At 44.0% G+C, this 140,647-nt stretch overlaps 15 protein-coding genes across 24 annotated transcripts; 10 read left to right on the top strand and 5 right to left on the bottom strand.

The window, feature by feature from the left end:
* Positions 1-10,876: 10,876 nt before the first annotated feature.
* Positions 10,877-11,615, top strand: ankrd66 (ankyrin repeat domain 66; the record flags this gene model as incomplete). Its single annotated transcript, XM_080012718.1, has 3 exons — positions 10,877-11,015; positions 11,116-11,344; positions 11,492-11,615. The coding sequence occupies 3 exons, from the start codon at positions 10,877-10,879 to the stop codon at positions 11,613-11,615; spliced, it is 492 nt and encodes a 163-aa protein (XP_079868844.1).
* A 224-nt stretch (positions 11,616-11,839) lies between these two features.
* adgrf3a (adhesion G protein-coupled receptor F3a) lies at positions 11,840-19,203 on the bottom strand (the record flags this gene model as incomplete). Its single annotated transcript, XM_080012717.1, has 15 exons — positions 11,840-11,929; positions 12,023-12,058; positions 12,156-12,197; positions 12,402-13,769; positions 14,467-14,643; positions 14,761-14,945; positions 15,531-15,671; positions 15,796-16,059; positions 16,227-16,442; positions 17,032-17,156; positions 17,268-17,326; positions 17,488-17,594; positions 18,414-18,572; positions 19,031-19,043; positions 19,153-19,203. The coding sequence occupies 15 exons, from the start codon at positions 19,201-19,203 to the stop codon at positions 11,873-11,875; spliced, it is 3,000 nt and encodes a 999-aa protein (XP_079868843.1). The 3' UTR covers positions 11,840-11,872.
* Positions 19,204-20,952: 1,749 nt separating this feature from the next.
* On the bottom strand, positions 20,953-28,836 carry slc5a6b (solute carrier family 5 member 6). Its single transcript, XM_080011743.1, has 16 exons — positions 28,322-28,836; positions 27,732-28,170; positions 27,571-27,636; positions 27,387-27,438; positions 27,213-27,280; positions 26,934-27,088; positions 26,007-26,147; positions 25,119-25,248; positions 24,441-24,529; positions 23,842-23,954; positions 23,620-23,690; positions 23,436-23,522; positions 22,794-22,975; positions 22,564-22,667; positions 22,367-22,464; positions 20,953-21,744 (listed from the first exon to the last, which is right to left on the bottom strand). Exons 2-16 carry the CDS (start codon positions 28,077-28,079, stop codon positions 21,631-21,633), a joined length of 1,818 nt encoding a protein of 605 aa, XP_079867869.1. The 5' UTR covers positions 28,080-28,170; positions 28,322-28,836; the 3' UTR covers positions 20,953-21,630.
* A 101-nt stretch (positions 28,837-28,937) lies between these two features.
* On the top strand, positions 28,938-32,598 carry cenpo (centromere protein O). 3 transcript variants are annotated; one of them, XR_013844444.1, is made up of 6 exons: positions 28,938-29,139; positions 29,824-30,017; positions 30,343-30,487; positions 31,148-31,427; positions 32,163-32,322; positions 32,439-32,577. XR_013844444.1 is itself a non-coding variant. In XM_080011745.1 (6 exons), exons 1-6 carry the CDS (start codon positions 29,118-29,120, stop codon positions 32,543-32,545), a joined length of 870 nt encoding a protein of 289 aa, XP_079867871.1. In that variant the 5' UTR covers positions 28,938-29,117; the 3' UTR covers positions 32,546-32,598. The 3 variants fall into 3 exon arrangements, 2 of the variants coding, with proteins under 2 accessions (XP_079867871.1, XP_079867870.1); XM_080011745.1 differs by having other exon boundaries at positions 29,824-29,987; positions 31,148-31,419; positions 32,439-32,598; XM_080011744.1 differs by having other exon boundaries at positions 31,148-31,419; positions 32,439-32,598.
* A 2,704-nt stretch (positions 32,599-35,302) lies between these two features.
* On the top strand, positions 35,303-37,339 carry tp53i3 (tumor protein p53 inducible protein 3; the record flags this gene model as incomplete). The annotated part of the gene is given in 10 exon segments (XM_080012716.1): positions 35,303-35,440; positions 35,576-35,649; positions 35,651-35,737; positions 35,739-35,797; positions 36,484-36,549; positions 36,611-36,732; positions 36,734-36,760; positions 36,762-36,809; positions 37,177-37,307; positions 37,309-37,339. Coding segments are annotated over 10 exon segments (783 nt in total).
* Positions 37,340-41,889: 4,550 nt separating this feature from the next.
* Positions 41,890-47,076, top strand: dnajc5gb (DnaJ (Hsp40) homolog, subfamily C, member 5 gamma b). Of its 2 annotated transcripts, XM_080012913.1 has the most exons (5): positions 41,890-42,334; positions 43,189-43,402; positions 43,768-43,921; positions 44,594-44,644; positions 45,721-47,076. In XM_080012913.1, the coding sequence occupies exons 1-5, from the start codon at positions 42,222-42,224 to the stop codon at positions 45,801-45,803; spliced, it is 615 nt and encodes a 204-aa protein (XP_079869039.1). In that variant the 5' UTR covers positions 41,890-42,221; the 3' UTR covers positions 45,804-47,076. The 2 variants fall into 2 exon arrangements, with proteins under 2 accessions (XP_079869039.1, XP_079869040.1); XM_080012914.1 differs by lacking the exon at positions 44,594-44,644.
* Positions 47,077-47,754: 678 nt separating this feature from the next.
* Positions 47,755-52,469, top strand: LOC307239357 (proton-coupled zinc antiporter SLC30A2-like; the record flags this gene model as incomplete). The annotated part of the gene is made up of 7 exons (XM_080012715.1): positions 47,755-47,819; positions 48,356-48,645; positions 49,181-49,327; positions 49,574-49,727; positions 50,400-50,592; positions 51,117-51,222; positions 51,332-52,469. 7 exons carry the CDS (start codon positions 47,755-47,757, stop codon positions 51,529-51,531), a joined length of 1,155 nt encoding a protein of 384 aa, XP_079868841.1. The 3' UTR covers positions 51,532-52,469.
* A 137-nt stretch (positions 52,470-52,606) lies between these two features.
* On the bottom strand, positions 52,607-62,615 carry coq8ab (coenzyme Q8A-b). The gene is made up of 15 exons (XM_080012384.1): positions 62,492-62,615; positions 61,299-61,485; positions 60,163-60,459; positions 59,990-60,056; positions 59,014-59,085; positions 58,567-58,692; positions 57,896-57,981; positions 57,637-57,777; positions 57,397-57,478; positions 57,165-57,258; positions 56,430-56,571; positions 54,356-54,463; positions 54,200-54,265; positions 53,531-53,617; positions 52,607-53,362 (listed from the first exon to the last, which is right to left on the bottom strand). Exons 2-15 carry the CDS (start codon positions 61,461-61,463, stop codon positions 53,063-53,065), a joined length of 1,833 nt encoding a protein of 610 aa, XP_079868510.1. The 5' UTR covers positions 61,464-61,485; positions 62,492-62,615; the 3' UTR covers positions 52,607-53,062.
* Positions 62,616-63,580: 965 nt separating this feature from the next.
* Positions 63,581-66,496, bottom strand: LOC307239429 (putative deoxyribonuclease TATDN3). 3 transcript variants are annotated; one of them, XM_080012796.1, is made up of 10 exons: positions 66,396-66,496; positions 66,272-66,304; positions 66,114-66,187; positions 65,529-65,613; positions 65,325-65,387; positions 65,105-65,214; positions 64,854-64,909; positions 64,652-64,764; positions 64,412-64,492; positions 63,581-64,037 (listed from the first exon to the last, which is right to left on the bottom strand). In XM_080012796.1, the coding sequence occupies exons 1-10, from the start codon at positions 66,447-66,449 to the stop codon at positions 63,894-63,896; spliced, it is 813 nt and encodes a 270-aa protein (XP_079868922.1). In that variant the 5' UTR covers positions 66,450-66,496; the 3' UTR covers positions 63,581-63,893. The 3 variants fall into 3 exon arrangements, with proteins under 3 accessions (XP_079868922.1, XP_079868923.1, XP_079868924.1); XM_080012797.1 differs by having other exon boundaries at positions 64,412-64,489; XM_080012798.1 differs by having other exon boundaries at positions 64,412-64,486.
* A 612-nt stretch (positions 66,497-67,108) lies between these two features.
* On the top strand, positions 67,109-73,550 carry fuca2 (alpha-L-fucosidase 2). The gene is made up of 7 exons (XM_080012779.1): positions 67,109-67,315; positions 67,981-68,168; positions 69,458-69,797; positions 70,396-70,606; positions 71,699-71,889; positions 71,977-72,085; positions 72,569-73,550. Exons 1-7 carry the CDS (start codon positions 67,122-67,124, stop codon positions 72,704-72,706), a joined length of 1,371 nt encoding a protein of 456 aa, XP_079868905.1. The 5' UTR covers positions 67,109-67,121; the 3' UTR covers positions 72,707-73,550.
* Positions 73,551-77,983: 4,433 nt separating this feature from the next.
* On the top strand, positions 77,984-90,576 carry hivep2b (HIVEP zinc finger 2b). Its single transcript, XM_080012172.1, has 7 exons — positions 77,984-78,125; positions 81,000-84,959; positions 85,362-85,519; positions 85,903-86,078; positions 86,405-86,503; positions 86,605-87,374; positions 87,534-90,576. The coding sequence occupies exons 2-7, from the start codon at positions 81,105-81,107 to the stop codon at positions 87,948-87,950; spliced, it is 5,475 nt and encodes a 1,824-aa protein (XP_079868298.1). The 5' UTR covers positions 77,984-78,125; positions 81,000-81,104; the 3' UTR covers positions 87,951-90,576.
* A 1,055-nt stretch (positions 90,577-91,631) lies between these two features.
* On the top strand, positions 91,632-98,848 carry txlnbb (taxilin beta b). 2 transcript variants are annotated; one of them, XM_080012136.1, is made up of 10 exons: positions 91,632-91,711; positions 93,628-93,877; positions 94,261-94,352; positions 94,519-94,689; positions 95,714-95,908; positions 96,330-96,449; positions 96,539-96,613; positions 96,705-96,797; positions 97,315-97,410; positions 98,216-98,848. In XM_080012136.1, exons 2-10 carry the CDS (start codon positions 93,646-93,648, stop codon positions 98,771-98,773), a joined length of 1,632 nt encoding a protein of 543 aa, XP_079868262.1. In that variant the 5' UTR covers positions 91,632-91,711; positions 93,628-93,645; the 3' UTR covers positions 98,774-98,848. The 2 variants fall into 2 exon arrangements, with proteins under 2 accessions (XP_079868262.1, XP_079868263.1); XM_080012137.1 differs by having other exon boundaries at positions 91,641-91,770.
* A 950-nt stretch (positions 98,849-99,798) lies between these two features.
* Positions 99,799-102,757, top strand: LOC307239186 (prostamide/prostaglandin F synthase-like). Of its 4 annotated transcripts, none has more exons than XM_080012493.1 (9): positions 99,799-100,046; positions 100,214-100,307; positions 100,453-100,506; positions 100,858-100,903; positions 100,998-101,101; positions 101,222-101,336; positions 101,411-101,533; positions 101,784-101,921; positions 102,193-102,757. In XM_080012493.1, exons 1-9 carry the CDS (start codon positions 99,935-99,937, stop codon positions 102,325-102,327), a joined length of 921 nt encoding a protein of 306 aa, XP_079868619.1. In that variant the 5' UTR covers positions 99,799-99,934; the 3' UTR covers positions 102,328-102,757. The 4 variants fall into 4 exon arrangements, with proteins under 4 accessions (XP_079868619.1, XP_079868618.1, XP_079868617.1 ...); XM_080012492.1 differs by having other exon boundaries at positions 100,980-101,101; XM_080012491.1 differs by having other exon boundaries at positions 100,974-101,101.
* Positions 102,758-106,280: 3,523 nt separating this feature from the next.
* afdnb (afadin, adherens junction formation factor b) lies at positions 106,281-115,197 on the top strand (the record flags this gene model as incomplete). Its single annotated transcript, XM_080012713.1, has 15 exons — positions 106,281-106,452; positions 108,664-108,854; positions 109,226-109,371; positions 109,601-109,695; positions 110,341-110,612; positions 110,795-110,938; positions 111,267-111,465; positions 111,873-111,961; positions 112,084-112,170; positions 112,264-112,329; positions 113,083-113,155; positions 113,237-113,425; positions 113,519-113,637; positions 114,039-114,188; positions 114,307-115,197. 15 exons carry the CDS (start codon positions 106,281-106,283, stop codon positions 115,195-115,197), a joined length of 2,883 nt encoding a protein of 960 aa, XP_079868839.1.
* Positions 115,198-115,458: 261 nt separating this feature from the next.
* On the bottom strand, positions 115,459-120,355 carry dusp23b (dual specificity phosphatase 23b). Its single transcript, XM_080011894.1, has 3 exons — positions 120,253-120,355; positions 117,343-117,606; positions 115,459-116,965 (listed from the first exon to the last, which is right to left on the bottom strand). The coding sequence occupies exons 1-3, from the start codon at positions 120,256-120,258 to the stop codon at positions 116,780-116,782; spliced, it is 456 nt and encodes a 151-aa protein (XP_079868020.1). The 5' UTR covers positions 120,259-120,355; the 3' UTR covers positions 115,459-116,779.
* Positions 120,356-140,647: the final 20,292 nt, after the last annotated feature.

The raw sequence follows: 140,647 nt of genomic DNA, 5'->3' as shown, positions 1-140,647 counted from the left end.
AATATGTTCTTTACCTCTCATCTTATTCCGTAAAGCAGGTTTGCAGTATATTCTTCAACAAGCTTTGCTTTTGGCCCTCATAAACCCAAGACGACCTCGTCACACCCTTCAAGATGCTTAGGAAATTACATTATGATGTACTTTATTCCTCCCTGCCCTGCAGAGATTAAGTTATTAGTGAAAAGGCAGAGCTTATAAATAGTGCTAATAGTGAAGAGATTATTCACTACACAGTACACACCAAAATGAATAACTCTAGAATGTGTTTGGTTAAATGTTGTATATGATGATTGATGCAAATTGTAAAAACATGTATAAATTCATGGATTCATGGATTACCATACTGTACGTTCCACCGAGCAAATACCCTGAAATACTGGCATAACCACATTAGTACAGAGGATTTTCTTTTCGAGAATTCACTTAATTTATTCCTCATTCATGAAGGGCAACGGTTTTTTAATGAACCATTCTAATATTCTTATATAACTATTCATATATTCATTTGACCTCATTTAATGCCATATTCCGTTTTTTGGTAATTTTTTTGTGTTGTTTGTTTAATAATGCCACATAAACCATCCTGTTTCATTATCCTGTACAACACACAGAGTATTGTGGAGCCAGACAGCCTGGACATCTCAGGGCCGTCGTAAAACTGAAAAAATAGTGTTTTCATTTTTTTAAGCAAAAGGTAGAGCTCAATTATCTTTAAAAAAAAAAAAATTATTAGAGATTAGTTGAGTTATTAACCAAGCCATAAAATACTTCACATGGTAGGCCTAGTGTCTGTGAGATATTTATGTTCTCACTGTAACTGCTGGTTAAATTCCATTTGCTCGCTTGCTTAGTCAAAATTACAAATAGTTCTTTTAAATAACTTACCCCTGCAGAGTAGAAGTCTGGAGGTGTATGAAGAACGGTTTATCACTTTGCTTTATTTGTTTCAGTGTTGTTACATCAAAAGGGGTATTTTGGGTTTCATTCACAACCATTTGTTATGCCTTTTCAAAAATCCAATTCCAGCCATATCAGACAATAAAATAAAATAACAGCTTTGTTTTTTTGTTTTTTTTATATTAAGTAATGTTTATATTTGAATATAAGAATCAATGCAAAAGAAAAAAATTGAATTGTGAAGTACTGTTCTTGCACCTCGTGAGTGTACCAGCGCTGCCTTCCATTTAGGTCGGAACTTGGAAAATCTCCCTTTAAAAACACAGGAAGCGTCACTTAACGGTCACATATTATACTCCTTTAAACAAGTTAATATAGGTCTCTGAGGTCCCCAAAACATGTCTTTGAAGTTTTATGTTGAAAATACCACTCATGTTACGCATTCCAGCCATTCTAGCGTTCCAGCCCGGGCTGTTTCTTTGTCTGTAGCTTTAAAGTAGAAAGTAACGGCAGTAACTTTCTGTGATGATTAGATGGTATAACACCTTTGACAAAAGGGTCTCAGTAGGTTTGATTATTCGACATGAGGACTATATGTTCATGAACGGTAGCCGCGTGGGACAGTGTAGAAAGAACACAGGAGGTTACAACATGTGACCTGCTAACATGGAAAATAAAGTAATATGTGAATTGGATAAGAGACCAACTTCATCATTGCAATAACAAACAAAACATTTTACCGGGAGTAAAAGATAGGCCAAGAATACGGAGAGAAACACTTGCGCTGAAAGACTACAGACAGACAGAGAATCGACTGTTTAGGTACATGCAAGCTGAAAGCAATAGTGAAAGAAGTGCATCACCTACTCTTCTCTCTCGTTGCTAAGGGACTTGATTCACTGCTGGGTGATAAAGCCTGTGAAGATTTGGAGCTGGTGATGGTGAAAAGAGTGTATCCCATCAACATAGCCGTGAGTACATCAAGTGACTCTGTTGAGTTTTTAGTGCAGAAGAGTTCCAGCACCACTGAGGGAGCGTCTCAAGAAAGAACCGGACAGGATGACGATGCTGGGTCCACGGTGTGCATGAAGGAAAAGAATGGCGACCTGAGAATATGTATGGACCCATTTAAACGAAAACATCAAACGTGAAGACTACCAGATACCCTTCATAAGCATGAAGAAATCACCAGTGAGATGGCGGCTGCCAGATACTTCACAAAGCGCTACGTGTCACAAGGCTTCTGGCAGGACCAAGTACTGCACCTTTAATACCCCCCCTTGGCAGATACTGCTTCCTCAGACTGCCTTTTGGAATTATCTCAGCATCTGAAATATTTCCCAGAGCAATTGAACACATCATCGAGGGGCTAGATGGAGTTTGAGCCTATGTTGACGACATCATCGTCTGGGGCTCCACAATCCAAGAACACAGTGAGAGGCTGACCAAAGTGCTCGAGCGGATACAAAAGTATTAACTGAAGCTCAACGAGAGCAAATGCCAGGTTGGAGCTCGAGAAATTGTCTTCTTCGGAGACAAGCTCTCTGCACAAGGTGCCCAGCCCGACCAAGAAATAATCGATGCCATACAGGACATGCCAAGGCCCACGGACAAAACAGGTGTGCTACGCATCATGGGGATGGTCAACTTCATAGGTAATTGAATTCCTAACCTATCTGCAAAAACATCCTGCCTCCCTGAGCTCCTGCACAAAGAGAGTCAGTTCAAATGGACAGTCAAACATGAGCATGAGTGGCAAAAGCTCAAAAGGATACTGACAACTGCACCTGTGCTGACATTCTTCGATCAGACAAAGAGGATCGAAGTGTCGACAGACGCCTTGAAGGACGGAATTGCTGGAGTACTCCTCCAGGCTGAAGGTGAGCATTGGAAACCATTGGAGTATTGCTATGCTCAAAACAGAAAAAAGAATGCCTCGGGTTAGTGTTTGGTCCAGAGAAGTTCCACAGCTAGATATATAGCATAGCCTCCTTCAACGTAGAGACAGACCATCATCCACTAGTCTCCATCATCAAAAAGAACTTGAATGAGATGTCGCCAAGGATTCAGTGCCTGATGATGAAAATGCAGCGATACGACTTTTGAGCTGATCTACACGGCAGGAAAGCACCTGATACTCGCCAACGCGCTCTCACGAGCACCCACGGGGAACAGTGTGAGTACAACTGAAGAGGGTGTTCAACGTCATGTAAACATGGTGTCTGCTGCGCTTCCTGTATCAGACACAAGGTCCAGTCAAATAGCCCAAGAAACAACAGACAGAGCTGCAATGTATTATTGAGAACATTAAAAATGGATGGCCTGTAGGTTCTGCTCTACCACATCAGAGGTGAACTGAGTGTCATTGATGGACTGTTTCTGAAGCCAAACACTATTGTCATTCCACAAGAACTGAGACAGGACATACTACGAAGGATCCATGAAGGTCATCTCGGTGTTGAGAAATGCAAAAGAAGGGTGGCAGCTGGGGCGTCAAAGGAAGAATCTTTACCCGTCACAGACACCACTTGCAGTGACGGCGAACAGCACACACGCTTTTGAGTGGTGGCCGGTTAAATGAGGTCTCTGCTTTTGACCCATCCTGGCTTGTCCTTCCTCTGGGGGGCAGCATACAGCACGAGGAGAACATGCAAACTCCACACAGAAAGGACCCCCAGCGGAGGATCACGCGCCAGAGCACGGTGCCCACAGCACCCCAGGCAGGAATCGAAGCCCGGGAGCTTCTTGCTGCAATGCACTGTGCCACCACACCCACCAAAACCATGTAAAGATGTCTACCAGGAGTGGGGTTCGAACCCACGAGGACATACGTCCATTGGATCTTAAGTCCAACGCCTTAACCACTCGGCCATCCTGGTTTGCTGGAACTAAAAAAAGGACTTCCCAAACTTCTCTGAAATGGCTTCGCTATCAAACACATTGTCAACCTGTTTCATAACATGTGCAAAATCCATCTTCACCAGACAAGTCATACTGAACACAGTGGTGAGTGGCAACAGAACACGTTTCAACAGCAGAGAGTGGCAGGAACTTGCAGAACCTTACGACTTCAAACATGTGACATCTAGTCCTCTGTCAAACGGAAAAGCTGGAAAGTCTGAAAAAGGAGTCCACGTTCTCAAGCAAGCTGCCGACAGTGACTCAGATCCCTGCCTCGCTCCACTCGGCCTCGGAGTCATCACTTCCCGAGCGAGGACGGTCACCCCGCCGAGCTGATGACAATTCGAAAGCTGCGCACCACACCGCCGAGCTGCTCGAAGCGGAAGAAACGTCCAGAACCGGAACAAAAACTACGGCAACAGAAGATGGAGCAGAAGTAATTCTATGACAAAACGGCCGAGCGGCTTCCAACTGCTGTCTAGCGACGACACCGTCGGGGTCGAAGATCCCGACGGATGGAAGGCGGAAGCCGCTGTTCTTCAACTGTGGGGACGGAGGGAGGACAGATCTCCGAACGCAATCACCGCAGCCTTCTGAAAACACAAGGGACTGTTGGAGAGCTCAGCGAGGCTCACACCTGTCCACCTCCCACGGACTGCAACGCCCACACACACACACACACACACACACACACACACACACACACACACACACACACACACACACACACACACTCCAGGTGAGCCCGGGCTCAGAAGAGCTGCAAGAGAAATCTTGTTAGACTGAACTTGTGGCTGTTGTAGGAGACTGTTCAAAGTCTGTGAAGTTTATGTTTCGGTTGATGTTTCTTACAGACAAAAAAACGAAGCAAAAAAATGTGATGCTGGTTAGCGCACGCTAAGTGTATTAAGACTCGATATGTGTGTTGCGATGCTATAAAAATGTATAGGGGAGATAACTGACAGCTGTAATTTGTTTGTCTACCCCGACAGTATTTTCCTCAAAGAAAGGGGGATGTGGCGATTGGGTGGCATTAAACCTTTGACCACAAGGTGTCAGCGGTTTGGTTATTAGACCTGAGGTTTATATGTACATGAACGGAAACCTGCCAACATGGGAAATAAATAACAACAATCAAAACACTTTCTAGAAAATTACATCTATTATATTACCTTAGCTATTAGCGTTAGCTAGTGCTAAATGGAAAAATAAACACACAGCGCAGTTATTTTTTAAATACTTACATTTCCCTCGTCTTCCCTCGGACGGTTGTTATTGATTACTCTTTCAGGAGAAATTTCCGTGGCCATGCCTAGCTCTAGCTTCGGCGTAACGCAAGCGGGCAAAGAAAAACAAAAAACGGCGCACCTGCAAAGGTAGTTCTCAGGGCGTGGGCGGAGTTACTCAGATGGAGAGCGGTATTATTCTAATGAGCCCCCACTTGACGTAGGAGGGGGAGGCGAATCTGGATCACACGTTGTCTGACTTTGGCAGCTCACAACAAACTGACCGGTTTGCCTTATTTCACGGTTGTCGGTGTGTCAGTAGTTCCATCAGAGGCCACTCCAAAGGGGACAGGAAGCCCGCCCCAAACGAACCCTTTTTTCAGTTTGAAGTGCGGGTCGCGTCACCGCAGTCACCGAGTTCCGAGTTGAGCTCGAACGCAGCACGGCCCGGCGCTTCAGGTGTGCGCCCGTGCGCCTGCGCGGAGGCTTTAATTGAAGGTTGTTTGTTTGTTTGTTTGTTTGTTTTTTCACCCTTGCTCAGGTGTTTCCTCTGCCGCGTCGAACACGGTGAGAAGGGACTGAAATAGTTGTCACCGGGAAGTGCTTTATGTTTATTATGTGAACATACGCGCTGTTTTGGGAACGTGATGTAGCGCCACCGCCTTTAGTGTATTATTATCGCCACCTTGGGCGGCGAGGTTTACTCGGTAGGGGGGCAACATTTTCCATTTAAGCGAGGGAATCCTGAAAGTATTGCCAAATCTCAATTATAAAAATGTGATAATGCAAGTTCTTCTTGGGGTATGGTTGGGTTCAGATTTCCGGGTTTAACGAAAATCCATAATGCATAATGGCTATTTAATTTCTATTTGAAGAGTTTGAAATAATATGTTAAAATGTTTGTTTCTATTTGCATGCCTGTATGTTAGCATTTTATTCCCATTAATTCCTATATGTTCCCTTTTCATTGTTGTTATTTATTATTATTATTCCCCTGTGGCACCCCTATATCTACATAATTCAACCTTTCCTGATATAAAGTGATAGACAAATATTTTAACTAACAAGCAAAAAAACGCTCATCACAGTGTCCATTGGCTATCGCAAACATGGGCATGAGGTCTTTGAAGATATAGTGGTCATTTTAATTTCAAGGTTTTTCTTTATGTCTACTGTGTGAGTGCTGTGTTTCTTATTTCCTGTTTATATATTTTGCCCTTTACTGCCACAAAACTGTTCAACTAACCTTTTGCAGATCCTTGATAATGTCTCCACCTCCCGGGCCCCCGGCCGCGGGATCACAGGTTCTTGTTCTGATCAGAAAGTTCGACCTGAGCAACTACTGTGGCTTGGTGGAACTCTGGGTTCACTTCGACAGCGAGGGTAAAAATGCTTTGGACGGCACAAGGGAGGAAGACACAAAATCCGTTCCAATTCAAATTTCGAGCGCGCGGCCAGAAGAACGAGCCCGTCTGGCGGCAGAAAGCGCCCCAGGCCCGAGTAGAAGTCCCCCCTGGCCTGATGCGGAGTACTGCATCCTAGCCAACATTCTGCCCCTTGAGGATAGCTGGTCAGAAAGAGCAGTAAGGTTCCTGCAGACGTTGCTGGACAAGAAAATCAACGGACTGGTGGAAGACATACTGATGCCAAACAGAACCATTATCGTCGACATCCCGCTGGCGTCCCAGTACCTGTGCAAGGCCGTCCTGGCGAAGAATGTGGACGGCGGCATCTTTCAGCGTCTTGTCGTTGCTTTTCTCCATTCGAAGGCGAATTTGAACGGCCCGAGCTGCGTGTGTGGACCCTGCGACCAGTACTTCTACCCAGAACTGCAGGCCAACTTGTTTGAGATGGTGGAGGTTATGGAGGTGAGCGGTCCGCTGAACATGTTTTGTAAATTATCCATCTTCTCCAAGGAGCTTGTGAAGCTCTCGCTGCGCATCCAGCAGCACTACTGCGGGAGTGCAGGTTCTGAGCCGGGTCGTCCTGGTGTCTGCGGCGCCCTGTGTGCTGCCAGAGGGATGGACGCAAAGTGGTATCGCTCTCAACTCAAGCAAGGCCTTGTGACGAGCGGGGGATCTGTGGAAGTGTTGCACGTGGATTTTGGGAAGACTGAATTGGTCCCCGCAGGTAACGTCAGAACGCTCTGTCAAGAATTTCTCAGAATGCCAGTTGTAACGTATCGCTGCTCCCTCCACGGCGTTAAAGGGAAGGACGTGAAGTGGAACACGATACAAATTGATTACCTGAAATCAATACTTCTGCAGCAAACCTTTATGGCAGAGTTTCAACACCATGACGTAGTTCAAAATACATACGATGTGACACTCTACAGCGCTGATGGTCAGTGCGTAAACAAATGTTTTTTAGAGGAGACAGCCGCCCTGTCCGATTCTAAAGTCCAGGATTTTCCCAAAGAATCCGCCTCTCCGCAATTGTTCAGTGACAAAGCCAAATTACCAGCATGCTCCACAGCAGAGCGACCACACCCGCTGGCTCAGGTTGTGGCTCAAACTAGCTCCTGCCCTGAAGGTCTGATGGAAGTCTCTCTCCCTTATCCTCCACTCATGTCTGGCTATAATCACTCCACACACAATGTCGCGGTGGGGTCAAAAGAGAAAGTATGGATAACATCCTTTGTGAGCGTTCATCATTTCTATTGCCAGCTCAACAGGAACGCTCGTGTGTTTGAGAAGGAGATGGAGAACGTCAAGCAGCTTTTCAGATGGCCACAGAGCGCAGACCACCATCTTGCTGTCAACAGTCTTTGCATCGCTCGATACTCAGATAACAAATGGTACAGAGGTCGAATAACCGCAACGTGTCCAAACCTGCGGGTGCACTTTGTGGACTACGGCGACACCCTTTCACTGAAAATGGCCGATATCCGTCCCTTTCCTGCTGAATTGGGGGCAGCAAAATCTCTTCCTGTGCAGGCTGTTCCAGTGGCCCTGTTCAATGTTCCAGCAGATGTACCGCAAGAGGTCAATGACTGGGTTGGAGAGCACGCCGTTGGCCATGACTTCACGATTTCAGTGGTGGCAAAGGATTCTAACGGAAAACTAATGGTGGAACTCTTTTATGGTCCCTTGAACATAAACGCAACAGTCAGGCAGAAGCTAGCCACTGTGAAAAATGGAAAGGACACCGGCGTACTCCCACAGTCCATCCAGCCGCCATGTTCAACCATCTCAAAACAGACTGTCAATCAAATTCCTAATGAGCACCATGAAACACACCAGCATGTGAGTGTGTCACCAGTACTGACAATGCAACATAATGAAGATCACAGCATCAGTGGTGAATGCGCTGAGAAAAACGTGCACGAGCCGTCAGTACTGACAACGCAAAATAATGAAGATCACAGCATCGGTGGTGAATGCGCTGAGGAGAATGAGCACGAGCCGTCGGTGCACAAGCCTTTGGCACCTGAGGTTTCGCTGCCGCTCGGAGTAGATGTGGCGTCTCCAGAAAAAAAAACAGGAGAAACGCTTTCAAGACTTGAAGACCTCCCACGCAGGCTCATAGAGCAAGGTTCGTCTGTAGTTGTGCATGTATCACATTTCACTGATCCATCCAGTTTTTTCGTTCAGATTCATCAGGAAGAAAATGAGATATACGAGATCGCCGAGAAGCTTAATGATCCACAGTGCGTGGAGCATGCCGCTCCAGTGGAATTAAACGACTTGCACGTCGGGGATCTGGTCAGTGCAGAGTTCCCCGATGACAGTTCTTGGTATCGCGCTGTTGTCAGACAAAAACTCGATGATGGGACCATTCAAGTCCAGTTCATAGACTTTGGCAATGAAGCGACGATCCCGTTTGTAAAAACCTCCCGCCTCGACGAGGCACTGGCAGCGCTGCCCAGCTACAGTGTTCTCTGCATGTTGGGGGCAGCGTGCCGCAAACGGGAACAGTGGGATGAAGATGCAATATCCACATTCAGACGCGCCACCACAGAAAATCCCGAGAAGATCTTCCCCTGCACCTTTGTTAAAGAACTGGACAACGTTTGGGAGGTTGTTTTAAAGGACAAAAACGTCGTGTTGGCGGATGTCTTTGTTCGCAGAGCAGCAACCGAGACAAATGTCACAATACACGATTGCCAGGAAGAAACTGTGACTATCTGCAGGTACAACAAGCCAAACGTTGTCCCCCACAGTCCTCGGCAGGCGTACGCGTCCTGCATCGCGGGGCCGCACTTCTTCTGGTGTCAGCTTGACGACTCGGAGGCCCTGCACGAGGTGGTGAAGCTCGCACAGGAAGCGGGACGCACCGGGGAGCGGGGCGAGGAGTTGACGGACGCCCTCGGCGCCGGATACCCCTGTCTCGCCCTGTTTGCCGACGACGAGCTGTGGTATCGAGCGCAGGTCATTCGCAAAAGCGGCAGCGCACTCTCTGTTCTCTACGTGGACTATGGGAATGAGTCCGAAGTCGGCGCGGAGAACGTGAGGGCGGTGCCCCTGGCGCTCCTGGAGGTGGCTCCCCAGGCCTTCCTCTGCTCCCTGGACGGATTTGACGACTCCCTGGGCACGTGGGAGGACATGGCTGTGGATGAATTCTACGACCTCCTGGTTGATAAGCCTCTCACCGTGACTGTGCTGAGCATGGAGGAGAATTTGGAGAGTGCAGTTCCTCAATATGCGGTGAAAGTTGAGATTGGGGACACGGTGTTGAATGAAGAGATGGCGAAATACTGGAAGGAGTCTGCGAGGGGAGAGGACGCAGCAACGCCACCTCACAGTCCCCAGTCGGGTGGGTTGGTGGTATTTTACTAAACCTTGTTTCTACGACGGACTGAAAAGCTACACCTTCCATTTTACTCAGCCACAAGTTCACTATCAAAATATGTTTCCCCGCAATCTAACTTCAATCTAACTCAATTTCAACAGTAGCGGGAAACAAAATTGTGAAACGACTTATTTTGGAAACAAATTCTTGATTACCTACCAAATTCCACTGTCCCCGTTTTTTTTTGTTTTTTTTTTATTTTACTTGTATGAGGAAGTACTTGAGGCTCAATAAATTAGGCTTACAGTTCTCTAATACTAAAATTACTACAACTTAAATTAAGGATGAATTAATGGCTTTCAACTGATGTTTTCTTTGCTGCACAGCTTTGATTTTTTTTTATTTATCTGTAGTGCTCACTTACTCAGAACATCAACAGATGTACACAAACAATGGACCCACATCGACTGACAGCATTTTGCTCTGAATGGTAGAACAAAACTGTTAAGCTGGGTTTTTTTTTTCACCATACCACACCTATGTCGATTATACATTTATCAGACAGTAGGCCTTTAATTGAGTAAATTATGATTACATTTCCCATTCTTGTAAGTGCTTTCCAAACCCAAAACATCAAAAAAGGAATAGAAGTCTATTGTAATTAACCTACCAAGGTTTCATCAGTGATCAATTAATCATAATAAGTTAATGTTTTTTTTGTTTTCATCTCTTTAGAAATGGAGACTGAACGGCAACTGGAGAATGGAGAACTAAATACTTGTCTTTTGTCTGCAGTATATTAAACCTGAACTGTTAAATCAAAAGTATTTGCATTTTGGTAATAAATATGACATCAAATATGATCAAGTATACTAGTCAATTATACGGGCGAGACATGTTTTTTTTTTTAAATAAATAAATAAGATATGGTCGGCAAGAGCTTTATTTAACGGAAACAAATGCATCCACGTTTATAGAATTCAAGACTCGTAATAATAATCTGGAAGAATTAAACTCCGGCATTAGACCTGACATCCACTAGGTGGCAGCAGCACTGTTTATATTCCCTGTGCTTGTTCCATCTTGTGTTAAGCGTTGCTAAGCAACCGTAATGCTCGGAAATGACAGCGTTGCACCAGGCGGCAGCGGCTGGGGACTTTCATCTAATTGAGGAAATTCTCAGGGAAAAGAAATGCAACCCCAATCAGAGAGACATCGACTGGAACAACAAGACGCCTCTCCACTGGGCTGCGGCTAAAGGTATAGTATAGGTTTGTGAATAATTTATCCAATTCTGCCTTTAATGTCTGAATCAACTCTCATCAAAGTTGCATCTTAATTGCCCACATCCCACACACAGGACACACGGAGGCGGTGAGGATCCTGGTCCAGCACGGGGCGAGGCCCGGGCTGAGGACGGACCAGGGATGGACCCCCGCCCATTTCGCCGCAGAGTCGGGTCATCTCGCTGTGCTGCGTCTGCTGCACTCCCTCCACGCCCCCGTCGACAAGGAGGACCTCTCTGGAGACAAACCGGCACGCATCGCCCAAATATACGGGCACGAGGCCTGTGTTGACTTCTTAAAAAAGTATGTTGAACATAGAGTATGGCAATATTTTTGTCGAATTTCTGGACTGTGCCCCATTGTGTCTTATATCGAAATGTGGTATTACTTTGTCTTAACTTGAGCGGCACAGGGGAATGTTTTTTTTGTTTTTTTTTGCTCCTGTTGCAGTGCGGAGACGGAGGCCAAAGACTACCGCGAGGTGGCGGCAGAGAAGGGAGTCTCCCTGGACGACTCAGACGAGGAGTGGGGGAAAGACAGTGAACAGAACTGGGTGACAAAGGAGCAACACTAAGACGCGACGCGCCTCCTAGAGATAAACGAGTCCCGAGTCGTGGCTTTTGTGCGGCAACTATGGCCGAGCATTCGTTAACGTCCTGAAAGGTTGATTGCCGAAACTGAGAAGGTGATCCAGGCTCGGAGCGGGGACGAATCAGAAATGAAGTGATACAACACGGAGGAGACTGATTATATTGTTTACAGGAAAGGCCGCGGCCGCAGAATATCAGTAAATATCAGCTTTTGGTTTGCGTGAAGTTTGGAAGCTGCTTTTCACATCTTCTTCGTTGACGAGTCGAGGCTGATGGTGTTCGCGTTCGATGAGAACTTCTGCGGAAGAGACGAAGCGGTGCTGGATCAGTGTTAGATCAACGCGTGTTAAATGTCCTTTTTCCTCTTTCCTTGGTGTACCATGAAACTTACATATGAGCTGACACGTCTTATCAGTGCGTCCCGTGTCTGTAATAAATTCAGTCAATTAATTGATTAAACTCTCTCAACGACCTTATCCATTAGTAACTTAAAGGTAATATTTGAAGTCGCTGGGATACCGTACCGTTCTCTCCCCCAAACATGTGGTCAGCAAGATGAAGAAGCCCTGGAAATCATTAAACATAAGTTATTGAATCATTGGAATAGATTGACATGAAATAGTGCCGGCGGTTGCTGTGTTCTGGGTTGTGCTATTAACGAAGTGCTGAGATGAGAATTCAGCGAATCCAGAGTTCAGCGAAGGGTTCTGTGGGGGAGAATAACCGAGGTTCGGATTCAAGTTCAAATGGCGCGGCTTCAGATGCTGTACCTGCAGAGTATTCAGGACGATAAAGATGTAGTTGGCAACAAGGGCGATGTCTCCGTACGCAAGGTCGACGGCCAGGACGGCGAAGCCAAACATCCACGTTGTCCCGAAGACCGGAGTCAGGAGGATAACGGTGCGCAGGATGCTTTTGGCAAAGGAGTGTCCTTTATGGGTGCTGGACATTTCCTTGGGGTGATTCAGAATCTTCATGATGACCACCAGCATGCTGAACAAGTTGATAAAGACTATGATCACGACGGGTAAGATGAACGTATAAATGGAGCCCTTGAGGAGGCCGCCGTAAATCAGCCAGCAGCCCTTGCTGGTGTAGTAGTAGTTCTCGGCACCGCCTCCGTAGGTGATGACCGAGATCGAGACGATCAGAAACGGCAAAACGTAGCCGATGGCGAAAGCGATTCCCAGGTAACTCTTCTTGCTCGGCAAGTTGAAAATGAAGACCACCTGATAGAGGAGGAGGACGCTCAGGCACAGCATCCAAAAGAACATGGACAGAAAGGAGAAATGCTTCAAGATCACGAAGATCTTGCACCAGCTTTTGGAGATGTGATGTGTAAAATCGGAGACCAGGAAGCAGCAGTCGGCAACCAGCAGACACAGGGCGATGTTGATGAGGGCGGTGTGGCGCAAGCACAGGCTGTTGGACTTGACGATGATGTTCCACACGAGCAACTCCACCCCCAGGAACACAAGGAGGGAGACGATGGACACGCACAGTCCCGCGAGAGTTAGGGCCGTGGAATACGGGATGTCCTCCGCCATCTTGGACATGAGGATGCTGAACGAGGACAGATGCCTACATTCGCAGCGGCCTTCGTTAGCGGGGCCGCCCCAGTCACACCCGGCAGACGACCACTCGCCGTTGTCTTCATCCCAGAACACGCACATCATCTTGTAGTTGCGAGGTCGCTCTTGGTCCAGCTTGAAGTCTATGAAGACCTTCAGCTCCGGCGGCGGTACGGCGTCCAAGGTCGCGGACACGATGATGCCGTTGGGCTGCATGTCTTGGTGGCGGGGCAGGAAATCGATGAGGTTCCTGTATCCGACCGTCTTCACGCCGCCGACGCCCGGCCCGTCCACGGAGACGGAGTTGTTGAACACCATGTTCGCGCAGGGTTCCTGGGTGCACGCCTGAACTTCAACGTTCAACCTTTCTTCAGACGCTGCCTTGGTAAAATGGATTTGACTTATCAGGCGCTCAACCGTGGTCAAGTATTTTTCGGCCAGTGACGTGGTGGAACGAACATTGCGGAAAGGAAGCTTGTTGAACGCAATTCCCCCTTTCTGAACAGAGGGCTGCCAGGCCATATCAGAAGAATTGGCCAGGAGGTTGCTGGACGAGGCCACAATGTCCTGAAAAGAGATGGGGGGGGGGGGATTTAGTTAGGTCCAAATAAAGACTGAAAAACGAATAGTTGTCTTTTAACTTTAAAAGGTCTTCTGGTATTTTGTTTCAGATGGAAAAGCCCTGATCACACCAGCATTTATGGCCGATATTTTGCACCGAAGTACATTAATTTCGATGGCACTGGTTCGATCAGCATCAGCAAATTTGCTTGGCTAACTTTCGATAGCCAAGCAAATTTGCCTTTGTGTAGAGTTGAAATTTGGAACTTTGACAAAAATGCTAATTTTTTTGTGTAGACTATTGGCAAAACTCATTTGGCCATGGTGACCAAAAGATTCCAAAATGGAGGAAGTTTCAATTTTAGCTGTATCACACTATATACCCTTTATACGTAGTATAACGGCATTTTATATTTATTTAGTATGATTTACTACACAAAAGGGATGTCAAGGTTTTGAAGGCAGTTGTGAAACAGGTTTTTGTGAACTTCATAGCTCCCATTTCAAAGGGGACTACCATGCCTCACTGCCGATTGCTGATGTGAGCAGGGCCGAGAAATGTTGAAATGTCACATTCCTTCGGCCTCATTGGGATCCCTCAGACAACGCCGCTTTACAGAAATGCGCTCAGTTGACATCGGACCTTGAAAACAATTTATGTCTTGTGAACATTGAAACGATCTAGGGTCGGATCTCCACTCACTTCCAGTGTCGATTCGATGAACTTGTGGTCCAGCTTCTGCATGTTGGACAGTATGGAAACGGACGCGTTCAAGTTAGAGTAGGAGCTGATGCGTTTGGCGTCGCTGGTGGCGTTGGATAGCCGAGAAAATACTCTATGGGCGTTTTCATCGACCGTTCCAAGGCCTTTGTTTAGATTCTGTAACAAGAGTTATAGTTGTAAATTATGGGCTGTTGAAGGCCGCGCATGTTCTTTCAACTTCTTGTTCTTTTGACTTGAGATACTGTAGTCAGAGATGAGAGGTTCTGGTCTTACTGTCGTTTCTTCGAGGATGTTGAAGAGGTCTTTGTCCACGCAGTTTGACACTTCCTCTTCCCATTTTGCGTTTTTCGTGCAATTCCTGGTTCTGTCACCGGTGCTGCCGTGGCAACGCAGCACTGCGGTGTAGTCTGCCTTGGTATCGGGCCAACCGTCTGCGGCGCGGCAAAAAGCGCTGCCTTCTGTTTTTTCAACGGAAGAGCAGGATGTTATTCATGCAGATTCGAGTCAAGGCCTTTATCGAGTACAATCTCGGTCGCTACGACCACGGCGTGTTGATTGTTGGGTTGAAGGGAATAGAAGAGGGAGAATAGTTTGAAGAGTTTGATTGTCCTTGCTGCCTCACCCAGTTTAATTCTCAACGTATGGGACGTAAATTGAGACATATTCCTGTTTTTGAGATTTTTTTTTCCTTAATCTTGGCCATAAACACATACCGTGCAGGATTTTCAGGGACTGCCAATTGTTCAAACTACCCAGTATTCAGAAACTCTAATAGTCAGAAAAAAATTCAGTGAGAGATGGTTAAGTTTAGGTATAATTTTATTGATGGTTGAGTTTAGGTTTAGGGTGTTTTCCATGTTCAATGGAACATTTTTCGGACTATTGGGGTTTCGGATTAATGGGCTGTCGGAACAATGCCATGGCACCGGATTTTCCTTATTTGTAACGGAACAAACCAAAAGAACAGGGATTATTTTTTTTTTTAAAGAGAATGTAAGTATTTGTAAAAAAAATAAAAACAAACAATAATTTATATAACATACTCTGTATGACAATGATTTGACGTGATGCTGTTTTTGCTTGGTTCCTCCTGTTTGTGAAAACACACGCTATATATGCTGAGTTGTCGTCTGTCTCCAGACAGTTCACAGACGTATCCGCTGCATAAACGGTGGAGTCCGTACCTGGATAAAAACAACAAAGTATTTATATCTAATTGATTCATTCTTAAGCATTATTTTAATGGAGGAAATCAGTGACGACAATTACGCCCGATGCAGTCCGACAACTGAACGGTATTTGTTTTACCGGAGGCCAGCTGGAGCTCCTGGACTTCCGTTTTGTTTCGGCGAACGTTCCACGTCACATTGTAGGTTTCCGTGCTGTTCCTTATTTCGCACTTCACTCTCACGGCCACCGTCTCCGTGGAAGCCTCCTTGCAGCGTGGGAACTGGGGGTCGCTGATGATGTCTATCTGCGGCAGGAGCGCGATGTCCAGTTTGGTGCTGGCACTGTGCCTTATACTCACAACGGAACTTGAAGAAACTGGAATGAAGGTGCACGTGAAGATGCCTGGAATAAAAGAGGCTCAAAGGTAACGCTGATCAGCCCATGCTCTCCCCGTGTTCACGTGGGTTTCCCTCCGGGTCCCCCCACCCCCAAATGACGGAGGCGGACATACAACAGGTCAAATGCAGAGGAATAATTTTGTTTCAACGGCACGGCACCGCTCAACCCACCTGCCCATAGTTCTGATGTGTTATTAAGTAGAAGTGTGGTTCTCCTGCTCACTGTCGACACCGTGGACTCAGTGCCGTTGGTTACTCCGAACACTTCTTCCAATCTTGTCAGTTCCCAACTGGAAGTAGTGCTGACGTTGTCTTGTAAGTAGCAGCTGATGTTCTGAGAACTGTGAAATCGCACAGGATTCTGAGGCACCAATTGTTTCACCAGACCTGCGTTAAAAAATATGTTCAACTCATTTTATAAGCAGCTTGATTGTAGTTTATTCACATTTCCCATTCCTACATCAGGGTTGAAATCTGGCCAATAACGACTGATTCTTGTTTTTGTTTTTTTGTTTTTTTAATCTTTTTTACTTCTCTAGAATTTAAAGGGACGCTAGATGCGTCCCTTTAAATAAGCCTGCTTTTGGGACACTGAAGGTTATATTTCCCTAATTTCACAGGAGCTAGGCTAGTTGAACCCCTTCGCAGCCATGCATTACGCTAAGACAGTTAGCACGCAGCCTGTCACAATCGGCACTGGACAGAGAGATGAAGACAAAAGGCAAACTTCCAATTAAACTGGAATGGAAGGATCCACTGCACACCAGTTGCTATCACAATGACTTATTTTAATTTAAAAAAAAAAAGTAAATAAGCATTTATTGTTAATGAACAATAATCAAAAATAACAGCACTTCTTTTTTGTCAAGAGCTGTTATTGTAATTAATATTACAATAAAAATAAGTTTCCTCCCTATAATATTTATTTTTGCATATCTAATGTGCTTAAGTGAAAATTCAGTGTAATAATATTTACCTGTAGTGTTCAGGTTAATGCTTGCATTCATGAGGGTGCCCAAGGTGATTGCTTTTTGCTCCAGGTCCTTTGACTTAACCTCTCTGTTGATATTTACCTCAAAATATGCAGTGACACTTCCAGACCTTTAGTAAAATAATAACCAGGAACAGTTATACACAGAGGAGGTTGTTTTGGTTTTTTTCTCTGTTCAGTAAAACCAAATCAAATCGATCGTGGGTTTAACAAGTCAGTACCTGAACCTCGTGATTACGATGCTGTCAAAAGCCGTCAAAGTGCTGTACACTGGTTTCATCTGGGAGAGAAGGAGAATTATAAATCAATGTCAATATTACTGCCACAAATCGACAAGGGAAAGGAAAGCTTTGAGGCAGAGGCTTGGTGTTCTCCTTCTGTGCCAGTGAATACAGGCTAAAAAGAAATTCTATTCACAACTGTTTTCTCACCCGTACCTACCTCCTTTATTAAATCAGCACTGCGCTTTTTAAACCTCTCGGAGGTCGGGTCGGACAGACTGTCGTAGTACTGTTCCTCGGCCAGATAAACAGATCCGACGATAGTAACTGTAAGGAAAAGTGGGGTTTTTTTCGTCATGTGATCATTCCGTTTTAAAAGGGAGACGTGTCATCGAAGCTGCATCATGTAGGTTTTCCATGAAGACGCTGCACATTCCTCCCTCCATTCAAGGGGCGATTCGGCTGATTTCCACCAATGGGACGTCTTGAGGGCACTCTCTATTGGTACGTAATGCTATTCAACCCAGACACGACCGAGATCCCCAATTTGATCACAGCTTAACAGAGCTAGAATAAGAATACTTCTTGCTGAGAAGTAAGAACAAATTCCGGTGTAGCTGGGACCCGAGGCTCCAAGGGCCTAAAGGCGTAGCCGATGAATCTACCTCCCGTCGGACCAAACCAGGTAGCCATGGGATTACGTCCTATACCCCGATTGGCCAAAACCGACAAAACCAAAACTCTCCATTTAGCAACTCGCCTGACGTCACACCGTGGCAGCCAAGTGGACCAGCCGTCATTTCCTGGTTTTCTGGCCGCCACTTACTTTTATAACAGTTTGAATGTTTGGGGAAGAGCGATCAGCATTTTCGTCCCGGAACTGAAACCATTTGAATCTGCAAAGTCATTCTTTTAACGGGACACTTTGGCTGAAGCGACGTCTTGCGTTCATGAGGAAACCAACAAACGTCAACTGAACAAACGAACATTTGACTGTATTCGGCTAAAAAAACAAAAAACAACTTTCCCCGCACGTTTTTCCCCCTCGCGACTCCGCTTGTCGTCCACTTCTCCGCCCGATTCTTCTCGACGCGATTATTATTATTTTTTTTTTATTTCTCGAGGAATAAACATCATTTGTATTACCTCTTCCCTCCGGGTAGCACATTTCAGGGGATTCTTTGGGGAAGCTGCAGTCGAGGGTCTCGTCGTCGCAACACTCGGGCCGCAAATCGCAAACGACGCTGCTCCAAACGTGGCCCGACGTGCAGGAACACCCCGCACGCTCCCCGAGGGTCTCACATCCTCAGAGGGGGGGAAAGAACAATCCTTTCATGTCAGCACTTAGGATTTGAGATGTGAAAGGAAGACTGCTTCGCTTCCCTGACTATGTATAAAAAAAAATTTAAACAAAGCATTACTTGTTGTCATCTCGAGGTCCGTCACATCCATCTGGGCATCGTGCACTTGAAACGTCTTCAGCATTTCAGTTAAGTTTTTGATCGCACTCGCCTCGATCGTCAGAACGAAATAATAGATCTGCGTGGATCTATCTGAAACCAAAACCGCAACCGCAAACAAATGCAAAATACCACCAGACTGAATTGAAATAAAGCTGCTGGAGATGTGCACGAAGGGACATCTTCATTGGAAAAAACCTCACGAAGAGCATCATGCGCCAAGCTGCTCCAGTCCTCCGGAACCAAAACATGTTAAAGAGAACAAATAATAAATAACAAAAAAATAAATAAAAAACATTGTACCTGTACCCGAGGCCTGCAAAAGCAATAAAAAGGGTCACGGGTCAATAAATAAGTCACTCAGTTGAATGAGTCGACAATGTTTAATTTCAAAATATTTAATATCTGTTGAGTTATTGACTGACCAGTATGGAGCACAGTCCCAGAACGCAGAGAAATATACCGCACGCCCTCATTGTTCCCCTGCAGATACACAACACATGGGAAAGTTTACTACTCCTAAAGGAGGGCTGACGGAGAAAAAAGACAACCACTCATCAAGGGGGAAACAAAACCAAATAAACTCATGTTGACTCATGACTTCATGTTCACACTATCGTCCAGCGCGCTTTAGTTTGTGAGGGAGGACGTTCAAGCCTCAAGAAACAAGTTGAATTCCCTATTTTTTGAGAAAGAGAAACCCCCATTATAGTTGCGTATAGAAACATATTTCAAATAACAATTCTCACACTTTTTGTTTAAATTTTTTTTTGCGCACACATTTCACACCTCTGTCCAAAAAGTATAATCAAAAGAACAAAAACAGGGTTCCACTTTGAATCCTGACATTTAAGTACGATGAATATTAACAATGCATCAGAATGACCATTATCTAATTTTGCATTGACCAAACATTATTCTTAAGTTTAAGAAATGTTTTATGCGATGCAAAATGTATCAGCTGACACATTAATCCACTGTGAGTGATGACTTGTGTCAGACGTTAAATTACTGAATTTAAATAGGGCAAAAAAATGTGTTAGACGTCAAATTTTCCTTATTCAAGCACATTTTCAAAATAATCAAAATGTGAATATTTCTTATATATTTGCAATAAAACAAGCCACATACCTCTCCTCCTCAATTTGCATCAAGTGAACATCGAGCGACCTTTCACGATGCTGGAGCTGCTTCTACGCCGCCTTCACTGATGGAGATGTTTCCAGAGAACAGTAAATCGTGGAACGCCCAGAGCTCGCTGCAACGTCTCAAAACAAAAAAACCTCCTCTGTCCATGATGCTAAATTATTGTTCGCATGCAAATAGAAAATAGCCCATGTTGACTTTGATATTTGATTATCAAATATGGATGCTGAGTCACATTCGTGTACTGTTCCTGAACCCCTGAGAAACAAAAAATAGCTCCACCAAAAGCCATTGATGGTTTTTCTAATGCTATTTAAAATTTTTACAAATTCACATTTTGCAGAATTGTTCGCTGTATTTGAAAATTCTGGTCGCAGGCGTCAACTAGGTCATGTGATTTGAGGTTTCTGAATTTGGGGACAAATATTACAATGCAAAATGTCAGAATCAATGTGTATGTCAAGGGGATAGTCTACTTTTCAGAATTTTGGATCACGTGTGCCGCCAGTTGCTTATGTCTGTCAAAATATGCAGTGCATGACTTATAAGCTGCTCAGTTACATTACGTCATTTAGCAGACGCATTTATCCAAAGCGACTTACAATTGTTCAAACACCGACGGACGCAGCCATCAGGAGCAATTAGGGGTTAAGTGTCTTGCTCAAGGACACTACAGCATGCTAGCAGGAGGAGCCTGGGATCAAACCAGCAACCTTTAGATCACTAGACCACCAGCTCTACCGCCTGAGCTACCATCCCCCTAGTTCTATGAGAATAACCGTATGCTGAAAGTAAAATAATATTCTAGTTTGTTTTTAAGTTCTGCATTTTACTTGGTGACTGGGAATGTTTTTCATATATATGAAAATGTTCCCTCCCTTTTGTTGGTGAGATTATTTACTTGACACAAAAACCAAGACAATTTGATCATTACTCTGTTGGACCTCTCATTCTGTATGTATTCTTTACCATAAGAAATCAATAACCAAATACCTTATCGGCAGCATAAAATACTCATGCATAAGCAGTGATGGGAAACAGCGAGCAGTCCTTTTTACTTAATTCAAAACACAATACAAAACACGGCCCATAAATGCAAAGTGAAACCCAATGCGACGAGGGACAAAAAACCACGCGACATTAAGAGCAGCCAACACTGAACGACCCGGTTCAGTTACATAATGGGAATAAAAAGGTATAATTCCACCTGCGCATAAGGCTGTGTTTAAAAACGCAACACGGCACACGTCTGCTTGTGAGGAGCGGACAGCAGTCATACAGCATTCACAATTTTTAAAGTATTAAAAAAAATAATAATCATGGCAAAACAACCAGCAGTGTTATAATAATATACGGTTGGATGTCAAAATGAAACCCTGTGCCAGTGAAATAAATAAAAAAGTTCAACACTTAATGAATTCCACTTTGGCCTTTCTGCTGCAGCAGGTTTCAGGTTTAAGTGCAATTTCTAAACGATAGCAACCTCAATAATCAGTAGAAATACATGCGCTGCCTTTAGTTGACGGGATGTCTCCTGGATACAAGTTTGTAGTTGTTTTCTTTTGTTGTTGTTTTTAGCTCGAGGTGTATTTGTGTGGAGTTTTTTGCTCAAGTTTTTTACACGGCAACACCTCCTGTTTCCAAGGGCGGGCGGAGGTCACCGCTCGGGGCGACTCTGCATCCCAAAATATATATACTTAGCCTTTAGAGAACTCTTACAGGAAAAAATAAAATAAAAAAATGTCCAATGTGAGATGTTAGAGGGTGGTGTCGTACTGCAGAGAAGGCGTGTCAGAGCTGGTTTCCTCCAGAGGAGTCAGCACTCCGTTCCCTTCCTTGGGATGCTCGGGCGCCTCTTCCTGAGCGCGAGCCTGCGCCACGACAAGTCGTGGAGGGAAAGTCAGACAGGAACACACGCACATCTTGAACATCTCATACACAGGTGAGAACTTTGGAAACCTCGATTTAAAGACATCTGATACCGATCACTCATGTTGACTACGGGTGATGGGGTTTGAGGCGCCCTCCCTCCCCCACCCACTCTGCACAGTGGGGTAGACGCACAGGGAGGTGCTGTGAGGAAGGGGGACATTTTGGTTTATTTTTAACTTTAAGAGCATTTTGTAAGACCCCTTCACTTTCGGTAGAGGCAGAATTTCCTCCAGTTGAGTGTATCCATTACGGAGTAAACATCCAGTAAAACAGTATTCAGCATTCAACACAAGCAGCAGGCGCCTGATTTGTTCTGCGTTTCCACCACTTTGAAAACTCTGCACATGAGGAAAAGGGAAACAACCGCATTTATCTGAATTCCACAATGTGAACGCTATTGTTTCCCTGACAGGAAGGTCATAGACCGTTCATATCGTGTCCAAACATGTCCCGCCATAACACTATGTGACGACAAGGACACGACGATGTGACTTGCCATTTGTGAAACGTTGAGAAACTCCTTCTGATGTGAGTCGTTGTCGTTGTTGTTTTTATACTTACTCTGTGCCCTGGATGCTCCCTACGGCACAATTTCTGTTGAAGGTTTTCAAACAGAGGGTACATTGTCCCTGGTGTCACGTCCCTTTGTTTCATTGGGCCTTAAAATGACAAATAAAAACAGTTAAATCGAACCACACTGTTTGATTCAGTACATTATAGAGTTAAATCGTTCATCTACCAGGAATTGATGCCGTTACCTGTTAGAAAACTAACAAACAGCCCGACCAACAGCACGGTGATACAGTTCAGCCCGCTGTACCACATGTAGGACACGGAGTAGAACCTCCTCAAACCCGTGGGCCTAAAAAAAAAAAAAAAAAAAAAAAAAAGGAACAACAAAAAAAACATGTAAAGAGACAACGGACATTTTATAATGATAAAGAGATAAAGAGAGGGGGAAACAAAAAGACCATAGTGGCTCCCGTACTTCAGAGTGACAAGCGTGGCGTTGCCGAAAACCATAGCGGTCACAGTGGTCGTGTTCCCGGGGAGCAGCGGGGCCGTGCAATTGGGAGCCAGGGGCCCGGAGCCAGCGCCGCGGGTCACAATGCTCCCGATGCCGACCCAGAACGACATGACCAGGCCCGCTGCCAAACCTGCCATGGCTCCCTGGGACGGAACCGCACACACAAAACAAACATGTTAAAGAGGACGGTCCTTCTGGGCTCAGGATACAGAGCCGTCGCAAACCAAAAATGATTACGATTTAAACCAATCTCATTTCTTAAGATTTAACACTGTTAAAAACACACAATAAGTGCCAATTACATTACATTACGCTTTTGTCAAAAGCGACTTACAATAAGAACATTTTGTTGGCAGAATCAAGCCACCGCATATCACAATCACAGCCAGCGAAACATTCTCTAGAAATAAAAACCCATTGAAACGACAACACACACCCACACACACAAATAAAACTTAAAAGAAAGAAAAGGTCAAGGTTTGGGAGTGGGAGTGGGCGTGGACGCGGTAATTCTATGGATTTTATTTGTGTGTGTGCCCGCGGGTCCACTCAAAATGTTTCAGAACCACTGCTTTAAGGGAACGAAAGGTTATTTAAACTTACAACGGAATTAGCCCAAGGGAAGAACATCCCCAGGCAAAACAGGCCAAGAAGCGGTCCACCCATCATCCCAAATATTTTCAGAGCAACCTAGAGATAAAACATACAAAATACCATATTTGTTCATTTTTCCAGGGGCTCGGGGGTATGACTTCATTAAACACCAGGGTCCGTTTGACGTGTTTACCTGTAAAACTGAGTCGTCCATTAAATGGGTGACGTACGCCATAACCAGACACACCAGGCCATAGAACACCGCTGTTTGGGAAACGGTGTTTAAACAAAACATTGTGCTTCTCTTTACACCTTCTAATCTACCGCAAGCAGACATCAAATATTTATTTTATTCAAATGACGGCACACAGGTTCATTTAAAAAGGAGTCAAACGAGAGGTTGAAGCCATCGGACCTAGGACTTTGGACAGAAGGGTTGCTCTTGCTTCTGTCATCGCAGGGAACTGAGGTTTAATGAGGTCCTCCATCGTTACCGTGGCCAGGGAATTAAAGGCTGAGGAGATGGAGCTGCAACGAGATCACAAACCAACAACGCAATCCTGTAAATACAATAAAGTAGAATAGTACTATCCATCATCTACATGTGGTTTTATAATGTACGGGCAGAAGCATGAAAGCCTACGAAAGCTCCAAGGTTTGGTCAATTTCATATAACCTCAAAGTCAAAAACACATATCAATCAAGATTATGAAAATAAAAATGACTATGAATGCAGTATTCAGTTTTGTTTTGCCTTCGATGCGTGTTCGACATATTTTTCAGAACCCTAACTTTATTGTCCATCTGACTGAATGACAGAGCCCCCCTCCCCAGAACTGCCTGGATTCCCAGGCGCTCTGTCTGGGGGCGGGGTCATGCAAATGACAGGTCAATGCAGAATCGATGTCACGCACAGGATCCAATGTGATTTGCTTGTTTTTAATTGAGTCTAATGAAATGATAGACCTTGAATGTGTTTTTTTTAATTCATCCGCCCAGAAAATTTAACAATACCTGAGAGCTGCACTAAATAAACAGGCAACGAAAAGCCCAGGCAACCCAGGTAATCCCTGCAGCATATCCATCACAAAGTACAACACCATCTAGTAAAAAAACAAAGGGACATAAGCTTTAGCCCAGGGAACATGGAAACGGGAGAAGCAGGAAGTTTATACGTGGGGTTAAATTAATTTAATTGGTGTTCTGTATGTTACCATCGTTTAAGCTTTTCTTGGTGTTAATTTAATTATAAAATACAGTAGAGTACGCTGGGTGAAGTGTTGACAGTTACAGCGAAGCAAAACGACACAGCCAATGCTACATGAGCACACGGAGGCCCACTTTGTTGACATGCCAAAAATGTAATGAATTTTGTAATGAACAGAATTTCACAAAGTGATTTTTGTCATCCCTCCGCCCACAACTACCAAGAGGCACCAAAAACAAACTTCAAGTACCCCAAACGATTTAACGCAAGAAAATAGACCCGATATGTGTCAAACACTAAACTCCAGCTCTTCCACATGGTGGCTTACTGGACCTTTTTAAACATACAACAACAAAAAGACAAATCCTATAAATCACAGTAAAGCAAAGCAAAAATATTTGTTTTGACTTATTATATCCAAACCGCTTTGGATATAAACATCTGCAAAATGACGCCAAGTAAAAACAAAAAACAGTGAAACTCACTGCGTCCCCTGAGGTACCGCCGAGCTTATCAGAGTGGTTCTCGCCACAATATCGTGCAAACATGACCAGGCCCATCACACAGCTCAGCGCCAGAGCCACCTGAAGGCAGGGAAACACCATGTAGCAGGACCTGCAAAACAAAAATCCAGTCTTAAAGAGGACCTGTTGTGCAAAACTCACTTTATCAGCGCTTGTGCACTCACTAATTATCTGTGAGCTGTCTATTTCATAAAACATGTGGTGAAATGAGCCGTTTAGATTTGGAGTGCGACCGGACCCGCTAGCATCGAAGCTAAGCGCTAAGCACGGGAAGTGCTCTATGGTTGGCTGCAGAGACCAGCACAAATCTTATTTAAAAAAAAAAAAAAAAAAAAAAAAAAAGGAATTAATAACAACTGTCCGTGACAAATCTGCAGACGATGGAAATGTAAGTATTTGCTGTGTTTCTTTCTGTATTTGTGTCAAATGCATAATCTGAGTGGTATTTTCAGCAAAAGAAAAATCAAAAAACATGTTTTGGGGACCTCAGAGACCATATATTAACTTGTTGAAAAGGAGCATGACGACGCATAATAATAAAAATTAAAACCTTTGCAACTTAAATTGTAAATTGCACCTCCCCCCCGAATTGGTGAAGTGCAATTTTACCTGAAGCAGTATCTTCCTTTATTTATCTAACAATAACAACTATGATTCACTTAACATTTATTAAGTCAATCAGCTCATCAGAAAACAACATTACAGTTTCACCTGATTATTAAATAAATATACTTGATTTCAACCTGTTGACATTGGTGTGGAGACGTAGTGACCACTCAACATTCTGATTTACATTAGGCTCATTGAGACATTGAGACTTACTACACTACATTTACACACTGGACGTACCTGACCGCAGCTTTTTCTGTGCGAGCACTGAGGTACCTCTGGACCTGGGCCTGGTTGACGCCGTACAGAGAGAGCATGAGGAACACCCCACCCACGCCCAGCGTCCAGAACGTGTGTCTCTCCGTGGGATCTGGGTTCAAGCTGCAAGGAAGAGGAGCCAATGAAAGGGTTGCAACTCGAAATGCAAGGGGAAACTCATTTGGCATTTCCATGACCAAAATCCATTACTAATTCCACCATACTTTAGTGTCGAGAAATCTGTGAATTGAGTAATGAGTAGTGCCGTGAGCGATCATTGACACTTTTAGTCTGTGTACTTGAGATAAATAACTTCAATGAGCTGCATCTCATCAGCATGGAACCGTTATATACAAGTCTAACATAGCGAATATAAAGAGCAATATTGCCCCAAAGCCTGGAGGCTCATGAGCCTTCTAACAGAGACACACCTACTATTTTTCCAAAATATCTGAGTGGAACACTATAATGCACTATAAAGTACTTAAAGAGGAATAACTGCACGTCCTATGAAGGGATACGCTCACCCTCTTTGTCAAATTCCATTTCAAGAAAGATTGAACTGGACTTGGGATTTGGGACATGACTGCAAAATCGATCACTCCATTTGGTGTCAATCCGTCTTAAACTTATCTTGGCACATTATAATCAGATACAGTTGTCCACGTCCAAATGGGGTTAGAGGTAGTAGTCCTTTATTTTTCCCCAATTATTTAAATAACAAGACATGATGAGCCCTTCTACAGTTACCATTATTAATAAGTGGATTCAATATGCATGGCTACCGTGGTGGAAAGTATGCAGTTGAAGTGAGAATATACTGTTTTTGGCTGAATAAGCATCAACGGGGCCAAGGCAAAAGCTTTTCAAAATGTTTTCCACTCTCTCGTGCATGACATGCAAACATACTCAAGGCCAGAGATGCGATTCCCTTGCCAGACTTTGCTCCAGACCTCAGACACCCCACCGGTCTGGTGAATTCCAACTACGATGACGGCCAACTGCCCTGCGAACATCACCACGGTCTGGAAGACATCTGTCCAGATGACCGCCTTCAGCCCACCCTACCGAGAGAAAGCAAAAGCACATTTTGGAAAGATATCTCCTTTAGGATGTATCCATGCTAAAGTCATGGTGCAACTATTAACTATTAAATTGAACATGCAAAATCATTCTGAAATACTTTACCATTGTTGTATACACTGTGCATGCGAGTCCTGTGGCCAACACGGTTCCCCATAGTTCGAATCCAGTTACTAATAGAAAGTAACAGGTAAAATTTTATAAACAGAAAATATTGAACAAAACCATTTGTCTAATGAAGCCTACTAAACGGAACTACAGCACATACACTTTGAGTACCTTTATTAAGTGCAAAGGCAGGAGTATACACACAAACTCCCATGTAGACAACCTGAAAGAGATAGATGAACCCACCACACACGATGGCGTTATTCAAACATGTGCGACATAAAGACGTGGTTTAATGTCGGATTTAGACATCTCTTATCGTTTACTGCCTTGTTGTGACTGGTGAAGAACTTGCCATCTGAAAGATGAAGGTCACTGTCCCACAGATGCGCACTGCCTTGCTGAAGCGTAGCTCAAGATACTGCAAAATCAACTCAACTTGAATACTGTGGACTGCGGTTCGTGCGGGATATTGCACACAAGTCAATGAAAACAACCAGTTCAGGGTGGACATACCTCATAAGCAGTGGACAGGCGCAACCGGTAAAACACGGGAATGAACACGTGGACCGGAATGAGGAGGCCCAGGACGTAGGCGCAGCCGATGAACCAATACTGGGTCCCGTGGGTGTACACTTCCGCCGGTACGCCGATGATGGTCACGGCCGACTGGAAGGAGGCGATGAGTGAGAGGGAGACGGGGAGACAGTGCATGCTCCTGTCGGCCAGGAGGAACTCCTGTGTGGTGCGCTGGCGGCCCCCGGACAGCGCGTAGTACACCCCGATGCACACCGAGCCGGCCAGCAGGACGCCAAATATCGCATAGTCCACCGCCGTGAAGCGCCTCTGGGCGGAGGGGTCCATTCTGGTCAGGGCTCCTCCTCCGGCTTCAGCCACTGGCGAGGGTGAGCTTCGTGTCTGTCCGCACCACACTCATCGGCAGACCCAGGCGGCCCTGCAACGCACGTTTAAAGGGAGATATGAGGCGGGAGAGCAGCCAGATCAGAGGTCTGCAGGCATTGCAGGGTGTAAGTGTCGCTCAGTATGACACTCATCAACGGATCCCTGCCAGAAAGTGATCACTGTGGTTATGGGAGCGTACAAACCCTCTCCGGGTCATCAGCTTCTGCCCGTCGGACGTCAGAGTGTCTTTGGTTTTATTCACACGGGCACCATCACTGCATCGTCATCTGTACCGGTGGGGGTGGGTGGGGGGGTCCCCGCGGTAGTATATTATTGGCGCGACCCGGTGGAGGTCAGACGACCGACCTCCGTGTCAACTTTACCCCGCTTGCTCCTCCCGAAACGCCCCAACGCCGTTCGAGGGGCGCTGTTCCGCCCCCAGGACACCGGGGAGACGCGGCGGCTTCTCCGGGTTATTCGTGCTCCGTCCAGCGAGGAGGCGGCGGCGTCGAAGCGTTAAAGAGAAACGGAACCTGTTCGGACCAGATGCACCTGATCGGGGACGGGCAGGCGTCGAGCCATACCGAGCAACGTGCGCGCTTTTAGGACACTGTACAAACTTATTTTGGTGACTTAACACCAGACAGTTGTAAAATAAACAAACATCACTACTTTTCGAGTTTTTCTGTTTGTTGGTTTGTTGGTTTGTTGGTTTGTTTTGCAGTATTAAATAATCCGTTTATCGTTTGGTTAAGCTCGGGCGACGCCATGTGACAGCCGTTAGTATTTTGACTTCGCTTCCGGGTTTGGAGAGGGGGCGTGTCCTCCGTGACGTTGAGGCGCCAAGCTCGAAACACTTCCTGGTTGGACCTCGTCGCTTTCCACTGCGCCATTTAATGTAATAATTAAAGTGACTAAAAAAAAAAAAAAAACAACCTAAATTCCATGAATACATAGACAACACATAGATACGAAACGCAAAGAGTGGAAGCCGAAAACATGGAGGTGAAACCAACAAAAGGTGAGTTCGGCCGTGGTAGGATCGTTCTTCTCACTGAAATCAGGTTCGTCTCTTTTTTTTCAGATTCGGTTCTTGTGAGTCAGTAGAACGAGTCGGACCTCTTGTTCGTTTCGTACGGTTATTTTGAAGAAAGAAAGAAGAAGAAGAAACAGTCTTTATTCGTCACGCAACACACCACACTACAACACATGCCGTGTGTTGTAGATTCAAGATTTTTATTTGTCACATAAAAAAAAAAAAAATCTTGAATCTTGAATCTTGAAACATGCTTGCACACGCACACACACACGCACATGCTTGATGGTGGCCGGTGAAATGAGGCCTCTGCGTTTAACCCATCCTGGCTTGTCCTTCCTCCGGGGGCACAGCCAGGAGCAGTGGGCAGCATTCATGGACGCGCCCGGGGGACCTGGTGACGAGTGTCCATCGCTAGTCAGACGATGATGTTGCGCATGTTTTTGGTGGGGGGTCCTTACTGACGTGAGCTGGAGGAAAACCAATGTGAGCACGGGGAGAACATGCAAACTCCACACGGAAAGGCCCCTAACTGGGAGATAACCCGCCCGGAGCACGGTGCCAACAGCGCCCCAGGCGGGAATCGAACCCAGGACCTGCACTGCGCCACCGTGCCGCACAGAGTTGTAGTCTATCTCTCACAGTCCAACGCAAATCTCCTGTCCTCAGGTGTTTTGGGGCGCCTGTGTGCGCTGGAAACGCAGGCGAGGGCGAGGCAGCCCGACGCCCGGCAGCCTCCCCAGCAGCAGAGTCGCCTGGAGGAGCTGAGGGCCACGGTGGAGGCTCTGCTCATCCAGAGAGAGCAGCTGCAGGCGGAGATGGAGGCCGACGCCGTAAGAGACTCCACCCAAGCACCATATACTGTAAATCAATTGCTCTCAACACTTTTAATATCAGGGAGCCTCAGTTTTTAAGTGCATAAGCACATGGATCCTACTTGATGAGACGTAGTCCCTTGGAACAAAATCTGAGAAGAGATGAACCATGATTAAAAAAAAAAAAAAAAAAGTCTTTATGGTGCATTCTCTGAAAGTGTTTACGCCTTGTCAATGAAATAATAGTGAAGTTGAACTATTAATTATTTTCTATTATTATTATTATAATAACACAAGCTACTTCTACTTGCCTTTGGTACACAACTCAGTTGTCCATGGTGATTTTAATGCCTTTTGCCTGTCACGCCTCCAGTCTCGGCAAAATCCAAGCGCCACAGATCCAGACGCCACCGGTGAAGGGGAGGCAATGGACGACGGTTCGAACAATTCACAACTTTTGCAGCTGATGGCCAGACACACTCAACTGAAAGACCTCCTGAACGCATATCGCTTGATTGGTAACGTCGACTGCTGTTTTATTCATTCACAATGGGGGGGGGAATTCTTTACGTACAGCTCAACACACGCTGTGTGTTTGTCGGACTGCTAACCAGCCAGACAGCATTTAACGATCTAAAAAACACTTTGTCTTCAGTAACACTACTATTTATTTATCCATTCATCCATACATCCACCCATCCATCCACTTGTGCATCCATACATCCACCAATCTATTCATCTACTTGTGCATCCATACATCCACCAATCCCGATATCATCTGATCTTATATAATTGCTCAGTACTGTATGTACATACGAAAACGTGTGTGTGTGTGTGAATATCTATTTATTGTTTTGTTTATTGTTTTTTCAGATATATGCTTACTTTGTGTGGGTTAAATCATAGTACAATTGTGGTATTCAACATCCAGCCTGAATGCAAAGCTTGGATGTCTAACACTTACATGACCTGTCAACATAAAAAAGAAAAAAAAAATCCAATATCCCATATTAACAAAATAATGACAGATCACCATGTTATTGAATGCAGCAACTTGCGAATGAATTTCAGTTTGATTTCTCTCTGTGGTCTCTCTCTCTCTCTCTCTCTCCCTCCCTCGCTCTGCTTCCTTCTTTTTCTGTTGTTGCTTATTTTTTACCCGGGGGCGATATCCCCAGGCGGCTACGACATCGTCAAGACCCACCAAGGCAAAGGCGTCTGCGTCTCCGTGGCGACGGCTTACGAAGGCGCCCTGCTGGAGACGTACCACCTGGAGATCGACCTCGCGCCGACGCTGAGGATCAGCCGCCACGACATCCCCCCGTTCATCCCCCTGGACAGGCTGGCTGAGCAGGGCAGCCTGCAAACCCACCTGAGGGCGTTCCTGGACACGCTGAGCCAGCATCTCAACGCCTTCGCCGGCCGCAAGCAGCAGCTGAAGCTCATCAAGGTACCGAGGTCGGTCTCCATCCCCCCCCCCCCAAACACACTCGGAACTCCAAATAGCCGAAGTAGTGGCTTCACTGTTCCCATCCCCCAACATAAAATAACAGTGGCTTGGTTGGTGTCCTGTGCATGGTTTCTGCCATGCAAGTCTGAAAAGTTCTGGGAAGGTGTGGAGAATAAATGTGATCGAATCCAACCTCCGACAATGTAGGATTTTATAAGAATGGAGGGAAAACATGTACATGTCTTTCGCTGCGTAGTGCCTACGCATACATTTTTGGACACACTTTGGGTGTGGATTCAAGATGGAACAGTAATTCCTTCTAAATACGCAGAACATTAACCATTACATATGTACATTTCTAAGGACAGTATATGTCTGTATGATAAAATACAGTAGACGAGGCAGCAAAACATAGCACAAACCTCCTGATTTAGGTTAAACAAAAACCTGAATAAACCAATTACTGGAAATAAAAATATGAAAACACAGGGTCGTCAAAATCAGTGAAATCGCTTTCACCTGAGATAAAATGTTGAGTATTCAAGTCCGTACTCTGTATCGGCAGGGACCCTGGAATGAATAGTCTGTACTCAGCATGAAGGGTTTTATCATGTCGGAGCCCCCCCCCCCCCCATTCCTAATAAAACGCACCGATCTATTTTCTTGAAACGCCTGCGATCAGAGGGATGCCGTGTGTTCATGGGGATTTAACACACGCTCCCCGTGCGACCGCTTCCCTGCAGGAACTCCACAAGTCCGTGGAAGTGCTGGAGAGCAACGTTCCGTGTTCACTCCTCGTTTTGATGCTCGCTGCGTTCCCAGGCGGCGCTGCTGTCTTGTGCAAGTTGGAGTACAGCGACCACAGCAGCCTCCTGCCCGTGCGAGTCACAGTCGAGTCCGAAGGTTGGACCCTGCATGTGACCTCTACGTTTATATAAAAAAAAAAAAAAAAAAGTCTTCTAACTGATATGGAAACGCCTGCATTGACACGTGGCTTCTCTGTCATTTCTCTTTCCCAGACGTGGAGCTTCGTGGGTCAGAGTGGGAAAAGACCCGCGCCCTGCTACGGGAGACTCCTGTGCACAAAGCCCTGACCACCATGAAGTCCGATGGGATCATTCTGTGATTTATTTGGACGCAATTCATCTGATGTAGAAGACTGCAACAAGTGGTGTTGTTTATATATGTATATATTAAAAAAAACAAACGTACTGTATATAGTAAAATACAATCGTTTAAGTCATTTTCCGGGTCTCCAAATGTTTCATATTTAAATCGGAGCGGCCGTGGCCTCCTTGAAGTCCAGGATCCACGGACCCGGGCGTGATTAGGTCCGGTCATTCCGACTCAGTGTAGCGGCCGAGTTTCTCGATAAAAGCTCTTACTCTCTGGTGTAGGAGTTCCCTCTGGAAATACTCGATCCTCAGCATCGCCTCCCTGGCGCTCTGCTCCCGGGCGGCCTTCTCCCGCTGAGATATGGAGTCGATGGCGGCGATGTTCCTTAGCTGCAGGATGGACAGGCTGCGCTCGGAGCCGGCGGGCTTCGCCAGCGCCAACCCGGAGCGCCTCGGCTCCGGCTCCGGCTCCTCCGCCCTGTCGGGGTGGTCCGGGGGCTCGCCCGGGTGCGGCCTCACCCCGTCGGACGTGCGCGAGCGCCTGGAGTCGGCGCCGGCCTTTTTGTGCTTTGCGATTTCCGCCATGTTTCTGTTGACCGTCGCCTTGGGCTCGCACACCTTCAGCAGGAGGATCCTCCTGTGCTCGGCCAGCAGGGACTCTTTCCTCTGCCGGAGTTTCTTCAGCGCGTACCTGTGCTGCGCGTCCAGCAGGTTTAGCTCCCGCTGGTGAGCCACGTCCTCTTTACGGTTCTTCAGCCTCACCTCTCCGTCGGGGCCTCTGCGTCTTCCGTCCATCGCCTTTGGTCCGGTCGCTCCTACCGCATGATGTGGACGCGAGGGGGATCAGCCTCGTCAAGACCCTTCAGTCGGTTCTACCGCGTTCGTGTTCATTCCCATTTCAAGTAGAATAAAAATAACGACGGTGGAGATGTTTTCTCACCTGATCTGTCACCGCTTCCCCTGGGTTTCACTCTGTTTACTCCAGGCTTGCAGTTGAGGCCTTCGCTGCTATGGCGCTGGGTGTAATGTAATATCCTATTGTGGTGCGGTGGGAATTATCAATCTGGTCTGAGCGGTGCTCTCGACTTTGTGCATTGTGAGTGTCGCCCCCATCCCCCCAACACACACACACACACACACACACAGTTTTCAGATACCGAATTAAAGAAGGTTCATTGCCGTACTCCCTGCAAGGTTCATTTCATTTCTAGAGAAAAATCCACAAAAAGATTTTGGCAATTCGGAAAAACAAAAAGCAGCAACTGAGTGCGAAGAAAGACAGAAAGATAAGATAAGATAGGACAAGATAAACCGTCCCTCCACGGGGAAATTTGCACAGTTACAGCAGCAAAAAGTGACAGCAGAAAATAGAGAGCGTCAATAAAGAGTCGTCGTAACTAAGGTGAGCAACAATCAAGCTAAGCACTATAAACAATATACAATATGTAGAAAAATATATACCTAAGTAGAAACTGCATAAATAGGAATCAGCGTAATGAAGCGTATTTCACATAAGAAAATCCTGTTGTGATCTTTGGGGAATGTCATACAGTATGTAATAAAATGCCTTTATTAAAACATTAAAAATATAGAAGCAAACTGCTGGGGGCCTATATTGGTTCGGAAAGGTGAGGAGCTCCTTGAGTCAAAGGATATTTAACCAAGTGCTCCTCAAGCCTGATCCCCAGAGGAGGTTTTCCATGTCGTGGTGGGTCTTTGTGTCTTTGAATGCAACTGGTTACAGGATCTACATTGAGGGACTGCCTCCACTATGCTCCACACCTCCACCTATTTCCTAATAATTACACATGTGCTTCCAGTATCGCAGCCTGTGAGAGTTGTACCTTGTACTGTATGTGTTATCCAACATTATTCCTCATGCTGCATGCACCTTTTTGGATTCGGTGTGAACTTCTGCAGGCAGTCGTGCAACTTTTATGGATCAAATGCAGAAAAGTGTGAATGCGCTCAACACAACAGCAGCGCTTTGTGGCAGTGCGTCATGCCCCTTGTTTTATTTTATTTTTTGCATTCTTTGTAACTCAACTTCTAAACATTTGCATTATTGTAACAGGGTTGGAAAGTGGAGTGGAGACAGTGCTGCAAGCCGCTGTGTGAACTCTGGTTAGTTAATACTGTGCATTTACACCCACCAGCCTTCCCAGATGCATGGGAAATGGGAAAAAAAAAAAATGCATTTACACACAAACTATCATGTATTCAAAACACTTGAGGAGGCAGCAGCGGTGTTGTGTTATGTGTTTTTAAAAGTGTAAAGTCAGTATTTACAGTCGCTCCTTTATTTCCATGCAGATATCCGCAACCCCCTAGTGGCCCCTGAAGGAACACTATACAGTATTATCTTTAATTTAGCATGTTTTAATATATTTTGTGGGAAAATATAGAAAGAGACAAAACACACACACACACATATATATATATACATACACACACACACACGTATATATTTATATTGAATTAAATGTATTGATTTATTTTATTATAGCCATAATTCCCAATGCACCACAATATCACATTACACCCAGTGCAATAGAAGAACATCTGGATTGTGTATAACTAAGCCCCCCACTTATGATGGTGGGTTTTCGTTGGTGGTCAGATTTTGTCACTTTTTGTCAGTTTAAGGTAAATGCTAATCACTGCTGCTCCCATTCGTAAATAATGTGTGTTATGGTTCATAAATTATCTGTAAATTTTGTCTTCCTCGTGTATTATCTGTCCTACAATGTCTGTATAAAATCCAGGCGATGGCGTCAGTGTGTGTTGATGTTCCAGGGGGACTAGAGACGTTGCGCCTGTGTACTGTACCCACACCTCGGCCCAAACATGTAGAAGTCCTCATAAAAGTTCATGCCACTGCCCTCAACAGGGCTGACACATTTCAGGTGTTATACTGAATATAAACGCGGAGAACACAGTATTATCCATACGCTGTATAGAGCTCACAAAGTAGTCAGAACCAAGTACAATAGTCTGAAAACACCTTGCTTCGACCGATACATGCGTTCTGACTTCCACAGAGGCGACGTCTGTACCCAGCTCCCACAGGGGAGAGTGAGACCCTGGGCCTGGAGGCAGCAGGTACCATGGCGGCCGCTGGCCCTGCTCTGTGGAGGACGATACGCAGAATATGTTGCCGTCCCAGAGGAGGCCGTCATGGCAGTTCCCCCTCAGCTCTCTCTGCCAGGCCGTCGCGATCCCAGAGGCCTGTCTCCCTGCCTTCCAGCTGCTGCATCTCATTGGTAGAGCCACTGTTCTATATTTAATATATACTCCATAAATGCATAATAATTATAGTTGTGCCAAAGGCATACGGGTACATACTTCAAATTAGTACAGGCACACAAATATGACCTTTTTAAAGAAGTTGACCACCCATTTGCCTGTAGTGCCCGGCAGGTGGTATACTTTTTATTTTTGTTTTTGTTTTCAGTCACAGAAAACCATACTCATTTGACTTTGGAATGCGTTCCTCTGTCAAAACGCTGCTACTCATTGCATTTACCAAGAACGTTAAAAGAAAAAGAAAAAGTTTATTTACACATTTTTGAAACTCCACTCATTTTATCATTAAAAGGGATCCTCAAATATATACAATAGATTTTGCCTACAGGGATGTGTTCCTCACTGATATCCATATTCAAATGCTTCACTGTGTCTGAACGTGATTCAATCTGATTCAGGCACCCATGGGGGCAACCCCCTTGGAACTCTCTCCAGCAAATATTTGTTTGTTATTTTTGATGGCGGAGCTGTGGGGTGGGTGCTGTACAAACCAAGGGCTGAGATTCTGTTTGCATGTCTCAACTGTGTGTGTTTGTTCTATCTCAGTGTATATAAGTGCCTCACCAAAAAAAGATGGTTCCTCTCCATCGGCTTTATCCTTTCTATGAAATAAATTCTATGATCGTGTCTCTTTGTGCCACAGCCCGGGTGGGGGAGGTAGGGGTGGTGCTCATACACGCCGGAGCTAGTGCCGTCAAGAACGGCTGCGGTGCCGCTTATATAGTAAAATTCAATCCGAAACCGCTCATAACCGCGGTAACATTTTGCAGGAAGGGGAGCCGATGTCATTCTCGACTGCATTGGTGGGAGTTTTTGGGAGAAAAACCTGAGCTGCCTGGCCGTGGATGGCAGGGGGGTGCTTTATGGCACCATGGGAGGCAAGAGCGTCGAGGGGGGATCTGCTTGGAAAAACTCCTTTAAAAGAGAGGCCAGCCGCTGACCAGCCTGCTGTGGCCTCGCAGCCCCCAGGTGAGACTGCAAGTAGCCTATGTTTTGGTAACCGTACACGTACGTTTTATTTACATTTTGCCAGTAAAACCTGCTGAAAGGAAGTGAGGTGGCTGTATGACGATCTAGTATGTCCGAGAGGCCATCGTTCTTTTCACTCATGTACGAAGGTACACTGACTGGAAAATTGTACAAATATGTAGCATGAACCTAGCGTGCCATTTTGGATGCAGGGAGAGTGTACCCCATGTACGTGTTTCGGTGGTGATTTACTCGGTAGTCAGTATACCCACAGTCTACTCACCCATACCAGCTGAATACATTGAAACCTATAGGGCAGTACTGTAGGTAAATGCACTCATCCTCGTTTTGCATTCTCCCCCTGCAGTTCAAAGCAAACCTGGTGAAGGCCTTCCCCCAGGGTGCCTTGCCCTCCTTCTCCCTTTCCTCCTCCCTGAGGCCAGTGATCGACAGCATATTCAACCTCGAGGACATTGCCAAGGCTCATGAACCAATAGAACAATAGAAATATGGGCAAGATGGGAGTTTAAGTGATTCCAAATGTTTAGTCGGTGAATCAAGTACTCTATTTACATAGAAATTACGCTATAATATCCAGATTTTTTTTCTACTTACATAGATGTCTAATTTGTAAATGATGTGGGATACAATTGCATTAAAATACCATGTTAATGTGTTTCTTTTGGCAATTTAATATAGAACCCATGATTATTTATGTTGATAAACCTTTAAAACCTTGCTGGAATAAGGTTGATAAACCATTAAAGCTAGAAGTGGTTAAACAGAAAGTAGTATGTGGGTGGAATAAACCTTTAAAACTAGAAGTAGTAGTATTTGGGTGGAATAAACCTTTAAAACTAGAAGTAGTAGTATGTGGCTGGAATAAACCTTTAAATCTAGAAGTTGTTAAACAGAAAGTAGTATGTGGCTGGAATAAACCTTTAAATCTAGAAGTTGTTAAACAGAAAGTAGTATGTGGCTGGAATAAACCTTTAAAATTAGAAGCGGTAGTATTTGGGTGGAATAAACCTTTAAAACTAGAAGCAGTAGTATGTGGCTGGAATAAACCTTTCAAACTAGAAATAGTAGTATTTCAGTGGAGAAAACCTTTCAAACTAGTAGCAGCAGTAGTATTTCGGTGGAATAAACCTTTCAAACTAGTAGCAGCAGTAGTAGTAGTATTTCAGTGGAATAAACCTTTCAAACTAGTACCAGCAGTAGTATTTCGGTGGAATAAACCTTTCAAACTAGTAGCAGCAGTAGTATTTCGGTGGAATAAACCTTTCAAACTAGTAGCAGCAGTAGTATTTCGGTGGAATAAACCTTTCAAACTAGTAGCAGCAGTAGTATTTCAGTGGAGAAAACCTTTCAAACTAGTAGCAGCAGTAGTATTTCGGTGGAATAAACCTTTCAAACTAGTAGCAGCAGTAGTATTTCGGTGGAATAAACCTTTCAAACTAGTAGCAGCAGTAGTAGTAGTATTTCAGTGGAATAAACCTTTCAAACTAGTAGCAGCAGTAGTAGTTCGGTGGAATAAACCTTTCAAACTAGTAGCAGCAGTAGTATTTCGGTGGAATAAACCTTTCAAACTAGTAGCAGCAGTAGTATTTCGGTGGAATAAACCTTTCAAACTAGTACCAGCAGTAGTAGTATTTCAGTGGAATAAACCTTTCAAACTAGTACCAGCAGTAGTAGTATTTCAGTGGAATAAACCTTTCAAACTAGTAGCAGCAGTAGTAGTAGTATTTCAGTGGAATAAACCTTTCAAACTAGTAGCAGCAGTAGTATTTCGGTGGAATAAACCTTTCAAACTAGTACCAGCAGTAGTAGTATTTCAGTGGAATAAACCTTTCAAACTAGTAGCAGCAGTAGTATTTCGGTGGAATAAACCTTCCAAACTAGTAGCAGCAGTAGTATTTCAGTGGAATAAACCTTTCAAACTAGTAGCAGCTGTAGTATTTCGGTGGAATAAACCTTTCAAACTAGTAGCAGCAGCAGTAGTATTTCAGTGGAATAAACCTTTCAAACTAGTAGCAGCAGTAGTATTTCGGTGGAATAAACCTTTCAAACTAGTAGCAGCAGTAGTATTTCGGTGGAATAAACCTTTCAAACTAGTAGCAGCAGTAGTAGTATTTCGGTGGAATAAACCTTTCAAACTAGTAGCAGCAGTAGTAGTATTTCAGTGGAATAAACCTTTCAAACTAGTAGCAGCAGTAGTAGTATTTCGGTGGAATAAACCTTTCAAACTAGTAGCAGCAGTAGTATTTCGGTGGAATAAACCTTTCAAACTAGTAGCAGCAGTAGTATTTCGGTGGAATAAACCTTTCAAACTAGTAGCAGCAGTAGTAGTATTTCAGTGGAATAAACCTTTCAAACTAGTAGCAGCAGTAGTAGTATTTCAGTGGAATAAACCTTTCAAACTAGTAGCAGCAGTAGTATTTCGGTGGAATAAACCTTTCAAACTAATAGCAGCAGTAGTATTTCGGTGGAATAAACCTTTCAAACTAGTAGCAGCAGTAGTAGTATTTCAGTGGAATAAACCTTTCAAACTAGTAGCAGCAGTAGTATTTCGGTGGAATAAACCTTTCAAACTAGTAGCAGCAGTAGTAGTATTTCAGTGGAATAAACCTTTCAAACTAGTAGCAGCAGTAGTATTTCAGTGGAGAAAACCTTTCAAACTAGTAGCAGCAGTAGTATTTCGGTGGAATAAACCTTCCAAACTAGTAGCAGCAGTAGTAGTATTTCAGTGGAATAAACCTTTCAAACTAGTAGCAGCAGTAGTATTTCGGTGGAATAAACCTTTCAAACTAGTAGCAGCAGTAGTATTTCGGTGGAATAAACCTTTCAAACTAGTAGCAGCAGTAGTATTTCGGTGGAATAAACCTTTCAAACTAGTAGCAGCAGTAGTATTTCGGTGGAATAAACCTTTCAAACTAGTAGCAGCAGTAGTAGTATTTCAGTGGAATAAACCTTTCAAACTAGTAGCAGCAGTAGTATTTCGGTGGAATAAACCTTTCAAACTAGTAGCAGCAGTAGTAGTATTTCAGTGGAATAAACCTTTCAAACTAGTAGCAGCAGTAGTATTTCAGTGGAGAAAACCTTTCAAACTAGTAGCAGCAGTAGTATTTCGGTGGAATAAACCTTCCAAACTAGTAGCAGCAGTAGTAGTATTTCAGTGGAATAAACCTTTCAAACTAGTAGCAGCAGTAGTATTTCGGTGGAATAAACCTTTCAAACTAGTAGCAGCAGTAGTATTTCGGTGGAATAAACCTTTCAAACTAGTAGCAGCAGTAGTATTTCGGTGGAATAAACCTTTCAAACTAGTAGCAGCAGTAGTAGTATTTCAGTGGAATAAACCTTTCAAACTAGTAGCAGCAGTAGTAGTATTTCAGTGGAATAAACCTTTCAAACTAGTAGCAGCAGTAGTATTTCGGTGGAATAAACCTTTCAAACTAGTAGCAGCAGTAGTATTTCGGTGGAATAAACCTTTCAAACTAGTAGCAGCAGTAGTAGTATTTCAGTGGAATAAACCTTTCAAACTAGTAGCAGCAGTAGTATTTCGGTGGAATAAACCTTTCAAACTAGTAGCAGCAGTAGTAGTATTTCAGTGGAATAAACCTTTCAAACTAGTAGCAGCAGTAGTATTTCAGTGGAGAAAACCTTTCAAACTAGTAGCAGCAGTAGTATTTCGGTGGAATAAACCTTCCAAACTAGTAGCAGCAGTAGTAGTATTTCAGTGGAATAAACCTTTCAAACTAGTAGCAGCAGTAGTATTTCGGTGGAATAAACCTTTCAAACTAGTAGCAGCAGTAGTATTTCGGTGGAATAAACCTTTCAAACTAGTAGCAGCAGTAGTATTTCGGTGGAATAAACCTTTCAAACTAGTAGCAGCAGTAGTAGTATTTCAGTGGAATAAACCTTTCAAACTAGTAGCAGCAGTAGTAGTATTTCAGTGGAATAAACCTTTCAAACTAGTAGCAGCAGTAGTATTTCGGTGGAATAAACCTTTCAAACTAGTAGCAGCAGTAGTATTTCGGTGGAATAAACCTTTCAAACTAGTAGCAGCAGTAGTAGTAGTATTTCAGTGGAATAAACCTTTCAAACTAGTAGCAGCAGTAGTATTTCGGTGGAATAAACCTTTCAAACTAGTAGCAGCAGTAGTAGTATTTCAGTGGAATAAACCTTTCAAACTAGTAGCAGCAGTAGTATTTCAGTGGAGAAAACCTTTCAAACTAGTAGCAGCAGTAGTATTTCGGTGGAATAAACCTTCCAAACTAGTAGCAGCAGTAGTAGTATTTCAGTGGAATAAACCTTTCAAACTAGTAGCAGCAGTAGTATTTCGGTGGAATAAACCTTTCAAACTAGTAGCAGCAGTAGTATTTCGGTGGAATAAACCTTTCAAACTAGTAGCAGCAGTAGTAGTATTTCAGTGGAATAAACCTTTCAAACTAGTAGCAGCAGTAGTAGTATTTCAGTGGAATAAACCTTTCAAACTAGTAGCAGCAGTAGTATTTCGGTGGAATAAACCTTTCAAACTAGTAGCAGCAGTAGTATTTCGGTGGAATAAACCTTTCAAACTAGTAGCAGCAGTAGTAGTAGTATTTCAGTGGAATAAACCTTTCAAACTAGTAGCAGCAGTAGTATTTCGGTGGAATAAACCTTTCAAACTAGTAGCAGCAGTAGTAGTATTTCAGTGGAATAAACCTTTCAAACTAGTAGCAGCAGTAGTATTTCAGTGGAGAAAACCTTTCAAACTAGTAGCAGCAGTAGTATTTCGGTGGAATAAACCTTCCAAACTAGTAGCAGCAGTAGTAGTATTTCAGTGGAATAAACCTTTCAAACTAGTAGCAGCAGTAGTATTTCGGTGGAATAAACCTTTCAAACTAGTAGCAGCAGTAGTAGTATTTCAGCGGAATAAACCTTTCAAGCGAGTGAGTACTTGTTGCGTCTGACGTCACAGTCACCTGGTTCTATCGACGCTTCACCGAGCACCGAACCGTCGGTGTCGGTTCAGTGTCGGTTCAGTGTCGGTGTCCCGTCCGTCCACTCCGCGGTTCTATTTATCAGTGCGTTCGTGCGGTGGAGCTGAGACTCGGCGCGGGAGGAGGGTCCCGCGCGTTGCTCCCGCACAAGGCGCCGTTCGGACGGCGTCGGAGGGCGCGTTGCTAACAGGAAGTGCCGGAGCGAACAGGAAGTGCCCGATCGATACTTCAAATCGGAGCGAATCCCCGCAAACGGCTTCGACCGGTTTACGCCGCTCGATCCGCGCTTCGGGGCCGCGGTTCCGTTGTAAACGCGGAGATTACGCGCCATGTTTTAGCATTTAGTGGGGTTTTTTTTATTTTACCGCCAAGGTGAACAAAAAAAACAACAACAAAACAAACAATCAAACCTACAAACCAACCAACCAACATGGAGGAGCCGGGTCGAACCCAGCGCAGAATGTCCACGGCCGGAGAGAGTCTGTACCGGATCCTGGACCTGGAGAGCGGAGCCTCCGCGGAGGACATTAAGCGGGCGTACAGGTACACTCACCGGGAGGAGCCGCCGCGGGTTGTCGGGTGAAATCCCCGATGCACCTGCAAGTCTGCGCGGCTCGCGGGCAGCCGCCGTCCGAGTAAACAGAAAGAGGAGATTGGAGCGAGATGAGCGACCATCCGTCACTTTAAAATGTACAGACCTACTGGGTGCGTGTAGAGATGGTGGATTTTACCTTGATATCTCAGCCAACTATTAGATGAATCGATTAGTTGCCAACAATTAGATTCATCGCCGATCGTTTTGATCCGAATCGATTGATCATTTTGAGTCATTTTCTTAAGAACATTTCCAAATTCTCCGATTCCAGCTTCTTAAAATGTGAATGTTTTCTGGTTTCTTTAGTCCTGTGTGTACAGTAAGCTGAATTTAATTTGGGTTGTGGACAAATAGAGAACTTTGAGGAAGTGGACTTTGGGAAACAGTGATCGACATGTTTCAGCATTTTCTGACTTTTTATAGACAAATCAACTAATCGATTAATCGAGAAACTAGTCGCCAGATTAATCGCCGATGAAAATTATCAGGCGTTGCCGCTCTAATATGTTCTTATAAATACATGACATAAATAGGAACACATACCTTTTCTGTTTGTATGTGGCAAGTGTTTCGACAAACGGACCAAATAAACGTTCAAACCTTCAATATCCATCTCTAATGGAGTTAAATTTAGCTCCTGAAAAAATAACGCCGGGGGACCATCCCGCCCGAACAGACTTGGCAGATCGCCGCTGCGGATCCGGCACGGGTGGTGTTTTTATTTTAATTTATTTGATTATTATTATTATTATTATTATTATTATTTTTGGAACCTCTGTTCAGTTGCTGCATTTCCCCGCAGGAAGTTGGCGTTGCGCTACCACCCGGACAAGAACCCGGACAACCCCGAGGTGGTCGAAAGGTTCAAGGAGATCAACAGCGCCAACACCATCCTGAGCGACGACACCAAGCGGAAAATCTACGACGAGTACGGCTCCATGGGCCTGTACATGGCCGAGCAGGTCGGCGACGAGGGCGTCAAGTACTACTTCCTGATGTCCAAGTGCTGGTTCAAGGTGGGAGGCAGCGACGGGCGGCGTCGATGTCGCCCTGGAACTCACACCATTCCCACACCATTTGCATGAAGTGCATTTAGTCGGTACATCAGTCGTGATGAGTAAAGCGCGGTATCACCCTTATTATCCAAACCTCGCCCGTCTCCCTGTCAAACCCAATCGCTTAATTTATTTATTTATTTTTCTCCCATTAGTGGATATATAAATTTTTTATTTCTTTATTTCTATGAATGTGAAGGACTTTGAGTTGTATATTGTGTATGCAAGGTGCTGTACAAATAAAGCTGCTTATTATTATTATTATTATTATTATTATTATTAAAGTGTAAATGTCTAACTAGCCTGGTGTCTGTGTCCACCGCCAGGCGCTGGTGGTGTGCTGTAGTATTTTCACCTGCTGCTGCTGCTTCTGCTGCTGCTGCTTCTGCTGCGGGCGGTGCAAGTCCTCGGAGGACGACGACTTCACCTACATGGACCCCGGCGACCTGGAGCAGCAGATCCGGGCGGAGCAGGAAGCCGGTGAGTTACATGGCCGCGCGCCCCCACCTCCCGCGCGCAGGCATCCGCCCTCCTGATAATATGTCGTAGGTCGCGCGGCGGGGGAGCTACAAAGATCTCCTAAAACACAAAAGTGTGTGTGTGTGTGTGTGTGTGTGTGTGTGTGTGTGTGTGTGTGTGTGTGTGTGTGTGTGTGTGTGTGTTACTTCTGCAAAGGACAACAAAAAATTGAATTAATAGGAAAAAAAAAAAAAAGGAAAAGCATACGTACATATCTACTAGGGATGCTGTGGTGAGGAACTTTTCCCACAGGTTAATAGTGTCCGACACGTATTTGACAAATAACAGTATTTTTCATATTACTCATTAATTTTCATTTGATGAACAGACGCTGATATGTGAAAATGAACTAAATGGCTTTTATTTCTATATTTAAATAAATAAATAAATAAACAAATACGACGACAGTGGGGGCGGTGGCCAAGCGATGTAATCGGTATACCCAAACAGCGTGTAACACCGGTAACCGCGGCAACCCTCATATCTATGCATTTAATAACGCGCATCCAAACAGCCACTACATGACATCACTACTGACGTTGTTTTAATCTCATCGGCAGTTTAAAGGGGGGGGGGGGGGGGGGGGGAGGCATTCCGTATTTTGGCTCAGCCTCTTCGTTTTTGTTTTTACAGCAGGTGACCCAGTTATCATTGTTCCACCGAGTCCTAGCGCCGACCATTCAGGTGACGTTGGCGATCACGCCCGCAGTCCCGGTGTTCAGTATTGTGATGGTGCCACTAACACTGACCGTTTCCCGCAATGTTTGGTTTTGGTTGAATCAAATGGCTGCACCTTAAATGAGCTGAGTGGATGCCACCACCTTTAGCTGGTGCCGCTGGTGCTGCTGGTGTTGATCCGCCCGTCGTGACTGTGTGAACGTGTTCCTGCTACGCGGTCAAACTACCTCTGCCACCAAAGTGAAACACTGATCGCATATTAATCCTCTGTAAATATCAGTGGTTTTTTTTTGTGTGTGTGTGTGTGTGTGTGTGTGTGTGGCTCTGGATGTGTCTGCGCCGTCTCCTAACGCTTGATTCTTCCTTTTTTTGCCAAATAACTTCCTTTTCGGGGCGGCGTTAACAACAGAAGCAGCTTTTGCTGGTGTGTTATAACAAGCTTATCTGTTTCAAACAATTTCTGCCATTTACAAGAAATTTCTTTACTTTTTTTTCCAAACTGTAAACACGCTGCTCGTTTTAAATTGCATTGGGGCTGTCGCCACCTTTTTGTCTTTTTGGGTTGTTGTTTTTTTCCCACAGGTATTTGACTTGTTCTTGCGCAATTGACTTGTCGAGGTTTCAAAACATGTATAGTTTGACACCCACACATTGATGACTGATGGGACGAAATAGATGACGACTTAAAAAGCCAGAAGTCATTAAATGACGCCCCCGTGCTAAACACTGTCCTTCAGACAAGTGTAAATTCTGCACTTGCATTGCAAACTAATTTCCCAGAGGCACCGGCAGGTTGGTGCAAAACGTCATAATTACATTCAACAGCATTGACGGGGAGTGTGATTTTTCAGCCCTTTTCTAAAACATCTTAACCCAGGCGAGCTCTAGTAGCCGGTGTATAATCCCTGCAGTTCACTGACGGAAAGTTCGACCGGTCTATTTGTTACATGCAAATTATTCTGATTGTAGATTTTTAAACACAGCACTGTTACCGGGAAACCAGTGGGGGATTTTTCTGTTGTTTTTTTTTATTATTAATATTTATTTTGGTCCTCTAATCACTCCTGTGTTTCCCTCTGCAGGTGAAAACACTCCCATAGTGATTCAGCCCAACGCGTCCAACAACAACACAACGGATCTGCACCAGGAGCAGGAAGACAGCTAGCGCAGTCAGACAGCTAGCGCAGTCAGACAGCTAGCGCAATCAGACAGCTAGCGCAGTCAGACAGCTAGCGCACAAAGGTCGCCAAACTTTAGGGACCATAATAAGATGAGACCAACAATTTCATTCCTTCCCTGGATGGAAATTCAGGAAGTGTGTGTGTGTGTGTGTGTGTGTGTGTGTGTGTGTGTGTGTGTGTGTGTGTGTGTGTGTGTGTGTGTGTGTGTGTGTGTGTGTGTGTGTGTGTGTGTGTGTGTGTGTGTGTGTGTGTGTGTGTGTGTGTGTCTCACCCAAAAGGCTGTGGTGGTGGTTGTTGTTTATAATAAGTTACTTAAGGGGCATCGAGGGATATTTTACAGGCGCTGCACAGTAGCTTGACGTGCCATTTGCTTTTATTCTATTTTTATAGCGCCACGTGGTTTTCCTACTGCTGAGGGTTAGAGGAAGTGTTTATTTTTTTATTTTATGTATCAGATGAGCTCTATCATTTTTGTTTTCTTTTTAACATACCTATCAATCTGTGTGTGTGTGTGTGTTTGTGTGTGTGTGCGTGCGTGCGCGCGTGTGTGCGTGCGTGCGTGCGTGCGTTATAATTATTATTTTTTTTTTTTCTCAAGTGCACTTTACACTCTCCAGCGCTCGCCGGCCACGTGGGCTCACGGCGTGGCGTGGCGGCCTCCGCCAAAGACAGACGACGTGCCTTAGGTCGTCAACGTCTTCAGCACGTTGTGAGCGTTTGCGGAGACCTTTCCAAAGATAAAGAAAGCAAACTATTTGTAACTTTTACTTCAGTTGAAGAGTGAGTGGGATGAGCGAGACACAAAATGGGAAATAACTGGTTCATTGGCTCTTTTTTTTGTATTTTTTATTTTTTTTCACTTTCAACCCCTGTGTTGTTTGCGGGGAAAAACGGAATCTGCATTTGTGCAGGTCTGTCCTTATTGACACTTCAACATTCCTTTACATACTTGAAACTGAAGCAAATGTGAAAACCGTTTGCTGGTAATAAGGTTCAACTATCCCTTCTTTTTTTTTAATTTTTTTTTTTTTTACGTACTGCCAGAAATTTGTATTTTTGTATCAAACAACCACCCCAAAGCTGCACAGTGTATATAAAATACCAGCGTTGCTTATCTTTGATTTTGTTTTTTTTGTTTCCTTTCACTCGTGTATTGAAATGTACAATTTGAATCGTCAGTCAGAAACATCGAATACTTGTGTTCTGTTCATGTCTGAAATTTCTATTATATGTAACTTTTATGGATAGATTGCAGAGAGCACTGATTGTGAAAATTCAATATGTCTTTGATAACTTACAATAAACATTGATTTTGCCTTGTAAGTGTCTAGCATGACTCCACGTCTCAGTGTTTAGGTCATTACCACAGAGCGTTGGGGATGTCTCCTTCTTCTGAACACATACATTTATAAGCTCTGACTTTGTTACAATTCATATTTAAACGGACTCTTGTAGATTTTTCAAACTAATATTTGAGTTTTAGTTACCACGCCTGGAATTGCCCAAGGTGTCGTGAGAGCCACGTCCTCCAGGCCGGGCGAGACAGACACATTGTTTGCCAACACTCAGCGGCACTAAGTGGGACATGGTCTGGAGTGTTTTGGACAGAGGAGAGAATTGTGAATTTGCTAATGTAATATTTCTATTTGTTTGTGTTGATGTTAATTGTCAGTGCTGATTCGTTATCTCCGGAGTGTGAACCTACCATTGGCTCCACCCGGCCCCCGCCTCCTAACGGTGCCTTTTTCTGCTATGACACCATCTGCTCCTGTTGGAGCAGATGGTGTCTTTGGTAAAGTTCACGCTGCCGCAACGCCGCTGCAAGCCGCTCACTACTGTAGGTGGAGTCCAATATTATATGTGTATATATAATTATTTAAATTTTTTTTGAGGGGCTCGATCCCCCACTGTGCTCTGAAAAGCATTAGAGCGTCAATGGATCCTGAGAAATGTCACCTGTTGGAGGAGTGTTCCTCCGCCGCCTCGCTGCCGCTCACTGGGTACGTCTCGAGTTTGGTGTTCAGAGAAGTCATCACATTTGAACTCATGATTGTCTTAGTTTCAATGCAAAAATTTATTCACATTTTATTTATCCTTCGATTTTTCTTCTTGTCGAAATGAGCGGAGTCTTGTGTTTCTGATGTCATTCACCCTCAACTGAGCACTGAACATGATGTTTACCTTGATACTTACCTGTTTGAGATGAATCCAACTCACTTTATACTGACCTTCACACAAGAGGAATTCAGGATAATCCTTGTACTTCCCTTTTCTGAAGTTCGTGAAGTTATTCATCAAGTCAAGTTATATAATTTTTTTTATTGCAAAAAGAAGTTGCCAACTGGTTCGACTTATTCCAGTCTCTAATCGCTGACCTGGCGACCTGACCCGAAGGTACCTTCTCACAACATCTAGTTCATGACCTGTCCCCTTTATACCTAATACTGACCTCTGCATCAAATATATATTATATATGCTGCACTTTATGGAATATGAGAAAGATGATTTGCCCGAAAATCAGTCTTGGGTTTTCTTAAAACGTGTCTCAAAAGGGTCAGAAAAAAAGCCGTAAGCGAGCCCCCCTGTCAAGACCCCTCCTCTCCCTCAGGGTCTCCAGGAGCCGCCGGGAGGATCGGTGCTCCACGTCCACCGAGTGCAGTGAGGACGGGCCCGGCGCCGACGGCCCGCAGGGGCGGAGCGGACACTGCCACCGGGACGGAGACGACCCGCTGCCCCGGGCCGAGCTGGAGGGGAGGCGCTCGGCCGGGAGGAGGCTCCTCGTCGCCGGCGTCCTCAGCCTGGTGTTCATGGCAGGAGAAGTGGTTGGTGAGAAGAAGGGCGTCAAAATGATAACAGCCGGTCAGGGTTTCTTTGACTGGTCTGAATGAGTTTTATCCCGCCGAGTACATTTATTATAACATATAAGAGGAACTTGTCAGTCTGGAATTTTTTTTAAAATAAAATAATAATAAAATAAAATATGATAAGTAAAATGAAAATTGCCAAATATGCACAAATAGCCCAGACAAGCAGAATAGAAATGGTCAAATATACAAAACAATACGCAAGTTTGATTCTATGCACAGGATAAGTTATTTGTACATTGTTTTAAGTATATACATATATATATATATATATATATATATATATATATACAGTATATAAGTGTTGGAGGGTTATCGAGTGGCTTATTGTGTGCAATTCTCTATCAGTAGAGGGAAAATCCCAAAATGTCCAAAGGAGTTGCAAAGGGCTCCCCCCTCCCTCAGGCTTTTGTCAACGTGGGATGTAAGGCACGTGATGCTTTCGCGCTGTTTGACGAAGCAAAGCAAAAACCCTCCGCCCCGTCCGCTCTCCGCAGGCGGTTACGCCGCACAGAGTCTGGCTATCATGACGGACGCCGCCCACCTCCTGACCGATTTCGGCAGCATAATGATCAGCCTCTTCTCGCTGTGGATCTCGTCGCGGCCGCCCACGAAAACCATGACCTTTGGCTGGCATCGAGCAGGTTCCCACCAACATCCCTAAAAACGTCTCGTGATGAACTGAAAGTGTTCGATCCCCGCCTGAATTGATTTGTCTTCATAATTTGAATGACAGTATGTCCGCCCAAATGAAAAGCCTGTTTATATCCACGTTCAGTTCCGCCTATTCCCATTCTAATGCCTCCAGTTTTCTTTTCTGGATCTTATTTTCAAATTCAGACGATGTGATTTAATTTAATTTTTTTTTTGGGGGGGGGGGTGGCCTGCAGAGACTCTGGGGGCTCTGCTGTCGGTTCTGTCCATCTGGGCGGTGACCGGCGTGCTGGTGTTTCTGGCCGTACAGCGGATTGTCGACGACGACTACGAGATCCAGGGCCAGACCATGGTCATCACGTCGGGCTGCGCGGTGGGCGTCAACGTCCTGTGAGTAGGAGAGAAAACCCTCCTTTTTCAGCCTCATTCGATCAGAGAAAGATCATAGTTAAAATACGTAGGTTTGCAATATGTCATCATTTCCTGTTTAATTTTTGAGTAGTTTAGGAAAAATTAATTCAAATTTCAATAAATACATTTTGAATTTTCATTTTTGGAGCTCCCTCCAGGCTCTATGATGTAATAAAACACACCTTGTATATTCTGTATATTTTATATATTTGTCTATTTCTGTTTTGTATTTTCCAGCTATTTGTCAATATTTGACCAAACATTTTTCTTAACTTTACTTTTTATTGTTTTATTCTATTTATTTATTAGTTTATTTTAGTTTTGTTTTTTTCAACAGTTAGGCTTTTTTTTTTTTTTAATGCTAATCAACTGTAAAGAAATGCACCAACCACCACCATGACAAATCTTGGGAATACGGTTCTGATTCCGAGAGCAGCCGATGCAAAGCTCAAATTCACATGAAACAGTTTCCTAATCTGCTCTGTGGAACGTCTGCACCTTGAGCAGAAATATCAGTTTTGAAAAATACACATCGAAAGATTCTCATTTGGGCTCAAGCTCTTGTTCGACGGACTCACTGATCACTTTCGAGGACTCCGCGCGTTTCAGTGTGTTTTGGGTGGTGCTCTGCATGAGGATCTGTTGTTCCAGAATGCTGCTGATCCTACACCAGTCCGGCTCCGCTCACGGCCACGGCCACAGCCACGGCTCGGCCGGGGGGCGCGGGCGGGGGCGCGCAGGTCGCCGCGGCAACACCAGCGTGCGGGCGGCGTTCGTCCACGTGGTCGGAGACCTCCTGCAGAGCGTCGGGGTCCTGACCGCCGCCGTCGTCATACACTTTCGGGTGAGAACAAAGTACGGAACCGGCACCATGAGCCGTCGGTGAAGTTTCATGCTTTTCCTCCCCGACATTTCGGAGGACACGTTGGATGACGGTTTGGCAGAACTTTGAGGTTCGGGAGGGCCACCACCGGGGCCGAAGCAGAAGTGGAGCACCAACTGTGGCGGAGTAGACAGAGACTTTATTCCTCTCCAGAGGGATTTTAAAATTCACAGGCGATCGTAATAATGAATAATAGAATGAAAATAGAGAAACATCGGCCATAATCCTAAGAGGCACAAGAAATTTTGAATGGATATCAATATATAACAAACTATATATATAAATTAATGCTCGCGAGAAAAAAGTGGCAATAAACAATTAACCAAAAAAATAAAGCGCTGTATCAGGTATTTAAATCCGTGTGTATACGTGCGCAGTCACAGCCTCTTCTTTAGATCTGTTGATCATCTGCAAGAAATATAAAAAAAAAAAAAAAAAAATGCTCCCTACGCTTCTCTTCCTGTCTTTTTCTTTCGGACCCGCAGCCGGATCTGAAGATGGCGGACCCCATCTGCACCTTCCTCTTCTCCGCCCTGGTGCTCGGCACGACGGGCTCCATCATAAAGGATGTTTGCAGAACGCTAATGGAGGGTAGGGGAACATTAATAATCGCATACAATTGCATCCTCACACACCGGGGGAGAATGTGCGCTGTGGCATTAAGCGTTGCTTGTTCCTCAGTCCAACCCTCCCCCCGCAGGGACGCCTCGGGGCCTGGACGCCGACGCCGTCAGAGAAACGCTCTTATCGGTGCACGGCGTCAAGGCCGTGCACGACCTGCGCACGTGGAGCCTGAGCACCAGCCGCTGCCTGGTGTCTGTGCACCTGGCCGTGGGTGAGCTGCCGCAGATCTGTCCCACGCTGCCTCCCGGGGGGAAGAGGGAACCGTTTGAGAATTGAGGGAATTCAGGAGAAATCGGTCGTTGAAAAGGGCCTTCAACTGGGTGAATTATTTAAGGAGTGGTATCACGACTCATAACTCCAGACGGGAATTGGACGCCTAATAATAACGATAATAATACTAACAATGATAATAACAATATTCGTTTTGGGGAAAAAAAAAAGTGTAAAATGTCTCATGCCGCTTATCACCATGCATGCCAGTTTGTAACTCCAATAAAATAAATGTTTTTTGTTTTTTTTTTGTTTTTTTTTTGTCTTAAAGAGGAAATTGCCCAAGCGCAGACCGTCGTCATGGAGACCACGGACCTGCTGCGCTGTGACTTCGGCTTCTCCGGCATCACGGTCCAAGTGGAGCGTCACACGGAAGACATGTTGGACTGCGCGCGGTGTCGGGACCCCACCCCATGAGAGCACGCACGCACTCTCTCACACACACACACACACACACACACACACACACACACACACTTTCTGATGAAAGGAATACGACTATATGTTATATAGGCGACCGCGTAACGACCCCTCACACTATTTGGGAGGAAGCTGCAGCTGGTAGAAAACCGCACCGTTTCCTTTTTTCCCCTCGTCTCTGAAAACACGCCCTTTACTCGGCCGTCAAAATTGCACTCCCTGTGCAAATTATTTTTTTATTTTATTTTTTTTACAATCCTCCCACGTTAGCAAAGCACACACCTTTTGTCTTCAGTGCGGTGAAGATGGATGACGAGGCAAATTTGACTTGAAATCTGCTGAAAACGAAGTAGTCGCTCGACGGAGCAACTGTTGTTCATCGCTGGTTAATGCGTTGGATATGATCCATAATTTAGGAACACCGATCATGGTGTGGGTTGAATTCAATTTCGGTCCTTTTTTTGTGTTTCTACACACGTGTGTGTTCTAAATGGCACTTCAATCCTTTTAATTCTTCTTTGTTTGGACATGTAAAGAACTTTGAATTGCTCCTGGGCGTCAAGTCGTCCTTACCGTGCCCGCTGGGTTTTTTGTGATAATCGTGCGCCGTTGGTTCGAATGTTTAGTTTCCGAGCCGATGCGTCTCCAAGGCACATGTTGCTGACGTGTCGTCCCCCTTTTATTTCCATCAACAATCATGCTTTTGATGGCAGAGAAATCTCTCAACCCTATGGACACAATAAGTCAGTATCACTAAATATAGTATGTGTATCATGTAGTATACGTACAACTTCATAGTCACTAGAGAAGCACTGATGCATTCATTCAAACTGAAATTACAAAGATCTTCATACTTTGGCAGCTTTTCCAAGCTCTGTACTCTGGATTTTGGATATTGAGGAGAAAACAAACAAAACGATGGCAGCACACGGTTTTAAACAGTTTCTTTCCAGAGTTTTTTTTTTTTCTTCTGTTTTCCTACATTTGAAGCAGCTCAGCGAAACCAATAAACAAACTTTCAACACAAAACGTAAGCGAAAGCAACTCCTGTCACGCGTCGTCTCTGACTTCCAGGCGTCCCCGTTCGACCACCCTCTGCCCCGGCGGAGCAGAGCGGTCAGTTGCGGTCGGGCGGCCCGGGGCGGCCGCCCCTCCAGTACCTGGCGTAGGCGTCCTGGAACATGTTCTTGCAGCTGATTTTGGCGTCCAGCTTGGAGCAGATGAGGAAGGAGCCCCCCATCTTGCGGTGCAGGGAGTAGGTCTCCTCGGGCGGAGGCGTGAGCCGCTCCCGCAGCATCACCGGGATCAGGCTGTGGATCCGCTCCGTGGTGCTCTGCGCCCCGAAGTTGAAGGGCCGCTCCGAGGAAAAGGCCTCGCCGAGGATCATCACCGCGTCCACGTGGGCGTTCTCCATCGCCTTTGCAGGACGGCGGCGGTGGATAGAGTTAACTCATCCAGTTGGTAATAATAATAATAATAATAATAATAATAATAATAATAATAATAAAGGATAAAAAAGAAAATGGAAAATATGCAATAAACCCTCAGAAAATATATTCAATTCGGCGTTCGGAGAGGTGTTCACCTTGGTCTCGTAGCCTGTGAGGAACTTCATGTCTCTGGAGCGCTGCAGCACGCCGGCCCTGTTCTGACACGCCGCTTCCTGGATGACCTGATCGAGAGGGGATCCAGCATCAATAACTGGTTTTGGTTTAATCCTAAAAAAAAAAGGTTCTCCGCAGTTTGAAAAGAAAAGTGGAAAAAACATGTCCATGTGTTCATTGCATCACTGTGTTCAGTGTCACTTTCTATTTGAAACCATGGAAAACTTTTTAGAATTTTAATTTGCAGTTGTTGATTAAAAACTGATGGATTTCATAAAAAATAAAAAAATCAATGTTTCCTAAACATCAATATGTTTAGGATCACTTTCCTTATTAAACGGTAATTAAATGAAACAAATATTGTATTCATTGCATTTAAGGGTCACTTTTAAAGGTGATGATCACTTTTATTTTATGTTCTGTCTATTTTATATAAAATGATTGATATTCAATTATATTTAAATAATAACCAATAATTATGACATTTAATTTAATAATTAAATAATAATCATATAAAAATGAACAATTCTTTAAATGTCATCTGTCAAATTGTCTTTTTGAACATTTCTTGTGAAATGGAATTTAGTTAATTTAATTAAATTTGTCTTTTCTATTTTTTCTTGTTTTGTACCGTTTCTAAAGCATCTCACCTCAATGTAGGTGTCGGTGAAACTCTTGTCAAACCCTCGCGTGGCTCCAAAATCTAACAGTGCGACCTGAGAGAAGGATGAAAAGGTCACTCTGGCCTGGTTTCTGAGAAATAAAATAAAAATTTTAAAAAAACGCAAAGAGGAGGGAGACGCTACCTTGTGAGCTTGTGGATCGAAGAAGAAATTGGACCAGTTTGGGTCGGTCTGCATGTATCTGAACTCAAAAAGCTCCCGCAGGCACAGCCTCAGGATCTCTTCACAGATCTAGAGAAGGCAAGAATCCAAAACAGGGACAGGAAAATGTCACTGACGGAATATAGATGAGTGAATACATCCAAACACGTTTTAATGACTTTTTTCTCAACTTTTAACGATCATCTCCAAGGGCTTCTAACCACAGGAGCACACGGCATGAACAGCATTTATTTTAAATGTATCTAATTGGTTTTGCTATTTTATATTCTCAGAATCAGAATGATTATATTTCACCAAATGCAATTAAATGTAAAAGGAATATGTCATGGTGATTATTGGTCTACAGACACCTAGCATTTAAAAAAGCTGAATAAAAGAATATAAAATATAACTGAATAAAAAGTAAAGTAAAAAAAATAAATAAAGAGAATTGCCACACAGCTGAAAAATACAATTATCTGTGCAGTTAAAAGACTTATGGATGTGTACGATTTCCCTTCTTGCATCCCAAAGACCCATTTTCGTATGTGTTTATGTTCTTGCATTCCAGAGATTCATTCACGATTCATGAATCTGTCTTCTTTTATTTCAAGATGTATTTGACAAACACAAACGTTATATGGAGATTAAGAATTGAAAGAGACTTTGCTTGTGAGATTCAGATTACAGAATGGGGTTTTTGAACGCCTCACAACAAAGAGGAACGCCCGCATCTACAACGAACTAACAGAGGACCTCACGAGAATTCCCCAACCAATAGGAAACCTCTCACGAACCCCTCGACCAATGGCCGTCGATGGAAGTCACTGCCGGTTCCGGAAGGCAACCGCTCGTCAGCTCCTTTGCGCCCAAGGATTTCGCTCTCACACGGCCGTGAAGTTTAGCTGAAGGACTTACTTTCACGTCACCTGGGGCCGTGGCAAGCCGCCTGTCTTTTCTTTGTTCCTTTGAAACCACGTTTTCTGAAACCGTGACGCAGCCACGTCGCAGAGACTCTCGGGTATGCATCGCACCTTGGAAGCTTTTCTTCCCTTTGCCTCCCCTTGAACCTGGCTGGAGAACCACTGATTAAAGATCCCTCTTTCCAGCTCGAATAACCTTTTTGGAACAAGCCACTTTTCCTGCGTTGAACGAACGCACCAGATCCACCGAAGCCGCCGGCACGCCATCAAACCACTCAACGCCGAGCCCCGAATAACTCCCGCAGAGTACGCGAGCCGCACCTCGACGTTCTGGGACCCGACAATGCGGAGAGAGACCCTCCGTGACCCTCCTCGCCGTTCCGGACCAGACAGCCCGCTGAAAACCCCGAGCCGACCCGGTAACGAAGGCCAACGACTCATCCGAGCCGATATGGTAATCCGGACAAAGATGAACGCACACCATCCCTCTCAGTCTGTCTCTCCCTCTTGTCATAGCAACAACCATTCCATTTCCCAGAGGTGCGTTTAGGTTTTAACCTACCTTAACTTCCTTTTTGCCATACTTATAGAAGTCTGTTATTAGAAATAAACACTCGCTGTTTGGTTAAGATGTAGTCGTGTATTTATCTCATATATCGTGAGGGAATTTCTGAATGTGAAGGAACCGCTTCCCTGAGAGCTGAGGACCTGTGTCACCGCCCGTGCGACCACTACAACCAAACTACATTTAATTTTTCCAGGTTTTCGCAACAATCTGGTGTGGCCCAACTTAACTAAAATAGAAATATTAATTAAAGGTCCATATCCCGCTACAACATAAAACGGTGGGTTATTAGGTTATATCATTAGGTTTTGTATGTTTTACCACATGGTCATTGTGTACAGTCAACTGTCAGGTTTTATTGTACATTACATTTTTTTTTTTCCAAATATTGCCATCTTGGCTTTTTTATTATTGTCGTCCATTTTTGATGTGAGCTTGTGCGACACAAAAATGTCCCTCTGGGGATGAACAAAGTACATCCATCCATGGTGGTGTCAGGTGTAGAGTGAACAACCACAGCGTGAAGGTCATCCGTCGCTCTGGTTGGAGGTGGAGCCGCGCACCGTACCTCGTTCCTGAGCTCCTGGGGGAGGGTGGTGGCCTGGTCCAGGGGAAACCCCGGCACCAGCGCCGTGGTGAGGACGTGCTGGCTGCTGAGCTCGTCGATCACATCGGGCACGTAGAAGAAGGGGTGACCCCTCAGCAGCTCTCTGACGCACACACGCAGACACACACACACACACACACACACACACACACAAAAGTTAAAAGATGGCTGATGATGTCTTCAACTACAGTATAGACACTAAATAATATCCAACAATAAAAATTCGTTCCGATGGGGAGTTGGATTCTGCACACGAAAAGCTGTGACACACTGTGGTGCGGCGTTTCCGACACTACGACCATAAGTTACGCCAGGCGAGTGTTTTATTGGAACTCGGCTTAAAAGTAGGTAAATAAGTCAAGAATGTGACATCATGACGTTAATTATTATTAACGTCGGCTGTCACTACATCTATACACTATTTCTAAATGTTTTTAGATAAGTATTTTTTTACTTTTTTTGCATTTTGCATTTTGCAAACACTTTATAAAGGTTTTTTTTCCCCAACTCATTCAAATGGTAAATGGAGCGCAAACTACTCACTTTGCATTTTCCCTGTCATTTTGTGAGGAGACACCCAGAGGTGTTCATCCGGCGGCTACTAGGGGGGAGGCACCGACTGGGCTTCTCAGTGGTGTTGCAACAACTAACCAAAACAAACTGTAATTCCCCAATTTCCACCGCCGTCCAACTCACTGGAATTTTTTGGCGCACTCGGCCTCTCTGATGTAGTCACACTCCAGGGCCAGCTCCCGGCTCATGACCTCGATCAGGTGCTCTGGAAACAGACCTGTCGATGCGGGGAAACAACGGCCGATTTAAGCTGTGGCTCCACGGACAAAAGGTTATCGGGGGGTTATCAATCCCACACAATGGTGCCGATTTATCTGAACTGATTAAAAAAAAAAATGGAAATAAAAAGCAGAACCTTCGGGGAGCGCGTTGCTTAAACTCAGAACGGTCATGATGTTATTCACGTCGCTGTCGATACTCTTGGCCACGCCGGGATACTAAAAAAAAAAAAAAAAAAAAAAGGTCATGACAAAACGTGTTGTTTTAAAGCCGCTGTACCTCAGAGCCCGCAGAGTTTTTCACAACGCTGCCTCTGTGCTTTATCACCGCCGAGGGGGGAATATAAAAGCGGAAGGAAACGTGAAGTAAATCTCACCTGGATTTTCATGGCCACCTCCCGGCCGTCCTTCATCCTGGCTAAGTGCACTTGACCGATGGATGCGGCTGCGAACGGTTTGTCCTCAAAATACTCCAGTTTGTCCCTCCAGTTTGGGCCGAGGTCGCTGCTAATGGCTTTCTGCGGAGAAAAGACCAAAAAAATCAAAATCAAATGAAATTTTTTAAAAAAAGAACATCCGATCGATACGTCCGGACGGCGGCGTTCGCTCGTTGATGCCGTCAGCACTGCACCGTACCATCATCTGTTTGGTCGGCATGAAGTCCGCACTCTGGCGAACGCGCTCAAAGATTTTGGCCAACTGAGGGTTAATGAACGCATCATCTGGGTAAAGAAACAAACAAAAAAAAACAAAAAAGTCACGTCAACATACAAAAAATAAAAAATAAAAAAAAGGAAACATCCGACACGGGAACAACACCGAGACGTGCCGCCTTCCCGCCGAAAGGGGGGGCCTCCGCCGAACCACCGACACAAGGTGAGGGAAGCAACGCTGGAGGTCCTGCACGGTAAATCAGCTCACGTCAGAAGCATGGGTTCACGGCGGGTGCAGACGTGGCCGCTCACCGCTTTCACGAGCTCACATTCGCTGACAATAGCATGTGTGGCATGGCACTTATTGTGTCCGGGGTTTATTTTAGGTTGTGACATTTCCCCCTCAGTGCACGGGTCCTTGTTTACTGTCGTTGCAGTGGGTTTGGACGCGGTGCGGTTGGATGATTTGCCGAGGAGGAAAGCACCCGGCGACCCCTGTTCATTTTGGATATTAAACCAAAGTCCGTGTTCTAATGTGGGTTTTTTTTTTTTTGTTTGTTTACGTAACATGATTTTTTTTCCCCCCTAACTGGCTGTTCAAGAACGTCCACTTTGCTGCGCATCACTTCAACGTTTTTTTTGTACTCAATGCACCTTGAATGCTCAGCATCTGCCCCAGTTTGAGCGCCGCGCCTCGAACTTTGCACAAAGTCCGCACGATTCTTTCGGCGTTTGCTTCTGAGAGAAACGCGCTGGAGCCCAGAACCGCTTTTTTATCTCCTAAAAAAAACAAAAAAAAAAAACAAACAGAGAAAAACAACCTCCCTTTACTCCTTTATTTTAAACTGAGTCGCCACGGTCCATTAGCTGCTGACATGATCGCTGGCAACATACTGCTGGTTTTTGAAAAGTACAGTTTAAGAATGAACCCTCATCATTATATTTGCACAGTCCATTTGATAAGGAAATGTACTTTGGTACTTAAAATACTGCTGATCTGAATAGCAATCAAAAACCCAAATAGCAAACTAAACACATCGCAACAATAACTTCTAAATACAGTATCATCCTCCCACATCCACCAAATCTTAACCTGCAGACCTGCATGTTGACGGTTTAAACTCTTCTTCGCTACTTCTGCGATGGCGCCCAGGCCAAGGCCCACAGCCAGCCCTGGAGAAAGGAAACATAACAGAGGGATTATATATCTAAAAAGACAGGTTTATTCGTAATTCTTCGGTTTATAGTGAATTGCTAAATGTCTATATATGTCTATATCTATCTATCTATCTATCTATCTATCTATCTGTCTATCTGTCTGTCTGTCTGTCTGTCTGTCTGTCTGCCTGCCTATCTATCTATAGTATATCAATATACCTATCTATCATAGTACATAACATAAGTTTCAGTGCTGAAGACCTCATGAAATCATTCAGTAATATAAGCCTGACATACTGTAAATACTACTCCTTTGTGTAATACTCTACTGTACCGGTTTAACCCCGGGCTGCTAAGCGTGCGGCGGTCTGATGAAAAGCTCGCTGACCGTCGACAACATTATATATGGTTTTACAGCGGAGCGGGGTCGGAGGTGACAACACGCGGCCCGAGAGAACAGGTGACATACGAGGAGAATCCGGCGTCCCTGAGGAAGCCTTATCTGCCCTTACTGATACTGAGAACGTAGGTTATTTACACGCACGCACGCACGCACGCACGCACACGCACACGCACACACACACACACACACACACACACACACACACACACACACACACACACACACACGGTTGTAAAAACATTAAGGCTGGGATTTAAAAAAAAAAAAAAAGTGTCACGTAATCTTCAGTCTATTGACAATTTTTGAGGTTTTTTTTTTGTTTAAGTTTATTGTATATTGTCAATTTTTTTTTATTTTTTTTTTTTAGGTTTATTTCTTATGCCATTTTCTTTGCCATTTTTTTCAGTGAATTTTTTAGGATTATCTGCATCCATCTATATAGATCCATCTGTATAATCAGGGAGGGAGGTACAGGTGAAACAGAAACATTCCAAGGTGAGGGACCCGCACACTGACCTCCGAAATTCACCAGCCTTCCTATTCTGGTAACAGGGACCTTACGCTCGCGGGCTTGTTCACTTAGCTGGAATGAAAATAACACGCGCACAAAATTAGACCAAAACACGACCACAATGCTCAGTGTTGGTGTGGGACGAGAGCATTTAATTCCAATGAAATGATACTTGTACCACTTGCTTGTGCTGCTTGTGATCAGCGTTTTTTCTAGTTCTCTCTTTGTCGACGCCCTCCGCCGCCAGCCGTCCCGCCGTGGAGTCGTCCTGTTTGAACCGAGCCGCGTGTCCAGAGAAACGCCGCGTGGACACGCGGCTCCCGGAGCCTTTACCGACGGGTCCCCCGACGCAGGTTCCTCGTCCGGCGCCGACCCGGCCCGGGAACCCGAAATCCGCACCCGGGGCAGAGTAGCTGTGGAGGGGCGTGGGCGCTCTGGTTCTGCGGCCGCAACCGTCCCGCTGCTCCTTGAAAGTCTCGGGGACAAAAGGAAAAGACTCTTCTCATCAACGGGGACGGATTCAATGGGGAGACTGCAGCAGACGGATGTGTTATTTTGGAAAAACCCTAAAACAAACAAACCTTATAAATGCAGTGTAGTTATTGTGACTCTTAATATAGATAAGTATTATTATTATAATCATTTTAGCTATTACTTTGTTGTTAGTTGATATTTACAGATTTATACCCAATATATTTATAAACCTCACCATACACGTTTACATTAAAATACATTATTGTGTATTTAAAAAGTGAAAATATATATATATAATTCAATTTTTTGTTTTTAATATATTTCATTATCTATCTTTTATATATTTTATCCCACATTAAATTGCCAGTGCAATTCCCCTCTCAGGTTGAATAAAGTATAATCTAGCTATCTATCTAAATTAAATTCAAATTAATCATTTTTAATTATTTTTAATGCAATGATCCCATAGCTCCATCAGCTATTAATAAAAAAAAATATTATTAAGTTGGTGTTTTCACCCCTGTGTGCACCCTCTCCAGCCTCCTAGTTTGGATCTTGTGGATCCGCTTTAATTGGCCCAGACTCCACAACATGCTACTATGTAATCACCAGGTGTCATGACATTTCACTGCATATATGTATGACTGTATGTTTATGTATGTGACAAATAATCTCTTGAATCTTGAATCTATTTTTAACGCCCTCCACCCAAAACACCGCTCACCACCCTGCAAGACAATGCTGAGGTCAGGGCGGTGCGGTGGAGTAATCACCGTGGAGGGTTTGTGAAACTCAAACCCTCTCGGACGGTGGGAGCAGGACGGCGGCCAAAACGCTCACCGTCGCTGAGCTGCCGCTGCTTCTGCTGGAGGTGGAGCAGGTGGAGGGAAAATGGAAGTTCCCAAGCATCTGCTCCCTGATGCAGCGGAGACCAGCGGTTCTGGTCCCGCTGGAGACCCTCCTCATCCAGATCAGACCCCCCCGGACCACCGCCTCACTGGTCATGGTGGTTTAACCCAGTTCACACCTGCAACATGGGATATGGATTGGTTGTTTTGTACAAACATGAGTGGTTTTAAGGCAATGTGAGCCGAGGCTGTGGTGGTTTAGACGGAGGTTAGGATTTAGATTAGATTTGAATGTGATAAAATGTAACTACATATACCGCGTCTCTGCACGGGTAGGACGATTCAATTTAGTACTGTTTAAGAGCTTTTTAAGGCAAGTTTTAATGAATCAGTAATAGCGGCTCTATATACTAATATATGTTTAGAAGTGGCACAGGGCAGAGGTCAGCATTGGGTAGAAACAGTAGGTCATGAACTAGATTATTCTGTGATTTATATATATATATAAATATATACATATACATATATATATATATATATATATATATATAGTTGTTGTTTTTTTAATTAGATCATATAATATTCAACATTCTAATTTTTTTTTTTAATAATATTTACTTTTATATCATTTTATTGGATTTCTCTCCACAGGTAAGTAGGAAGGTATAAGAAGTATAAAGTGAGTTCATCTAGAACAGGTAAGTATAAGGAGAAGTATATGACGTATAAAGTGAGTCAGTTCATCTAGAACGGGGAAGTGTGGCAGGTAAACATAAAGGTAAGTTTTAGGTTCAGTGGTAAGTTTTGGGGTTGCCTGACTTGACTCAATTAAAAAAAACAAAAAACAATTTAAACTGAAATCAAGACCTCATAAATTCAAATTTGAGACTATTTAAGCGACAATATTTGTAGAAAAGACATTTTAAGAGCTGTTAAAACCTGCAGACGGTATTGTTCAGGACTTGTGCAAACATTGATAAAGTGCAATATTAACTGGTCTGTTTGTCTTAGTCCTGCAGAGAACACCCAAGGACAAAGGAGAAAATAAACCCGGATTTGTTGTTTAATTCTTCACTTCTGGGTCAGATCATTGCAAAAAAAAATAATAATAATAAAAAAAAAGAAAAAGTAAATAGGCATGTGCAAGTATGACGTTGAGATGGGGGTAGCGAAAGTTGCACTCACCTTCCAGACACCGCGAACGGCTCCGCAGCTCCTCGGCAGATGAACGGTCACCTTCACCGCGTTCTCCCAAACACGCGCGGGCTGAAGGACGCGCTCCGGTCCGCCGGGGCCCCGCCGGGCACTCCGGCGGCATGTCGGCGTGTCAACACTGGTTCCTAGTGGCCGGAGGGGCTGTCAGTCAGTCCCTGGGGGCACGTGACGCTCGGCGCCGCGGTCAAGCGGAGGTGGTTGTTGTGGTTGTTGTTGTGGTTGTTGTGGTTGTTGTTGTTGTTGTTGTTGTTGTTTCTTTTTTGGATCCGGAGCTGACAGCGGCCGCAGCGGCTCCCACCCGTCGGCCACCTCGCCGCTGAAACCACCTGTCGCGTCAAGATGCGTCAACAGCGGCGCCATCTTTCCGCGGTGTTTGTGACCGTGAGCGCTGTGTGTAAGGCACTGCTGAAGGACAAGGTTCCAAATTGGAACAAAAAAAAGTACAACTATCGTGATTGTACTTATCTCTATGTATGAATGTGCACATATTACTGTTTTATACATTTTGTAAATCCACTTATTTTCATTTTTTTTCCCCATCAATAGCCTCCCACCACTTGGTCCCCGGTAGAGACGACGATTCGTGCGCCCATGTGCGGCACAAAACGCTGTTCTTTCTATTAATTCACCGTCACAATATTATGTCGATCGGTGCCTTTCAGTGCGCTGCTGTACCCCCGTCGTGTACAGTCAACACCGCACCAAAATGGCAGCGGTCTCGACGCGTCTTTATCCGTGTTGCTGCAAGTAATCGGCGAATCTGCGCAGGCGGACGTTCGGTACATTTTGTGTTCCATGGTTTTTATCATACGTGTATTCACCCTCACCGCTGTGGTTGGGTTTACTTCTTGTGAGGTTTGCACTCTTTGTCAGCCAACTTTAAGCTAAATGTTATATTTATGTAGTCTGATTTTACACTCAACACAAACTATGTGGAAGTTTATTATGAGCAGGTCACGTGTGTGTATAATGGGCCAGGTGTCAACTTGCCAGACTCTCATAGATATACGACTCTTGACAAATGCGGTTAGATAAAAATGCGGGCTAAACACAATGACAATCTGTTCAAGATTTCTCAAGTTTTATGTTGCAATAGGACAATATTGGAGGTTGAACAAATCCTTGTAATTCAGCTGCGGAAAAAAAATACCTGTTTCATACTCAGGAATCAAGTGATCCCGTTCAAGTTAAATTCAAATTTCATTTCTTTAATTCCAGATGTGATTCATTTATTTGGTATTATTTGCAAGTGTCCATAAAACGTCAGGTTAAAAGCTAATACGTGTATTCTCGGGGTAAAGGAATAACAATAATAATTCTCCGCCATGAAATCAAATGAGAAGTGAAGGATGATGTTTTGTTTCCAGAGGATTCAGAGTTTGAGGATCGACTTGAGTTTTGGGAAGAGTCGGAGAGCGTTCAGCGTGGTCACCTCCAGGACCCGCTCCAGAGGCACCCCCTTCACCTTACTGACGTACTCCGCCGAGATGCAGATGTTTTTGGGCTCATTTCGGACCTAAGTTTGGGATTCAGAAGATCGGTTTAACAAGACCGTCTGAGTAAACAATTGTAAATTGCCGTTTTTTTTTTTGTTTTTTTTTTAAATCTCATGCACCAACCCTTAGAAAGTTGTGAGTTCAATTTAGTTTATTTTTGTCATGAATAAAGGTTGAGGGACTGAAATATAAAATACAAATTGTGCAGGGGAGAGGAAACGTTTATTTTATAAACTGCTCCGTTAAAATGAAAAAAAAAAAATATATATATATATATATATTATAAAACGAACGATATAAAAACACAACCACAAAAAAACAATTAATAGTTTTCCAGGTTCATCTTTTGTGCTTGGAATGGCAAAATTTGACTGACTATAAGAAATAAACAAACCTGCTTTTCTGGACCTAATGCGGGAGAATCTGTTTCGAGACAAATGTTCTCCAGAGGCAGCTGCTTCACCAGCTTCTGCTTCTTAGTGGAAAGCATAAAGAGAAATCATTTAACGGAATCATTACAACCAATCAAGACTTAATCCAAATGTCCATGCCGTCAAAGCAAGAGCATCCAGTTGTACTATATTCAACTTTTTTTTGTATGTCATAATATATGTCTGCTCATAGAGCAATGAACCTGTTCGCTCCTAATTATGGACGGTGGGATGGAAAAATAGTATCCAGCCTTCACACCCTCCATGGCAACCGATGGTTTCCCGTCAAAGGCATGAAGCAGGACTTTGTCGACACCTAATGAGATTTCGGAGGTATTGTCTTTTACAGCTTCAAAGTCATGAACGGCTTTTGGTCTGCAAGTTCGAATATCTGATTTAATTCACCTTGTTCCTTCAACAGCTGGATGGTGGGTCTTCCGGCGGATCTCGAATGAACATTTCTACAAATTGAGAGTGGTTAACACTTATTTTAAATAACTTAAAATACTAGAGAGAGTTGAGACGTATAAAAGCAGTCGATGTTACATGAGTTGCGTTTGATTTATTCTGAACATAAAGGCCATTTTGGCCGTCGTTCTCAAACTCAAGGATTTCGCATTTTGACTGATCCCCGATTTAGATCAGGAGCGACTCACAGGGGAAGATCCAACTGTTTGGCAATCTCTGCTTGACGAATGAGCACCTTCCTCTGGCACTCTTTATCAGCGTCATTTTTCACATATCTGGGGGTGAAATCTAGGCCTACCTGTTAACAAAACAAAAACTAACTGTAATTGACATAGACTATTTTAATATTACAACGTAGGGACGGAAATGCTAAAGACTTAACAGATGCTAGTTGGTGACGTGTGTTACCTCCCCAATAGCCACAAGGTGCTCCTTGTACTTCTCTATTAATGGTAAAGCTGCATCTAGATCCTGCATAAAGAGATGAAATAACATTTAACCCTAGAATTTATAGAGGGGTATCATTGCCTTGGCATCTTTATTCATAGCGCAGTACAGGGAAAAACAAGTTCAAATGAATTCAAAAGAATTGTTATTGAGCCAAAAGCATACCTGAAGAGAGACCCCTCTCTGTTCATTTGGGGCGGACTCTTGAACAGGATGGACGCCTAAACACGGGAAAACAAAGCCTGGAAACCTAAGGAAAGTGGAAAATGACAGAGGCAAAACAGTCTATGACAGGGGTTTACAAAGTTGTTTTGTATGGCGGGGACCCTTGGCAGACTAAGTTTGGGGCCGAGGACCACTGTCACGCCCCCAAAAAATAAAAAATAATGTTGTACACACTGTAGCTGCCTATAATAAACCGCTGCGTAGTTTGCATGGAGTGCAACATTAGGCTACACATATATAACACTTAACTCATACCCCAACCTTAACAGAGAGAGTATGAATTTAGGCCCAATAAATAAATAAATAAATTATTAATAATAATAATAATAATAATAATAATAATACATATATATTCAAATAATAAATAAATGAATAAATAAGTGTCGTTTGTTTTATCAGCTACCCCGTGCAATTCCTTCCCAGGCCTCTAGGGGGCCCACGCAACCCAGTTTGGGACCGCCTTCACCGCCTTCACTTGGAGTACCGTATACAACTGGACCCACGGGCCTCCACGAACTCGTTTACCTCCGTGACAGCTCCATTATCTTCTCGAACTCCGCGGCACGTTCCGCCACCGCCAGGACCGCCACCAGTCCGGCCTGTGAGGACCACAGAGCCGGATGAATCCCCACCCCCCGCGCTGCATGCTGCGCACCGAGTCTGCCCGAGCTCAGGCGTCTTACCTTTCTGGATCGATCGATCACCTCATCTCTGTCCTGTTTAAAAGAAAGAAAGAAAGGGTGAATGAAGCAGGGCGTTCATAACACCCTCCGCCCTCCCTGGGTGCCGTGCGCCGCCGGGCCCCACCGCGTCGAACTCCTCCGCAGAGATGTGACAGTGGCAGTCGACGAAGCCGCGCATCTGGACCCGGCGCGGCTCAAAACGCTAGCCGCTACGGAGGCGCGTACTGCGCATGTGCGGAGCCAAGCCACTCGGTTATTCGTCTTCATATTTACCGACATATTTATTATTACGATCCGTTTTGAAGCACACGAAATCTAATTTCATTTTTGTGAAGTTCACCTTTCCCACATTCGATGATTTTTTTTATTTTTTTTTTTAAGATTTGGGTCATTTAAATCATCGATAATGATAATGTTTACACGCATGTATTTGTAATCGTTTTTAATAATTTGCTAACCCTCACCCCATTTTGAAAATTTCAAATGTTCTATTGCAAATTAAGTCAATAAACCAAATCTATGCACCAAATCGATGTTATATTGCAGACATTAAGATAAATACTAATTCAGAACTCAAAAAAAAAAATTCACCGGCCATTTTTTCAACAACAGAAATTAATATATAACAATAAAAAAAAAACACGAGCGGCGTTTTCTCCCCTCCCGCAATGCGATAAACGCGGTGGGTAAATCAAACGCTCCCAACCCGCCGGCGATTGTTTACATCCTGGTTCACAACGTCACTGGCCGTTAGACCACGCCCACAGGGAGGAACCCGCCTGCTTCCTTGTTGTTGCTCCGCGTGACTTTGCGTCAGGTGAGCGGCAGGTTGCCGCTTCCCCGTCACGACATGGCGGAGCGAGGGCTGCTGCTCCCCTGTTTGGTGGGGATGTTTACTGTGACCATCTGCAGCTGTAAATACCAGCCTACCTGGGAATCCATCGACTCCAGACCCCTGCCGGACTGGTTCGATCAGGCCAAGTTTGGCGTCTTCATCCACTGGGGAATCTTCTCCGTCCCAAGCTTTGGCAGCGAGTGGTTTTGGTAATGAACGGTGTATATGGAGTTTGTATAGATCTGCTATTCCATGGGTGTCATGTCGACGGCTCGTTGCTCCGAAACCGTAGTAGCCCGAAAAATGTTCCATTGGACATGGACGACACCCTGATTCTAACCATCTCTAACCTTATACCTAAACTTAACCATCTATAACATTATACCTAAACTTAACAATCTATAACATTATACCCTAAACTTAACCATCTCTAACCTTATACCTAAACTTAACCATCTATAACATTATACCCTAAACTTAACTATCTATAACATTATACCCTAAACTTAACCATCTCTAACCTTATACCTAAACTTAACCATCTATAACATTATACCCTAAACTTAACTATCTATAACATTATACCCTAAACTTAACCATCTCTAACCTTATACCTAAACTTAACCATCTATAACATTATACCTAAACTTAGCCATCTATAACCTTATACCTAAACTTAACCATCTATAACATTATACCTAAACTTAACCATCTATAACATTATACCCTAAACTTAACCATCTATAACATTATACCCTAAACTTAACCATCTCTCACCCGACAGTTTTTGGACTCTTTGGGTTTCGGAACAATGTGCAGTCCCCAATGTGCTCACCCTGATGCCCCATGTGACCCCTTCTTTCTGCTCTACAAGGTGGTATTGGCAGAAACAGAAGATGAAGCCATATGTGGACTTCATGGAGAAGAACTATCCCCCGGGCTTCAGCTATCAAGACTTTGCAGCCCACTTCACAGCGGAGTTCTTCGATGCCAAGGAGTGGACCGACATCTTTGCCTCATCTGGAGCAAAGTATATCGTCTTGACCACAAAACACCATGAAGGTACAGGGAGGAATAGATGCTCAGATTGTCTCTCCTATTACACTATGGCGTTTATAGGCAGTGGTGGAAGGTAACAAAGTATAAGTGCTTAGTTACGGTGCTTGAAAGTTTATTTTTCAAGCGTCTGTACTTACATACAGTAAGTGCCGGTATAGCCAGGCTTTCAAGGTTTACTTAACTACATTTCAAAGCAAATATCTACTACTACTATCTTACCATGTTTGGGTCTATAAACAACTAATCACTACTCCAAGAGGGAGAATCACCACAGGTGAAACAAATAAACATAAACCCAATCAATAGCATGTACAGGGAAAAACATAAACATAGAAACAAACATGTACACAGAAAAACATAAACATAGAAACAAACAACAACATGTACATGGAAAAACAAACAATGAAACAAACAACATGTACATGGAAAAACAAACAATGAAACAAACAACGACATGTACATTGAAAAACAAACATAGAAACAAACAACGACATGTACATGGAAAAACATAAACATAGAAACAAACAACGACATGTACACGGAAAAACATAAACATAGAAACAAACAACGACATGTACACGGAAAAACATAAACATAGAAACAAACAACGACATGTACATGGAAAAACATAAACATAGAAACAAACAACGACATGTACATGGAAAAACATAAACATAGAAACAAACAACGACATGTACATGGAAAAACATAAACATAGAAACAAACAACGACGTGTACACGGAAAAACATAAACATCGGACGACAAAATATATCAATAAAACAGTAACTGGGCACGTGGCCTCTTCCTGTCATAGTTTTGGTAGTGGATGAGGGAGAAAAGGAGAGGAATGTAATCAGGAGGGTGTTGGGGGTGTGTTCAAAGTGGGTTCCTGGTTGGGAACCCGCTAAACATAGAAACAAACATAAACATAGAAACAAACAACATGTACATGGAAAAACAAACATAGAAAGAAAGAAACAAACAACAACATTTTCATGGAAAAACATAAACAGAGCGGGTTCCTGGTTGGGTGTGTGTGCCTGTTATGAGACTGTGTGTGTGTGTGTGTGTGTGTGTGTGTGTGTGTGTGTGTGTGTGTGTGTGTGTCAGTATTGTATCGTTGCGCCTCCAAGCAGCGGAACTTCCACTTTTACTTCATGTGACCGGGTATTTGAATCATCACTTCAGTAAAAGGTCCGGCTGCTTCTTCGACCACCGCGAATAGGTCAATACCCTGACTTCATAACCGTAATTTAATGAAGCTGTCTGTATTAAATTCTGCATTTGCTAGGTTTCACACTTTGGGGCTCAAAGAACTCGTGGAACTGGAACGCGGTGGACGTGGGGCCCAGGAGGGACCTGGTGGGGGAAGTGGCCGACGCCCTTCGAGCCCACAGCGACCTCCGCCTGGGCCTGTACCACTCCCTGTTCGAGTGGTTCAACCCGCTGTTTGAGCACGACGCCGCCAACCTGTTCACCACCAACGACTTCCCTGCCACCAAAACGCTGCCCGAGCTCTACGAGATCGTCACCAAGTACAAACCCGAGCTGCTGTGGTCCGACGGGGACGGAGACGCTCCCGACAAGTACTGGAACAGCACCGGGTTCCTGGCCTGGCTCTACAATGACAGGTACCAAAAAGATCACCAGGAGCTGAAGCTCAACTGAAGTTGCTGCTCATAAGAAATGTAAAAACAAAACAAGATAAGATATCAGAATCAGAATGTACGAGGAATTTGTCACGGTGAGGATTGGTGCGTTTCTACAGACGACTTGAATAAAAAAAAAAAGCCTCACAATTGAATTAATAACAATACAATAAAATAGAGGAAAAAGGAATGAAAAAAAGACAAATATACACAAATATCTGGAAAAATACAGGCAGAAATAGTCAATATATAAAATATACAGCATATACAAGTGTGATTCTGTAGTAGTTTGTATGGGTATATAGGGTATTAATTCTAATTATAAAATATTTCTATGTACTTACTAAGTTATTACATTCGTACAGTGTTATTGCCTGTATGTCATTGAAATCCAGCGTTATAACAGTAAAATTTAAAAAAAGTTTAAAAAAAAAGTTTTATAAAAGGAATAAAATATGTGTACACATAAAGTGACGTACGTAGAAAGTTTGCGTTGACAACAGAAACCTTTTACGGGGATTTGTGTCATCATCATTTTGGTGGTCGCCGCGGGGAACGTGGATATTTTAATGTTTTGTAGTCCGGTGCGGGAGACGGTCGTGACCAACGACCGCTGGGGATACGGCTCCATCTGCACGCACGGAGGCTACTACACCTGCGCCGACCGCTACCAGCCGGGACACCTGCTGAAGCACAAGTGGGAAAACTGCATGACCATCGACACCAAGTCTTGGGGCTACCGACGCAACGCGCCGCTCAGAGACTACCTCACCCCCGGGCAGCTTGTGGCGGTGGGTGGAGAAAACGGTCTTAGTTCCTCCCTTTCCAGTTACCCCGCTGAGATGGAGACGGGTCCATCGAAATAGAAAAAAAATGTCGTCATCGCTACCTTCGCCGCCGTCCCCGTGACGGCTCGCTGTGCTCTTCAAGATTCAAGATTCAAGATTCATGAGGTTTATTCGTCACATACATATACATACTTTCATACATATATGCAGTGAAATGTAATGCAACACACCCGGTGATAACACATAATATGTCCTAGGAAAAATTTCTTTCTAATAGACCAACTGACTGACTCCTAAAACGTAATACACTTAGTCGAATACTTACAGAATAGAATAAAAATATATAGAATAAAATAAAATACAATTAAATAAAAAGAAATAAAATGGAATAGATAAAGGGACTTTGCTTATGTATATGGAATAGGCAATTATGTATATACAGATATGTGAATTAAAGTGGGATGTGGATAAAGTGAGATAGTGTTTGGGATAATACAGCACAGTATACAACAGTACGGCGCAGCAATACGGCATCACGAACAACCCTGAACAGTGACACAGGATGTGGTACAGTATGCTACATACAGTACAGTAAGGTAGTGGAGCCTATGTGTGCGGCTCAGTGAGGACCCCTGGTGAGGTCAGCATTAACACTTCTTATGGCTTGTGGGAAAAAAACTCCGTCTCAGTCTCTCTGTCCTCGCTGTGTCGCTGCGGAGGCGCTTGCCCGACCGCAGAAGCTGGAACAGTCCGTTGTTGGGGCGATGAGGATCCTTCATGATCCTGCGAGCGTTGCTGCTACACCTCCTGGGAGAAACTCTTCCTGTGAAATGGGGGTTGGAACAGGCTTCCGGCCGTGTTGCGGCCGCTGTGTTTAACGTGCAGATGTTGGCGCGGGCCCTCGCTGCCCGAGCATCACGACCAAAGCCGTTGCACCAATAAACCTTTTCTTCTTCTGGTCTATTTCGGAGGTTCCACCACCCCCGCCCCCTAGTGTGTACAATTTGGGATGACTCTTCCGGGGGGGCGCTCCCGCATCGTCTCCTCCCGGGCCCAGCGGGCACGTTAAACCCGACTCGCCGACTGTTCCCCCAGACGCTGGTGGAGACGGTGTCCTGCGGCGGGAACCTGCTGGTGAACGTGGGCCCCACGCACGACGGCCGGATCGCCCCCGTCTTTGAGGAGCGCCTGCGGCAGATGGGCCAGTGGCTGGGGGTGAACGGCGAGGCCATCTACAACAGCACGGCCTGGCGGGCTCAGAACGACAGCGTCACCCCGAAAGTCTGGTGGGTCGAGCGCCCCCCCCACTGTCGACAGTTTGTGTTCACTCAAGCCGGTTTGTGTTGTGAACGACTCCCATTCCTTTCCTGCAGGTACACGTACGGACCGCGGGCGAAGGCGGTTTACGCCGTCTTGCTCGAGTGGCCTAAAGACGGGTGGGTTTATCTGAGCGAACCCTCGGCGACCGTGGGAGAAACCCAGGTGAGATGCGGTCGCTCACGCCCCGTGCGCAAACACATCAAATAAATTGGGCCGTCGCCGTGGTGACATTTTAGTTGCCGATTTATCGTCATTATTTCCAATAATTCCAATAATTCCAATAATTTCCAATAATCCCTGCCTCGCGGCGAGGCGGTTCGGAGCCTCTCCTGTGGGCAGTCTGCGTGGATGCGTTCCCTTCCGCCCCTAAAGACGTGCACGTCAGGGCCAGACACTCCTCGGAAATTCGGACGAAAAACACATTGTTATTCAATTCGCCAAATAATGGCGGTCAGGCGATGATGTAATAATAGTTGTGACGTCTCCACTCCCCATAGGAGTTGGATCTGGACCCTTGTGTTATCGAGTTTGACTGATTTAAAAACTCCCGACCGGAGCGAAGTTATAAACGGTTTCTCTCTTCTCCCCCCGTGTGAACTCAGCCCCGTGTGTTGATTTATGTTTTGTTTTTTTTTCCCCTAAAAGGTGGTGCTCGTGGGTTACGGGCCTGTGACGTGGGCGCCCGGGGAGCCGAGCGGGCTCCGCGTGCTCCTGCCCCGCCTGTCGTTCAGCGAGATGCCGTGCCAGTGGGCGTGGACGCTCAGGCTGCTCGGAGCCGCGTAGAGGACCAAACGGAACTCCGGGTTTTAAAGCGTCGAACGCCTCAGGGGTAAAAATCCACTCTACTTAGTTGACGCGCGGTACGTTTCAGTGCGGAATGACTGCATTGTGTTCGGGGGGGGCCGCAGTAAAGGGAAATGTGAAATGTGAGGAAGGGACCACGATGCGGAAGTGGTTTATTTCATAATGTGACTGTCCATCCACAGTGGAGCAGCTTGAACGAGGAGTCTCCTCACCTTCATTTTTCATGCTGGATAAGATTAGGATGACTGTAATAGTGTTGTGTACTGTAATGTGTATAAATATACGTAACGCACACGATGACATAAAGGCAAATTTGACAAAGAATGGACCCATAGATAGATGGGTGGATAGATAGATATAGATAGATAGATGGATAAATGGGTGGATAGATACTTTATTGATCCCAGGAGGGACATTGCAATGTTCCAGCAGCTCATATCAAAACAATAGGTAGTGATAATAAAAAAAACAAAAAACATTGATATCATACATACAATACAACATACAAACATACAATCCTACAGGAAATGAAATGTTATATATACTGGATTAATATGATTCACTTTGCAAATGTGTCTTTTCAAATGCGTCAAACCGATTATTTTCTTTTTATGTAATGTGATCTACAGCACTGAAATGGCTGAATGTTTTATGTTCGTTTTATGGACAGAGATGGAATCTTTCAATAAAATTGTTGACGTTTTTGTTTTATGAAATTGTAGAGTGGGAGTAATTAACTTATTAAGCTTCTGGATTATTTCCAAATCAGGTTGCAATCTCATGCTGTTCCTCATTTTTTCGATTTTTATTTCATGGTGATATGACCTTGCACTTCATCCTGTAATGTACTAGTGCAGGCGTTTACAACGTGTTTAATGGCTCTGGCTGAATAAAAATATAAAAATAAAAAGTTGTACAAACTTTATATTCACCTACCAACAATAAACTCAAGATTCAATCTTTTTATTGTCATAAGCACAACAGAACAGCATGGAGCCAGATATTACTGGCTATTCCAAATGTATTAGTACTAGTAGTAATTGTACTCCGATGAGTATATAATATCACTAATAAAAATACCCAACATGAGGTAAATGAAGGGTTCCGTGGGAAGGCCTGGAAGTGAAGCGCATTGTACATAAACCACCATCTTTAGCTCCCCCTGCTGGCCTGGACTGGTAACAGCACCCAGACATCCGAGCCGCTTCCTAAACTTTCCAGATGATCGATTGGTCCACGACGCAGATGACGAGGGAAGAGGAGTCTACACTGAGGCTCCAAATGAACACGTGAATATGAACACATGGATATAAACACAGGGATGTGAACACATGGATATGAACATGAAGATATGAACACATATGAACACATGTATACAAACACATGGATATGAACACAAGGATATGAACACATGGATATGAACACAAGGATATGAACACATGAATATGAACACATGATATGAACACATGAATATGAACACATTATATGAACACATTATATGAACACGTGAATATGAACACAAGGATATGAACAAAAGGATATGAACACATGAACATGAATGCATGGATATGAACACATGGATATAAACACAAGGATATTAACGCATCAATATGAACACATGGATATGAACACACGGGTATGAACACATTGTTGTGAACACAAGGATAAGAACACATGAATATCAACACACGAATATCAACACACGGATATGAATATGAGTATGAACACATATAAACACAAGGCTATTAAAACATGAAAATGAACACAAGGATATGAACACATGGATATGAACACATGGATATGAACACATGGGTGAGTTGTGCACTGAGCTGAGACACCCTCAGGTTTTATAGAAAACAGATACACTGCTTTTAGCTTCCGTGTGTGTACAGTATCCCCTCTCTCTCTCTCTGTCTCTCTCTCTCTCCCCCCCCCGGTGCACGCGCTCAGGTGGGCGGTCCCTGTTCCAAATGTTCCATGACGTCACGCCAAATGAGGGGGTTCGCGAGGGGATCTCGGGCTCGTGCAACGCCCCCCCCCCCCCATCCCCCCCACCGCGCAATGCGATCGCCTCTGTCACGTGACCCGATTGTGACCGTCCCGACTCTCACCAAAAAAATATTGTGACGACATGAGATCTAGACAATTTCTGTACGAAGAGCATTTTAATTTTAAATGTAACTTTGGGTGAAGATGCTGAATATAAGTCCTTTCTACTTTCAATGAAGAATTTTCATCTCGCATCTGTGTTTTTGTATGAGTAATAATAATAATAATAATAATAATAATAATAATAATAATAATAATAATAAATGTTTTGAATGTAATATAATCTATTATCGTCGAATGTTTGGGGGGGAGGTTCCAGGGGGATCTCGAGCTCGCGCGTCCACGGCGGTCGCAATGTCACGTGACCCGATTATGAAAATTCGAACAAAATAATAATAATAATAATAATAATAATAATGATAATTTCAGCCAATGCACGGCGTTGACCACGCGTGGATCCCGTTTCAATCCCGTTGTTCGCGTGCACGCAGCTCCCCGGGCCTGCACGGGAGGAGGATGGGAACGGGAAGCTGCGGTTGTCATGGCAACGCACAGCATATGCACCACGTTCAATGCTCCCGTCAACACAACCGGGGCCTGGTATCATGATGGGCTGAAATGAACTGGAATGAACTGAAATGAATGGGCTGATTGAGGGAGGGAGGGAGGGAGGGAGGGAGGGATGGGTGGGTGGGTGCGTGGATGGATGGATGGATGGATGGACAGACAGAGGGACGGACGGATAAATGGTTGGATGGATGGACAAATGGATGGGTGGGTGGACGGATGGATGGATGAATGAATGGATGAATGGTTGGTTGGATGGATGGATAGATGAATGGTTGGATGGATGGATAGATGAATGGTTGGATGGATGGATAGGTGGGTGGATGGACCGACAGGTGGACGGATCTTTACTGTATGTTTTTGCTTGTGTCAGAGGATGTTTGTGTTGAATATTATGGGGTGGGTGGGGGGGGGCTGGTAGGAAACCACCACAGGCAGACAGCTGAGAGGGGGAAAAACCCCATTCCTTCCATTCACAAACACACCCTCTCTGTCTGTCTCTCCCTCCCTCCCTCCCCACATACCTCTGTCCCATCTGTTTTGTCCCTCTCTCATCATCGGGGGCTACGCTGCTCGTAGTGCGGCTTGCATGTGCGGCATTCGATCACATGCAAATTTGTGGCGGATTTGGAGCGGTCAGCAGGGGTCGTGTGCCTGGGATCGTGGAAATGCCAAACACCGTGGAACATCCCGGGGGACAGACCATCATATTTATAGCGGCGGGCGACTTGACCTTCACCGCGCACTGACTGTGCCGCCGCCGCTCCTCCGTGCGCCGAGCCGGGGGTCCGTTGCGCCGCGGCTCGTTAGCTTGGGCTTCATCTTCGCCGCCTTACAGGCGGCTATTAATAGCTCACTGCAATTTCTTTACGCTGCTGCGGGGCTGGACCAACGCACAGCTTCCCCGCGCCCGGTTGATTTTTTTTTTTAACTCCCAGGGAAACGTTGCGTGAAACCCCCCCCGCCCCCAGTTCCGCCGCGCCGCGCTACCTTTTCCGGTTCGGGGAGGGGGGAGGACTCGGCCTCCCCCGCTCCTTCGAAATCGGCGGCGGCCGCGGCCGCGCCCCCCCCCGCTCGTCGCGTGACTTTGACCCCGAGAGGTTCCTTGTTGTGCTCGGCGGCGGGGGCTTTGTGTTACGAGCCTCTGAAATATCCCTCCACCGTAGTAAGCATAGCTGGTGCAAACCCCCTCGTCAAGGACTCCCTATTTATAGACGCGTCCAGTTGTTCTCACCCAATGACACATACCCCAAGCAGGGGATGGTCGAAGCGGCTCGGGTATTAATAGCTGTGTAAATCGTGTCGTATTGAATCAAAAGGCCAAACGCTTCACAAAAGCCACGAGGGCGGGCGACACTCTGTGACGGTGTGCGGCCCCGCGCTCGCCGGCCCCGCACGTCCTGGGGCCCGCACCGGGTCGGGGTGGGGGGGTCTCGTCCGTCGAGGCCGCCTCGAGAATTCAACGTTTTTGTTTTGTTCCCCCTCCCAGCTCGGTGGGAAAACGTCGAAACGTCGCGCATCAAACGACAGGGCTGCAACCAGTGGCGCGGCGGAGGGAAGGCCCCTCGTGTCCTGCCGCAAGCGGTTCTGCGCGTTTGCCGTTCACGGTTCCCACACGTCTCGATCCCGAGTCGGGGTTCGGGGCGAAGCAGCTCGGTCCCGCCCGCCGCCGCCGCCTATCAAAACGTACCCGAAGGCGAGGAGGCGCTTCTTTTTGACGACAACAAAAAAGACGGGAGGAGTTAAACGCGCAGGGCCTCCGCCGCCGCCCACGGTCGCATTGTGCGCCATTCACGGGGCGCGTCGCGCAGCTGCCGGTAATCTGCGGCACATTGTCCTCGCGCGCCGCGCTAATCGCACCGTCATTATGACGCCCTCCCATTCACACCGAGAACCCCGCCGCGACGGGAAAGAACGGGCCGCGAGGCGGCGCGGGGACTCGGGGATTCAGACGCGTCGTCCCCGTTCCCCGGCGCGACCTGCGCGCGTGCTCTCCCGGGCCCGTCGGCGCGACTCTGCGGGACGGACGCGCGTCGCGAGGCGCGTCCAGTCGCGCACAAGCGCCGCACGGCTGTGACTTCCCGTGTCGTGTCGTGTTGGTGGAGGCTGCGTGCACGTTTGACGTGCGCGGACACGCTCTCTCCTCTCCCCGACACAGATCACTTGGCGATACCCGTTGACATGACAACAGATCATTCAATCGGGAACGTTGACATGTGCTTGGGCTGAGCAGGATGCTGATGTTCAGCTTTTTGAGTCACGGTCGGCCTCACTGTGTGTGTGTGTGTGTGTGTGTGTGTGTGTGTGCGCGCGCGCGTATGAGCATGCGCGTGTGTATGTTTAGCGCGTCCGTGCGTGCGTGTGTATGTTTAGTGTGAGCGTGCGCGTGCCTGTCTCTTTAGTGTGAGCGCGTGTGTATGTGCGCGCGCGCGCGCGTGTGCAGCGCGAGGCAGCAGCTGCCGTGCTTTGAAGCAGCGGCGGGAGAGGAAAAGCGTCCTTAAATGTTGGCTGTTGTGTAATCCCTCTCAGGGCCCCTTTGCTATTTTTGTGCCCGGGTCCGCGCGTCACGGTTGGGTATTTTCTCCGGTGACTCGCTCGCATCAAGAGATCTTCTCATGTACACCCGGGCGGCCGGCGGCTCCGCGGCCGATGGGACTTCACCTCGCGAATCCACCTGGTTGTTGCCGCCGGGACGGCGCGGGGAATAGGAGGACGGAGCGCGCAACATGAGGAACGTCAAGTTGGGCCGTCGACACGGGACGGGGAACTGTTCCAGCGGCAGGTTTGTACCGGGACCGCGTTCGGTGCGTGAATGTCAGCTGTTGGCGCCTGGTTCCCACGCACCGCGCGCTCCCCGCGGGACGCCGAGCCGCATGCGGGGCTGCTGCCTGACACCGGTGCGCTGTGTGCAACCTGCCGGTACGGGACCGCGGGGGGTGGGGGGGGGCTGGTTTGTTGCTGTCCGGTTCCTGTGCTCGTGATATTTATGGATTTGTTGTCAGTGTTCCATGGCTATCCCCTTTAATGGCCACGGTGGCCGCTAGTGATGTAACGCCGCGGCACAACAACGCTTCCCCGCGGCGTTCGCGAGGTGCGCTCGTTGCGTTGCGCTCCCACGTATTTTTTTGGGGAGAGAGAGAGAGAGAGGAAAAAAAAAAAGAACAAGAAAGAAAGCAGGGGGAGGCATGCGCCAGCTGGACGGATGTCCGCCGCCCACCTGCAGATACCGCCGCGAAACGGTTTCTCGACCGCGGCTACGAAACGGGGGGGGGGGGGGGGGGTCCAGCGCCGAACCGGTGGCTCTCAACCATCCGAAGTCATCCCGCACCTGCCGCCGCCACCCACCTGTCTCCCGCTCGGAGCGCGTCACCGCCGCCGTGTGTGTGTGTGTGTGTGTGTGTGTGTGTGTGTGTGTGTGTGTGTGTGTGTGTGTGTGTGTGTGTGTGTGTGTGTGTTAATGTTCTGTTATCGCCGCGAACGGGGGTTTGTGTGGGTTCGGTTTCCATAGACACCGTCCGTTGCGAAGAGCTGTGACACCCCCCCCCCCCCCCACCGCCGTCGTCTATCTCGCTGGCTTCAAAGCTATGCATTGTTTCTGAGGGTCTTATCTCTCTCGTCACCCCGCACCCGTGTTCCGCCGCCCTCCTCCCGCAGCTCGGGAGAGGATGGAAAACTCAGCAATGAGGTCAGGCCGTCCTTGAAATGGAGCTCCCCGCCAGGCCTCTGAATATTTGTTACCCCCGCCCCCCGGGGCACCTCACATAGTTTACCTCTGTAAACCTCCCCACTGGAACATGGGCTGTTCCAATTCTTAGCCCCCCCACCACGCCCCCCCCCTTCACCCACTAAGTCATATGTCTTCCCCCGTTGGCCCTGTACCCCCCCTTCAGGAAGAAGCCCTCAAATCCCTTCTCGCTGCGCATCCGGCCAGCCTTATTTGAAAAGCCAAAAAGGCATTGGGCACTCGCCATCCACACATGGGAGATTATTCATGCCTCTCCCCCCGCCCCCGGCATCTCGAGAGTCACCTTGGATTCATATCGTCTTGGTTTACGCCTGAGCGTCGGTGCTCCGACAAAGAACGAGAGGGAGAGACGGAGCGCGGACGGGAGTCGAAGGATGTCCTAATTAAGGGGAACTCGGAGGGTTTGAACCAGATAATCTTACATAACCTCGTTAGGGAGGACACAGCCTTTGATACTGAGAAGATGGAAATTGCGTGCCCTGAGAGACCCAGCCCCTTGGTATGAAACTAAAGTGTAATGGCACACCGCTTCATTTTAGCTCGGGGATTGCCGACTTTATTGTTCCTTTGTGTGCCCTGCATATGAGCGCTACTGTCTTTGTGGTCCTTGTGTTGCTCAGGAGGAAGGAATACTGTGCTGGTAGTGCCGGCGTTGGGGGGGGTTTGCCTGCCGTACCGAAGTTCGAGAACTGTCCTCCGGTACTAAGTTCTTTGGATGAAGTGTCACAAATCAAATGTTTGGGAGAAAGTTGGTGTCGAGTGCAACTGCGATATGATCGTTAGTCTGGTAGTAATACTGTTCACGGTCTCGCCTGCAAATAGGAGCATCTATATGCGCTGACACACTTGGCGTGCTCACATGCATTCAGACATTTTAACCATCGTTGCCATCGCATCACGTTGGCGCTATTTCTGCTTTTTCAGACAATCATTCATCATGCTGTTTATAGCGAGTACCCTCTCTTCTGCACCGGGTAAAATGTTGATTCTCAGCAAGCAAATAGATCTTCCCGAAGCACTTAATCCCCAACATTAGCTGCCCTGGAAATTCACTGCCCCCGCAAGCCATCAGGATCTCCCCTCGCTCCAAATGATGCTTGTCAGAAATAGACCAAATGAATTAGAGGAAACATCGCGACAGATCGAATTATGTGATCATAAAATAACAGTAACGCTGATAGAGGTGTAATGCTCTGACTTTGGAAACATTGCTTTGTGTCAAATGGGTTCCCCAAAGCACACCGCACGTGCACTGATAAATGCAAATGTGAAAGGTGAAATATCGGAGAAAGGAGTTCATTTTTAGACGCTCTAAAGGAAAGAGGATAGTGTCGTGGATGCGGATTAGATTTTCATCAGATTCATGCCAGCTTGTGAGTATATTCCTCCATATACACCCACATGCCCACATGCACAGACATAGACATGCGCGCTTGCTGGAACACAAACCTCTTACAGAAAACACTTAGACACAGACTCTGCTCCTGTGAATGTAGGGCATCTGCCAGGGGTAAGATCAGGTACTGGTAGGTATTTTAGAGGCCGGTAAAAGACTGATTTTTTTTTTCCATTCCTGCTGTGAACATGGCTCATTATGAACTTTATACTCCAATTTTATTAGGGGGACTTTTTAGAAACAGCCTTAAATGGGCCCCACTCTCAAAGACTGGAATCACTCTCAGAATGGCTGAAGTTTAATTTTTTTTCTTCCATGTAAAATTACTATACTATGTATGTTTGTCTTGTCAATTCCAGGTTTCTCTGCATATTTTGTCAATTACACTATGCTTCAATGAATATTATTCATTTGTCCAAGACTACTAACTATATGAGTCTATATCTGATGCAAAGACATTTAATGATATTTCATTCCTTGTGATATTAATTCTCAATATTCTCTATGTGTTTCAGATGACCCGACCCTACAATCAATTCCAATGAATGATACCATTACTACGGTTACATAACAGATAATCTCTTTGAAAATCAATCCCAAAGAAGGGCGACACGGGATTCATGGAGTCACTTGAAACTATTGCAGAGGTGAACCGCTCCACGGAGGGTCAGGACAGAAATGCTGCATGCAAAAAGAGTACATCTGAGCCAACTGCAGCAGAAACTATGGGTAGTGCACAGGGGGAAACGGAGGGCAAGAGGTGGCACCGGCAACTACAAGAAGGTCAAAGCAGAAGCACATGTGTTTTGAAAGAAATATCTGACTCAGGGAAATCACAGCAGTTAGAAGATCATCGCTCCAAACCCCATGCCACAAGCCATCAAGACTATGAGCTGTCCTCATATCACCTGCAGGGTACAAAGGCGAAACAAAAAGCCGTAGGTCACTTGGTTTCTCCACAGTCCTCAGGAAGCTGTGGAGGCACCGCTCACAGGAAGTCCCCCAGTTTACCCGAGGCCCTCCAGCAGTCTTCCCAATCAGGGATGGATCAGTTATCAGAGACCGCATGCAAGATGGAATTGAAAATGCAAAAGCCCGGAAAATATGTTTGTGATTACTGTGGGAGGGCGTGTGCCAAACCCAGCGTGCTTAAGAAACATATTCGCTCCCACACTGGGGAGCGGCCATACCCTTGCATCCCCTGCGGGTTCTCCTTCAAAACCAAGAGCAACTTATACAAACACAGAAAATCCCATGCCCATTCAGTCAAAGCTGGAACTGTGCCATTTTCAGAACTTGCTTCTTACACCAATGCAGACCAGGGGTCTTTTGAAGGGGACGGAGAGTTATACTCTGATGCTGAGCAAAGCACAGACACTGACGAGGACACTCTCAATGACCCGCTGCTGCTGTTGGACTCTCCTGCCGACGGATCAGATAGCACTGCTGTAAAAGTACTAAACCTCATTGCTCAGAAAAAGGGAGTCACGTCGATGGCGGCTCCGGATGGTTCATCCCAGCCACAAGAAATCAATGCGCCTCCCTCCGTTACCCAGGCTGGCCGTGCAATTCAATCTTGCACCATCAAACAGAGACTAGCCCTCCGTCTCTCGGAAAAAAGGAGCAGTGACTCTGAGCAGAACCTCTCCCTCCCCAGCCAGTCCAGCAAGGGCAGCACAGACTCCGGCTACTTCTCGCGCTCCGAGAGTGCAGAGCACCAGGCAGGTCCACCAAACACAAATGCTAAGTCCTATCAAGAAATTATGTTTGGGAAGTGTTACAGGCCAAGTCCGAAGCAGATGATGGCTTTTGCCACCTGCAGCGAAGACTCAAGCGACTGTGCCGGGAAGCGCCCGGAAAAGGGCGTCTCCCGTGTTTTCACCCAGGAAAAGGACATTGTCGAATCCATCAAAATAAACACCAAGACATTTGCAAGGGAAGAGATGAAAGACCCCCACCTAGACCCAGGCTGCGACATGGGTCCTCTCCTCAGGAGCAACTCGATGCCAACATCTTCGGCAGTCTGTCTCGGTATGTCTCAAGTTCTCAGAGGCAGCCACTCGTTTGATGAGAGGACAAACACTGGGGGCATGAGGAAACTCAGAAGGCAAGCTGCATTTGAAGTTTCTGTACATGAGGGTCACACGGATGCTGACAGCCATGGCAAGATGCCTGAGAGCAGCCTTGTAACCTCAGGATTGGAAATGGAAAATTACTCTACCGCGGCGACCACTACGGGTCACCAGAAACACGCAATCGAACTTGCCACACGGAAGCGTCGGAAAGAGAAGAGGGAGGAGGAGGATTTATCAGGCCCATATGGCGTCCATCATGAACAGTGTGAAGAAATGTATGAGTCAGCCAAGGACTATGATATAAAAGGAGCCATGGGTATTACAGCATTAGGGAAAGGACACCCATCAAGTCTTCATACACAGCTGGATAGGTGTGAAATGGAGTTATCAGTGAGCCCTGAAACCTCTGGTAGGAAAGCTTTAGGGAATGTAATATCTGTAATTCAACACACAAACTCAATAAATAGGCCTCACTCCGAACAATCAGAATCTTACAAGTATCAAGGGCAGAGGCTGGAAAATATTTCTTCATATCGTGCTTCTGAGCCAACTGAAACATATGAGATGGAAAGAAGCGAGAGTAGACTGGGTCAGTCTTTCCAAATGGGCCCGAAACTAGTGCGTCAGTCCAACATACAAGTCCCAGAAATACGGGTCACAGTCGAGCCCGACAGTCCTGAAAAAGCCCCCGAAGTGAAGGTGAAGGAGCCCGAGAGGCACGTGGAGGAGTTTCAGTGGCCGCAACGGAGCGAAACCTTAGCACAATTCCCCCCGGAAAAACTCCCCCCCAAGAAGAAGAGGCTGCGCTTAGCCGACATTGAACACTCCTCTGGTGAATCTAGCTTTGAGTCAGCCTGCACCAGTCTCTCCCGCAGCCCAAGCCAGGACAGCAACTTATCTTACAGCTCCACCTTCTCTTTCGACAGGGAGGAGAGCCTGAAGTCGCTCTCCCCTGCAAGGCAGGATGAATTTGGCAAACCTCTGGAGCTTCTAGCTGTGCCAGGAAGTGGGCACTCCCTCTCTGTGCTCCATCAGCGTCAACAACATGAAATGAGACGCTCCTCCTCGGAGCAGGCGCCCTGCAACTTGCGCAAGGAGTTCCCAGAGGTACGCAGCATATCATTTGACTACGGCAGTCTTTCTCCGACATCCAAAGTTAGACACGCAGACATCAGCACTGGCACCTCTGCTGTTAAGGAGAGAAGGAGGGGCAACTTGGTTCGGCAGGAGTCTTTGAATATGGACACTGAATTAATGCAAGTCCCACCAAAAAGCATTCCACAGCTCGTCAGCGGCACTCTACCCTTTACCGCAACCACTGTGCTGCCGCAGACTCTGCCCATATTTGCAACTGGAAATCTATGTCCTCAGCTGTCACAACCTAGCCTTTTAGTCCCTGTGAGAATCCAGACTCATGTGCCATCGTATGGCAGCATTACATACACTACAGTCTCACAGATTTTAGACAATCAATACGACAGCATTGGCACTACCACAGCAACATCTCAGAGCCAAATCCTCCGCTTGTCTGCGCACCTTGATTCACCGAACGTCCTCGGACATGTCAGGGCGTTTTCAGCGCACACGCTTAGCATCGAAGCTCTAGATTTATCATCTGCGAAGCTCAAGACAGGCATACCCCTGTCACTGACCTCTAGAACCATCTCCACCACCAACGCCTCCAGCGGCAGTGCAAATAAGCGGATGCTATCCCCGGCTAGTAGCTTAGACCTCTTCATGGAGGTCAAACAGCAGAAGCGCGCCAAAGAGGAAAAGATGTTCGGCCAGATTGTAGAGGAACTGGGCGCTGTGGAATTAGGGAAATGTAATTTGGCTGAAGAGAAAGGGCAGACTTTAGAAATGCTGGGTATTTCCTCGCCTCATCCTCAGGATGATTCACACGGAGACAAATTAATCACACTTGGGAAAAAAACGGCAGAGGTCAGTGAGAGTGTTGAATCAGCCATGGAAAGTAGCTCTGTGGAGCCGAGGTCACCACCGTACTCCCTGATACCAGACGGCGTGGAGAACAAGGCGCAGATGGATATGGTGGCACAGCTGGACACGAGTCAAGACACCCTGATCTCAGACGCCGAGCATCCAAGGCTGTTGTCTCAGTTTCCAAGTCTTCGCACCACGACAGGTGTGAGCTGGTGCTTTCTCAACTACGCCAAGCCAAGCAGCGCACACGACGGCGCCGCGTTCTCCTCCGTGTACGCCACCTGGTGTGTGAGTTCGCGCAACCCCAACCCGCCTGAGCTGAGCACGAGCGCCACGCTGGCCCTGCTGCAGTCCAAACAGAGGGGAGACAAGGCTATATACACCATGGCAGCCATGTGCCCACCTGGAACGGGGACACTGGTTTCATCCTTAATCTTGTGGAGGCAGAAAATGGAGCAGGTGAGAAAATAAGCCCCCGTCCGCACAGTTACCATTGCAAGCACAGCTGTTTTGGATTTCATGAAAATATGTTCATGCCAAGATAGGCGATGCTGTATTTCGTCAATGATAAATTATATAATGGTATTATATTGTGTTCGGGGGCTACATATGGCTAGCAAAACTGTGCAAGCTTTTACTTGGAGTAAAAAAATAAAATAAAAAAGGTAAATCAATAAAGTTTTGGTTGTGAGGCCCCTTTTACAGCGAGAGTGCAACCTCTGCAGTTGCAGCCTCTGGAATCCACACCGTGTAACACCACGTAGACTATAACATATAACCTCTTGGAAGTATCACGTTACACTGTTGACATCCCGTGTGCTTAAACTGCCTGTTAACAGTGTGTTTGCTCGTCCCCCTCAGCTGCAGAGGAAACCGGAGAGCAAGGAGGTGGACATCACCTATGGCAAAAAGATGAAGGACGTCAGCTGCAGGGTGAAGACGGCCAAAGAGGAGTGGAAGGAGCGGGAGGCATCGACGACCCAAGCGGCGCCGACTCGCATCAAGATCTTCGAGGGAGGGTCAGTCAAGCTGATTGTTGTCGTCTGTTATCGTATTATGCATTTGATCTGCTGTGATCGCTGCCTAGTGAGTATTCATTCGATTAATTGACACTTTTGGAGGGGATAGCGGGAATCACCAAGATGTGGAGAGAGGAGGAATCCACAATAAAAAACAGTGCTAATTGGTATAAAGGTTTTCTGAGTTGATGTTGTTGAGTGAATGGTTGTCATCAAACCACGTGTCATAACAATATCCATTAAACTATATTAATATTATTATAACCTGAAATGATCTTGGCTGGTATTGCACTGTGCACGTCATTACCATGCATGTATTGAAAACGGTGCTCTTGCAATTCATCTATCTTCAACGCTCATTTATTGTTACATTCGTCTCCCAGCTACAAGTCCAACGAGGACTACATATATGTCAGAGGTCGCGGCCGGGGGAAGTACATCTGCGAGGAGTGCGGGATACGCTGCAAGAAGCCAAGCATGCTGAAAAAACACATCAGGACCCACACGGACGTCAGACCCTACATCTGCAGGGTCTGCAACTTTGCTTTTAAAACAAAAGGTGAGTCATCCTCCTTGTGGTGCGCTTAGCATTAACCTGTTGCCAGAAAGTGGGGAAAAATTATATCCTTTCCTGGTTTTCAGCATTGTAGAGAAATGCTCTTTATCTTGAAAACTACAGATTACTTAATCACCGCTTTTCCATTAGAAATGAGTCTCCTGAAGGATCCTTAATGGAACTTCTGGTCGGAACAGTTAATTAAATGTTAAATTAGATCAATTAAATCCCATCACGCCAGCATGATCACTGGGCAGCGTTTGGTGGGATGAGGTGGCGCTATGGATGTGATGTGGATTGTTAACCGTCCTCCCCCGCTCTTTTTCCAGGAAACCTGACGAAACATATGAAGTCAAAAGCGCACATGAAGAAATGTCTTGAACTGGGCGTGTCGGTGACAGCGGAGGACGCAGAGATACAGGAACATGGTGAGATACGGAAGCTATTTGTCCCACGAAGCAGGAGTAGAAATAAACAAATTAACAAACACTTTCAAATCATTATTTTACTTTTTTTCCTATCAACGAAGCCGACGATGGGCAACAGGAGTCCAAGGCGGGGCTGGTGGTGGCGTCTAAACACCAGTTCTCGGACGCAGATGACTCTGACGGCATGGAGGAAGACATTGACGAAATCGACGAAGAGGAGGACGACGACGAGGAGTACGAGGGCGACTCCACCCCAAAGCTGTGCTCGAGGAGCGCAAGCCCCCAACCGTGCGGGATCACGTCTCTGTCTGTTCCGGCCACGGCCTCCGTCCACGGCTGCTCGCTGGCCTCGCTGCCCGGGGCCGAGGGCCGGCACCCGGCCGCGGCGGGCGGCAGGAGGGCCGCCCCGGATCATAGAGACAGACCCGGGGACGACGACTCCCTGACGATGCTTTCTCCGGAGCAGAGCTGCTTCCTCTTCGACCCGTACTCCTCGTGTCTGCTCTCCCCCGGTTGGGAGTCCCCCATCAGGGAGCCCTCGCCCTCACGCCTGCGCTACCCGTCGCCCAGGAGGGAGCTCTCCCCCCGAGGCCGCTCCTCCCCCAGGTGGGACACGTCCCCGCTGAGGCCGAGCTCGCCCAGTTTCACGCCCATTCAGCACCTCTCCCCGGTCTCCGTGGAGCGATCGCTGTCGCCCGCAGCCGAACTGGCCGGAAAGCGCGAGCCCTCGGTGCGAGGCCGGCAGAGGGTCGTCCTGAGGGCCGTGTCGCCGCGCAGGGGCTCCCACCAATACAGGGGCACGGGAGATAAGAGCCGACACCAGGCCAAGGTCGAGCTGGCACAACAACAAGGAGCCTTTGAGATAGAACTGGTATGTGATACACCGCATCTTGTTTTGCTGTTTTAATGAGTTGTGTTTGTTCTGCATAATTTAACTATCGCCATTTTAGAAAATAATCGAGATACACATATACATTTCCTGGCGACGGAATGCTGATTCTCTTCTGAACGCTGCCAAATGTTGTTCCAGGATCAAAGGGGTGTCCTGGCTCCTAGCCTGCCCGGCGCTGCCAGCTCTCAGTACCAGAACCTGCTCAGCCACCTCCCACTCCACTCCCAACAGCCGTCCCACAGTCTGCTCCCCTTGGTTCCCGTCGGAGGCATCCAGATGTTGCCCTCGCAGCCTTCCCCGGGCGCCGAGCCGCCGGGCACCTCGTCCTCCTCCTCCCCGGCGCCGAGCCCGCAGACCAGCGAGAGCGGCAGCAGGGAGGGGTCGCTCTGCGGCCCCGAGACGGGGGCCGAGGACTCCAGACACCAGATGTCCTCCCACCGGGCGGCTCCGAGCTCTCAGGAGAGACGGCCCGACACCGGGCGGCAGGAGGAGAGCGTCCAGACCTGCATGAAAGCCATCGCCTGCCTGACGATCACCGCGGAGGAACCGCACTAGAGCCTCCTTCCCCGTCCCGGTCCCCCCCCGAGGAGGTCCGCGGTTCTGACAGGTTCCAGAGCGCCGTGCCGCCCCGCCCTCCCAATCTGCAGCCTTGTCATCTTCAGCCCTTTAGGCACGTCCCCTTGTCCCCGGTCCGGTCAGAGGCTACCCTAAAAACTCGACCTTCCCGCAGAGAGCTGAGGACGCGGTCGGAAGTCGAATCTTTGCAGTGAAGGAGTGAGAAACCCGCCTCTTCTCTCCAGAAACTCTTAAAACGTCTGGACAAGGAGCGCACGGTGTCGGAGGGAAGAACGATTAATCATTGTTGGGTTCAGGTGCAATATGGAAAGATATTATGCTAATATGCCTTTGTTTGACATTGTAGTTTGCGTACAATTGCACATGAATATATTTATGAACTCTGTACAAATATCCCTAATGTATACTCCTCGGTAGAAGCATACAAACAGTGTATTTTAATGTGTACTTTTAAAACATAGACTGTTGTTTGACGTAATCATATCGACGTGCGAGATGGTAGTGCAGTGAACAGAGTCCAGGCAGAGGAGACACCGGGGTCGTATTTTGGGAAACCTGGCAATCAGAATGCAGCGGAAGCAAAAGGAGCCCCAGTGACTTCTCGTAACGACACTTTTGGAGACGGCCGACGAGCACAAATCGCCTCAGACGCGTTTTCGGGCGAGGCCCCTCGGCGTTGTCCGCGAAAAACCCGCCCGGTGCGTCATCGGCCGATTTGCGAGGGGAAAAGAACGTGTATTATAAAAAAACAACGAAAAAAAACAAAAAAAAAAACAGTTTTGACCAAATTTTTTGAATAGACGCTTCTCGTGCGGTTTGGCGCTTCTGATAAAGCGGCAGCGGCCTGTGCCTTTACTTTGCTGCAGCCGTGTTGTTTTCCAAAAAGAAAAAAAAAAAAGGCTTGTTTCCAAACGCGAGGGCGCGCATGGAGGTGCTTTATCTGGTTTGCGAGAGATGGCGAGTTGGGCGTGGAGCGCACGGCGTTTAAACTGAGTTCTCGAGTCGCCTTTTTTTTTTTTTTTTTTTCCCCCCTCGCCGATTAGACGCAGCTTGATTTGTGTAAGATAATCCTAGGAGGTCTCCTGTGTTGCATCTTTCTTAATGTCGTGGTTTTTAATCTTGATAAAAAATTGCATGGGGTTTGCTATTGCACAAAAATAGAGGAAGTTACTATGTAATTATGTATACTGTAAGATGTATTTATATATTAGAACGTAAGCACTTATTGATACTGGTAAATATTTGACTACTATTTATATGGTCTGTCTGTACTGAAGCAGCATTGATGCAGTTATGCAGTGAGCCAAGCAGTGAGGCATTGCTTTTAATCTCACGCGTTTGCTTTTTATTCAATCAAACCGTTCCCCCCCCTTTACACGGACGACCATACGTGTTCCCACGAGTTGATTGACGATGCACTTTCATTCTTTCATCTTTGATAACCAACCCAAGGGCGGTCGACGTCACGTGATTACCTTCTATCGTGCGTTTGAAAACATTCCAGTTGTTTTGTTTTTTTTGTTGTTTTTTTTTCTTTGTTTCTTTTTAAAAATTTCTCATTGTGTGAAAGGTGTAGCACACAAATTCAAGGGGCTATGGCGATCGCTGGGTCGTACTCTTTTCCTACATCTGGAGTGTAACTGGAAACAGCATTATCACTTTACTGTAACTTCTACTAAAGTATCGGTGTTAAATCGAGCGCGGCGCGGTCGAGTATTGCTATGCTTCGCGACAAACATGTAACTCATCATTTAACCAAACGCATTATTTTCTCCGCTGTACATATACGATGTGTATTTTATTTTTTTTAATGATTTCCGACTCACGTTTGCAGTGTTTGAACCCTGAAAACTCTTTTGACGCGGATCGTTTTCTATCTCTCCTGGGAGGTCTGCAGCCGACGCGGCGAGTGGGGAAAACGGGACGGTTGTGGGACTGGAAACGCCGCGTGTCCCAGCTTAAAAAAAAAAAGAAAAAAGATAATAACACAACATCCACATATTGAGGCGGGGGCGACGCCCGCCCTGAGAACTAGCTTCAAAATTCAGAAAACACTTAGTTCACTCATGTTTACATATTAGTGTTATTATCTGATTTACTTTTTTTGTTGTTTTCTTTGTTTTTTTTACCGCGCACCGCTTTAACGTTTGTGTTTTCTCCTCTCACCGAGGTCTACGTTGCTCTGAGTTCATGGTTCTGAAGTTTTATCTGTTGTGATCTTTGGTGCAAAAAAAAAAACAAAAAAAAAAAAACGCTGATAAAATGTGAAGGGAAAGCGAAGCCTTTTTGTTTGCTCTTGCATCCGTATACCGATTGTGTTGGTGTTTTTTTTTTGTTTGTTTTTATTACCGTGCATTTATATTTACGGAACTGCATTGTGCCTCTGGTGTACGTGGAATTCCCTGTTCATACACAAAGGACAAATCATTTACCTCTGCTAAGATTCGGGAGGTGACACCTCAGTAGCCAATCCTCTGTTTAGACATTTGCATCAGATCTGGTTAGTCAAGACGGAGTGCCTCTCTCAATGCTATGGGGAATTTATTGTTTGGTGCTCTACTTTTTAAGATTAAATTGAAAATTGTTTTGAAAGAATATACTTCTAACCCGTGAACGTGTGCTGCTGCTTCATTCTTTTTAAATTTTTTTATTTTGACCCCTCGACTGTTTCCACAGAGGCGGATAACTCCAGGTTCATAAAGTAAAAACTCCAGTTTCCACATTTTTGCTCCAGCCAGGTGGCTCCGGTCAGAGCTGCGGGAGCAAACCCGTGGTGGACGCCAAATCCCGGAGAGCAATTTGACTTTCCGAAACCCGGTTTTTCCCCTCTGTGTATTTCTGTTGGATCTCTACATTTTGTGGTGATTTCGGAATGACTCCTGTGCTGCTTCCCCTTTCGCAGATCTCTTTAAACAGTAGCATCCTCTGAAGATTTATCAGATGAAATCAATATTATGCAATATGAAATGATGAGATTCACATTATGAAATTCATATCATGCATTTACCGAATGAAGGATCATTACAGAAATGAATGCCCCCAAAAATAAAGTGTTCTGGGAGGATCGAGGGGAGGAGACGAATAATGAGATATAACCCCAATCAGACGGTGCACAGTGTATTTGCTGCTGTTGTCAGGGTTTGGGAGGAGGCCCGCTCTGGTTCCGGCCAATCGGGAAACGCGGTCCACCTCCCTCTCCCCTCTCCCCGTTTCCCGGCTACGAGGCCGATCCGTCAGCCCCATTTGTTGGGAATAATTATATGGCTGTTAACGGCATCCGGGGGCTTCAAAACGAGAGCGTCCCTGAAGCCGGTGTCGGAGGCACGGCGCGTACAGCGGCGCGGATCCCCGAAGACGTGCTATTTTAGCAGGAAAGGCACTCACGCGTTCCCCTGAAAACCCGGCACTGCGTTTACACACCTCCCCGTTCCTTCCGCTCGAGTATCCACGCGACTCGTGTTTCTCTGCGTGGGGGGCGGGGTCACTCTTCACACAGCACTGGGTGCCTGTATTTACTTTAAATTCAAGCGTCCTGGACAGTGACACGGTGTCTCTCGACCCCGCACCCCCACACCCCTCTCTCTCTCCCTCCCCCCCTCCCTCCCTCGCTCTCTCTTGTTAGAGAGCAGTGCCCCTGCAGTTTATTTTGAGTTGGACCTATCACAGCTGTCGTATCAGTGGTGGCAGCTTGTCCCAGAGACCTCGCCACTTCTTTTCCCCCTTCCGAGCCCCGCGACCCGGTAAGAGCCTCCCGTGCGCAGAACTTTCCTCCAAATGCTCCGAAAACACCTCTGATCATGTAAGTTCCGAACTTCTCCGAGAAACACCCGTGCCGCGCTTTCGCCGGGGCTCGATCGACTGGATGATTTTCCGTTGTGGTTCCTCGGCTTTCACGAGACTGAGCTTTGGGATCCAGCGAGAGAGTCGGTGTAACTTGGTTGTATACATGTTAAAAAAAAAAGAAAAAAAAAAAAAAAAAGAGTTTGGGCTTTAAGAAAAGAGCGAAAGACATTATGGTGTACTCTTAAATCCTGGTTTAAAGGAATACAAATCCATCAAAAAAAAAAAAAAGAAAAAGAAATCTATCCTGGCTTCAGTGACTGTTCATGCACCGATTTATTTATAGTTGAGTTTCACCCTGAAAAGCCAGTCCTCTTCCTTTTGAAAACGGATTTAGATGGAGTGTGTTATGCAAAGGCAAATTGTATCGAACTATTAATAGTTGGAAAAGTACATGTATCGCGCGTACAAGCGGTGACATTGACATCAATAAGACGGGGATTGGAAATAAATAAATAACTTGCCCATATTAAGACGCGCTTTAAATAGACGGTGGGCCCGGAACAGGTGCCATGTGCTCCGCCTGTGAAAGCAGGAGGCGACGTGAAGCCTGCGCAGGATAATTATACCACGTAAACACCAGGAGACGCCAGGAGAAACGGCTTCTGAGATTCTGGGAGACGCTTAAAACGCTCCACTTTGGGTAATTGGCGCATCTCACCGATAATCAATGAGACTCATCGTGGCTGTTGATGACTGGAGGAGTGCAGCCTGCAAGGTCGTTCTCCGGGGAGATTGAAAATTGGGGCAAAAGTCAACTTTAGACTGATGAATCTCATGATTATTATTATTTTTTAAATTAACAGCAAAAGTCCTCCACAGAAAAATGGAAATTGCAATGCCTTGATTGTCATGAAACCTCATCACGCTGGCTGTAACCCATGTGATACACCGATACAAATTTTTGAAATAGCCTATTAAACACGCAGCGTAATAATACATATTTAGGTGGATCTGTTGGCAGCTCGGCAACTTCACGCCGATCTAGACGTCCAGTGTCTCTGTAGGTTTACAGTATGTGTGGCTGATAGACGACCCTTTTCACTTCCCAGCCGCTGTTTTCTCCGGTGCATTTGAAGATTGAAACTGGCAAATGCACTTCTGTAAACACCAAGAGGTTTTAAGCGCCGGTCATAAAACCTACTGTATGTGGGAATGCACCAATATCGTTGGTAATATTGGATATCGGCTCAATATCCAGCCGAAACGAGAGCATTGGCATTCCGAGAATTTCCCTAATGCAGAAGATCAGACGTTGGACGCCGCTCGAAATATGTTGGACATTTAAAAAAAGGAAACAGGACTTGATTTTCTACCTTTTTGAGTCAAAGTGCGTTTGATCTCATGTGCAATGGGGGCAAGATCCTGTGAGAGATGGCCAGGCGGGCCGTGAAAAACAACAAAAAAAAACAAAAACTCCGCAAAATAAATAACGGAAATGAGCTTGTGCTGCAAGATCAAAATTGCATCGGTTCTGGCCAGAATAGCGGCTCCGTGTTCTTCGAAAAACAAGATCAGTTTTCCCACTGAAAGTGAGCGCTACCAGTAGGCCACAATAATAAGAACAGCTCTACCTGTTTTCTTTTGGATAACAGGGTAGTGGGGTGACATGGGATTATTGAGTAAAACTAATTGATCATATTGTCTGTATCTGTACCAATAATTAAAGGTTAGAACTCATAATGGGAATCATCCTCACACATATCAGCGAGTCGCTCTAACCAAACCATGCTGATCTCCAGTGTCTCCAACAATGCCGGGGACGATGTGAAACATCTCAGTAATAACAGAGAAACCCTCCTATTTCCCCTCTCAGCGCGAAAGCTTCACAGTCATGGAACCTTGTCAGGAGAGCGGGCCCGCAACGGCGGGGCCCCGGGCGGAGGCGGCCCCGGGCCAGAGCGCGGACCCCAGCGAGGACCTGGACCAGCGGCTGGAGGACATCATCAGCACCTACCAGGCCGAGCAGGCCTCTGAGCCCCAGGACGCCGACGAGGTCACGACCGCCAGAGAACCAGAAGGCCGCCGGGACCAGAAACTAGAGAAGAAGATGCTGAAAAACCTGGGTGGGCGGGAGATCAGATTCGTTTTTTTTAACTTTGTGATTTTATTTTTCACAGTTTTTCCAAATATCGTTTTAACCAACGGCGTCGATCGAGCGCTGTCGGCACTCGTGGGAGCAGAAAAGTAAAAATGATAGAAAGACAAATTTTGGATGAGTTAAAGTCCAAAATAGAATAAATAATGGCTTGTTTTGAGCTGCAAAATGTTCGAAAGATGAGGTGATAAACGTGTTCAAAGGTAAATACGATAAAAAAAAATAAACTTTCCAATGTAATACGTTGACCCGGTCGGTGGGCGGGACATGTGCGCTGTAATGAACAGAGAGACGGAGCAGCACCCAAAAAAAAACAAAAACGTGCGCTGCTCTGCGTGTTTCCTTATTTAGGGAAGGAGGCCATGCTGCTGATGCAAAGCTTGAACAAACTCGGGACTCCAGAGCAGAAACTGGAAACCATTATCAAGAAGCACGCAGAGCTGGTGAGGAAGCCTGGAGGCTGAGCCGCGTGACCATGCAAAGTGTGTGTGGGTGTGGTTGTGTGCGGGCGCACAGGTATGTGTGTTTGTTTGCATAACCGTGTGTGCACACCTTAGTTATGTCTACATCTTTATGCCGTCGTTCCCTGGTGTGCGTGCGTGTGCTCAGCTGGAGGAGCATCGCGGGGACCAGAAGCAGCTGAAGGTCCTGCAGAAGAAGTTGCTCCAGGTGATGAAGGAGAAGGACCAGCTGCAGAGCGAGCACAGCCGCGCCGTCCTGGCTCGCAGCAAGCTGGAGGGCCTGTGCCGCGAGCTGCAGAGGCACAACAAGACCCTGAAGGTCGGCAAAGCCCCCCCCAAACCCACCCCCCAAGCCCACCCCCAAACCAAAAAGACAAGTCAGGTTTCACTGCAAAGAAATGTCCGAACGTCCCAAAAAATGGAAAAAAAATAAAATCACCTTTTTTTTTTTTTTCCCTTCCCCTTTTACATAACAGGCCTGGAGTTGTGGTGCTAAACTTTTTTTAAGCCAGGTTTAAGAAAACATTACTTCTACTATCTCGCCCAGAAAATATTCTAGAGGATTTAAATAAGTGAAAGAGAGAACAGCAGACTTTTGATGCTCTCCACTCTGAAAGAAAGTGGTGAGTTTTTATAACATTTACATTACATTTAGTCATTTATCAGACGCTTTTATCCAAAGCGACTTACAATTGTTCAAACACCGACGGACGCAGCCGTCAGGAGCAATTAGGGGTTAAGTGTCTTGCTCAAGGACACTACAGCATGCTAGCAGGAGGAGCCAGGGATCCAACCAGCAACCTTTAGATCACTAGATCACCAGCTCTACCGCCTGAGCTACCATCCCCATCTGTGGCAATATTTTTCTTGTGTTTAATATTTATAAAAAGGAGGCTGTGGAGATAGTAAGAACCCCACAGCCAGATCATTGCACTTTACTCAAGTAATAATTTCCTCTTTTTGGCAATGTTTTTGTTGCAGTAATACTGAACTTGATGATGGCAATGGTCTCAAAAAGGCTTTTTCCAAAAACTCAAACCTTTTAATAAATGATGGCCACAACTGTATCTCTCTATCCGGCCAATTCAATTATAGCGGCTTTGGCCGCTGGGACAAGGCCTCGTGTTTGGATTGGCACGTTCCGGCAAAGACGTCGAGTCGATGTTAATCGGAGGAGCTTGAGTGTTTTCACATTTGGGATATCGGTGTCCTCCGAACCGCCTTGTTTGCGCCGCGGCGAGGTTCAAAGACCCCACGTCTGCCAAGTTCGAGTCGGAAAAACCCCCCAAAAAAACAGGCCCCGCGCCGGTCCCCCCCGTAACCCCCGTCCGGCGTGACCGCAGGAGGAGACGCTGCAGAGGTGCCGGGAGGACGACCTCAAGAGGAAGGAGATCACCACGCACTTCCAGGGCACGCTGAGCGACATCCAGGCCCAGATCGAGGAGCACAGCAGCCGCAACACCAAGCTGTGCCAGGAGAACAGCGCGCTGGCCGAGAAGCTCAAGGGGCTGATCGCGCAGTACGACCAGCGGGAGGCGGTACGGCACCGCATGCTCCTCGCCCCCCCCCGGGGTTCAAAAGTTCAGGCGAATCGCTCGTGTCCATTCACACATTTTTTTCCAGCGCCGGCCTGGTTAAGATATTGGTTCCCGTCTTTTACGTTTAACCTTAACAACAATAATAAGTAATTAAAAAATAATAATAATAATAATAAAAATAATAATTCTCATTTGAATAAAGAGAATAAAGCTTGATAAATGATATAAATAATAATATAAATAATATAACAGAAATTATCTGCCAGCTGCATCTGACACTTTCCTATCTGGCGTGGCCAGTCTTTGAGCAAATCATAGAAATATAATCGCATGAAATTGTAATTATTTGAGATCTTGTGACCTCAGGTTGCACCACCTCCTGGGTGGCGCGTCTCATGAAAGTCACGCGGGCTCCTTTCAGAACCTGGAGAAGGTCTTCAAACACAGGGACCTGAAGGAGAAGCTGCTGGAGACCAAGCTCACGCAGGCCAACCTGTTCCTGAAGGAGGCCGAGGAGAAGCACAAGCTGGAGAAACATAACGTAAGGTCCGGCGCCGCGCCCAGCCCCGCCCCTCCCCCGCTCCCCCACCCGCCGACGGGGCTGACGTTCAATTCCCATTCGTTCCCCAGCTGCTGAAGCAGACGACGGAGTGCAAGGTGCAGGTGAAGATGATGAGGGAGCAAGAAGCGGAGATGAAGGCCCAGGTACGGTGAGAGGTCCTTTTAGCCGGGGCCCTTTTTATTTATTCCCCCCCCCCCCCGACCGATTCTTCCTCTCGTTGCCCCCCCCCCGCAGCTCGCCGTTTACTCGCAGAAGTTCGACGAGTTCCAGGGCACGGTATCCAAGAGCAACGGCGTCTACACCAGCTTCAGACAAGACATGGAGAAGGTGAGGAAACAGACACTTCCTTCCTTCACCCTGGGCGGGGAAACCAAAGCGGGCGGTGGCTCCGCGCGGCTCATTCCTCCTCCCGAACACCACGGCGCTCGGCTTGACAGGGCGAGGGATGGAGAGGGAAGGAGAAATTGGCTGCTCGCCGGACGACGTTTTGGGTTTTATTGGAGTGGCGCGGCTCGGAGGAAACGAGCGACGGAAGCTTATTCTGCATTTAATTTTGGTTATGCGTCAGCGCGCCTTGCCTTGTGAATGTTCCTATTTCAGTTTTGTGGGATTATTTTTGACCCACCCGGGGCTCACAGGATGGCCACGTGAATACATATTCATTATTAATATACAGTAGAGGAACGAATCACACGCTATTTCCTGGTTCATCGCAGGACCACCAAAATTTGAGCAAATCTAGGCGGAGTGGAAACCGCTGTGGGCTTAGGGGCCGGTGATATCAGTGAGCCGCCGGTTCCTCCGTGACCCTGAACCCTGGACGTGTGTTCGCCCTCTGCTCCAGATGTCCAAGAAGATGAAGAAGCTGGAGAAGGAGTGTCTGTCGTGGAAGTCGCGGTTCGACGGCTGCAACAAGGCCCTGGTGGACGTGGTGACGGAGGTGAGTGGCCAGGAGAAGCGAGGAGCTCGGCTTCCCGCGGTTCAGCCGCGTTTACCAACTAGTCCAATCGCGTTCCCATCTCGGCAAATTATTATTTTTTTTTTAAAGTCCTCCCTCCCCGAAATATATGTATATCATCAACCTTTGCTCCTTTCCGCTGCTACTGGGTGCTCTTCTGCAAATGGTGGGTCAAGGATTTTTGGCCGCATTCCCGAATCCATCTAATCTGATTGGCTGTGGATTTGAGAGAAACCCTGGCAAGATTACACACATGCGCAGAAACATACGACTCTGGGGTCATTGAACAGGTTGAGCACACTGTTTGAAGTGGAGATAATTAAGATTTTGGATAACATCAAAATGGCGTTAAAACATGATGCATTATGCCAGGGATGTGTGGGATACCATCTGAGTTACCTTCTTCTCCGTCAGCATCAGACCTCTACAGTAAAGCAATTTGTTTATCTTTATATATATATATATATATATATATATATATATATATATATATATATATATATATATATATATATATATATATATATATTTTTTTTTTTTAAGCAACAGTCAACCCAAAACCCCACCGATGTCCAAGCGCCTCCCAAGATTCCACTGATTGTCAGTCAATAATTTTTAAACATCTGGTCTTTTGGTTATTTGAAATGCGATATTTCAAATAAATACCGGACCAGGGAGATGGAGCGACACAGCAGTGCTGCGTGGGCACAGTGATCTCCATTTGAAATCGGAAAGATGTTTTCGTAATGGCCATCGGTAAACTACTTTACCTTCCGCTCCTTTCCAGAAAGCGCTGAAGGAGAAGGAGATCGAGCTGTTCGCCGCCAAGAACGAGAAGCTGGAGAAGCTCTGCCGGGCCCTGCAGGAGGAGAGGAAGAGCCTCTACCAGAAGGTCCAGGGAGGCGGGGCCGAGCCGGGCCCGGGGGCCCCTGAGCCACCGGAGGCACCGCAGGACCCCGTTGAGAGACCCCAGGAAGCCCCCGCCCCTGAAACCGCCCCCCCCGAAACCGCCGCCGCCACCTCGGCGCCCTCCTCGTCGGCCGCCCCCGCCCCGGAGACCCCTCTGACCAAGGAGCTGGCCGGCCTGAAGAGCGAGCGTGCCCGGCTGCAGGAGATCGCCGCGTCCTTCACCATCTCCCACGTCGTACCCGCCGAGGAGCTCCTCCAAGGGACGGACGGCGCCGGCCTGTCGCACGGACTTTCTGAGGTCGCCACAGGGTCACTGGAGGACCCAGCGGAGGAGCGCTCCCGGGAAGACTCCGCCCCCGTGAACGGCGTCGACCCGGAGGCCGTGGAGGACGGAGTCCAGGAGCAGAGAGACCTGGAGATGGAAGACGTCGATTAGGGCTGGAGCCTGTAGTCAGAACGCCGCATTAACCTCTTAATGAGATTCATTTTCAATAAAGAAAAATAAAAAGCTGTCGCGGTCCTGTTGTCCGGTCTCCTCGCGATTACCATAACGGTTCACTATAACGAGGAGCTGGAGTTCTGAGGTGGCGGTGGGTAAACTGTAGGCCCACGGTGTAGGTTTAGGCTGAGTGACGAGTGTCAAGGTCGCTGTGTGTGAGGTCCGGCCAGTCACCACCTCATACATTATTAAGCTCCTCTTTATGATTTCAATTATAAAAACGCCGGCGGGAGGAATGTATTTCGTTGAGATAATGCATTCTATGTCAGTTTCCATTAAAAAAAAAAAAAAAAAGAAGAATCATGGATATATTTGGATGTTTATATTTCTAAATTGAAATAACACGGCGTCAAAATTGTGGCATCAAGAACAAAGGCATCCTACGAGAGCCGCCTCAAAACAGATAGATCTCGAGATTAAAGGCTTCACGTGTCAAATTATCATGAAATATATACTGTATGTACACACACACGTATATAATATCTTCCCTGTTCCAAGCAGCGGTTCCCAACCTGCGGTGCCAGATCCCCACAGGGGGTCGCCAGAGATGGGGGGGGTACAAAGCCTCGGAGGATTTGGGGCGGATGTTCCCGAACAGTCCAATGCTGGGTCCAACATCCACAGGGGTGGTAGTTCAAATAAACGCGACAAAATCCACGATTTTTCCCCACGGTGTTCTCATGTATTGTCTGTCCTAAAAACCTCCACCGTGAAAACAGAACCAATTCAGTTTAGAAAAAAAGAAATAAAAAAACTACCATTGATAACACATAAAAACATGACTTAAAAAAAAAATTTGAATTGGGATTTTTTTTTTTATGGATTTTATGGATATGTTTTAGTTTCCAGCGTGGCTCCACTGTCTTTACGGTTAAAAAAAAGAAAAAGTAAAATCAGATTTAGTTTTCCTCGTCAAACTGATGAAGGTTGACGGACCCACCATTTGAACCGCGCCGGGTGAGAAGCCCGGGGCCGAGGGGAGACGCTTTCCTCGGACCATTCCGCCTTCGGCCCCCGCGGAGGTAAAAGCGGCGGCCCGCTGATAAGAGGCCGCCGTATCTCGTGTAATCATTAAGAGGTCTTTGCCCGGAGCGCAACATGGCCGGGGGGACACGCCGTGCAGCGAGCTCCTGCGTCGAAGCCCTGAAAACCTTCGTCGAGACCGGAAAGTCCCTGTTGGACCGCGCCGGGCTGGAGAGCGGCGGGCCGGGTGGGTCGACCGACGGAGGCGCGGGCGTTTTGTGCTGGAGCGGGGTCGTCCGTGCGGGACGTCCAGGGAAACGATCAAAAAACAACAATAATCATAATCATCATAATAATAATAATCATCAGAGCGGCGTCTCGTTTGCATGTTTTGGTTGTTTTTTTTTGACTCAGGATCCCTCGAGGACTTCATCCGTCACAAAATCCGCATAGAAAGGAACGACTCGCTGCTGGGGCTGATCGAGGCCGGAGCGACGCTCTACGCCAGGTTCTGAGCCGCCGCCGCCGCCGCCTCATCCGCAGCCAAGACTTTCGGGGTTTCCGCTGCCAAGTTGATTAAGTGTTCCGTAAATACACGAACCCGATATCATGGTTCACAATGTTGGCTTTGTCTTTTTTTTTTTTTTAAACAGTCTGGAGGTTAAAAACAAAAAGGAGGCGGAGGAGCTGTGGAGCAGAGGCCGTGGGTGAGAAATAAATAACCAATAATATTAAAAAATGAAATAAAATAAAAAAAGTTTCATCTGCATTGAGGTTACTAATAAACTCACAATTGTATATATTTATATTGTTTATAACCACTCTGCTGTTTTCATACAGCATTCATAAAGAATATACGGTATATAATTATTGCGCAATTTAATGTTTCAACAATTAGAAAGTGATCCTTTGATCAGACGTTTTTTGCTTTATTGTTCATTTATTGGTTTGTCACTTTTTCCCCCCATTCATTCATTTTCATATTTTCATACTGCATACCCTAATACATCTTATTACTCATTCTATGGCCTGTGACCTTTGTTCCTCAACCTCTGCAGGAGTTCTGATCTGCAAGACGCTCTAGAGGACTTCCTGCAACTGGGAGTGAGTTATTGACCAATATGCACGCACGCACGCACACACGCACACTTTTTTTTACCCTAAAATTAAACAGGTGCAGTGGGATGCCTTTCTGAAGCACTTGGACGATGAGTTACATCCCAGCGCTAAAACGTTGGATCCGCACCTGAAGGTGAAACGCATTTCAAAAGACACGCCTCTCACCAACGCCAGGACTGGAGAGTGAGTTTGACGGTTGAAACCACCCACCCATTTATTCACACTACAGGAGTGATGGGACCCCAGCTCATCCCAATCTTACTTGTGTTAATAATGTGTTACTGCGCCGCTCCGTCGTTCCAGGGTTTTGACATTGGAGAGGTATCTTGGGAAAGGTGAAAAGATTCTGCTGGTCCTCATCAGACAGTTCTCCTGCCTCCTCTGCCGACTCCATCTGAAGGATCTGGAAAAGCACCAGGTAAACATGCCTAAACATGGACGGACGGATGTCCGTCCGTCCCCCAAACGTCCTCTTCTTTGCTCACGTTGCAGGCGGCACTGGAGGCCCATCCGGTGCGAGTGGTGGTTGTGTCGTTTGGGTGTGAGGAGGGCGCAAAACACTGGCTGCAGGAGACGGGGTGCCCGTACGACATGATGCTGGACCCTCGCAGAGAGGTCAGGGGTCAACGGAGGTTACCGAGCAGATCAAACATCGGCACCGAATATGAATGACAGGATGATATTCAAATGTATCTATACTGTGTCCTGCAGTTAGTGAAAAACACAATAAGTAGGATAGGGACTTTACGATAACCAAGACCCCACACGACATCTACGCTGCCCTGCTGGAATTATCCGACGCGGTGCTTTGCAGAAGTGGAAATCAATTGTTAAAAAAAAAAAAAAATGTCTTTGCTGGCTGCAGCTGTACAGCGCATTGGGCCTGGGGTCGTCCCTGGAGAAAGTGTTGAACTTCAACAACATGCTCCTCTACGCCGAGTACGTGGTCGCCGATATGACGTTTCCGCGAGGACTCCCCTCCATTCAGGACGACATGTTCCAGGTAGACGGGCGCATTGACAATCTAATCTGCACAAGTAACTCCTAATAACATTCCAGCGAGTCCTATCAAAAGACAATGGTTCATACTATTGTCTTAACAATAGTGTCAAGTGATGTCAATGTGTTGATTTAACACATTTCTAAAAGATATGGTTTTGAACCGATCTCTAGTTTCTGCATACCCTGGCCTGCAAGTCACTTTCTACGAGTTAACTCACATGCCTTTTCACTCTTAAGGATTTGTTGATCCCACCTTTCCGTCTCCCCTTCAGCTCGGGGGAGATTTTGTGGTGGACGAACATGGGCGGGTGCTGTTCTCCCACCGCTGCCAGAGTCCCATCGACCGCCCCTCCGTCAGAGGCATCCTGGACGCCGTGGAGGATCCCAAGTCTCCGTGCTCCGCGTGATTGGTTCGGTCTGGCGCTGTTGACTCAGCTTATGTATAACGTTATGTTTGGAATATTCCCATACGCCTGTAAGTTTTCTTGGCTGTGTCATTTGAGTTTTCCCCACACGGGGAAATGCAAAGCCAAGGCCACGACACAGAACAGCGCAATTATTTAATCGGAAGCAATAAAAGGTTGATTCAAAGACGGGAATCCAATTTTAGCCCATTCTAAATTATTCATCATTCAATATTCATTCCTCTCTAATGCATTGAATGCCCTCTGCACATAACACACCTGCTGTGTTAACATGTAGTGATGTCCCTGCACCACAGACATCATGTTGGCTTCAAGTTAACGCCGCTAGAAAAATCTGACTTTTAAAATTCATTGCGACGTAAAGGTATGTTGCATTTGCCACAAGCAAAATGTTAAATAAATGTTGGTTCCAAATCCTACTTCAATGTCTTTGGATTCTTTGATTCCTATTTAACGAAAATTCTCTATGTTTTTTGGAGGTTTTTTTCGCAGGAATTTTGATTTTTCACAAACAAAGGAACGCATTGTGTTTTTGAAACGACTCACCGACCCTTTGGGGTGTTTCTGCAATACCGGAGCAGAACTGAGTTCCTAGAAAAATTAATAAAAAAAAAACCCCAAAAAAACAGGAGTAGGTGTCGCTGCATGGGTTAATAAGGAGAAAGTAAGGATGTGTTTTTCTCACTCTCCCGTCGTCTTCCAGCGTCCAGACAACAATAGCTTTGTTTGTCCTTGTTGTTTCCCTCTGTAAAATTAATTGATGGCTGATGTAAGTTCAGGCTTTTGTTCTGTCCTGCATTTTACTCGGCGAGCTGCGGTACCACGAACAAAAGATGCCCCACATACGTGGTGCGGGGTGAATGGACCAACCCGGTGCCATAAATTGCGGTGAAAATCACTGGTATGCATGAGAAGTGCAAATCACTGGAGCACAAATACCCACGTCGCTGTGGAATTCTCTCATGGTGTGTTTTTTTTTGGGGGGGGGCACGGCGTGGAAACGGCTCCAGGACTCTGTCCGTCCACTTTGCGCCGCAGAACTATCAGAGCGGCGTTTCTGGAGCCCAGCCGGGAAAAAAAGGCCCCCGTCGTGAGAAGTCACACGGCGAGACAGAGGCGGACATTCCGGGTTCGGAAAGGTATAAGTCCACCGCAGGATTTTGGGGTCGCCCGTCCGGGGTTTTGTTAACGGACGTCAACCCCCCCCCCCGCCCGAGGTCCGCGGGGGGTGGAATCAGCTGGAGCCGCGCGGGGCCGGGGCAAAACCACGGAAACGGGACTTCTTACTTTCCAGAGCCCGGAATCGGCCGCCTCTGGAGGCACGCGGTTAAACAAGCCGAACCTCCTTGTCCGAGAACGTTGCCGCGGGGAGCGGCAAAGTCATCAAAACATAAATTATGGAGCAAATTAGAGACGAACTGACAAGATTAAAATCGATGTGCTGTGGCCTCGGCCGCGCCGGATGTGTGATTTAGAGCCTGTTGGCCTCACATAGCGAGGAGCCACTGACCCGTCAGTAACCAGGGCTAAGGGGCTAGTTTGGGGCTGATTATGTTGGATATGAACTCACAACACAGAATGAACAGGCTGCGTAATGACCTGAGACTAGATTAAAGAGGGGGCGGAGTCTGAAACAGGCAGAAAAACAGAACTGCACGCGACAACAAAAACAGTCTATTATGGGATACTGTCTTGTCTTCCGTCCCTCGGGAGGATCAACCGATAACGCGGATTGACATTTTAAAGGTTGGTTACTGAAAATGCCGGAGAAAGAAGAGCAACGGCGTCTGGCTGCCGTCATCCAGCAGTGGAACAGCAACAGACTGGACTTGTTTGAAATAAGTCGACCTGATGAGGTGAGAGCATATCAGGATAATATTTAGTTGGGAATAGTTAAAAAAATAAAAATAAAAAATCTCCGCTTTTTTTGTTATCTTTTGAGTGCAAAGTAAATGTGGCTATTTTAGATGGGTACTGACACACACAGACCAGGAAAAAAAATGATCACTGTGAACAACAGATACAGACAATAGAATATAGTACAGATCTAGTATGTGGATGTGGAACACAGTCTGCACCTGGGACAGTAATACCAAAATAAGTTATTTACTTATTCATAGCTGAAGCGTGGATGCATCAACACCTTCAAATGGATCTCTGCTCTCACTGGAGCCACACCCGTAGTAGAGACACCTTCACGGTATAGTGGGGCGCTGAGGTGAAAATAACAAAAATAAATAAAAATAAAATGAAGAATATCTGATGGTGTCGATCAATCAAGATGATGGACTCAACTAAGTTCTATGTTCTAGGGTAGGCTGTAATGAAGTGAGTTAGACGTAGGTTTTCAGTCTTGATTTAAAGAGTTCAACTGAGCGTGCTTCTTTGTCATGGACTGGGAGGCCGTTCCAGAGAAAAGGGGCGGGGGAGGCAAATGCTTTGAAACCAAACTGATTTTTTCGTTAACTGAGGGAACGACCGGGAGACCAGCAGCGAGCGGGCAGAGAGGGCGTGCTGGTGTGCTGTATATGGTATAATTATCTTGGATAAGTAAGGTGGTACAAGTCCATTCAAGGCCTTATAAGTTAGGAGGAGAACCTTAATATCAGCTCTAGCTCGCAATGGTAGCCAGTGAAGGAATGCCAGAAAGGGTGATAGATTGTCATTTATTTTCGTTTTTGTCAAGATTCTAGCTGCAGCATTCTGAATCTAGCTGCAGAATTCTGAATAAGCTGAAGACTTCTAGTAGCACATCAAGGGCCACTACAATAATTAAGCCTGGAGGATACAAATGCATGGATTACAGTGTGAGCGTCACAAAATGATTCGGATTTTAGCAATATTACTCAGGTGAAAAAATGCTGCTTTGGTAACAGCCTTGATCTGAGACTGGAATGTCATACGAGAATCAAAAACCACTCCAAGGTTTTTGACGGTCGAGCTTTCAGGAATAATACAACCTTGACAGTCAAGTTCTCAAACAAATGTCCATATTTGGCTGGTCTATCAACTAATAACTCTGTGTTATCAGCATTTTTCCATCCATGTTTTTATTTCTGACATACCTCTTGTTTTAGGAGTTGGGAAAGGTCATTTGGCTTTACCGGTAAATACAGCTGTGTATCATCAGCGTAACGATGTATTTAACACTATATTTGCATATAATGTCACCGGGGGGGAGCATATAGATAGAGAAGAGCATAGGGCCAAGGATCGATCCCTGGGGTACACCAAACTTCACTTGTAACTTTCACGTTGAGCTCTATTTAATAAATATGAATGAAACCGTGAAAGCACTGCCCCCTGGATACCAATATGCTTCTCCAAGCAGCTTAAAAGTACAGTAGGCTGTGGTCGACAGTGTCAAGTGAAGAAGCAGCAACAATGATGTTAAATCACAATTAACAGCAATTAGTTTCCGGGGGAATGACGGGACCGAAATCCAGATCGAACTTCATCGAAGAGATTGTCATGGAATAAGTAGGCAGCAAGTTGATCAGTGATGGCCCTTTCAAGTAGTTTCGACGTAAAAAGAAGATTGCAAATCGGCCTGTAATATTTCAGAATTTGCGGCTCAATATTTTTATTTTTTTCGAGCAGCGGTTTGATACTGGCAGTTTTAAAAGCTGAGGGCACAGAGCCTATAAAAAGTGACTTGTTTATAATATTAAGACTAGGACTGTTTAAAACAGGAAGCAGTTCTTCAAAAAGTTGAGACCATATCGGGTCTAATATGCAGGAGTCGATTTGGAAGCAATGACCAGGCTGGTCAGAGCCTCAGGGGAAATCATTTCATGCTGTGACAGAGAGCAGTTGGTCCGAGTCACAGTAGCGGTCGAGGTAGAAATAAAATAACATTCTGCAAAAGATTGTTAAATGAAAGACACCAACTATTTGCCGTTGCTTTCGGACAGAGCTTGGAGTTTTACGGAGTGATGCGCTTCTACTTCGAGGACCCGGTTGAGGGCAACGTCGCCACCAAGTGCGTCCGCGTCAGCAGCAGCTTCTCCACCCGGGAGGTGGTTGAGGTCCTGTCTGAGAAGTTCAGGCCTGACATGAAGATGCTGTCCAGCTCCCACTTCCTGTACGAGGTGCAGAGCAGCGGAGGTGAGGCACCTCCCTTCCCATTATAATATATCGTATAAGCCAGGGGCTCTGAAACCGGGGTCCACTCCCCTCCTAGGGGTCGTCAGAGTAATTGCAGGTGGTCCGCGGCAAAGTCATTTTATATATTTTCAACGTTGTTTTATCATTTCAGATGTTTTAATTTTTTTCTTTTTCATAAAATATATTTACTCAACTTCCACTAATGACAGTGAGGCTTTTTGTCTGTTTAAGTCTAATTTTAAACCATGGGGCAGTTTATCATAGGCAGATAAAGACTTTATTTATTGATTGATTTATTGATTAATGTATTTCTTTATATGCTCCGTTGATTTATGTGTTAAATAACCATTTCTCTTTGTCCCCCTTCCACCCCCCCCACCCCACCCCCCTTTTCTATCTTCGGAACCAGAACGTAGATTGGATCTCAACGAGAAACCTTTGGTTGTGCAATTAAACTGGAACTCCGATAACAGAGAGGGACGTTTTGTTCTCAAAAAGGGAAATGAAACTTCAGAGGTGCACCGTCGCTTATCTACACTACATGAATATAATAATTTGATTTGATTGGGCATTTTCTCACTTTTTGATGATTAAATAAGGACGTTCATGTCCATGGAGTACTTTCAGGTCAAATGGATCAAAGTTTTGATTGCATTATGCGCGCGTATGCATGTGTGTGTGTGTGTGTGTGTGTGTGTGTGTGTGTGTGTTCCTCACCAAGGCAAACTGTCATGAAAAGAAGGAAAAGGGGAGTATGATCCAGAACTTTAAGAGGACACTGTCAAGAAAGGAGAAGAAGCAGAAGAACAAAACAAAGTCTCCAGAGGAGGAGAAGGGGTAGGAGACCTTCCCTCTGTTACTGTGAACTTTTTTTTTTTTTTCTCTATTTTTTCTTCTGCACGGATGACTGAACCATCTCCCCCTGACCTTTCAAATTGCTATCCAGGTCAGTGGAAAAGCTCCAAAATCAGAGCATCTTTGGTGTGTCAAGCCAGAAGCACCCCAACGACAAAAAACAAGAGAGGAGGCAGTCTGACCCAGGTGGGTAACTCTGAAAGATGTTCAATGGAACCACAGGGAGCATACCTGTGTTCCCAGGGCCCTCTAGTCCCGCAATGTAGGGCCCGGGGAACATAGGACCACGGGAAAATACCGTACAGTAGGACCCTGGGAAAATAGGGCCCTTGGAACCAGAGCCTGGGGATTGGACCCTGGGAGCAGAGGACCCTTGGCACTAGCGGCGTTGGAACTGGGGCCCAGGGAACATAGGACCTTGGTAACATAGGGCACAGAGAACATAGGGGGCTTGGAAAATAGAGCCCTTGGAACTAGGGCCCAGAGAACATATGACCCCGAGAACATATGACCATGGGAACATATGAGCCAAGGACAGAGGACACAGGGAACATAGGGCCCTAGGAAAATAGGGCCCTGGAACATAGGGCACTGGGAAAATAGAGCCCTTGGAACTAGGGCCCGGAGAACATAGGATCCTGAGAACATATGACCACATGAGTCGAGGACATAGGAGCCAGGGAACATAGGACACAGGGAAAATAGGGGACTGGGAAAATAGAGCTCTTGGAACTATGGCAAGAAGAACATAGGACCCCGAGAACATATGACCATGGGAACATATGAGCCAAGGACAGAGGACACAGGGAACATAGGGCCCTAGGAAAATAGGGCCCTGGAACATAGGGCACTGGGAAAATAGAGCCCTTGGAACTAGGGCCCGGAGAACATAGGATCCTGAGAACATATGACCACATGAGTCGAGGACATAGGAGCCAGGGAACATAGGACACAGGGAACATAGGACACAGGGAACATGGGGCGTTAGACTCTGATCGTTGACTCCAAACCACAGATGCTACAACAAACAATGGAACTGATTTCAAAAGCCTTAAACTTTGTACGGTATACAGATAATAAGATGACAGGCTGCTGGCCACACTTTGATGAGCAATGTCTGTTTTTTTTTTGTTTTTGTTTTTTTTCAATGAAATGCAGGTGTGATACATAGTGGAAATATCCAGCGTAACTGTTCAAATCAGCACGCACTCCCAGTTGAAATTCAAGTCTCTCAAGGCTGTGAGTAGGAACAAATTGGATTTTCAGGAATCTCTATTTTCAGTGCCTTTGGTGGTTTGCTACCTTTTCCTGTTCACAAGCTTCCCCTGCCCCCTACTGGCTCCTTTCTCATTTCAGCTGAGGATGCCTTCTTGTCTGCAGTCATAAATTACACCAACAGCTCCACGGTCCATTTCAAGCTCTCACCTGCCTATGCCCTCTATGCGGCGGCACGTTCTGCTCTGCAACACAGCCACAGCAAGGAACGGACTCCGAGAGTCACCGCCATGACCAACAAAATGGTGACAATGACCGAAAAGGTCATTCAGGCAAGTCCTTTAAAATCCAGTGTGTGTTATCTGCAAACAATAATATTAAAAGACAAATTCAGTGTATGATTAGTGGAACTATACGTACCAAAGTTTTCCAATTTTAGAGGACATATTTAATTATATTTATCTGTATTTGACCAGGTAGCCATGATATACTGTAAGTCAATATATTTTTTCAAGAGATACCTGGGAAAGCTACCCATTTTATTAGGATAATGTTGATAATAATAATAATATTGTTGATATTTACAATTTTCAAAACAAACAGGGTCATGAAATGCACATCTGCCCCACACTTGAATTCCATAAAGGGTGTAATGTAATAACAAACTGAACGATGCGCTGCTTGACGTGCGTGTCACCTTTAGAAGCAGCAGGCCATCGCTGGCGCTCTGGCCTTCTGGATGGCCAACACCTCAGAGTTCCTGAACTTCATCAAGCAGGACAAGGAGCTCGGTGCTTTGACGCAGCAGGCTCAGGTGGACCTCTCCCACTTGGTGCACAAAGATTACAAGTAAGAAGGAAAACATTCCCTGCAGCCTCCATGGTGAAAAACTTACTGACTTACATGAAGTGATTATTTATTTTAAAACACACACAACATTTAGTCAGTGGTAGATCCACCAGGTTCACAGAACAATGGTTCTCCCCACTATGCTCAAACTGTTCTAAAAGGGTAAAATCATATGCTATAGGATACAGCACGACTACAGTAATCATGACATGTTGACACTTTATTCCAGGTACCTGATACAGTGTCTACAGAACGAGCTGAGAAAACACTTGCCAACGTTTTTGGTCGATCCAGAGCAACATGGTCCACTACCCGCTGGAATAGGTGAACTTGCAGTTTATCACAACATGTGTTTTATTTTTCCTAAAAAAAAAACTGTGTAAACGCACGTTAAAGGACTCAAAGGTATATCAATAAAGTACAATGTATTTGTTTTACTTCTTTCTCTGAATTGAAAAAACAAATACAAAAGCAGTGATCTTAATACATTTTAGTTGTATTGGGGTTGCTACGTTCCTGAACCAAGTTTCAATTCCATTGACTCGCTTTAAGTCACAGACTTGACTGGGACTCCAAGGCCTCAGCTTTGGACTCGACTCAGAGTGCACATGCCTCAGTTCAGTTTTGGACTGGACTGACTCCATAAGCCTCAGTTTTGAACTCGACTTGGACTGCATAAGCCTCATTTTTGGGCTCAACTTGGACTCCATAGGCCTAGCTTTGGACTTGACTTGGACTCCATAGCCCTCGGCTTTGGACTCCACTTGGACTCCACAGCCCTCGGCTTTGGACTCCACTTGGACTCCACAAGCCTCAGTTTTGGACTCCACTTGGACTCCATATGCCTCAGTCTCATAGTGTATCAAGTCGTCCTCAATGAGCCACAACATTTTAACATTAGTAAAAAATACAACGTAATGTGCCTCATCCCTGTAAATCTTTAACCAAGCTTTTCTTCCCCGCCAACAGAGATGGTACTGAACACTTTGATGAATGCCATGTCTCTGGTGCGGCGCTGTCGGGTCAACCCTGCCCTCACCATCCAGCTCTTCTCCCAGCTCTTCCACTTCATCAGCGCCTGGCTCTTCAACCAGCTCATGGGCCCCGAGGCCTGCTCCCGGGGCCTGCGCTCCCATTACTGGGGTGCAACTCTCCTCCAAAGGCTCACTGCCATTGAGGCGTGGGCAGGGAGGCAGGGTCTGGAGCTCGCTGCCGACTGTCACCTGGGTCACATCGTCCAGGTGCATGTCTACTTATTATTTGTGGAAAGACATGCATCACTTAATCAACTTGTGTAATTTTTTAAATATTTTGTACGTTTTCAATTTTGCAAACTGTATTTTCATTTGATCCGATTTGATGCTCTAAAACATCCAAGGCTGTAGCAAAAAGGGTAAGAATTCTGTTGGCTGGCTGTTTCTAGGCAACCATGCTCTTGACCATGAACAAGTACTCCGTCAAAGACGCGAAGGACATTCAGAATACCTGTTTCAAGTTGAATTCACTGCAGCTGAAGACGTTATTGACAAGCTACCTCTATGCAACCAATGAGCCCCACATACCCCCTGTGAGTACCCCTGCTACGGCTCCTACCGTCTGTCCTTCCTGGATGTTATATTTTACTTAAAGGGTGTCTGTATTGATTTTATGTCTGAAATGAATCATCCTGCTGTCTTCTTGGCAAGCTCTGATTTGAAGAGCTCCATTTTATTCAAGGGTAATAGCTTGAATTAATAAAGGTTACAATAAAAGTGGAAACAAAAAAAATAATTACCTCAAGCCGAGGAACAAATAGTTCCTCGGCTTAAGTCATGACACAATTTGCACCTCAGAAGTGCCCTTTTTTTAAAAAGGACATTTGTTCTGTCTGTTATGTGTCCTGGTCACGCCTCCAGGGTCTGATTGACACTGTTGTGGCGGCTGCCGAGACCCTGACAGATAACCTGGCTCAGAGTGAAGGGCGGGGCATCCAACGGGAGGAGAGTCTCGACCTTCATCTGCCCTTTCTGCTGCCTGAGGGAGGATACTCCTGCGGCACCATGAGTGGGATCCCACCAGGTTTTAGGGAATTCATGGAGCCAATCTGCTGCAAAGGTACACAAACCTCAAATGCAGCAAGGGCACATTTGGAAATCCGAGGAAACATCTTCGGTTAAAATATAATTACAGACCGTTAAAGATGTCCAGTGTCATAATAGGTAGGAAATAAAATGACTAAAAATGTAGGCAGAACGAGTTATTAACCCTAACACGATGACATAGTAGTAGACGACTGTCTTCTCATTTATTTAAACCAGTTGGCTAAAATACTGACAACCTGTAAAAAATATATAGATACATTGAAAGTTCCAACTATTTTCTTATCCACTAAGACACAATCCAAATGATATATAAACCATTTCACTAAATGAACTTTTGTGCAATTAAATGTACTGAAATTAGTAAATTAAAGCCCAGCTACAGTGTTTACTGCAATTACTATGTATATGCTACCATTCCAGGTCTCTGCACGTTAACACCTCAGAGCAATTGCAACGGCAACTGGACTCTGTTGGTCAGTGAAACATCTTCAGCAGAGATCACTCGCTTGGTAAACAGCCAACATTCTGTCACTGCCTGCAAACAGCAGTCTCCAACAATACACTGAACATTTCAATTCAGGATCAGAATTATTGTTGGAGCGGTATGTTTTCTTATTTTCTTATTTCTTAGGCACCGCACAGAGAGCCTGAGATGATGACTATCACACTGAGAAAACCATTAAACAGTGGAATGGGAGTGAGCATTGTGGCTGCCAGGGTAAAGCGGATTACTCCTCCTCCACACCAAACGCCTTTATTCACGTTGGCCACTGAAAAGTAAAAACTCTCGTACCTTCTTGTTGCGCCACAGGGATCGGGACAAGAACACCTCGGGATTTATGTCAAATCCATTGTCAAGGGAGGGCCAGCAGAAATGGTAATCTTAAAATCTTTTGAAATATGGAGGTATTTTATGAGTAACATATACAAGATACATAATCCATCTTGTAATGTATCTGTAGGACGGGAGGTTGACGGCTGGGGACCAGTTACTGACTGTGGATGGTCGAAGCCTGGTCGGCCTAAATCAAGAAAGGTAGCTACATCCTATTACTATGCTATACATACTATTTAATAATAGTATGTATAGCATAATATAACATAAAAAAACATAATATTTTTGACAATTACTCCATATTTATTTACTTGGCACTTTACGTTATGTATGCTCCATTTCCTCGTTGGTGGCAGGGTCCGCCACGCCTTTTTCAGCAGCAGCGGTGAATTTGATAAGGTAGTGTAGCTAGTTGTGGTCAGTAAACTGTCAATATGGATGTACATTGACAAAAAAAGAAGCGCTCCCTCAGATGAATAAATATCTCCACCACCCCAGGATAAACAAATCAATCAATGTGTGTAATTTTTGGAGAAAAAGTAAAAAAGAAAAAGAAAGTGACCGTCCAAGATGAACCCAGATGTTGAAAGAAAAAAAATAAATAATTTTTTTTTTTTTTTTTTTTAATAATTGTAGTGTAATCCACACACCACAGACAATCTTACGGATTCGCACTTTGAAAAGTCCGTTTTTTTTCACATCTTTAAAAGGCAACATTTTATGTCTTCCAAATCCGGCCCTGGTTTTAGGGCAGCAGGTATCATGATGCAGACCAGTCCCGTTGTGACCCTCCAGGTGGCAAAGCATGCAGCGTGCTACCACGGCCTGGAGGCATTGCTAAGTGATCCTGGCTCAGTGCCAAAGGCAGGTATGTTATCTAAAACCTAGTTCCAACACTGCCGTTCATGTGCCGTTATTCTGTGGTCAATGCTTTTCCTGCCCCTCGAAGGACTCCAAGCGGACACTGTGCCGAGGCCTCCCAAGCCAAATGGCGTGAACACACAAGTCCGGTACAAAAGCACGGATCCCAGCCAGTCAGAGCAGTGGGGGAACCATCACGGAACTAGCAGGAGAAAGCGGGAGCAGATGATGCAGCGGGATCGGCAGCTTTATCGTTCCAACCCAAACATGGCTTGTGGTGGGTGTGGACACGTTCTGTCCCAGGGTTCATCAAAGACTTACTGTGAAATGTGTCCAGCGCTGTAAATGTGTTGTGTAAAAACATGTCCAGTGTTGTCGTCCCCCCTTGCTTCACCAGACACTGTCCCTGAGGAAGGAGAAGCTCCTGCTGACCCAGTTGTCGGAAAAAGCCTCAAGGTTGCGGTCTCTACCCTCAACCTTTACAATGATGTGAGAACAATTCAACAGTCATAATCTATAATCTATGAGTCCCAGGGATGGTAGCTCAGGCAGTAGAGCTGGTGGTCTGGTGATCTAAAGTTTGCTGGTTCGATCCCAGGCTCCTCCTGCTAGCATGCTGTAGTGTCCTTGAGCAAGACACCCCCAGTCTCACCCTCAGAGCTAACCCCTAGTTGCTCCTGATGGCTGCGTCCGTCGGTGATTGTACAATTGTAAGTCGCTTTGGATAAAAGCGTCTGCTAAATGAAATGTAATTCTGTAAAACCTCGACTTATTTTTGTACTCATGGCTGTAAACTTAAGCCGAGGGGCCTCATGATAAATGGCGTGAAATTTTAAAACCGTTTAATCTAACGTCAGTAACATTCCGACACCGTCCTTCTCCCCTATTAGATATTTCAAGTACCGTATTCAAGGGACTACGTGACACTACCATCACCCAGATACCAGAACAAGAAATCACCGGAATGTGAGCAATCACAGGTCGTCAAAGTGCCTCAGAGTTCATTCAATGGACAGAGTTCCAACAGGAGAACCTCCATGGTACGCCTCATGTACTAACTGAGTCTAGTTTAAAAGTTGTGATGATTACGTTAAAATCTCCCCGACACTCATAATAAAATGTCGGAAACATTGCTCAACATTTTTTTCTCCCTCTCAGCGTCAAGCCCTCTCACAGGAAAACCTGTGCGTGGACAGTGGGGTCCCCCTGCTGGACAAGCAGCATCATCTACGGAGGCAGGACAGCCCGTCGTCCTCTTCCTTCCCCCTACGTCCGAGCGTTTCGTCCAACGACATCCTTTCCGACTGCGACCCCACAAAGCCCCAGCACGGTCCGACAAGCGGTGCCAACATGTGGAGAACTCCACCTTCACAGGCACCTGCAGTCCAGCCAACACGCATAGACATCCCTATAGCGAGGGCGGCGGGCGCCCGCTCAAAACCTCCGCTCACCACCTTCCAGCACACTCCTTTGCCGGCGGTGAAGGTGGGCCGAAACCTGAAAGGAAACGGGGGAATGTCTCAGAGCCTCCAGAAACAGAGCGCCCAAGTCCAAGCGAGTCCCATTTATGAATGCCCCATTCCGCCGGCAATCACACGGAAAGAACCAACGGCAAAATTTCAGATGACCATCTCTCCGACGAAGCACGTTTCCTTCCGGACATTTCCCGCCCAGCAGCAGGAGCCGCAGCAGCGTCCCGACCCAAAGTGGCAAACCGACCTGCAGTATTTCACGATGAGCAAGGCGCTGCCCGACGGATGCGGCCCGTCCCCGGATCCCTGGAGGAGGGACGCCCAGGAGAAGCTGCAGAAGCAGCAGAGGCTTCGGGCGCTGGACCTCCTGGAGCAGGAGACCCAGGAGCTCCGGGCCAAAGGCACCCGCACGCAGGAGGAGAACGACAGGCTGCGTAAGCTCAGCCTGGAGTGGCAGTTTCAGAAGAGGCTGCAGGAGTTTCAGCAGAATGGAGGGGACGATGAAGAGGAGGAGGACGAAGACAGGGACATGATGGTGACCCTGCAGCAACTGGATAACAGGGTGCAGGTGAACTGATGTAGCAGCCTTTTTCTACGTCACAGTATTTATTGTATACAGGATTTGTGTCCTCCGGCGTCTTTACGGAAAGGACGATTTAGTTCACTATTCCATTTTCTCATTCGGTTCCACAGGACCAAGGCCACAACAAGGGGCAACAAACCCCTAAAACAGAATTGGAAGATCAGATGAAGGCAGCATCAGGTTACATAAGAATTGTTTATAATTGCAGTTAAACTCTGATAAGAGTTAGTACGAGTAATATTCTTACATCAAACATTTTTGTTTTTGACAGGTCCAGCGCCACGCCGACTGGATTGCGACCATCATATGATGTCACCACAGCAGTGAGTATAATATTCCAGCAAGTGTCGAATGAAAATCTATATTTGGATCCTTTCATAATAATTTCATGTCACATAAGTAATGTGGACAAACAGAGTAATCTTAACATCAAGAATTTTTATTCAATACTTTCATTGAATCTTCAAGCACTCTTGAGACTTGTGCATTTCAATGAATTACCGTTTATCAACACTTTAGTGTTTGTTTAGAAGTGTTTACCAGTGCTTCGATTAATTCCTGAGTACAGAAATATATAGAAATATACATTGAATGATATAATACATTTTACATTTTCTGATAACAAAAACAGTGTTGGTGTAATAAATGCGCTTGTCCCCGCTCAGATACCAGGGAGATAAGCTGAAGAACGGATCTCCAGAAAACCTCACATTCAAGCAGCGCCAGCACCTTTTCTCGCCGGTGTCGAGTTCCCAAGAAAAAGTGAAATCTTTGTAAACAAAAGCCTGAAGACATGAATATGGCCGCTGGGTGAAACCATCTCAAAAACCGTACCAACCCATGTGAGGGAAAAAAAAAATAAAATCATTAAATAAAATAGGAAAAGCACTGTGCGTAAGGCAGAAAGAGTGGTGCAGTAACGGTATAGTAGAAGTGACACTTCATTGTTTAAGTATTTATTTTCCTTTGTTCAAAATGTGATATTGTTTTCGTGCTTTCTTTTTTTTTTTTAAGCTTCAAACCAGTTATATTCTTGAATATTGCTATATCTTATTTTCTCACACAAACAATAAAAGCAATTTCTTGACCACAAAATACTTGAGAGAGTTTGCATCAAAATGTGCCGTGCTTATTTTACTACAACGTGATTGTTTAAACGTTATACACCCGGAGACGTTCAAGAAGCATTACCACTTTCAACCCTTAAGGCCAAGGGAATCCAAGTGAAATAGTAATGCATTTTTGTAAAAAAATAAATGGAAAAAAATAATAATAATATGACATATTATTATAAATATATGATAGATTATCTGGTCCTTCCAGATGTTGAAAGGGGTAATGGCATTGAGAGTTCACCATGCAAGTGCCAGATATCTGAGCTTGATGGAGAATAAAAACGTACATCTGTCCCCCTGCCCTGGGGACCTAGCGTTAGCTATTAGCACCTTTTAAAATATAAAAAGTAGTTCTGTAAACCTAAATGTCATTTTGATACATATCTTTTACATTAAAAGTGACGATGATAACAATATCACTTGGACTTCGACCAACCCAGCGAGCCGTTCAACCTGTTTCGTTACTTGGTGTTTTGGTAGAACTGGACGACCGCTTTCTCTTGTTCGTGCGTTTCGATTGAGCCCCGACGGAGTCTTCGGATCTCCTCGATGGCCTCCACCCCGGATATCCCCCTGCTCTTCACCAGATAGCAGGCCAGCATGGTCCCGGTTCTGCCATGCCCGTGCATGCAGTGAACTGCCACACCCTGAACGGAGAGAGGGAAATAAACACTTTGTATATGTTCCATCAGACCAGCGGCTATTTACCCTTTCTCGATGGCACACATGCTGCAATACATGAAGTCCACATTTGCCTCAATAATATTTTTGACATCAAGTATTTTTGTTTTGGCTGTTATTAAATGGATATTTGTAGAATCTCTCTCTCTCTCTCTCCCCCCCTCTATCTCTCAGAAAGTTTCTAAAGTAGAACATGATCTCACCCCGAGCATCAAGAACAATATGTCATGTTGGTATCTGAGTTTTTTATGAGTACTAGTACTTGATCACAGTATCAAACCTGATACTCAATACTACTAATGGATATTGTGGGTCCCTCTAATGGACCTTAGATAATCCTCACCTCTCCTTTGGCGTTGGCCTCCTCTACAATGGAGAGGAACCGCTCGATTTGACCCCGCGATGGGGGAGTGAAGTCAGCCATCTTGATGTGGTGAAGCTGTAACTCTGGACAGGTGTCATGGTACGGCGGCTTCCTTTCACACAGGCAGATCAGGTGTTTGATGCCGCTGTCCAGGAGGTACTGGTACTCGGCCGTCATTCTGGGAAGCGCCAGCCCGGCCAGCTTCCCCTGGTCAACCCAGGAGAAATTGTGCGGCTGGGTCGACTTGAAGAGACGAGAAGAGAGAAAGGCGGATACGTTAAGATCCAGTAAACCGCAAGTGTTTTCAGAGAGATGTGCATGGAGCCAGGCATCACGAGTGGCGTAGAAGGAGTGAGGTCGCCAATCATCTGTCTGTTACAAAACTAGAAAAAAAAATCATATAATAATAATAATAATTATAATAATAATAATAATAATAATAATATGCTTAATGACACTTGAGGCCAGTGCCAAATCCAGAGCTCCTGATGACCAGATCTTGTGACATGGAAGGAATTTTGTTACAATTCACAACTGTATATAATAAGACAAATACAAATTAATAAATACTACAATCTGTATTTCAATTTTTTAAATACAAACAATAAATATTACTTAATAAAATACTTGCACTAAAGGCTTTATGTGGCTCGCATCCATCATTTGTAATGTTGCATTGCTCCGCGTCTTCTGTTACGGAATGCTTGTATGCTAAATGCATGTGTGTGTGCACATGTGTGCATGTGTGTGTGTGTGTGTGTGTGTGTGTGTGTGTGTGTGTTCTGCCCTATTTCTTGGGTATTTATGGTGGCTTGCATTCTGGACTGTTGCTTTACCTCCTCCCTGCCCCCCATTTAAATGGTTGCGTTTGTGTTTTACAACACACATATCACATTGGAGTGGACCTTGGAGTGGACTCTCACTGTGCTGGAGACAGTTCTAAACTAAATGATAAACTATTAAACAGCGACGTTGGGAAATGTGCTGACATTCAAAAAATAAAATAAAAAGAAAACCTAGAAAGCATAACCTCCAAAATGATGCCAAAATTTGCCGAAGCCCCATTCTACCCCCAACCCACGTTTTGAGTCCACTCCAGGATCCCCTCCCACCCCCACTTCCCTTCCCTCCCCGACCTGATATGTGTCTCAAAGTACAAACAAAAATAAAACGGATCCATACAAGGATCAAACATTTAAATGCATGTTTTTGGGAGTCTCGTGCAGTAAGCAGTGAGAAAAGAGGGCAGACGGGACGAAAGCAGCCATGAAAACCCAGGAGGAAGAACAGTGGAAAATAGAAATAATCAGGTACAGTAATACATGATTAATTTCTGGATAGGATTACATTTATTTTTTTGCATTTTAAAATCTTACTACAGATTTGTTGATTATTTATTTATATTATTCACAGGTTAGCATTTGTATATTTGTATTTATTACATATATATTGTGAATATTGACAAAGAATTACTTCCATCTTGGTGCACTGAGACAGTGTTCTCAATCTAGTGCCTCCACTATCCCTGCACTGTGGGTTTTAGCCCACACCACCAACACCAGATTAAATAAAGGACCACAAATCCTCATGGACGTAGGGTCGGGTTCGGAACGGTAGATTTTGAGCTGAAAATTGCGCGACAGGGAGGACTGGGAGGCCTGGGTCGAGAAACGCTGGATGCTCGTACGTAACACGGGCTAGTTTCAAGTTGAACAGCAAAAAAACAAAAGAGCGGATGGATAGAAAGTTTAAACGAAGAGTTACAAAAGCCAGGGTGCGCGGATAAGATGGCACTTTACGGATCCTTGATGGAATTCAGGCGTTTCAGCAGCAGGGGAGAACAGTGCAGTCGAGGAAGAGATGCACATTTAAAGGGGATAAGCAACAACAAGTATGTAAACAGTCTATCTACACACGTCAACATGAGGTACTACAGGGCAGGAGGCAGTTCATCTACACTTAGTAGAAGTTACAGTACTGTGGCCTTACAAATAGTGACATACCCCACTATTTGTATTTAGTTCTTTTTTAAATTAGTATTATTTCAGGGCCCCTCGACTTTGGAGTCCGTGACTTATTTTAAATCACCTCTCAAAACCCATTTTTCCCAACCCATTCATATGTGATGTCCCTCTTTTTCTTTATCTATTTTTTTTAAACTTATTTATTTATTATCTATAATGTTCCTTTGATTTAAATTTCTTATAATCATATTGTATCTACTTTTTTTTGTTTCTTTATCGGCTTTTAAAATTTAATGAATGAATTTAATGACTGTTTATTAATGTTCCTTTGTCTTTTAAATGTTATGATCTGAGCACTCTTGCTATAATTTCTCTGTCAAAGCACATTGTAAACCTGTTTTTAAGGGAACTATATACATACATATATTATTATTATTATTATTATTATTATTATTATTAATAATAATTATTATTATTATTATTAATTATGAAGGTATTAGTAAGTATATTACAGTAGTGACTGTACAGTAGTAAGTAACACTTACACTTTTCACACCCTTTGAACAACTCGTCTTAGTAGAAGTGAGTTTAACATGGACGTTGTTGTTATTGGAGACTTGTCATGAGAAGTGGAAGAAGACTCGTTTACACTCCGGAGGCTCCACTATCACCCTCACACCCTCACACCCTGGAAGACCGACCGCACCCACAGTAAGCGCGACCACCGCCCGGTACGACCCCATCCATGACACCCACAGTAAACAAGCAAACAGCGCCGCTGGATCAGAGCTTGGTGGACGGTTAGCTTAGCTCAGACTAGCCGCTGATTTGCCACGAAAACGTCCACTCTCGCTCGCTTAGCGGGCTATCTGTTCCCACACCGAGTTAGCAGAGCTGCTGATTATACTTGCGGGGTATAACTTACTGCCATGGCGGATCGAGGGGACCGGGGACCGGGCTACGCAGGGGGACGCTTCGGGAGAGTTCCGGCACTTCCGGCTTTCAACGGCGTTTTGAACGTCTGGTCACGTGGTCGGCGTCGCGTTCCACGGACACACGCGAAACACAGCGAAGAGAAAACACAAGTTAATGTTTCAATGATAAACAACAACTACATAATACATAGATAATACATACATATATATCATCACATACATACATACATACATACCGGTACATACACATTTTAATTAAATGTTTTCTGAATATGACTATTTATTAACGAAAGCGTAAAAACACATGGAGTCACAACAAACTAACAGTAGCATCATATCATACAATAACTTGAAAAAATAGTCAACATATCATACAATAACTTGAATAGATAGTCATCATATTATACAATAACTTGAAAAAATAGTCAACATATCATACAATAACTTGAATAAATAGTCATCATATTATACAATAACTTGAATAAATAGTCAACATATCATACAATAACTTGAATAAATAGTCATCATATTATACAATAACTTGAATAAATAGTCAACATATCATACAATAACTTTAATAAATAGTCATCATATCATACAATAACTTGAATAAATAGTCAACATATCATACAATAACTTTAAAAAAATTGTCATCATATCATATAATAACTTAAATAAATAGTCAACATATCATACAATAACTTAAAAAAAATTGTCATCATATCATACAATAACTTGAATAAATAGTCAACATATCATACAATAACTTGAATAGATAGTCATCATATTAAACAATAACTTGAAAAAATAGTCAACATATCATACAATAACTTGAATAAATAGTCATCATATTATACAATAACTTGAATAAATAGTCAACATATCATACAATAACTTGAATAAATAGTCATCATATTATACAATAACTTGAATAAATAGTCAACATATCATACAATAACTTTAATAAATAGTCATCATATCATACAATAACTTGAATAAATAGTCAACATATCATACAATAACTTTAAAAAAATTGTCATCATATCATATAATAACTTAAATAAATAGTCAACATATCATACAATAACTTAAAAAAAATTGTCATCATATCATACAATAACTTGAATAAATAGTCAACATATCATACAATAACTTGAATAAATAGTCATCATATCATACAATAACTTGAATAAATCGTCAACATATCATACAATAACTTGAATAAATAGTCATCATATTATACAATAACTTGAATAAATAGTCAACATATCATACAATAACTTGAATAAATAGTCATCATATTATACAATAACTTGAATAAATAGTCAACATATCATACAATAACTTTAATAAATAGTCATCATATCATACAATAACTTGAATAAATAGTCAACATATCATACAATAACTTTAAAAAAATTGTCATCATATCATATAATAACTTAAATAAATAGTCAACATATCATACAATAACTTAAAAAAAATTGTCATCATATCATACAATAACTTGAATAAATAGTCAACATATCATACAATAACTTGAATAAATAGTCATCATATCATACAATAACTTGAATAAATCGTCAACATATCATACAATAACTTGAATAAATAGTCATCATATCATACGATAACTTGAATAAATAGTCAACATATCATACAATAACTTCAATAAATAGTCATCATATTATACAATAACTTGAATAAATAGTCAACATATCATACAATAACTTGAATAAATAGTCATCATATCATACAATATCTGTAATATACAGTAAAAAAAAAACAACACGTTGATATCTTTTTACCGCAGCCAGGATGGCCGAGCGTTCTAAGGCGCTGCGTTCAGGTCGCAGTCTCCCCTGGAGGCGTGGGTCCGAATCCACTTCTGACACAAAGCTTTTGCCATTAATTCAAGAGGAGACAGTGATACCGTCACATCGGTACCGATTTACAGTTCGGTGTTGAACCGCAGGGGGCGCACGCAACTTTAATAAATAGTCAACATATCACACAATAACTTGAATAAATAGTCAACATATCATACAATAACTTTAAAAAAATTGTCATCATATCATATAATAACTTGAATAAATAGTCAACATATCATACAATAACTTAAAAAAAATTGTCATCCTATCATACAATAACTTGAATAAATAGTCAACATATCATACAATAACTTTAATAAATAGTCATCATATCATACAATAACTTGAATAAATCGTCAACATATCATACAATAACTTGAATAAATAGTCATCATATCATACGATAACTTGAATAGATAGTCAACATATCATACAATAACTTTAAAAAAATTGTCATCATATCATACAATAACTTGAATAAATAGTCAACATATCACACAATAACTTGAAAAAATAGTCATCATATCATACAATGACTTGAATAAATAGTCATCATATCATACAATAACTTGAATAAATAGTCATTATATCATACAATATCTGTAATATACAGTAAAAAAAACAAAAACACGTTGATACCTTTTTACCGCAGTCAGGATGGCCGAGCGGTCTAAGGCGCTACGTTAAGGTCGCAGTCTCCTCTGGAGGCGTGGGTCAGAATCCCACTTCTGACACAAAGCTTTTGCCATTAATTCAAGAGGAGACAGTGATACCGTCATATCGGTACCGATTTACAGTTCGGTGTTGAACCGCAGGGGGCGCACGCAACTTTAATAAATAGTCAACATATCACACAATAACTTGAATAAATAGTCAACATATCATACAATAACTTTAAAAAAATTGTCATCATATCATATAATAACTTGAATAAATAGTCAACATATCATACAATAACTTTAATAAATAGTCATCATATCATACAATAACTTGAATAAATAGTCAACATATCTCACAATAACTTAAGTAAATAGTCATCATATCATACAATAACTTGAATAAATAGTCAACATATCACACAATAACTTGAATAAATAGTCATCATATCATACAATAACTTTAATAAATAGTCAACATATCATACAATAACTTGAATAAATGGTCATCATATCATACAATAACTTGAATAAATCGTCAACATATCATACAAAACTTGAATAAATAGTCATCATATCATACGATAACTTGAATAAATCGTCAACATATCATACAATAACTTTTAAAAAATTGTCATCATATCATACAATAACTTGAATAAATAGTCAACATATCACGCAATAACTTGAATAAATAGTCATCATATCATACAATAACTTGAATAAGTAGTCATCATATCATACAGTATCTGTAATATACAGTAAAAAAAAAAAAAACACGTTGATATCTTTTTACCGCAGTCAGGATGGCCGAGCGGTCTAAGGCGCTGCGTTCAGGTCGCAGTCTCCCCTGGAGGCGTGGGTCCGAATCGCACTTCTGACACAAAGCTTTTGCCATTTATTCAAGAGGAGACAGTGATACCATCATATCGGTACCGATTTACGCTTCGGTGTTGAACCGCAGGGGGCGCATGCAACTTTAATAAATAGTCAACATATCATATCATCACAAGTAGTCAACATATCATACAATAACTTGAATAAATGTCATCATATCATACAATAACTTGAATAAATCGTCAACATATCATACAATAACTTGAATAAATAGTCATCATATCATACAATATCTGTAATATACAGTAAAAAAAAAAAACACGTTGATATCTTTTTACCGCAGTCAGGATGGCCGAGCGGTCTAAGGCGCTGCGTTAAGGTCGCAGTCTCCTCTGGAGGCGTGGGTCAGAATCCCACTTCTGACACAAAGCTTTTGCCATTAATTCAAGAGGAGACAGTGATACCGTCATATCGGTACCGATTTAGAGTTCGGTGTTGAACCGCAGGGGGCGCACGCAACTTGAATAAATAGTCAACATATCACACAATAACTTGAATAAATAGTCAACATATCATACAATAACTTTAAAAAATTTGTCATCATATCATATAATAACTTGAATAAATAGTCAACATATCATACAATAACTTTAATAAATAGTCATCATATCATACAATAACTTGAATAAATAGTCAACATATCTCACAATAACTTAAGTAAATAGTCATCATATCATACAATAACTTGAATAAATAGTCAACATATCACATAATAACTTGAATAAATAGTCATCATATCATACAATAACTTTAATAAATAGTCAACATATCATACAATAACTTGAATAAATGGTCATCATATCATACAATAACTTGAATAAATCGTCAACATATCATACAAAACTTGAATAAATAGTCATCATATCATACGATAACTTGAATAAATCGTCAACATATCATACAATAACTTTTAAAAAATTGTCATCATATCATACAATAACTTGAATAAATAGTCAACATATCACGCAATAACTTGAATAAATAGTCATCATATCATACAATAACTTGAATAAGTAGTCATCATATCATACAGTATCTGTAATATACAGTAAAAAAAAAAAAAACACGTTGATATCTTTTTACCGCAGTCAGGATGGCCGAGCGGTCTAAGGCGCTGCGTTCAGGTCGCAGTCTCCCCTGGAGGCGTGGGTCCGAATCGCACTTCTGACACAAAGCTTTTGCCATTTATTCAAGAGGAGACAGTGATACCATCATATCGGTACCGATTTACGCTTCGGTGTTGAACCGCAGGGGGCGCATGCAACTTTAATAAATAGTCAACATATCATATCATCACAAGTAGTCAACATATCATACAATAACTTGAATAAATGTCATCATATCATACAATAACTTGAATAAATCGTCAACATATCATACAATAACTTGAATAAATAGTCATCATATCATACAATATCTGTAATATTCAGTAAAAAAAAAAAACACGTTGATATCTTTTTACCGCAGTCAGGATGGCCGAGCGGTCTAAGGCGCTGCGTTCAGGTCGCAGTCTCCCCTGGAGGCGTGGGTCCGAATCCCACTTCTGACACAAAGCTTTTGCCATTAATTCAAGAGGAGACAGTGATACCGTCATATCGGTACCGATTTACAGTTCGGTGTTGAACCGCAGGGGGCGCACGCAACTTGAATAAATAGTCAACATATCATACGATATCTTTAATAAATAGTCATCATATCATACAATAACTTGAATAAATAGTCAACATATCTCACAATAACTTTAATAAATAGTCATCATATCATACAATAACTTGAATAAATAGTCAACATATCTCACAATAACTTTAATAAATAGTCATCATATCATACAATAACTTGAATAAATAGTCATCATATCATACAATATCTGTAATATACAGTAAAAAAAAAAAACCATGTTGATATCTTTTTTACCGCAGTCAAGATGGCCGAGCGGTCTAAGGCGCTGTGTTCAGGTCGCAGTCTCCTCTGGAGGCGTGTGTCCGAATCCCACTTCCGACACAAATCTTTTGCCATTAATTCAAGAGGAGACAGTGAAATCGTCATATCGGTTCCGATTTACAGTTCGGTGTTGAACCGCAGGGGGCGCACGCAACTTTAATAAATAGTCAACATATCATATCATCATAAGTAGTCAACATATCATACAATAACTTGAATAAATGGTCATCATATCAAACAATAACTTAAATAAATAGTCATCATATCATATCATCACAAGTAGTCAACATATCATACAATAACTTGAATAAATGGTCATCATATCATACAATAACTTGAATAAATCGTCAACATATCACACAATAAATTGAATAAATAGTCCTCATATCATACAATAACTTGAATAAATAGTCAACATATCATACGATAACTTGAATAAATAGTCAACATATCATACAATAACTTTAAAAAAATTGTCATCTTATCATATAATAACTTTTATAAATAGTCAACATATCATACAATAACTTGAATAAATAGTCAACATATCATACAATAACTTTAAAAAAATTGTCATCATATCATACAATAACTTTAATAAATAGTCAACATATCATACAATAACTTGAATAAATAGTCATCACATCATACAATAACTATAATAAATAGTCAACATATCATACAATAACTTTAATAAATAGTAATCATATCATACAATATCTGTAATATACAGTAAAAAAAAAAAACACGTTGATATCTTTTTACCGCAGTCAGGATGGCCGAGCGGTCTAAGGCGCTGCGTTAAGGTCGCAGTCTCCCCTGGAGGCGTGGCTTAGAATCCCACTTCTGACATAAATCTTTTGCCAATAATTCAAGAGGAGGCAGTGATACCGTCATATCGGTACCGATTTACAGTTCGGTGTTGAACCGCAGGGGGCGCACGCAACTTTAATAAATAGTCAACATATCATACAATATCTGTAATATACAGTAAAAAAAAAAAAAAACACGTTGATTTCTTTTTACCGCAGTCAGGATGGCCGAGCGGTCTAAGGCGCTGCGTTAAGGTCGCAGTCTCCCCTGGAGGCGTGGGTCCGAATCCCACTTCTGACACAAAGCTTTTGCCATTAATTCAAGAGGAGACAGTGATACCGTCATATCGGTACCGATTTACAGTTCGGTGTTGAACCGCAGGGGGCGCACGCAACTTTAATAAATAGTCAACATATCATACAATAACTTGAATAAATAGTCATCATATCATACAATATCTGTAATATACAGTAAAAAAAAAAAAAACACGTTGATGTCTTTTTACCGCAGTCAGGATGGCCGAGCGGTCTAAGGCGCTGCGTTCAGGTCGCAGTCTCCCCTGGAGGCGTGGGTCCGAATCCCACTTCTGACACAAAGCTTTTGCCATTTATTCAAGAGGAGACAGTGATACCATCATATCGGTACCGATTTACGCTTCGGTGTTGAACCGCAGGGGGCGCACGCAACTTTAATAAATAGTCAACATATCATATCATCACAAGTAGTCAACATATCATACAATAACTTGAATAAATGTCATCATATCATACAATAACTTGAATAAATCGTCAACATATCACACAATAAATTGAATAAGTAGTCATCATATCATACAATAACTTTAAAAATTGTCATCTTATCATATAATAACTTGAATAAATAGTCAACATATCATACAATAACTGAAAAAAAATTGTCATCATATCATACAATAACTTGAATAAATAGTCAACATATCACACAATAACTTGAATAAATAGTCATCATATCATACAATAACTTTAATAAATAGTCAACATATCATACAATAACTTGAATAAATCGTCAACATATCATACAATAACTTGAATAAATAGTCATCATATCATACGATAACTTGAATAAATAGTCAACATATCATACAATAACTTGAATAAATAGTCATCATATCATACAATAACTATAATAAATAGTCAACATATCATACAATAACCTGAATAAATAGTCATCATATCATACAATAACTTGAATAAATAGTCATCATATCATACAATATCTGTAATATACAGTAAAAAAAAAAAAAACACGTTGATATCTTTTTACCGCAGTCAGGATGGCCGAGCGGTCTAAGGCGCTGCGTTCAGGTCGCAGTCTCCTCTGGAGGCGTGGGTCCGAATCCCACTTCTGACACAAAGCTTTTGCCATTAATTCAAGAGGAGACAGTGATACCGTCATATCGGTACCGATTTACAGTTCGGTGTTGAACCGCAGGGGGCGCACGCAACTTTAATAAATAGTCAACATATCATACGATAACTTGAATAAATAGTCAACATATCATACAATAACTTTTAAAAAATTGTCATCTTATCATATAATAACTTTAATAAATAGTCAACATATCATACAATAACTTTAAAAAAATTGTCATCATATCATACAATAACTTTAATAAATAGTCAACATATCATACAATAACTTGAATAAATAGTCATCACATCATACAATAACTATAATAAATAGTCAACATATCATACAATAACTTTAATAAATAGTAATCATATCATACAATATCTGTAATATACAGTAAAAAAAACAACACGTTGATATCTTTTTACCGCAGTCAGGATGGCCGAGCGGTCTAAGGTGCTGCGTTAAGGTCGCAGTCTCCCCTGGAGGCGTGGCTTAGAATCCCACTTCTGACATACATCTTTTGCCAATAATTCAAGAGGAGGCAGTGATACCGTCATATCGGTACCGATTTACAGTTCGGTGTTGAACCGCAGGGGGCGCACGCAACTTTAATAAAAAGTCGACATATATCATCATAAGTAGTCAACATATCATACAATAACTTGAATAAATGGTCATCATATCATACAATAACTTGAATAAATCGTCAACATCTCACGCAATAACTTGAATAAATAGTCATCATATCATACAATAACTTGAATAAGTAGTCATCATATCATACAATATCTGTAATATACAGTAAAAAAAAAAACACGTTGAAATCTTTTTACCGCAGTCAAGATGGCCGAGCGGTCTAAGGCGCTGCGTTAAGGTCGCAGTCTCCTCTGGAGGACTGGGTCCGAATCCCACTTCTGACACAAAGCTTTTGCCATTAATTCAAGAGGAGACAGTGATACCGTCATATCGGTACCGATTTACAGTTCGGTGTTGAACCGCAGGGGGCGCACGCAACTTTAATAAATAGTCAACATATCATACGATAACTTGAATAAATAGTCAACATATCATACAATAACTTTAAAAAAATTGTCATCTTATCATATAATAACTTGAATAAATAGTCAACATATCACACAATAACTTGAATAAATAGTCAACATATCTCACAATAACTTAAGTTAATAGTCATCATATCATACAATAACTTGAATAAATAGTCCACATATCACACAATAACTTGAATAAATAGTCATCATATCATACAATAACTTTAATAAATAGTCAACATATCATACAATAACTTGAATAAATGGTCACCATATCATACAATAACTTGAATAAATCGTCAACATATCACACAATATCTGTAATATACAGTAAAAAAAAAAAATCACGTTGATATCTTTTTACCGCAGTCAGGATGGCCGAGTGGTCTAAGGCGCTGCGTTAAGGTCGCAGTCTCCCCTGGAGGCGTGGGTTCGAATCCCACTTCTGACATAAAGCTTTTGCCAATAATTCAAGAGGAGGCAGTGATACCATCATATCGGTACCGATTTACAGTTCGGTGTTGACCGCAGGGGGCGCACGCAACTTTAATAAATAGTCAACATATCATACAATAACTTGAATAAATAGTCATCATATCATACAATATCTGTAATATACAGTAAAAAAAAAAAAAACACGTTGATATCTTTTTACCGCAGTCAGGATGGCCGAGCGGTCTAAGGCGCTGCGTTCAGGTCGCAGTCTCCCCTGGAGGCGTGGGTCCGAATCCCACTTCTGACACAAAGCTTTTGCCATTTATTCAAGAGGAGACAGTGATACCATCATATCGGTACCGATTTACGCTTCGGTGTTGAACCGCAGGGGGCGCATGCAACTTTAATAAATAGTCAACATATCATATCATCACAAGTAGTCAACATATCATACAATAACTTGAATAAATGGTCATCATATCATAAAATAACTTGAATAAATCGTCAACATATCATACAATAACTTGAATAAATAGTCATCATATCATACAATATCTGTAATATACAGTAAAAAAAAAACAAAACACATTGATATCTTTTTACCGCAGTCAGGATGGCCGAGCGGTCTAAGGCGCTGCGTTCAGGTCGCAGTCTCCCCTGGAGGCGTGGGTTCGAATCCCACTTCTGACACAATGCTTTTGCCATTAATTCAAGATGAGGCAGTGATACCGTCACATCGGTACCGATTTACGGTTCAGTGTTGAACCGCAGGGGAAGCACGCAACTTGAATAAATAGTCAACATATCATACAATAACTTGAATAAATAGTCAACATATCACACAATAACTTGAATAAATAGTCATCATATCATACAATAACTTGAATAAATAGTCAACATATCATACAATAACTATAATAAATAGTCATCATATCATACAATAACTTGAATAAATAGTCATCATATCATACAATAACTTGAATAAATAGTCATCATATCATACAATATCTGTAATATACAGTAAAAAAAAAAAACACGTTGATATCTTTCTACCGCAGTCAGGATGGCCGAGCGGTCTAAGGCGCTGCGTTCAGGTCGCAGTCTCCCCTGGAGGCGTGGGTCCGAATCCCACTTCTGACACAAAGCTTTTGCCATTAATTCAAGAGGAGACAGTGATACCGTCATATCGGTACCGATTTACAGTTCGGTGTTGAACCGCAGGGGGCGCACGCAACTTTAATAAATAGTCAACATATCATACGATAACTTGAATAAATAGTCAACATATCATACAATAACTTGAATAAATAGTCAACATATCACGCAATAACTTGAATAAATAGTCATCATATCATACAATAACTTGAATAAGTAGTCATCATATCATACAATATCTGTAATATACAGTAAAAAAAACAAAAACACGTTGATATCTTTTTACCGCAGTCAAGATGGCCGAGCGGTCTACGGCGCTGTGTTCAGGTCGCAGTCTCCTCTGGAGGCATGTGTCCGAATCCCACTTCTGACACAAAGCTTCTGCCATTAATTCAAGAGGAGACAGTGAAACCGTCATATCGGTACCGATTTACAGTTCGGTGTTGAACCGCAGGGGGCGCATGCAACTTTAATAAATCATCATAAGTAGTCAACATATCATACAATAACTTGAATAAATAGTCATCATATCATACAATATCTGTAATATACAGTAAAAAAAAAAAACACGTTGATATCTTTTTACCGCAGTCAAGATGGCCGAGCGGTCTAAGGCGCTGCGTTAAGGTCGCAGTCTCCTCTGGAGGACTGGGTCCGAATCCCACTTCTGACACAAAGCTTTTGCCATTAATTCAAGAGGAGACAGTGAAACCGTCATATCGGTACCGATTTACAGTTCGGTGTTGAACCGCAGGGGAAGCACGCAACTTTAATAAATAGTCAACATATCATATCATCATAAGTAGTCAACATATCATACAATAACTTGAATAAATGGTCATCATATCAAACAATAACTTAAATAAATCGTCAACATATCACACAATAACTTGAATAAATAGTCATCATATCATACAATAACTATAATAAATAGTCAACATATAATGCAATAACTTGAATAAATCGTCAACATATCACACAAGAACTTGAATAAATGGTCATCATATCATACAATAACTATAATAAATAGTCAACATATCATACAATAACTTGAATAAATAGTCATCATATCATACAATATCTGTAATATACAGTAAAAAAAAAAAAACCACGTTGATATCTTTTTACCGCAGTCAGGATGGCCGAGCGGTCTAAGGCGCTGCGTTCAGGTCGCAGTCTCCCCTGGAGGCGTGGGTCCGAATCCCACTTCTGACACAAAGCTTTTGCCATTTATTCAAGAGGAGACAGTGATACCATCATATCGGTACCGATTTACGCTTCGGTGTTGAACCGCAGGGGGCACATGCAACTTTAATAAATAGTCAACATATCATATCATCACAAGTAGTCAACATATCATACAATAACTTGAATAAATGGTCATCATATCATACAATAACTTGAATAAATCGTCAACATATCATACAATAACTTGAATAAATAGTCATCATATCATACAATATCTGTAATATGCAGTAAAAAAAAAAAAAACACATTGATATCTTTTTGCCGCAGTCAGGATGGCCGAGCGGTCTAAGGCGCTGTAGGTCGCAGTCTCCCCTGGAGGCGTGGGTTCGAATCCCACTTCTGACACAATGCTTTTGCCATTAATTCAAGATGAGGCAGTGATACCGTCACATCGGTACCGATTTACGGTTCAGTGTTGAACCGCAGGGGGCGCACGCAACTTGAATAGATAGTCAACATATCATACAATAACTTGAATAAATAGTCAACATATCACACAATAACTTGAATAAATAGTCATCATATCATACAATAACTTGAATAAATAGTCAACATATCATACAATAACTATAATAAATAGTCAACATATCATACAATAACTTGAATAAATAGTCATCATATCATACAATAACTTGAATAAATAGTCATCATATCATACAATATCTGTAATATACAGTAAAAAAAAAAACCACGTTGATATCTTTCTACCGCAGTCAGGATGGCCGAGCGGTCTAAGGCGCTGCGTTCAGGTCGCAGTCTCCCCTGGAGGCGTGGGTCCGAATCCCACTTCTGACACAAAGCTTTTGCCATTAATTCAAGAGGAGACAGTGATACCGTCATATCGGTACCGATTTACAGTTCGGTGTTGAACCGCAGGGGGCGCACGCAACTTGAATAAATAGTCAACATATCACGCAATAACTTGAATAAATAGTCATCATATCATACAATAACTTGAATAAGTAGTCATCATATCATACAGTATCTGTAATATACAGTAAAAAAAAAAAAAACACGTTGATATCTTTTTACCGCAGTCAGGATGGCCGAGCGGTCTAAGGCGCTGCGTTCAGGTCGCAGTCTCCCCTGGAGGCGTGGGTCCGAATCGCACTTCTGACACAAAGCTTTTGCCATTTATTCAAGAGGAGACAGTGATACCATCATATCGGTACCGATTTACGCTTCGGTGTTGAACCGCAGGGGGCGCATGCAACTTTAATAAATAGTCAACATATCATATCATCACAAGTAGTCAACATATCATACAATAACTTGAATAAATGTCATCATATCATACAATAACTTGAATAAATCGTCAACATATCATACAATAACTTGAATAAATAGTCATCATATCATACAATATCTGTAATATTCAGTAAAAAAAAAAAACACGTTGATATCTTTTTACCGCAGTCAGGATGGCCGAGCGGTCTAAGGCGCTGCGTTCAGGTCGCAGTCTCCCCTGGAGGCGTGGGTCCGAATCCCACTTCTGACACAAAGCTTTTGCCATTAATTCAAGAGGAGACAGTGATACCGTCATATCGGTACCGATTTACAGTTCGGTGTTGAACCGCAGGGGGCGCACGCAACTTTAATAAATAGTCAACATATCATACGATAACTTGAATAAATAGTCAACATATCATACAATAACTTTAAAAAAATTGTCATCTTATCATATAATAACTTGAATAAATAGTCAACATATCACACAATAACTTGAATAAATAGTCAACATATCTCACAATAACTTAAGTTAATAGTCATCATATCATACAATAACTTGAATAAATAGTCCACATATCACACAATAACTTGAATAAATAGTCATCATATCATACAATAACTTTAATAAATAGTCAACATATCATACAATAACTTGAATAAATGGTCACCATATCATACAATAACTTGAATAAATCGTCAACATATCACACAATATCTGTAATATATAGTAAAAAAAAAAAATCACGTTGATATCTTTTTACCGCAGTCAGGATGGCCGAGCGGTCTAAGGCGCTGCGTTAAGGTCGCAGTCTCCCCTGGAGGCGTGGGTTCGAATCCCACTTCTGACATAAAGCTTTTGCCAATAATTCAAGAGGAGGCAGTGATACCATCATATCGGTACCGATTTACAGTTCGGTGTTGACCGCAGGGGGCGCACGCAACTTTAATAAATAGTCAACATATCATACAATAACTTGAATAAATAGTCATCATATCATACAATATCTGTAATATACAGTAAAAAAAAAAAAAACACGTTGATATCTTTTTACCGCAGTCAGGATGGCCGAGCGGTCTAAGGCGCTGCGTTCAGGTCGCAGTCTCCCCTGGAGGCGTGGGTCCGAATCCCACTTCTGACACAAAGCTTTTGCCATTTATTCAAGAGGAGACAGTGATACCATCATATCGGTACCGATTTACGCTTCGGTGTTGAACCGCAGGGGGCGCATGCAACTTTAATAAATAGTCAACATATCATATCATCACAAGTAGTCAACATATCATACAATAACTTGAATAAATGGTCATCATATCATAAAATAACTTGAATAAATCGTCAACATATCATACAATAACTTGAATAAATAGTCATCATATCATACAATATCTGTAATATACAGTAAAAAAAAAAAAAAACACATTGATATCCTTTACCGCAGTCAGGATGGCCGAGCGGTCTAAGGCGCTGCGTTCAGGTCGCAGTCTCCCCTGGAGGCGTGGGTTCGAATCCCACTTCTGACACAATGCTTTTGCCATTAATTCAAGATGAGGCAGTGATACCGTCACATCGGTACCGATTTACGGTTCAGTGTTGAACCGCAGGGGAAGCACGCAACTTGAATAAATAGTCAACATATCATACAATAACTTGAATAAATAGTCAACATATCACACAATAACTTGAATAAATAGTCATCATATCATACAATAACTTGAATAAATAGTCAACATATCATACAATAACTATAATAAATAGTCAACATATCATACAATAACTTGAATAAATAGTCATCATATCATACAATAACTTGAATAAATAGTCATCATATCATACAATATCTGTAATATACAGTAAAAAAAAAAAACACGTTGATATCTTTCTACCGCAGTCAGGATGGCCGAGCGGTCTAAGGCGCTGCGTTCAGGTCGCAGTCTCCCCTGGAGGCGTGGGTCCGAATCCCACTTCTGACACAAAGCTTTTGCCATTAATTCAAGAGGAGACAGTGATACCGTCATATCGGTACCGATTTACAGTTCGGTGTTGAACCGCAGGGGGCGCACGCAACTTTAATAAATAGTCAACATATCATACGATAACTTGAATAAATAGTCAACATATCATACAATAACTTGAATAAATAGTCAACATATCTCACAATAACTTAAGTAAATAGTCATCATATCATACAATAACTTGAATAAATAGTCAACATATCACACAATAACTTGAATAAATAGTCATCATATCATACAATAACTTTAATAAATAGTCAACATATCATACAATAACTTGAATAAATGGTCATCATATCATACAATAACTTGAATTAATCGTCAACATATCATACAAAACTTGAATAAATAGTCATCATATCATACGATAACTTGAATAAATAGTCAACATATCATACAATAACTTTTAAAAAATTGTCATCATATCATACAATAACTTGAATAAATAGTCAACATATCACGCAATAACTTGAATAAATAGTCATCATATCATACAATAACTTGAATAAGTAGTCATCATATCATACAATATCTGTAATATACAGTAAAAAAAACAAAAACACGTTGATATCTTTTTACCGCAGTCAAGATGGCCGAGCGGTCTAAGGCGCTGCGTTAAGGTCGCAGTCTCCTCTGGAGGACTGGGTCCGAATCCCACTTCTGACACAAAGCTTTTGCCATTAATTCAAGAGGAGACAGTGAAACCGTCATATCGGTACCGATTTACAGTTCGGTGTTGAACCGCAGGGGGCGCACGCAACTTTAATAAATAGTCAACATATCATATCATCATAAGTAGTCAACATATCATACAATAACTTGAATAAATGGTCATCATATCAAACAATAACTTAAATAAATCGTCAACATATCACACAATAACTATAATAAATAGTCAACATATAATGCAATAACTTGAATAAATCGTCAACATATCACACAAGAACTTGAATAAATGGTCATCATATCATACAATAACTATAATAAATAGTCAACATATCATACAATAACTTGAATAAATAGTCATCATATCATACAATATCTGTAATATACAGTAAAAAAAAAAAAACCACGTTGATATCTTTTTACCGCAGTCAGGATGGCCGAGCGGTCTAAGGCGCTGCGTTCAGGTCGCAGTCTCCCCTGGAGGCGTGGGTCCGAATCCCACTTCTGACACAAAGCTTTTGCCATTTATTCAAGAGGAGACAGTGATACCATCATATCGGTACCGATTTACGCTTCGGTGTTGAACCGCAGGGGGCACATGCAACTTTAATAAATAGTCAACATATCATATCATCACAAGTAGTCAACATATCATACAATAACTTGAATAAATGGTCATCATATCATACAATAACTTGAATAAATCGTCAACATATCATACAATAACTTGAATAAATAGTCATCATATCATACAATATCTGTAATATGCAGTAAAAAAAAAAAAAACACATTGATATCTTTTTGCCGCAGTCAGGATGGCCGAGCGGTCTAAGGCGCTGTAGGTCGCAGTCTCCCCTGGAGGCGTGGGTTCGAATCCCACTTCTGACACAATGCTTTTGCCATTAATTCAAGATGAGGCAGTGATACCGTCACATCGGTACCGATTTACGGTTCAGTGTTGAACCGCAGGGGGCGCACGCAACTTGAATAAATAGTCAACATATCATACAATAACTTGAATAAATAGTCAACATATCACACAATAACTTGAATAAATAGTCATCATATCATACAATAACTTGAATAAATAGTCAACATATCATACAATAACTATAATAAATAGTCAACATATCATACAATAACTTGAATAAATAGTCATCATATCATACAATAACTTGAATAAATAGTCATCATATCATACAATATCTGTAATATACAGTAAAAAAAAAAACCACGTTGATATCTTTCTACCGCAGTCAGGATGGCCGAGCGGTCTAAGGCGCTGCGTTCAGGTCGCAGTCTCCCCTGGAGGCGTGGGTCCGAATCCCACTTCTGACACAAAGCTTTTGCCATTAATTCAAGAGGAGACAGTGATACCGTCATATCGGTACCGATTTACAGTTCGGTATTGAACCGCAGGGGGCGCACGCAACTTGAATAAATAGTCAACATATCATACGATAACTTGAATAAATAGTCAACATATCATACAATAACTCTAATAAATAGTCAACATATCTCACAATAACTTAAGTAAATAGTCATCATATCATACAATAACTTGAATAAATAGTCAACATATCACACAATAACTTGAATAAATAGTCATCAATCATACAATAACTTTAATAAATAGTCAACATATCATACAATAACTTGAATAAATGGTCATCATATCATACAATAACTTGAATAAATCGTCAACATATCATACAAAACTTGAATAAATAGTCATCATATCATACGATAACTTGAATAAATAGTCAACATATCATACAATAACTTTTAAAAAATTGTCATCATATCATACAATAACTTGAATAAATAGTCAACATATCACGCAATAACTTGAATAAATAGTCATCATATCATACAATAACTTGAATAAGTAGTCATCATATCATACAATATCTGTAATATACCGTAAAAAAAAAAAAAACACGTTGATATCTTTTTACCGCAGTCAAGATGGCCGAGCGGTCTACGGCGCTGTGTTCAGGTCGCAGTCTCCTCTGGAGGCGTGTGTCCGAATCCCACTTCTGACACAAAGCTTCTGCCATTAATTCAAGAGGAGACAGTGAAACCGTCATATCGGTACCGATTTACAGTTCGGTGTTGAACCGCAGGGGGCGCATGCAACTTTAATAAATAGTCAACATATCATATCATCATAAGTAGTCAACATATCATACAATAACTTGAATAAATAGTCATCATAGCATACAATATCTGTAATATACAGTAAAAAAAAAAAACACGTTGATATCTTTTTACCGCAGTCAAGATGGCCGAGCGGTCTAAGGCGCTGCGTTAAGGTCGCAGTCTCCCCTGGAGGCGTGGGTCCGAATCCCACTTCTGACACAAAGCTTTTGCCATTTATTCAAGAGGAGACAGTGATACCATCATATCGGTACCGATTTACGCTTCGGTGTTGAACCGCAGGGGGCGCATGCAACTTTAATAAATAGTCAACATATCATATCATCACAAGTAGTCAACATATCATACAATAACTTGAATAAATGGTCATCATATCATACAATAACTTGAATAAATCGTCAACATATCATACAATAACTTGAATAAATAGTCATCATATCATACAATATCTGTAATATGCAGTAAAAAAAAAAAAAACACATTGATATCTTTTTGCCCCAGTCAGGATGGCCGAGCGGTCTAAGGCGCTGCGTTCAGGTCGCAGTCTCCCCTGGAGGCGTGGGTTCGAATCCCACTTCTGACACAATGCTTTTGCCATTAATTCAAGATGAGGCAGTGATACCGTCACATCGGTACCGATTTACGGTTCAGTGTTGAACCGCAGGGGGCGCACGCAACTTGAATAAATAGTCAACATATCATACAATAACTTGAATAAATAGTCAACATATCACACAATAACTTGAATAAATAGTCATCATATCATACAATAACTTGAATAAATAGTCAACATATCATACAATAACTATAATAAATAGTCAACATATCATACAATAACTTGAATAAATAGTCATCATATCATACAATGACTTGAATAAATAGTCATCATATCATACAATAACTTGAATAAATAGTCATCATATCATACAATATCTGTAATATACAGTAAAAAAAAAAAACACGTTGATATCTTTCTACCGCAGTCAGGATGGCCGAGCGGTCTAAGGCGCTGCGTTCAGGTCGCAGTCTCCCCTGGAGGCGTGGGTCCGAATCCCACTTCTGACACAAAGCTTTTGCCATTAATTCAAGAGGAGACAGTGATACCGTCATATCGGTACCGATTTACAGTTCGGTGTTGAACCGCAGGGGGCGCACGCAACTTTAATAAATAGTCAACATATCATACGATAACTTGAATAAATAGTCAACATATCATACAATAACTTGAATAAATAGTCAACATATCTCACAATAACTTAAGTAAATAGTCATCATATCATACAATAACTTGAATAAATAGTCAACATATCACACAATAACTTGAATAAATAGTCATCATATCATACAATAACTTTAATAAATAGTCAACATATCACACAATAACTTGAATAAATAGTCATCATATCATACAATAACTTTAATAAATAGTCAACATATCATACAATAACTTGAATAAATGGTCATCATATCATACAATAACTTGAATAAATCGTCAACATATCATACAAAACTTGAATAAATAGTCATCATATCATACGATAACTTGAATAAATAGTCAACATATGATACAATAACTTTTAAAAAATTGTCATCATATCATACAATAACTTGAATAAATAGTCAACATATCTTGCAATAACTTGAATAAATAGTCATCATATCATACAATAACTTGAATAAGTAGTCATCATATCATACAATATCTGTAATATACAGTAAAAAAAAAAAAACCACGTTGATATCTTTTTACCGCAGTCAAGATGGCCGAGCGGTCTACGGCGCTGTGTTCAGGTCGCAGTCTCCTCTGGAGGACTGGGTCCGAATCCGACTTCTGACACAAAGCTTCTGCCATTAATTCAAGAGGAGACAGTGAAACCGTCATATCGGTACCGATTTACAGTTCGGTGTTGAACCGCAGGGGGCGCACGCAACTTTAATAAATAGTCAACATATCATATCATAAGTAGTCAACATATCATACAATAACTTGAATAAATAGTCATCATATCATACAATATCTGTAATATACAGTAAAAAAAACAAAACACGTTGATATCTTTTTACCGCAGTCAAGATGGCCGAGCAGTCTAAGGCGCTGCGTTAAGGTCGCAGTCTCCTCTGGAGGACTGGGTCCGAATCCGACTTCTGACACAAAGCTTTTGCCATTAATTCAAGAGGAGACAGTGAAACCGTCATATCGGTACCGATTTACAGTTCGGTGTTGAACCGCAGGGGGCGCACGCAACTTTAATAAATAGTCAACATATCATATCATCATAAGTAGTCAACATATCATACAATAACTTGAATAAATGGTCATCATATCAAACAATAACTTAAATAAATCGTCAACATATCACACAATAACTTGAATAAATAGTCATCATATCATACAATAACTATAATAAATAGTCAACATATAATGCAATAACTTGAATAAATCGTCAACATATCACACAAGAACTTGAATAAATGGTCATCATATCATACAATAACTATAATAAATAGTCAACATATCATACAATAACTTGAATAAATAGTCATCATATCATACAATATCTGTAATATACAGTAAAAAATAAAAAAAACACGTTGATATCTTTTTACCGCAGTCAAGATGGCCGAGCGGTCTAAGGCGCTGCGTTAAGGTCGCAGTCTCCCCTGGAGGATTGGGTCCGAATCCCACTTCTGACACAAAGCTTTTGCCATTTATTCAAGAGGAGACAGTGATTCCGTCATATCGGTACCGATTTACAGTTCGGTGTTGAACCGCAGGGGGCGCACGCAACTTGAATAAATAGTCAACATATCATACAATAACTTTAATAAATAGTCATCATATCATACAATAACTTGAAT

Source organism: Zeus faber, assembly GCF_960531495.2.
Source record: "Zeus faber genome assembly, chromosome: 13".
Classification (NCBI taxonomy): Eukaryota; Metazoa; Chordata; class Actinopteri; order Zeiformes; family Zeidae; genus Zeus; species Zeus faber.
Note: the sequence above shows the minus strand (reverse complement) of the source record. Positions and strands in the feature narration are given on the sequence as shown.

Excerpts from the sequence above, each read along its gene's own strand:
- slc5a6b (XM_080011743.1), bottom strand. The coding sequence starts at position 28,079 with ATGGACCCCTCCGCCCAGAGGCGCTTCACGGCGGTGGACTATGCGATA. Across the intron at positions 27,089-27,212 it reads GCACAGTGTATACAACAATG|GGTGGGCTGAAGGCGGTCAT; the intron begins GTAAAGTATTTC and ends TTCTCTCGGTAG. Across the intron at positions 21,745-22,366 it reads GGGAGCATCCAGGGCACAGA|GCTCGCGCTCAGGAAGAGGC; the intron begins GTAAGTATAAAA and ends GTCGTGGCGCAG.
- cenpo (XM_080011744.1), top strand. The coding sequence starts at position 29,118 with ATGGAGGTGAAACCAACAAAAG. Across the intron at positions 31,420-32,162 it reads AGCAGCTGAAGCTCATCAAG|GAACTCCACAAGTCCGTGGA; the intron begins GTACCGAGGTCG and ends GCTTCCCTGCAG. Across the intron at positions 32,323-32,438 it reads AGTCACAGTCGAGTCCGAAG|ACGTGGAGCTTCGTGGGTCA; the intron begins GTTGGACCCTGC and ends TCTCTTTCCCAG.
- dnajc5gb (XM_080012913.1), top strand. The coding sequence starts at position 42,222 with ATGGAGGAGCCGGGTCGAACCCAGCGCAGAATGTCCACGGCCGGAGAG. Across the intron at positions 42,335-43,188 it reads GACATTAAGCGGGCGTACAG|GAAGTTGGCGTTGCGCTACC; the intron begins GTACACTCACCG and ends ATTTCCCCGCAG. Across the intron at positions 44,645-45,720 it reads TCCTAGCGCCGACCATTCAG|GTGAAAACACTCCCATAGTG; the intron begins GTGACGTTGGCG and ends TTCCCTCTGCAG.
- coq8ab (XM_080012384.1), bottom strand. The coding sequence starts at position 61,463 with ATGACCAGTGAGGCGGTGGTCCGGGGGGGTCTGATCTGGATGAGGAGG. Across the intron at positions 58,693-59,013 it reads TTTAAACCGTCAACATGCAG|GAGATAAAAAAGCGGTTCTG; the intron begins GTCTGCAGGTTA and ends TGTTTTTTTTAG. Across the intron at positions 54,464-56,429 it reads CCCAGGAGCTCAGGAACGAG|ATCTGTGAAGAGATCCTGAG; the intron begins GTACGGTGCGCG and ends TGCCTTCTCTAG.
- LOC307239429 (XM_080012796.1), bottom strand. The coding sequence starts at position 66,449 with ATGCGCGGCTTCGTCGACTGCCACTGTCACATCTCTGCGGAGGAGTTC. Across the intron at positions 64,910-65,104 it reads AAACAGTTGGATCTTCCCCT|AAATGTTCATTCGAGATCCG; the intron begins GTGAGTCGCTCC and ends CTCAATTTGTAG. Across the intron at positions 64,493-64,651 it reads CCATAATTAGGAGCGAACAG|AAGCAGAAGCTGGTGAAGCA; the intron begins GTTCATTGCTCT and ends CTTTCCACTAAG.
- fuca2 (XM_080012779.1), top strand. The coding sequence starts at position 67,122 with ATGGCGGAGCGAGGGCTGCTGCTCCCCTGTTTGGTGGGGATGTTTACT. Across the intron at positions 67,316-67,980 it reads TTTGGCAGCGAGTGGTTTTG|GTGGTATTGGCAGAAACAGA; the intron begins GTAATGAACGGT and ends CTGCTCTACAAG. Across the intron at positions 71,890-71,976 it reads AGCGTCACCCCGAAAGTCTG|GTACACGTACGGACCGCGGG; the intron begins GTGGGTCGAGCG and ends CCTTTCCTGCAG.
- hivep2b (XM_080012172.1), top strand. The coding sequence starts at position 81,105 with ATGGAGTCACTTGAAACTATTGCAGAGGTGAACCGCTCCACGGAGGGT. Across the intron at positions 86,504-86,604 it reads CGCAGAGATACAGGAACATG|CCGACGATGGGCAACAGGAG; the intron begins GTGAGATACGGA and ends CTATCAACGAAG. Across the intron at positions 87,375-87,533 it reads GAGCCTTTGAGATAGAACTG|GATCAAAGGGGTGTCCTGGC; the intron begins GTATGTGATACA and ends ATGTTGTTCCAG.
- txlnbb (XM_080012136.1), top strand. The coding sequence starts at position 93,646 with ATGGAACCTTGTCAGGAGAGCGGGCCCGCAACGGCGGGGCCCCGGGCG. Across the intron at positions 94,690-95,713 it reads GGCACAACAAGACCCTGAAG|GAGGAGACGCTGCAGAGGTG; the intron begins GTCGGCAAAGCC and ends GCGTGACCGCAG. Across the intron at positions 96,614-96,704 it reads AAGCGGAGATGAAGGCCCAG|CTCGCCGTTTACTCGCAGAA; the intron begins GTACGGTGAGAG and ends CCCCCCCCGCAG.
- LOC307239186 (XM_080012491.1), top strand. The coding sequence starts at position 99,935 with ATGGCCGGGGGGACACGCCGTGCAGCGAGCTCCTGCGTCGAAGCCCTG. Across the intron at positions 100,047-100,213 it reads GCTGGAGAGCGGCGGGCCGG|GATCCCTCGAGGACTTCATC; the intron begins GTGGGTCGACCG and ends TTTTTGACTCAG. Across the intron at positions 101,337-101,410 it reads AGGATCTGGAAAAGCACCAG|GCGGCACTGGAGGCCCATCC; the intron begins GTAAACATGCCT and ends CTCACGTTGCAG.
- dusp23b (XM_080011894.1), bottom strand. Across the intron at positions 116,966-117,342 it reads AGGCCAACGCCAAAGGAGAG|GGTGTGGCAGTTCACTGCAT; the intron begins GTGAGGATTATC and ends CTCTCCGTTCAG.